This window comes from Siniperca chuatsi, linkage group LG5 (genome assembly GCF_020085105.1).
Source record: "Siniperca chuatsi isolate FFG_IHB_CAS linkage group LG5, ASM2008510v1, whole genome shotgun sequence".
Taxonomy (NCBI): Eukaryota; Metazoa; Chordata; class Actinopteri; order Centrarchiformes; family Sinipercidae; genus Siniperca; species Siniperca chuatsi.
Window position 1 is genome coordinate 1,995,800 of NC_058046.1, and position 143,383 is coordinate 2,139,182.

Genomic DNA, 143,383 nt, shown 5'->3' on the forward strand with positions numbered 1-143,383 from the left:
CAGCCGTCCTGTGTGGAGCTGCTGAACAAGACAAAGACCGGCTATTAAATACAGTTAGTTACAAAGCCAGGACGTGAGGCCACACACACTGAAAACACACAGACAGAAATGCAAATCTAAAATCAATCTGCCTTCCTAATCTAAAAGAAGCTTTTAATTGTTTTTTTATGACAGGACAAATCACTAATTGTTTGTTCTCTGGTATTTATCTAGTGATGGTGATACCTGCCAACGCCCTGATTCAGTCGTTCATATTGCCCATAGCTCAGCTGACAGCAGCCCAACACAAACAGCGTAAACCTAAGCTTAAATATCTTCTAATAGAAAACATTTGCTCAGTGCTTTGACAGTAAAGCAGACTTCCTTCACTTCTGCAGAAGCGTGAGACAGAACAGCACACAAGCTGTGACATCCGTGAGGGCTGACTGGACTTCCATGATGGTGATGGTGTTTGCTGATGATAGTGTAGCAAAGATGGATCTTATATACAATCAATAATTAATAACGGCTCTAGTTCTTGAGAACTCCAGGGACACCAGTATCACACAGAATTACACACTTGAATGCAAATGTATTGTGGCTTCACTGATCAATCACTGCGTGTGATGTGACATAGGTCATAGTGAGAGCGCTTAGCAACTTTTAGTGCACCGTTTTGGTTTTTTCTAACCTTGTTTCCAAATGTTTCCAGAGAAAAAGCTGCTGAACACGAGCTGCTCAGCAGCAAACAGCAGACAGACGCAGTCAGGGAGCAGCTGGTGAACACAGTGGAGCATTTAGCAGCTGAAGAGCCAGATACAGCAGGTAAAATAAGTATTATACACATCACCATTTTTCTCAGTAAATATATTTCTAAAGGTGCTATTGACATGAAATTTTCACCAGATGTTGGTAACAACTCATGAAATCCACACATGCAGAGAAATCTAACCATAGATGTCCATATATTAAGTTATAATACGGTGTAGTCCCTCATTCGTCCAGGAGTGTTCTATCGTAGAAAAGGTTTCAGTCGTAGTCATCTGGACACTGTTTTCAGAATCAATTGATTCTGAAAACAGTGTCCAGATGAACTCTGTCTATGTGTCTATGAACTCTGACCTCAGGTGATTGGCTGGGCCATTCCAGCAGCTTTATTTTCCTTCTCTGAAACCAACAGAGCATTTCCTTGGCTGTGTGTTTGGGATCGGGCCAACTGGCCAAAATCACACTGTGACACATGACACTGAGTCATTAACATTACAACTTAATTTATGGACATCTATGGTTTGATTTCTTTGCATGTGTGGATTTCATGAGTTGTTACCAACATCTGGTGAAAATTTCATGTCAATAGCACCTTTAGAAATATATTTACTGAGAAAAATTAGGAGAGAAAAAGAGAAAAATTACGTGTTCAATACTTATTTTACCTGCTGTATTTCCTTCAGGAGCTGCTGGAGACCAAACACAGAGTTAAAAGGAAAGTGAATTGGACTTAAATTCACATGCATGTTGCTCTGTGTCTGCAGGATGTTTAAGTTGGCAGTTGTTTTACTGACACGTTGCAGCGTAAGATCAACAGGCGTCAGCAGTTAAGCGGGCAATGTACCAAACCGTCATGGTGAACAAGAATTACATTTCTGACATTGTGTATATTTGGTTTTGCACCTCACTGATAATCTTTATTCTTATAGTTTGTTTATTTTGCAGTCTTTCCTTCTGCTGCTGTTGCACAACAGTTTCCCTCAGAATAAATATCGTGCTATCATGTCTGATCCCTTTGTATCCCTTGTCTTAACCTCTGATCCGTGCTTCATCCAATGCATGAGTCAACTTCTTTATCACCCTCTGAATCACACGGTATTACATGGTACTGATACAAGGCTTGCACCAATGGACTGGGGGCAGCGAGAGTGGAGTTGCCAAGAAAAATAAATAATGGGAGGATACCAGCTGGTCCGGCTTTCAGGTTTAGCTTCTCCTCACGCTCAATCTGACGTGTTGGAATTAATTCTGCCTGTATTGTTAATTGTGATATTTGAAAAAACATACAAATATGTTTGCACGGGCCCCGGGAGAAGAAGGCTGTGAAAATGTGAAATGATTGCAGCAAAATGTATCACCTCATGTCACGACCTGAGGACAGCCAGTGGAACCTGACAAACACAGCTATACGACTTCTTTTTTCATAGTTTTTTATTTATTTATATATCAGTCAACCTGGTTGGTCGGCCTATGATTTATCTGGTTCATTCAAACCTGAACAATATACATGATTTGATTTGTAAGTAATGTAATGATTATGCCAAATACACAACCACCCAGGACACACTCACTTACAACATCAACACACACTTCCACAGTCTTTTTCACACACACACACACACACACACACACACACACACACACACACACACACACAGAGCAAGTGTTCATAGTTTTAGATGAATTGTGCTTTCTTTCCTTTTCTTTTAATCTTATTATTACTCGATGCTTTGGCGATATTGTCTTTGTTACACTCGTGCCAATAAAGCGTACTGAAGTGAACTGAACTGACTGCAAGCGCTCTGCCCATTCTACAGGATTCTGACTTTTGTGTGAAGTTGGGGTTAAAAAGTATCCCAGCATGCATTTCATGACAACTGCAGCACTGGTGGAGGAAACGAGCCTATAATGTTGCATCCCCCCACATGTGAAGGTGTGACTGATAAATGTGCTGTGCTGCTCTTCAGGCTCTGTGGGCCTCGGCCTCAGTTCCTCCTCCTCTCTCATGCTATTGGCTGGTGAATTTGGGGACCTGCAGCCAATCACAATCCCTACAGAAAGGCTGAGGAGAGAGTGTTTGTGTACTGCGAGCTGTTTTGTCAGGACCTAGTGAAGAGCTCTTTTGCATGTTGTTGTCAGGTTGGAAGTGATTGTGCTGTTCAATTTCAGTTCATCAATTATTAAGTTATTAAGTTAGTTACCTGTTTTTTGTATCTTAACAACTTCCTTTAACTCCTTGCCAGGAAGCCCCGTAGAGGAGAGCTGCCATTTTAGTTACATTCCCTTTTCTCCTGTTTTTTGTGTTGACAGGGAGTCAGCTTTAGGATTGTAACTTTGCTTTGTGGGTAGTTTTGAAGTTTTAGATCTAAAACTGAAAAAGCTACTCAACCGGGAGGACCCCCACCCGTTGCTCCAGCAGTCTGAGGAAGCAAAAGCAAGAGGGCATGTTCCAAAGTTTAGTACAAAGTTCCACCTTTGTGTTAGGATCCCTCCACTGAAGCTCAGCAAGGAAACACTGTTTGCTGAAGCACAAAGAGGGAGCTTCGTACTAAAGACACCCACGTGTTTTGTCTATCTCAGACCGCTTCGGCTGAACTTGAGAATGTAGTTTTATGGTGAACATGATGAAAGTAGACGTAGACAGGAAGTTTCTCTGGGCAGCAGAAACTTCCTGTGATGGGCCTGTCCTGAGAAATGCTCAGGACAATAATTACCAGTTTGTCCAGATGTTAGAACAGTGATTTGTGTTTCTAATAGATGTGTGACAAGATACTCTCAACTCAAAAGTAAACTTCTTCAGAAGATTGCAACCACATCCCAGGGCCTTCCTTACTGGTATCAGCTGTAAAGCTCAAACCAATGTCCGACTCACTGTGGGCCTCGTGCACGCAGGTAGCTCTTTAAGATGTGTCTTTTTTTGGAACAGTACATATTATTATATAGTACAAAGTCCAGGAAATTGTGCAACACCATACTCACAGTGCAAAATCTGCTGTTTGAGGTGCTCTTCTCACAGGACAGCAACGCTACACACACACGATGACCTTATAGACCATGATGCATTGCTGCAGATGAAACTACCCAACAGTATATAAAGCAGTTAAAATGAGCTCAACCTGAAACATCTGCAGCAGTAAAATGCAACACACACATGAATGCAGCAGGAATATGAATCCAGAAACATCAGATATAATAAAACACTGACAGGAGCGTTTTACTGCACAGTGAGCTGATAACACTTCTATACTTTTACTTCAGGGAGGTTTGACTGCAGGACTTTCACTTGTCGGGGAGTGTTTTCACAGTGTTAGTACTTTGACTGCAGTAAAGGCTCTGAGTCCTTCCGCCACTGTCTCTGTCCCTCTTTGTATTTCCTTCTCCTTCACATCCTGCAGCTGGTGCTACAACTCTGCCCTCTGCTGCTGCAAATAAACCAAACTTTCAGGAAGAGCGCCTTCTTTTCCCAGAGAAACTGTATTTTATTCAAAAGAAGCGTGAGAAAAGAAAAAGCTCACCAATGTTAATATCTTATATTAATGACAAAATATATGACATCATTTTACGTTGCCCCCTGAACTCATTAGGCTACTCACGCCTTTTGTTCCAGGTGACCGGAAGAAGACCCCCCCCCCCACACACACACACACACACACACACCTTTGACCGAGGCGCGCCTGCAGGAGACTTTCAGACACAGACAGCAGGTATGCAGACAGCTTAATAACTGCTGTGTATCATGTGCTTGGCTTCGACTTTATAACATATCAAATCTTGTTTTTTTACTAACATTAAGGGTCTCCTCTGTGCACCTAATGGAATTTGTTATCAGGCTTTTCAAATGAATAGTTGTCTAATATCAAAAAGTGTTCCTTGATAGAGAACTGATATAGTACTTTATGACAGATAAATATTGTATTTGCTTCTTTACTACAAACTGCTCTGTCCTTTACTGCCTTATCTTTGATTGGTGTTCAATAGTGTTTTTTTAGGAGAATACTGACTATAAATAATAACATACATTAAATAGTTTTCTAGAACAAACTGCAGTGCACAGGAGTGTACAGTGTGTTTACAGCCCTGAGTAGTTCCTGCAGGTGTTCCTCTCTGGCTGCAGGAATAATCTCCTCCAGAGCCTCTATATAGCCTGAGAGGCAAAACCCGGGGCAAAAGAAAAAACTTATATCACCTGCTGCTGCCTACTTACTGTGAAGGAACAGTGATTCTTGAAAACTACTTAGATGAACATTTTTATCAACATCTCTCTTCTCTCCTCTGGATCATGGCGTCGGATTCTGTTTAGAGAGATTTTAGTGAGCAAATCAAACTAAAACCTTAAAAGTGAGGGGGACACATCATGTCTGAAATATAGTGTGGTGTAAAAAGCTTAGTGGTGAAAGGTTTTCCACAACGAGGATCACTGATTCAGTTCCCCTACTGTGACCTGTGTGTGTGTGCATGTTCTGTTGACAGATTTCTGCTGGTTTTCAGATTTAAGGATAATAAATCTTGTTTGATAATGTTATTAATAGGAAATGTTGGAACTGAAAGTAAACCAAAAACAATTAAGGTTACAGTATGACATCCGAACAGGGCCATGTCTTGTCTTCAGACCAGAGTCTGTGTAACTTTCCTGTCACTAATTTTATCCTGGTCAGAGTTACAGATTTCAGTCGGCGTTCGGTTCATTGTGACAGTGAAGGTGCTCATGGACACACTTTGTAAATTTGTTATGTTGTTAATGTGTGTTCTGTCGGCTACATCGGCAACCAAATCTAGGTTTATTACAGAAACTGTGCTTGTGCAGTTGCTAGCTCTTCAACTCCACCTTTCCTACCACCCACAGTGTGTCCGACTCTGAACTTTACAACAAAGCAGCGCCCCGCACTGATTATACTTACATACTTTTACTCAAGTAACATTTTCAATGCAGGACTTTTACTTGTAGTGGAGTATTTTCACAGTGTGGTATTAGTACTTTTACTGCAGTAAAGGATCTGAATGCTTCCTCCACCACAGCCATGTGGGTAATAGTGAAACAAGCCCCAAAGCTCCAGTAGACACACACATCCATGTTCCAGGTGAATATTGTTTATAAGCTAATGATGTGATCACTTAGCTAGACAGTTAATATGAACATGCCGTTCTGTGTTTTATCATTTCTTCATAGTACCCAGTACTCCCTGTACTCCTGGCACCACTGGTACTCCTGATACCACTGGTACTCGTGGTACCCCCGGTACCCCTGGTACTCCCGGTAGTCTGTATTTTATTATGGGCTCAACTATTGGCTTTGCTGCTTTGGTGTCTATTCCTGCTGTTGTCTTTGTTGTGTAGAAATGGAGAAAAAAGAAATTCAGTAAGTCACACATTTTTTGACTGATTTTTGAGTTTAATTTCATCTGGTGCTATTAAAGTTTGGTTTTGGTGGAAATGTACTCTCATATCATCAATGAAACTGTCAGAAGATAATATTATTTTGTGTTATTTTGAAATGAACTGATATTCTGTAATACTTAAAATTTCACCAGCTGATGTTTTCAGTAGTGTCCTTTTTCAAATCATTTTCAGTCTTGTAATTTTTTAAGTTTCTTCAGTTTCATGCCATTACAAAACACTAACAGAACATTTCATTACAAACTTCACCGGTTTCTCCTGCTTCTCTATTCACACAGAAAACAAGAGGAGGAGCCACGAGGATGGACCTGAACAGACCGATGAAGAAAAGGCAGTCACATCTAAGAGTGATAACACAGGATTCCAGGTCGTGATGGAAGGAGAAGGAGAAGGTGTACCGCTTATGGCAGGAAGACAGGAAGAGACTACTGTGGACAATGGAGGAGAAGATCGAATCTCAAAGTGAACGAAAAGATCCCCAGTTTGTGGCTAAAAGAGAAACACACCAAGAACAAAAACCAGAGAGCACTGGGCGTTCACTGGGGCGAAATCACTGTTATTTATTTCTAGAAATAAGTTGTGTATTCCCATTCACTTTAAAACATTTGGGGTATTTTTTTAAAGTAAACTCACTAGAGCACAAAATGTGGATTAATCCACTGCTGAAAATCGTCCCCAACAAGTGACTAATGTTTGATTTAAACTACAGTGCTGTTTTAGGAAATTACTGAGCCTATATAAAAATGAAATAACACCAAACTAATGAGTTGGTGGCCTCTTGTGCTAATGACTGCTTGTATGTTTAATGTTGTGTTGTCCTAGCAGGTGACAGTCAACCCAATGATTGTGACCAATCAATTCAGCTTCTCCTCACAGATGAAAGATTTTATATTGTTTTATTAAATAACATTTTTTAACATACTTATTATTCAGATTTGTGAATATGAGGATGACAATTAAAATTCATGCAATTCAGTCATAATCTGGTTGCACTCTTCTGTAACATCACTCGGTTCTGGCTGGTTGATATCACAGTTAAGAAATCTTTTTTTGTCTTCACTACACATTTAATGAAATAGGTTAAAAGTTGTCAGAATTTAAAGATAGGATCAAATTCATGGACAAGTCTTCACCTGAATTTTTGATTTTCAACCCTTTCACCTTAAACCTTCAGAGTAAAATGCCACCCATCTTTAAGGTTCAATGTAACTCGTTACCACCCACCTCTGCATATGAAATGCAGTGGTGGAAGAAGTATTGAGATAATTATTAAAATTATTATTATTATTAGAGAAAATTATTATTCTGTGATCCTTAGAAAGTGGTTTGTCAGCTCTGTGAGATAAGAGATTAAGATCAGAAAATAATAAGTTTTCTCCAGATGTGTTCTGAAAACATTATAACAGACAATGACAAAAAAGAATCAAAAGGAGAAAAAAACTAATATAAAGGCTGAAAGCTTTATAACTGAAGGTGAAGATCAGGGAGGCCAAGGAGAAGTACAGGAGGAAGCTGGAGCGGAAACTCCAGCAGAACAACATGAGAGAGGTCTGGAGTGGCGTGAAGAGCATCACTGGCTTGGCAACGGCCCTCTTCACACTACTATTGCCCAATTATCCCCCCCCCACTCTCCAGTACTTTCAACACCATCCGGCCAGCCCTGCTGGGTGAGAAGCTGGCAGCGATGCATGTGGATGCCCCCCTCGTGTCCTGGATTGTGGACTACCTGACTGGCAGACCACAGCACGTGCGCCTGCAGCACTGTGTGTCGGACAGCATGGTCAGCAACACGCTGACCATTCTCAAAAATCAGGGGTGACATTTTTCAAATGTTCCCTTTTTGTGTGTATTTTTGTTGTCTTGTATCAAATTCAGCATATTTCCCATTTGAGCAGCAGAACATTTACTACCGGTGAAACAGTGCCTGACATATTTCCTCTTGAATAAGTAGTTTTGTTGAAACAAGACCTGAAAAGTGTGTAACACCATAATTGAAGTTCTGTCATATTTTGCAGGATAAAAATTGTCACCACATACAGTACTGCAGAGTTATGGTGAAAATTTGGTAGAAATTCAGGAAGATTATACCCATATAAACAGAAGATTTAACACAGACTCACAGACCATCGGCCTTTTTCAGTGCTTAAGCTTTTTAATTTGCACAAGACAAGAAAGAACAGTTCACGCTGCAGAGTAAAGCCATGCTAAAATCCTTCTTTTCATAACTCATTCAGTCTGCTCTTATTAAAGGCACAAAGCCTCAGAGACCATCCAGCCAGTTTATGTCACTTGTCGCTTCGATCCTCCTTCGTAGCGTTATAGCAATAGAAAAGAAAGAGAGATGTCAAATGAGATTCCGAGGCTTCAGGTTATATATGAGAGTGATGGCAGAAATACACATCGGCCAGTGTTTGTGCTTTTTCCAGACGGATCATGCCTCTGTTTCAGCCCAGGAATCACATGAGAATAACGCTGCAGACTGATGGGAGATGAGAATCGCACTGCATTTCATTCAAGCACCCCGACACGTTTTCTGTAAGTGCCAAAAACACAGGAGTCAGTGAGCTCAACACAAACGAAGACCTTAACCTATCTGATGATGCATCACTATGTACAAAGACTATGGAAATATTCCAGGGGAAATGACATTGTTCTGCACAACGGCATCGCCACACACAGTTTCAGGCAGAAACCACTGTGGTGTGTAATTCTCATATGACTTAAATTTACAGCTGCATCAGTAAGTTACTCATCAATGTCAAAACCATATTAGATAATGCAATACTGTGTATGGATAACCATGAACTGATTTGATACTCGGATTGATTTACCTCCAGAGGGTTGAAAACAGAAGTGCTCACGCTCATCAGATGTCCAGTCATAAAAACTCCAGGACCAAGAAAGATCCTGTGAGGCAAAATATAATATAATACATTGCTATATTACTATCTAAGATATTACTTGGATTAAAATGAATGAATTGAATATTGTTTAAAAAGCTGTCAAACCTCGTGTAATAGTATATACCTCTGTATCACAGCCTCCAACCCATATGTTTCCAGAATTATCGCCGGCACTCTGAATCAGCTCATGAACGTCATCAAAGGACTCAGCGTCGCCTACAAATACAAGGTTTCCATCCATGGACCGGCAGTTTTCCTACAGTGGAGACAAACAGACAGAGTGATGTCGCCAAGAAAAGCAACCTTAGTAATAGGACATCGACAGAAGATGCCAATTAACCAAGTAAATACAGAGTTAACTTAGTGTAGAAACGTTCTGCTTTGAATAAAGAATCATCCGGATTACCTGAGCTTCATCCCAAGTCATGCTTTCTGCAACGTAGCGGAGACAACGAATACTGAATGTAGTCCAACCATCAGGACAAGATGGAAGCCAGGGTTCATCTGAAGACAAATACAGACAAGAGGTTAATATCGAGTCACCAGGGGAGTTACAAGAATATGTAGAGGCAGTTTTTCTCTCTCAGGAAAACATTTTGACAAAGTGTGTTGCATTTTTGTAAGTACCTAAAAGTATATATACACCAACCTATTACTGGAGTTGGAACTGGAGTCCAGATGTCTCCATCTGTATAAACTGGACAATTTGACATAGCAGTTATTATAGATATCTGCTCTTTTATTTATTTTATTGTTATTTCATTGTATTTATATTCACATCATTACAAATCTGAGGAAATATACACTCACGATCAACCATAATGTCCTGTGTCACAGGCTCGTCCTCTGTTTCTGGAAGAGCTGGAAGGACAGTTTGACACACCAGTGAGCAGTGGTAGAGGAAGCACACACATCCTTTACTTAAAGGAATAGTTTGACATTTTGGGAAACTTAAAAAGGCAGTTCATGCTTGAAAACCCTCCAATGTGGCTGAATTACAACAATTCTGCAAAGACGAGTGGGCAAAAATTCCTCCACAGCGCTGTAAAAGACTCATTGGAAGTTATCGCAAACCCTTGATTGCAGTTGTTGCTGCTAAGGGTGGCCCAACCAGTTATTAGGTTTAGGGGGCAATCACTTTTTCACACAGGGCCATGTAGGTTTGGATTTTGTTTTCCCTTAATAATAACAGCCTTCATTTAAAAACTGCATTTTGTGTTTACATGTGTTATCTTTGACTAATATTTAAATTTGTTTGATGATCTGAAACATTCAAGTGTGATAAACATGCAAAAAAAATAAGAAATCAGGAAGGGGGCAAACACTTTTGCACACCACTGTATGTTCACGTCATTACAAATCTGAGGAAATATACACTCACGATCAACCATAATTTCCTGTGTCACAGGCTCGTCTTCTGTTTCTGGAAGAGCTGGAAGGACAGTTTGACACACCAGTGAGCAGTGGTAGAGGAAGCACACACATCCTTTACTTAAAGGAATAGTTTGACATTTTGGGAAACTTAAAAAGGCAGTTCATGCTTGAAAACCCTCCAATGTGGCTGAATTACAACAATTCTGCAAAGACGAGTGGGCAAAAATTCCTCCACAGCGCTGTAAAAGACTCATTGGAAGTTATCGCAAACCCTTGATTGCAGTTGTTGCTGCTAAGGGTGGCCCAACCAGTTATTAGGTTTAGGGGGCAATCACTTTTTCACACAGGGCCATGTAGGTTTGGATTTTGTTTTCCCTTAATAATAACAGCCTTCATTTAAAAACTGCATTTTGTGTTTACATGTGTTATCTTTGACTAATATTTAAATTTGTTTGATGATCTGAAACATTCAAGTGTGATAAACATGCAAAAAAAATAAGAAATCAGGAAGGGGGCAAACACTTTTGCACACCACTGTATGTTCACGTCATTACAAATCTGAGGAAATATACACTCACGATCAACCATAATTTCCTGTGTCACAGGCTCGTCTTCTGTTTCTGGAAGAGCTGGAAGGACAGTTTGACACACCAGTGAGCAGTGGTGGAGGAAGCACGCACATCCTTTACTTAAAGGAATAGTTTGACATTTTGGGAAACACTCTTATTCACTTTCTGGCAGAGACTTAGATGAAAAGGTGGAAACCACTCTCATGTCTCTTAAATATGAAGCTCATGTTAGCTTAGATTAACTGGAAACAGCTAGCCCCAGCTATCCGGCACATAACCCTGTAAAACATTATTTGTATACTTTTTTTAGGGATTAAACAAACAAGACCTAACGCGTAAATGAATGTGCTTTTGAGGTACTGGTATTTTGTAAACATTGGATAAAGCCAGGCTAGCTGTCTCAATGCTAAGCTAATCGGGTAATCGCTGTAGCTTCATATTTAGCGTACAAACATGAGAGTGACATCAAGCTTCTCGTCGAACTCTCAGCAAGAAAGTGAATAAGAGTATTTCTAAAAATGTCTAACTGTTCCTTTTAGTAAAAGTAATGATAATACAATATGAAAATAATCTGTTACAAGTGTAAGTCCTGCATTAAAAGTTTTATTTAAGTAAAAACACAAGTATTATCAGCAAGATGGACATGAAGTATCAAAAGTAATGTAATAATCCAGAATTACCCTTGATACAGTATTATTATAGATAGATAGCAGCTATATTATAGGCTAATAGAATATATTATTGGATTATAATTATGATGCATTCATGTTTAAGCAACATTTTAATCTTGTAGCTGGGTGAGGTGGAGTTAATTCTATCTACTTTATGTACTGCTGTGTAGTTTAATCAATAACAATGCATCTATGCTGTCCCATGTATGTAACTACAAATTTTGTCATTTTGAATTTTTGTGTTCCTTTATGGGTTTAAAAAATGATCCTACTTCTTCAGCTAAATGAACCATTTAAAAACCTTGTCTGAAAAATATAGAATCATAAAGTTGAAAACAGCTCATGAAAAGCTGACACAAAATCTTCATTTGTAAAGTAAGTAATAACTATAGCTGACAGATACAGTAAATGCAGTGGAGTCAAAAGTACAACATTTCACTCTGAATGTAGTGAAGTAGAAAGAAGCCGAAAATGTAAATACTCAAGTAAAATACACGTACTTCAGAAATGCCAGTAAATACTCACGAGTAGCTCGAGTCAGAGCCATCATGGCACATACAAACACGGACACAGTCAGCATCTTCATGGTAGAGATGTGGCAGATGTGAGAGATGATGATGTCCTTTCATTAAGAGAGACAGGCATGTTACTCATACTTCAGCAGGGAGCAGATGACTTACACTGATACTGCCAGGACTTTCAAAAAAGAAAGAAGATGAGTTTATAGAAGACCTGCTGCAGAATGATCTTCTCTTCGTCCTTCTCAGTTACAGCGCGTAGCTTCAGCCGTCCTGTGTGGAGCTGCTGAACAAGACAAAGACCGGCTCTTAAATACAGTTAGTTACAAAGCCAGGACGTGAGGCCACACACACTGAAAACATACAGACAGAAATGCAAATCTAAAATCAATCTGCCTTCTGCCTTCAGTTCCAGGGAAACTTTTAATTGTTTTTTTATGACAGGACAAATGACTAATTGTTTGTTCTCTGGTATTTATCTAGTGATGGTGATACCTGCCAACGCCCTGATTCAGTCGCTCATATTGCCCATAGCTCAGCTGACAGCAGCCCAACACAAACAGCGTAAACCTAAGCTTAAATAACTTCCAATAGAAAACATTTGCTCAGTGCTTTGACAGTAAAGCAGACTTCCTTCACTTCTGCAAAGGCGTGAGACAGAACAGCACACAAGCCGTGACATCCGTGAGGGCTGACTGGACTTCCATGATGGTGATGGTGTTTGCTGATGATAGTGTAGCAAAGATGGATCTTATATACAATCATTAATTAATAACGGCTCTAGTTCTTGAGAACTCCAGGGACACCAGTATCACACAGAATTACACACTTGAATGCAAATGTATTGTGGCTACACTGATCAATCACTGCGTGTGATGTGACATAGGTCATAGTGAGAGCGCTTAGACTTTTAGTGCATCGTTTTGGTTTTTTCTAACCTTGTTTCCAAATGTTTCCAGAGAAAAAGCTGCTGAACACGAGCTGCTCAGCAGCAAACAGCAGACAGACGCAGTCAGGGAGCAGCTGGTGAACACAGTGGAGCATTTAGCAGCTGAAGAGCCAGATACAGCAGGTAAAATAAGTATTGAACATGTCACCATTTTTCTCAGTAAATATATTTCTAAAGGTGCTATTGACATGAAATTTTCACCAGATGTTGGTATCAACTCATGAAATCCACACATGCAGAGAAATCAAACCATAGATGTCCATAAATTAAGTTATAATGTTAATGACACAGGGATAAAGTATTGAACACGCTTACTGAAATTCATATAATACTACTACAAAATCCTTTAAATGCAACCACAAGGGGGCACAAGCCAGTGTCTTCTTGTGCCAGTCCCAAGTCTGGATAAATGCAGAGGGTTGTGTCAGGAATGGCATCTGACGTAAAGCACATGCCAAATTAAAAATGCAAATTGTGAAAATGACTTCCATACCGGATCGGTCGGGGCCCGGGTTAACAAAGGCCGCCACCGGTGCTGTTGACCCACAGGGTACCGGTGGAAATTGAACTACTGTTGGTCAAAGACGAAGAAGGAGAGGAGGAAGGTGTGTTCGTAGGCAGAGAGAGAAGAGGAAAGCTAAGAATGTAGGACTGACAGTAGGGACTTTGAATGTTGGGACTATGACAGGGAAGGCTAGAGAGTTGATTGACATGATGCAGAGAAGGAAGGTGGAAATACTGTGTGTCCAGGAGACCAGGTGGAAAGGTAGCAAGGCTAGGAGCTTAGGAGCAGGGTTCAAGTTGTTCTACCATGGGTCAGATAGGAAGAGAAACGGAGTAGGAGTTATCCTGAAAGACGAGTTTGTGAGGAATGTTCTAGAGGTGAAAAGAGTATCAGACAGGTTGATGAGTCTGAAGCTGGAAATTGAAGGGGTGATGTTCAATGTTGTGAGTGGTTATGCCCCACAGGTAGGATGTGAGTTAGAAGAGAAGGAGAAATTCTGGAGTGAGTTAGATGAAGTGATGCAGAGCATCCCCAGAGGTGAGAGAGTGGTGATTGGTGCAGATTTCAATGGGCATGTAGGTGAAGGGAACAGAGGTGATGAGAATGTGATGGGCAGGTTTGGTCTTCAGGACAGGAACGCAGAAGGACAGATTGTGGTAGACTTTGCAAAGAGGATGGAAATGGCTGTAGTGAACACTTTCTTCCAGAAGAAGCAGGAACATAGGGTGACATATAAGAGCGGAGGTAGAAGTACTCAGGTGGACTACATCTTGTGTAGACGTTGTAATCTGAAAGAGAACAGTGACTGTAAAGTAGTGGTAGGGGAGAGTGTAGCCAGACAACACAGGATGGTAGTGTGTAAAATGTCTCTGGTGGTGAGGAAGATGAAGAGGACAAAGGCAGAGCAGAGAACGAAGTGGTGGAAGTTGAAAAAGGAAGAATGTCGTGTAGTTTTCAGGGAGGAGCTGAGAAAGACTCTGGGTGGTCAGGAAGTGCTCCCAGATGACTGGACCACTACAGCTACTGTGATCAGGGAGAAAGGTAGGAGGGTACTTGGTGTGTCATCTGGCAAGAGGAAAGTGGACAAGGAGACTTGGTGGTGGAACGAGGAAGTTCAGGAGTGTATACAGAGAAAGAGGTTAGCTAAAAAGAAGTGGGACACTGAGAGGACTGAAGAGAGTACACAGGAGTACAGGGAGATGCAGTGTAAGGTGAAGGTAGCAAGACCAAAAGTGAAGTGAGGAGGATGTTGAAGAGGACGTTGAAGAGTGGAAAGGCAGTTGGTCCTGATGACATACCTGTGGAGGTATGGAAGTGTCTTGGAGAGGTGGCAGTAGAGTTTCTGAGTTTCTCTAGTTTGTTTAATAAGATCTTGGAGAGTGAGAGGATGCCCGAGGAATGGAGGAGAAGTGTACTGGTGGCAATTTTTAAGAACAAGGGTTGTGGGAAAGAGTAGTGGAAGCTAGGCTAAGGGCAGAGGTGAGCATTTGTGAGCAGCAATATGGTTTCATGCCTAGAAAGAGTACAACAGATGCACTATTTGCTTTGAGGATGCTGATGGAGAATACATGTGTGTCAATGGGAGGGACCCAGGTGGAATGGTGAGGTTACAGGGAGCAGAGGTGAAGAAGGTGCAGGACTTTAAGTACTTAGGGTCAACGGTTCAGAGCAATGGAGACAGTGGAAAAGAGGTGAAGAGGCGAGTGCAAGCAGGTTGGAACGGGTGGAGAAAAATGTCAGGTGTGTTGTGTGATAAAAGAGTATCAGCAAGAATGAAAGGAAAGGTGTTCAAGACGGTGGTGAGACCAGCGATGTTGTACAGCTTAGAGACAGTGGCACTGAAGAAAAGACAAGAGGCAGAGCCGGAGGTAGCAGAGCTTAAGATGTTGAGGTTCTCTTTTGGAGTGACGAGGATGGACAGGATCAGGAATGAGTACATCAGAGGGACAGCTCATGTTAGATGTTTCAGAGATAAAGTCAGAGAGGCCAGATTGAGGTGGTTTTGACATGTTCAGAGGAGAGACTGTGAATATATTGGTAGAAGGATGCTGAGGTTGGAGCTGCCAGGCAGGAGATCTAGAGGAAGACCAAAGAGGAGATTTATGGATGTAGTGAGAGAGGACATGAAGCTAATTGGTGTGAGTGAAGAGGATGCAGAGGACAGGGTTAGATGGAGGAACATGATTCACTGTGGCGACCCCTGAAAGGGAACAGCCGAAAGGAAAAGAAGAAGACTACTACAAAAGCCTTTGTTGGTAATGACTGCTTCAAGATGCCTCCTGTATGGAGCAACGAGTTGCATGCATTGCTGAAGTGTGATTTTGGCCCGTTCTTCCACACAAACAGTCTTCAAATCTCTTCTATGAACTCTGACCTCAGGTGATTGGCAGGACCATTCAGCAGCTATATTTTCCTTCTCTGAAACCAACAGAGTTTCCTTGGCTGTGTGTTTCGGATCATTGTCTTGCTGAAATGTCCACCCTCGTTTCATCTTCATCATCCTGGTAGATGGCAGCAGATCTTTATCAAGAATGTCTCTGTACATTTTCCCATTCATCCTTCCTTCAATTACATGAAGTTTGCCAGTACCGTATGCTGACAAACACACCATGATGTTTCCACCTCCAAACTTCACTGTTGGTGTGGTGTTTTGGGGGTGATGTGCAGTGCCATTTCTCCTCCAAACACGGTGTGTATCATGACATCCAAAGAGTTCAATTTTGGTCTCATCTGACCAGACTATATTCTCCCAGTATGTCACAGGCTTGTCCAAATGTTGTGCAGCAAGCTTTAAACAGGCTTCAACATGCTTTTTCTTCAGTAATGGAGTCTTGCGTGGTGAGCGTGCATACAGGCCACGGCGGCTGAGTGCATTACTTGTCGTTTTCTTCAAAACAATTGTACTTGCTAATTCCAGGTCCTTCTGAAGCTGTCCACAAGCTGTCTTGAACAACTCTTCTGATAATTCTTTTCACTCAGGAGCATCTGGTCGTGGCCAGATGGTGGTGAAATGATGTTCTTTCCACTTCCGGATTATGGCCCCAACAGTGCTCACTGGAACATTCAGAAGTTTTGAAATCCTTCTGTAACCAATGCCATCAGTATGTTTTGCAACAATAAGGTTGCAAGCTCTTTGCTTTTACCCATCATGAGATGTCTCTTTTGTGACACCTTGGTGATGAGACACCTTTTTAGAGGCCATCAGGTGGGACTGAACCAGCCGATACTAATTTGCACTGACAAGGGGCAGGATTGCTTTCTAATTACTGATTATCTTGGCTTCCCATGCCCTTTTGCACCTCCCTTTCTTCATGTGTTCAATACTTTTTCCCTGTGTCATTAACATTTTAACACATAACTTAATATATGGACATCTATGGTCAGATTTCTTTGCATGTGTGGATTTCATGAGTTGTTACCAACATCTGGTGAAAATTTCATGTCAATAGCACCTTTAGAAATATATTTAAAAAGAAAAATTAGGAGAGAAAAAGAGAAAAATTACATGTTCAATACTTATTTTACCTGCTGTATTTCCCTCAGGAGCTGCTGGAGACCAAACACAGAGCTAAAAGGAAAGTGAATTGGACTTAAATTCACATGCATGTTGCTCTGTGTCTGCAGGATGTTTAAGTTGGCAGTTGTTTTACTGACACGTTGCAGCGTAAGATCAACAGGCGTCAGCAGTTAAGCGGGCAATGTACCAAACCGTCATGGTGAACAAGAATTACATTTCTGACATTGTGTATATTTGGTTTTGCACCTCACTGATAATCTTTATTCTTATAGTTTGTTTATTTTGCAGTCTTTCCTTCTGCTGCTGTTGCACAACAGTTTCCCTCAGAATAAATATCGTGCTATCTTGTCTGATCCCTTTGTATCCCTTGTCTTAACCTCTGATCCATGCTTCATCCAATGCATGAGTCAACTTCTTTATCACCCTCTGAATCACACGGTATTACACGGTACTGATACAAGGTTTGCACCAATGGACTGGGGGCAGCGAGAGTGGAGTTGCCAAGAAAAATAAATAATGGGAGGATACCAGCTGGTCCGGCTTTCAGGTTTAGCTTCTCCTCACGCTCAATCTGACGTGTTGGAATTAATTCTGCCTGTATTGTTAATTGTGATATTTGAAAAAACACACAAGATCATTTTAAATGGGTAAATCAAACTATTAAATTACATATTTGATATGCTTGTAATGTATTATCCCCTGTACAGTCAAAGGAAGCTTTATTGTCTCTAACCCACATAGCAGACGGATCTGTCCCATAAATGGTTCAAGTCGGCACTGACATAAGGCATATGAGCCAAGTCTGAATTGATGGCCCCCTTTTTAAGATGGCAAGAAAGATATGGGCTGTCTGTTGCACAAACCACCACAAACAAATCAAATAGCCACTTTTAGGAAAAGAATTTTAATAAACTGTTTTCAAACAATGAAAGATTTTAAATTTGAGTGATGAAAACAATGTATGCACATAAGTTTATTTGATTACCACTTTTCTGCAAGTTTGAAACAAGTGTTGACTGGAGCCAGTTTTCTGAGGAAATGTTGCTGCGGGGGGCAGCACTTCACTCCAGAGACGTTCAAAGGCCTTTCTCTGAGGTCCTGTCTGTACTTCTGTCCTCGTGGATTTGCAAAACGTCATCAGTCACGACCCAAATATTGTCCCAATCAAAGTCTGTTTAGTCTAGAACGCTCCAAGTGACTGAATAGAAAAGTGAATTGTACAGTAATATTACAATGATCAATACAATATATACACTAAATGGAAAACTCTGGAGGCAGTGAGAGAAAACCACCAGAACCCTCTAGATAGAAAGCATCCAATCCCTGAAAACAAAAAAGGCTTGTGGAACTGATCCTCAACGAACTGATCAAATTCTCAGACCATAAAATCAAAATGGCTGTACTCAAACTATTCAGTACAAGTCTATCAGTTGGCACCTTTCCAGACATCTGCAACAAAGGTTTAATAAGCCCAATTCATAAATAGAGATAAATATGACCCAATTAACTACCTGGTATCTGTGACACTAGTAGTCTGGGAAAAATATTCTGCAGCATCATTAACAAACGAATTGTCCACAAGGACAACGTTTTACACAAATGTCAAATTCCTGCACAGCAGACCCGATATTTACCCTGCACTTTAACTGGTCGAGAATGAAACAGAACGAAAAGAAAGGTCTGCGCCTGTTTTGTTGATTTCAGAAAAGCTTTCGATTCCATCGGACACGAGGGCCTTTTCTATTGGCTCATTGAAAATGGCATATGATTTGATGAAGGACATGTAGACAAAAAGCAAATGTGCTACCAGACAGCCTCAGGACCACAATCAGACCAAAGCAAAATATCAGCCAACAAAAAGAAAACTATATCGCATGTTGGAAGGAAACAACACAGATTAAAAATGCACCCTAAATTTGAAAACATAACAGACATATTTACATGGGGACATGTGAGATGATTGCAGCAAAATGTATCACCTCATGTCACGACCTGAGGACAGCCAGTGGAACCTGACAAACACAGCTATACGACTTCTTTTTTCATGTAGTCCTTCATTCGTCCAGGAATGTTCCATCGTAGAAAGGGTTTCAGTCGTAGTCATCTGGACACTGTTTTCAGAATCAAGACGTTTCGGCTCCCATCCGGAAGTCATTCTCAATTGCGGAAAAGGTCTGAGAACTCAGAAATTTAAGCTACTCTGTGTTGCTTACGCCCTGCCCTCAGGGAGGAGTCTTCCTGACCTTCTTTTGTTTCCAACCAATCCTCCATTACCGGGCCATCATGGAAACAAAAGAAGGTCAGTTTCAGGTGAAACTAGGCAGGGTAAACAGCAGACACTCAGGTAGACTCCTCCCTGAGGGCAGGTCTTAAGCAACACAGAGTAGCTTAACTTTCTGAGTTCTCAGACCATTTTCACAATTGAGAATGACTTGAGCCAAAACGTCTTGATTCTGAAAACAGTGTCCAGATGACTACGACTGAAACCCTTTCTACGATTCTTTTTTCATTGATTTTTATTTATTTATATATCAGTCAACCTGGTTGGTCGGCCCGTGATTTATCTGGTTTATTCAAACCTGACCAATATACATGATTTGATTTGTAATTAATGTAATGATTATCATCTTTATCATCTTAATAAGCTACACTTAACTTGACAGTACATGCGCTATTACTTATTAGTTATATTATTACATTGTATTATAATACAGTACATACTTATCATCAACTGGCAACAGTACTTTACACTTATTTTAATTTTATACTTATAGCCACCTGGTACTTAATTTATCTTGACTGTATTATAGTGTATTACATTTTGATTGCTTAGTACTTCTATTCCTGTGTGCAAGTTTCCCCTCGGGGATCAATAAAGTATTTCTGATTTCTGATTTATGCCAAATACACAACCACCCAGGACACATCCACTTACAACATCAACACACACTTCCACAGTCTTTCACACACACACACATACACACACACAGAGCAAGTGTTCATAGTTTTAGATGAATTGTGCTTTCTTTCTTTTTCTTTTAATCTTATTATTACTCGACGCTTTGGCGATATTGTCTTTGTTACACTCGTGCCAATAAAGCGTACTGAAGTGAACTGAACTGACTGCAAGCGCTCTGCCCATTCTACAGGATTCTGACTTTTGTGTGAAGTTGGGGTTAAAAAGTATCCCAGCATGCATTTCATGACAACTGCAGCACTGGTGGAGGAAACGAGCCTATAATGTTGCATCCCCCCACATGTGAAGGTGTGACTGATAAATGTGCTGTGTTGCTCTTCAGGCTCTGTGGGCCTCGGCCTCAGTTCCTCCTCCTCTCTCATGCTATTGCCTGGTGAATTTGGGGACCTGCAGCCAATCACAATCCCTACAGAAAGGCTGAGGAGAGAGTGTTTGTGTACTGCGAGCTGTTTTGTCAGGACCTAGTGAAGAGCTCTTTTGCATGTTGTTGTCAGGTTGGAAGTGATTGTGCTGTTCGATTTCAGTTCATCAATTATTTTAAGTTAGTTACCTGTTTTTTGTATCTTAACAACTTCCTTTAACTCCTTGCCAGGAAGCCCCGTAGAGGAGAGCTGCCATTTTAGTTACATTCCCTTTTCTCCTGTTTTTTGTGTTGACAGGGAGTCAGCTTTAGGATTGTAACTTTGCTTTGTGGGTAGTTTTGAAGTTTTAGATCTAAAACTGAAAAAGCTACTCAACCGGGAGGACCCCCACCCGTTGCTCCAGCAGTCTGAGGAAGCAAACGCAAGAGGTCATGTTCCAAAGTTTAGTACAAAGTTCCACCTTTGTGTTAGGATCCCTCCACTGAAGCTCAGCAAGGAAACACTGTTTGCTGAAGCACAAAGAGGGAGCTTCGTACTAAAGACACCCACGTGTTTTGTCTATCTCAGACCGCTTCGGCTGAACTTGAGAATGTAGTGTTATGGTGAACATGATGAAAGTAGACGTAGACAGGAAGTTTCTCTGGGCAGCAGAAACTTCCTGTGACGGGCCTGTCCTGAGAAATGCTCAGGACAATAATTACCAGTTTGTCCAGATGTTAGAACAGTGATTTGTGTTTCTAATAGATGTGTGACAAGATACTCTCAACTCAAAAGTAAACTTCTTCAGAAGATTGCAACCACATCCCAGGGCCTTCCTTACTGGTATCAGCTGTAAAGCTCAAACCAATGTCCGACTCACTGTGGGCCTCGTGCACGCAGGTAGCTCTTTAAGATGTGTCTTTTTTTGGAACAGTACATATTATTATATAGTACAAAGTCCAGGAAATTGTGCAACACCATACTCACAGTGCAAAATCTGCTGTTTGAGGTGCTCTTCTCACAGGACAGCAACGCTACACACACACGATGACCTTATAGACCATGATGCATTGCTGCAGATGAAACTACCCAACAGTATATAAAGCAGTTAAAATGAGCTCAACCTGAAACATCTGCAGCAGTAAAATGCAACACACACATGAATGCAGCAGGAATATGAATCCAGAAACATCAGATATAATAAAACACTGACAAGAGCGTTTTACTGCACAGTGAGCTGATAACACTTCTATACTTTTACTTCAGGGAGGTTTGACTGCAGGACTTTCACTTGTCGGGGAGTGTTTTCACAGTGTTAGTACTTTGACTGCAGTAAAGGCTCTGAGTCCTTCCGCCACTGTCTCTGTCCCTCTTTGTATTTCCTTCTCCTTCACATCCTGCAGCTGGTGCTACAACTCTGCCCTCTGCTGCTGCAAATAAACCAAACTTTCAGGAAGAGCGCCTTCTTTTCCCAGAGAAACTGTATTTTATTCAAAAGAAGCGTGAGAAAAGAAAAAGCTCACCGATGTTAATATCTTATATTAATGACAAAATATATGACATCATTTTACGTTGCCCCCTGAACTCATTAGGCTACTCACGCCTTTTGTTCCAGGTGACCGGAAGAAGACCCCCCCCCCCACACACACACACACACACACACACACACACTTTTGACCGAGGCGCGCCTGCGGGAGACTTTCAGACACAGACAGCAGGTATGCAGACGGCTTTTATAACATATCAAATCTTGTTTTTATACTAACATTAAAGGTCTCCTCTGTGCCCCAGATGTTTGTAAAATGTATTCTGTAGTCCAGATTCCAGCCGGTACCGGTTTACCTGCAGCTTATGTTGGTTAGTTTTATAATAACGGGGCGTCGGAACCAGCACAGTCCTTTCTGCAGATCCCAAACTGTGAGAGTCCAGACGTCAGGTATGGAAAACATGGACTAGGTCTACGTGTTTGAGTTCACATTATCGCGCTTTTTGTTACAAGTGAAAGTGAAACTAAACTCTCCAGCAGTGACGCACACACAGTGCGCACCTTTAGTGTGTGACTGCTGTAAAATAAGGTGCCGCGCCACGATCCGTGATTACGGTTTAAATCGTCTGCATACATGAGCGAAATGTAGCTCAACGACCAGCAGGGGGCGCAATGGAGCCGCTCTGCTGTCCCACAGGTGGAGGTGAAGCCCTCTGGCCTGCAGCTCTACCTTCATCTGTGTGTTTGTGTTGTGTCCTTTATGTCCTCTGCTGTATGTGTGAAAACAGGACAAATGGTTTCAGTCATATGTGCACTCAGTGACCGGTTTATTAGGTACACCTGGACAAAAGTAATGCAGTCTAATACAGCAGTCCTGCAGTCCGTCCTCCTTCATGAAGGTTATAATGTTCAGTTTTGGTTTCTTGTTGAAACTGGCAATAATCTCATTCTAATATTTTGTCCACCCCATTTAAATCAACAAGGATGGACAGAATATTAGACAAACTCCATGACGTTGAATCAACCTCTCTAAAACAGTTTGAACACGAAGTTAACATGATAACCTTCAAGAAGGAGGATTCAGAGTGACTGCATTAGGTTGAGCCTGATGTATAAAACTGAGTGTTTCTCCACAGCTGTAACCTACAGCTGCCGAACTGCTTCAGGTTACAATCTGTCTGTACTTAGAGCAACGTAACTGCTACTGCAATGAACTAATATCTAAATATAACTGCTTTTTACAATTATCTCTCACTCTTTGTTTTTTTGTCCAGTACTCAGTACTCTGTCACGTGGCCTCTGAAGAGCATCCCAGAGTTGTCCAGGAGGAGTGATGGCCAGGAGATCGAGGAGAGACCAGGTAACTACAAAGGATTATAGTTATTATTATACTAAGGATAGCTTAGTTAGAATTTTTACTCTGTTTCTTCTGATTGTTCTGTTTGTGAAGTTGCTCCATGAAGATTATAATGTATAATGTTGATTTAACTTTATGATCATTTTGGAGAATGTAGTTTGTGCTGCTGTTGAGTCATATTTTTTTCATTTCTATCAATAAGGGGAAGACTAAATAACAAACACTGTACAACAACAACACAAACTACAGCCTCCAAAATGATCGTACAGTTGAATCAACACCTCGAAAACAGAAACGGTCTTTGGGTGTTTTGACTGTTGGTTGGACAAAAGTGGACATTTAGAAACATCACTGGGGCTCTGGGAAATTGTGACGGGCATTTTTTACTGTTTCATGACATTTTACAGACATTGACAATGAATCGATTAATCAAGAAAATAATTGGCACATTAATAGATAAAAACTAAATAACAATCGTTAGTTGCAGCCCTACTTATTACTTATATTTGGGGTCAAATAGACGGCAGAGAAGTGGAACTCTGTCAGACCGTGTGAACAAACTATTATAAAAGTGTGATGAGACGAATATAAATGTACGTATTATGATTTGGGAGAGGTAGTGCTGTGTAAGAAGTACGGTTAATACAAATCACAGATTTGAAGCTTAATGAAATAAATGTATTTAACCTAAACTTTTCGTGCTGCTTCGTTTCTGTTTTCAGAACTCCAGGATGCTTCCTGTGAAGGACAGACAGTTTGGTGCCTTCACTGTCCTGGTTTTCCACACTGTTGTCTTCCTCGCCCTGATACACTCATGTAGAGGTAAATTACACACCAACAGTCTAGTTTATGTTAACATGTAAAGTTTAGTCTATAGATGTTGTACTGGAAATCCAGTTTGTTCTCCGAATGACACCATATGGCTGTTTGAAACGAGTGCATTCTGCCTTTGCTGCAGAAATTACAATCCAAACACTTTCTCTTCAGGTCAGTCTGAGATTATTGGTCCATCTCAGCCAGTAGTGGCAACAGTTGGTGAGGACATCATTTTGCCGGGTTACCTGGACCCTGTCATGAATGCTTTTGACATGACTGTGGAGTGGGCGAGACCTGACCTGGACCCCAGATTTGTCCTCGTGTGGCGTGACGGCGTGGAACTAGAGAGCAAAAAACATCCGTCCTACGAGGGACGAACATCACTGTTCACTGATGAACTGAAGCACGGAAACATTTCACTGAAACTCTCCAAAGTGAAAATATCTGATGAGGGAAGATACAGATGCTTCATTCCAACACTGTCTGGAGCCTCTACTGTTCAGCTTGTTGTAGGTACGTGGGCACATTTAGTGATCTTTAATCTTAAGATTTAAGGATAATAAATCTTGTTTGATAATGTTATTAATAGGAAATGTTGGAACTGAAAGTAAACCAAAAACAATTAAGGTTACAGTATGACATCCGAACAGGGCAGTGCCTTATCAGAGTCTGTGTAACTTTCCTGTCACTAATTTTATCCTGGTCAGAGTTACAGATTTCAGTCGGAGTTCGGTTCATTGTGACAGTGAAGGTGCTCATGGACACACTTTATAAATTTGTTATGTTGTTAATGTGTGTTCTGTCGGCTACATCGGCAACCAAATCTAGGTTTATTACAGAAACTGTGCTTGTGCAGTTGCTAGCTCTTCAACTCCACCTTTCCTACCACCCACAGTGTGTCCGACTCTGAACTTTACAACAAAGCAGTGCCCCGCACTGATTATACTTACATACTTTTACTCAAGTAATATTTTCAATGCAGGACTTTTACTTGTAGTGGAGTATTTTCACAGTGTGGTATTAGTATTTTTACTGCAGTGAAGGTTCTGAATGCTTCCTCCACCACAGCCATGTGGGTAATAGTGAAACAAGCCCCAAAGCTCCAGTAGACACACACATCCATATTCCAGGTGAATATTGTTTATAAGCTAATGATGTGATCACTTAGCTACAGAGTTAATATGAACATGCTGTTCTGTGTTTTATCATTTCTTCATAGTACCCAGTACTCCCGGTACTCCCGGTACTCCTGATACCACTGGTACTCCTGGTACTCCTGGTACCCCTGGTACCCCTGGTACTCCTGGTAGTCTGTATTTTATTATGGGCTCAACTATTGGCTTTGCTGCTTTGGTGTCTATTCCTGCTGTTGTCTTTGTTGTGTGGAAATGGAGAAACAAGAAATTCAGTAAGTCACACATTTTTTGACTGATTTTTGAGTTTAATTTCATCTGGTGCTATTAAAGTTTAGTTTTGGTGGAAATGTACTCTCATATCATCAATGAAACTGTCAGAAGATCATTTTATTTTGTGTTATTTTGAAATTGAGTTGATATTCTGTAATACTTAAAATTTCACCAGCTGATGTTTTCAGTAGTGTCCTTTTTCAAATCATTTTCAGTCTTGTAATTTTTTAAGTTTCTTCAGTTTCATGCCATTACAAAACACTAACAGAACATTTCATTACAAACTTCACCAGTTTCTCCTGCTTCTCTATTCACACAGAAAACAAGAGGAGGAGCCACGAGGATGGACCTGAACAGACCGAGGAAGAAAAGACGGTCACATCTAAGAGTGATAACACAGGATTCCACGCCGTGATGGAAGGAGAAGGAGAAGGTGTACCGCTTATGGCAGGAAGACAGGAAGAGACTACTGTGGACAATGGAGGAGAAGAGAAGATCGAATCTCAAAGTGAACGTAAAGTTCCCCAGTTTGTGGCTGAAAGAGAAACACACCAACATCAGCTCGGGACAAAACCAGAGCCAATAAGGGACATGGACAGGGCAGTAGGAGAGCGGGGAATGAAATCTGTAACTGATGAAAAAGTATCTCTTATTCCAGCAGAAGGAGAAACACACCTAAAGCAGGACATGATAGGAAGACAAGTACAAAATGATGGGGACAAAGGTGAAGGAGAGCAGACGATGAAACCAGTAAAGGGAGATTCAGGACTTCCAATGGTACTGGTTGGAGAAGGACAAAAAGAGCAGCTACACAATCTCCACACTGATCAGGAAGTACACAAACAGCAAGAGCCAATGAATGATGTGGACAAGAAAGAGGCAAACATTAAGAAAAAGAACAAGCAGGAGCGAGCGAAAAAAGGAGGTTCTGGATCGACGGGACAGAAGAAGCAACGGGAGAACCAGAGAGAACAAATGCAACTGGAGGCAGAACATGAGGATAAGAAAGGAAAAGATCGAGATGGAAAAAAGAGTAACATGACGAGAACAACAGAAAGGAAAGCAGAGAACCAAAAGCAGCAAAGTAAAGAGAAATTGGAAGAGACAAAAGACGAGAAAGTGGAACATGAGAGGGAGCTTCAAACAGAGACGCAAGAAAAAATAAAGAGGGATAAAGAGAGGACAGAGCTCAAAACACAGAAAGGAAATGGCAACCAGCATGTTTTAGATGCCAGCAAACAAGAAACAGAACTGGAGGATAAGAAAGGAAAAGATCGGGAGGGAAACCAGAGTAACATTACCAGAATGACGGAAAGGAAAGCAGAGAACCAAAAGCAGCAGATCAATGAGAAATTGGAGGAGGCAGAGGAAAAGAGGGATGGGAGAGAGAATAAGTTTTCATCAGACCTCAAAACACATCCAGAAAGAGCAGAGAGAAAAAACCAAGAGCCCCAAGAAGAGAACGAGCTCCAGGCAGAGAAGCAACAGGAAAAATCTCTGCGAAATCAGGAAGAAACCAAAGAGCAGCCAGAGCGATCCACCAACAGGGTAAAGGAAGAGTGTAAAGGAAGACAGGAAGAGACTACTGTGGACAATGGAGGAGAAGAGAAGATCGAATCTCAAAGTGAAGTAAAGTTCCCCAGTTTGTGGCTGAAAGAGAAACACACCAACATCAGCTCGGGACAAAACCAGAGCCAATAAGGGACATGGACAGGGCAGAAGGAGAGAAATCTGTAACTGATGAAAAAGTATCTCTTATTACAGCAGAAGGAGAAACACACCTAAAGCAGGACATGATAGGAAGACAAGTACAAAATGATGGGGACAAAGGTGAAGGAGAGCAGACGATGAAACCAGTAAAGGGAGATTCAGGACTTCCAATGGTACTGGTTGGAGAAGGACAAAAAGAGCAGCTACACAATCTCCACACTGATCAGGAAGTACAGAAAGAAGAAGAGACACAAAAGCAAGGACAGCTGCAGGCAGTGCAACAACCGAACAGAAGACCGCAAACTCAAACAAATGTCAAGAGAGGAGAAAAAGGACAACTACAAGAGAAAGAGCTCCATGTGGATCAACAACAGGCAGTCAGGAAGAGGAGGCGTCAGGAAGAAGGCAAAGAGGAGACACAGAAGACTAAAAAGCCAAAAGAACAAAATAAAGGAGAAACTAACATAGAGCAAGATGTAAAGATGGAGGTTGAAGGAGAAGCTAACACAGAGCAAGAAAAAAAGATGGATGTTGAAGGAGAAGCTAACAGAGAGCAAGAAGAAAAGATGGAGGTTGAAGCTAACAGAGAGCAAGAAGTAAAAGATGAACCTCAAAAATGTGATATGAATTCACAACTGGGTCAAGCACACGTGTGTCAGGAAAACCAACAGGTGGAGCCGATGGACTCTTAGGAAACATTAGGAAACTCGAACAAGAAGGAGGAAGCTGTCTAACTCTATGCAGATGTTCTAGTTGAACTGGTCACTTCAGCCATAAAAAATATAGCTGAATGCAATATTATTTAATCTCAGGACCAGAGTATAAAAACCAACAAACTAGCGACTCCTCCTCACTCTCTGAGCTCTATCTTTATCAAGATTTATCATGTATTAAAATATATTTTGTCCATGCAAACAACCTTTTGTCAAAAAGTGCAGACAATGTCTAAATCAAGTTTTAGAAAAACTCTATAAAGCTTAGGAACTTTCACAGTAAAAGTCTACCACTTCATTTCATGTCACCACTGCATTTATTGTGAATGATATGCAGGAAGTGGCAAAGTGTCAGCGATAGCTTTATGTAAATCAATGGAGTGGAAAAGAAAGCTGTGTTTTAAGTGGACTGGTGACGGATCTGCTTAATAAGGTCAGCATCGGCGCTGATACTGATCCAATTGATCAGAACTGTGCTTGTGTGTTGTATGGGTGCATCAAAAGCCTCAGTGATATGTGTAAATTGGTATAAAATGGTAATTTGGAGTTTTAAGTTGCTATTTTTGTTTCTACTGTTGTGTGTTTTGAATATATTTTTCTATTGTTACATGTTTGTCTTATTCCTGCAAGAGAATTAATACAGGGCTCTCATGCCTTCCATCTTGTATGTGCAGTGTGAGATCAGGTCATGAGTTAGTGTTGCAGGTTTTATACATGTGTTGTATGGAAAACATTTTAATTATTTGTATCTGTCACTTTCTGTGCCATTTGCAAATATAGATTTGTTCACAAAAACAAAAGTTAGTACATGTATGACAAAGTAAAGCCAGTGCTGAAATCATTGTATTTATACTGTATTTATTTATTTATTATAAATTTGTCATGTTGATTTAGATTTTTCTGCAGTCTGACTCCAGAGAGATTTTTCCCTGATGTTGTCAAACAGCCTGTCGAGTGTAGATCTGTTTTCCTGGCTATGAAAACTCCCTGGTGCTGGCTCATACTGTATATGCACCTGTATTTACGTGCTCTCTGCTGCAGTCGATTTGCTGGAGTGAATCTGGTTCTGAAGCAGCTTTGTTTTGTTGTCTTTGTTGTCTTTCACTGACAGTTTCTTTATTTGTGATGCGTTTGCAAAGAAACATGACAAAAGCAGCCTGTTAAACTTGGCCACTCACCACAACGCCTGCAGGACACGAAAGCTAGCGTAGCTCCGTTTTCAGCCTAGCCTATTAGATGAGCCTGACCTCTGCCTGCACTGCAACCTTTCCTCAGAATGGATGTTTCCAGTGTGGCTTCATTTGCTTGGCACAAGTAAGTAAATGAAATCATTAAAAATACAAACTACTTGTGTTCATTCACCTGTAAGTTATTGCTTAATGCTAATTACGACCTACTACAGCCATGGTATCGCCTAATTCTACTTAGCTAGATGTTTGGCTGCCTGCCGCGTAATATTCTCTTTATGAAACTATTCATAAAGTCAGTCTGACATTTGATCGTGTGGTCACTTATAGTTGACTAAAGTATGTAAACTTGCCACCATACAGCGGTTACATAATGTTCACACGTGTACGCATGCGCCCATCATCTGGAAGTTAAAGAAATAGCACTTCACACCTCTGCAGACATCCATGGTGCCCAGAGGCTGAAGCCTACCTTCAGGCTGGTCAGTTGTGAAAGGGAACACAAATGATGGAAACATCTCCAACACAACATGGAGGTTCAACAGACTTGTTCAGATTCTCTGCCAGACTGTCACTTTTTGCAGTTAATGGTGGTGGCCACTAGAAATGGCCGAAGAACTACCTTTCAGAAGTTGCACAAGAGGTTATTGTATAGGCAGGAGACATTTGGCCCTGAATTTAGAAAGTCTTAATTCCCAGGTTGTGTACAATAAGCAAAAATCAAGATCCATAAATCCAGTGATTATTATTAACCTTTTGACAGACGAAATGCTGTTTTATATTGCACTTTTATGTGGACTGGGGTTTCTTTAAAACAAAAATATACACATATAGACAAACTTATACTATTCTAGACTGTTTGCAATACTCTATATGCACACACCGATTCATTTTCAGTTTCCAGTCCAGAGGATATAATGAATAAATTAAGTACAAAAAAGAGGAAGAAAAAAAAACACATACACATTTAAAAACGGGAAAACAATGAAAAAACTACACAAAACAAACAATACACTAACATTAGACTGTTTGCAATACTCTTCATCCACACTGTATCAACCAGCACTAACTGTGATAGCAAATACAAAATCTCTTAAGTAGGATTAGCTCTGAATCTGTAAATGATTAGAACAACAACAGCAACAACAACAACGATGAAGATCCAACAACAGTTGAGAGACCACCAGTCAGGACCAAGTTGCAATTAGCTGAAATAAGAGAACACAAAACAGCATTGTATTTAAATAGCAATATACCTCAGCTGTATACAGTTAACAAAGTGAGCATGAAATGAATTGGTAAGCCATGTTTACCTGGAATGCGGATCTGTGTCTCTCTGGTCTGCTTGATTTTCTGCTGTTGGATTCTACAAGTGAAGATGTTGCTGTTGCTCTTCTTCACAGTGAGCCTGCTGCTGACAGCATAGAGGCCATCAGGACCACAGGGTGTCTCTGAAGATCCAGCAGGGAGGAGGTTTTCCTCACCGTCCAGCCAAAACACCTCAGGCTTTGGATACCAGCCTTTAGACTCACACTGTAAAACCACTCCAGAGTTGGTTCTTTCAACAGCCACTGTGACACGTGAGGGGACAGCACCTGGTGATAAGAGAGATTAGAAACTCCAGTGACTGTCTTGAACTGAAAATTCAACATTTAGGCTCAGTAAATATTACCTGCCTGTATTAACATTATATTCTGATTACTGTACCATCAATATTAGTGGGTTAGTGGAATATAATCAGAATCAGAATCAGAATGATGCCTCTGTATGAGTTGTTCATGGGACTTTTACATCAAATATACATTTGATATTGTTCTATTTTGGTTTTTATCTATAAATACTTTCTTGAGACTTGAGGGTCCAAATGAAATACCAGGACTGAATCAGATCCGTAATCTCAGCTGTGAAAGTCACAGTTAATGGTGGTGGCGTGGGGTCAGTCAACTGCACAGATCAATGCCAAATGTAACTCTTCACTTTATGTTCTTTCCTCTTCTAACGACCACCGTTCTTCTGCCCATTAAGAATACATTCATCCCTTTAGTTGAGCTGTTGCGGGGCTCTTAGTTCTGAGCACAGTGCATTTCAAAATGGTTGCATGTAAATAACCAAACAAACAAATGCATGCACTAGAAACATATACATCCACTTACCAACAACAAGCTCAACAACAGAGATTAGACCCTTTGTTGAAAGTGAGCAGCTGTATGTTCCCTCATCACAAGTTGTCACGTTGGAGAGTTTCATTGAAAAGTCTCCATACTTCAGCCGGTCACCGAACAGTGATGTTCTATTGTAGAATGGATGTTTTTGATAATGATATCCCACATTAAAAGGCCACTCAAGGAGTTTAGTGCCTGCTGCCCACCACTCCAATTTTGTGCCACGAGCAGGTAGGCTGTGACAAGGCAAGATGACGTCATCGCGAACTGTTGCCACTATTGTCTCAGATGAAGGAATAGATGGAGACTGAACTGTGAAGAAACAAATGTGTTTTTTAATTCCTGCTGTGTGAAAAGTCTTTTCAGCACTACAAGACTGTGTCCACCATCTTTGTTTTATGGTTCAAGATCTCCAAAATCCTATAACATATTCTAATATATTGTAAAAAAAAAAACTCATGTGCTCGTGGCTGTGGGACAACAAACAAACAGACAGAGCCATTAAAAGCACAATATAGACTAAAGTGACAGGGTCTTAAGGTTAACACCTGCATTATTACATAATCTGGACTCCCAGTCTTGTAGAGGGCCGCCAAGTTAAAATCTAGTTTTAAAGCCTTCTTAATTTCACAACATCTTGTGTTTACGTGGCATATAGTCCTAAATATATTTGAGCTTAATCAAGTTACCACAAATGAATTAATAATAACTAAAAAATGTTTACACAATGCCCAGAGAGTGACAGAAACGAGGGTGCCAGCAGGGACCCACAGCTTAATTCTGGCCCAGGGCCCCTATAGGGTTAATCTGGTTAATATGGTTATGTTTATTCACTCACAGCACTTGGTAAAGATTAGGGAAAGATTATGGTCCTGGTTAAATACTGAAATAGTCAACAGTGACTTGAAGCACAAGACAGGACATGTTTCATTTTTTCAAGTGTTGTTGCAGCCTAAACTGAACAGGAAGCAAACCAGGGTCTCTGGTGTCGTAGTCCTGTGTGGCAGAAGGACGACGCCAGTAAACATATTTGCAGAGGAGAAATACATTTCCTTTAAATTGTATTTGGCAAAACAAATTAGTACTATAGAAATGTAAATCCTAAGAGGCCAGCCATATGGCTGGGTGGTGAGAATTTCTCCTATAGTTATTAATGTGGTGTCACTTGATATGACTTATTGTCTCAAAAGGCTCAACCGGTGGACTTTGTTTCCTTGCAACAAACAGAGCAGAGCTGCCTTATCAGGAAATGAAGCAAAGCAACAGACATACAGAGCTCTAACCTGCGCCTGTTTATTTCCTCGCACCGGTTTATGCATTTACACTGACAGACCACCAAAGGTTGATATTTAAAGATGATATTTTACTGTATAACCACACACATAGACACAAACAAGGTATTTCTGTCACAAGCGTCTCCTGATTGAACTGGAAAACCGCTGTGTTATGTAGAAATTTTGGTAGAAGTCAAAATGGATTATTCAAGGATTTTTTAAACAAGTCAAACTTTTCAGTTATTTGTATGAATATATCTGGTACTGAAATGATAAAAGAATATACTGATTGTCAGAATTGACTCTGGGTTCTTATTAAACCGGTCAGGGTCAAAGTGCAGCGAGGATCAGAACTGGGCCCAGCACCAACACTGTGGTTGTGTGTGTTGAAGCGTGGCTGTAAAGGTTTAGTAGCAGTAACAGTAGCAAACACAACAAAATAAGAGCACAAGAATAAATAAGAAGCAGCTGTGAAGACATATGAACCATTCAACGTAGTTTTTACTCAGTGAGGCGCAGTGTTGCAGTAGCGTGGGTGTAGTGAAACAGATTACACTGACTTCAAATGTTATCACAACTCTCTGCTGTGGATGGTTTACAGATTAATTACTTTTTTTAAATGATGAAAAATCCAATTGTGTCCAATTTTGCCTTTAAATACACACAGTGAAATGTATATTACCTGCAGACAGCTGGAGGAAGATGAAAGGGAGGAAGATGAAGCTGCAATGAATCACTCGATCACTCAGGTGAACCATCCTGGAGTTCTGAAACTGATGAAAGAAAATAAACGTCTTTGAATAAGAAATGAAGTGATCAGTCAGCAGGTGAAACGAGATGCTGGATCGAGGCTGTAAATTTCATGTTGCAAGGGGAAGTTTGTCTGCAGCTCTCTCATAACTTTTCTAACCCCATCCGGGGTCTAACCAGAAAAAACTGCAGAAAGAAAGAGAAACTAAATGAATCTCCCCCTCTCTCCTGAGAGCAGTTTTCTTTTCTAAAGGCTACTAGTTGCCTCTTCTTCTTTTCCCCTCTTGCTTGAACGCAGTTTTCTTTATTTATATCACCAAGATTTAAAAAGTAACTCTGGCCTAGCTCGTTGTTTCCGTGGAAGCAACAACTAAGGAGAGTTTTACAATGAATTTACTTTCCCTCTTGTTTTTTCTGCAGACACGCTCACTGCAATAATGCAGCTTCAGTTATTCTGAGGCTGTGTTCGCAGCATGTGAGCTGTGCACAGTGGCTTGTCCAGTGATTGAGTGACTGATTTGTAGTGCTCATAACTTTACATGTTTCATATCTAAACGTTACAATAAATCTGTAGCTGTTAGGCCCCTTTTTAGTTAATGATATAATGATAAAACACCTTTACTTTTTTTTTTTTTACAAAGTAGCAGTTCTTTCACTTGAGTACAGTTTTTGGCTACTCTACCCACCTCTGCTCTGCTCATATGATATTTCTGATTAGATCATTTTTCCTTTAATAATATCAATTTATCCCCCAGAATATAGTATTGTAAAATGTTTCTAAAGCTGAAACTGTAGTTAGCGAAGCATCAGAAACACTGCCTATTCTTTTGTGGCAGCTGGTAAATGAAATGCATGTGTAGTATAGTATGTCTTGCTGCCAAACCCTGTTCATGCCCTCAGGAAGGCCTCGGGCTTCATCAGCAATGATGTGTTAATGAAATATAAAGCTGCACTGACAGGATTGGCGGTTTTCTTAAATTTAAATGAACAACTGCCCCAAATGAGACTAAAGCAGGATAATGAGATAGGCTAATTAATATATTTCATAACCGTATGAGTCTGATAAAGTTTTACTGATAATCACAAGTTGGTGTTCTCCTTTGAACATCCTGTTTAAGCCAGTGACGCCACTAGGTGGCCCTGTTGAGATTAGAATGAGCTGATGAACGTTAAACCACAGGGGACCAAAGCAGAGCTACACAGGCTGTTATTATGGAAACACAGAGTACATTTATAGACTCGACTGTGGTGCTTTTCTCCTGACAGACTAAAAGTTACATAACTGACTGTATGATGTCAAACGTCTGCTTTTGGAGGATGAATTGAGCCCCCTGACATGGGGAACTGTATTGCTACTACTGACAATAGTACAGCTACTAACTGCTTTCACCATATTACTGTTATTAGTGATAATGCTGATAAAGCAGCTAGCTCTTTAATCCGAACCCAGACTCTAAAGTGCTCTGCAAGGAGTTTAAAAAAAGCAAGTAAGTTTGATTTTAATGTATTAAAACATTTTAAGAGATTAAAAAAGACAGTTTTTAATGAATGGTTTATTTTTACATCATTTTCATTGTCCTGGCCAGATGTTAACACCCTCAAAGACAACAGTAGTTCAAAAACAAAGACATGAACGGTAATTTAAAATAAAATAAAACGTTATTTTTCCATCTGTGCAGAATGCATGCGTGTTAGAATGAGAAATAAATCCTCCTGCGAGCAGAAGTTGTGCTGTAGTTTTTATTCTAAGGACAACAGACCGGTGTAAGGGCTCCACTTCCTCTGGCTGAGGCTGCCCTCTTTAAAGATCGTCTGTTTGGGAAGATGAATCATCAGAAGCAAAAAAAAAAAGGAAACCTTTCAGTCTGGGACAGGGGGGCGTGACACAGTCCGACTGCAGCTTTACCTTCCACAGAGGTGGAATAAATGCTATCAAACTGGATGCTGCAGCCCACATTATCGACGCAGGCTCATTCAAATACCAAACTGTAAATACTCATAAAATGAAGAACAAAGTTTATGCAGTTTGAAAAGTGAAAGTGTGTTTAATTTTGCACGAAAACGGGCCATCCCTCATGCATTTTCAATCCCAGGCTGTAAAAATGATCTGCTGCCGATCCCAACGCATCAGGCTTTCATGTCCACAGCCTACAAAGCACCCTGCTGTCATAAAACCACAGTGCATCTGATCAGGTTGCCAGGTATTTCACACAGTTGCCATTGGCAACAATAAGTTATATCTTTACAAAATCAATCCTCTTCAATAATGTCACATCCACCGGAAGAAATGACAACGAACAAACAAACAAAAGCCTGTAAATATATTAGTTGGGTAGAAGTTCATTTCAAGTGAAGGAGGTTTCACACGGTACCATCTTTATAAACCGTCTATGCACCGTACACTGGAAAATACAGAATTATTATTTATATATCTTATTAACTCATACTGATTAACCGAAACCTTACAAATGACAAAAAAATAACACTAACGTTAAGTCAAAATTTTGCTCATTTAATTAAATAATTTTGACTTTATCATATAATTTGTATTTAATTATTTTTGACTTACCATGTCACCGTATTTATATTTAGAGCGTTCATAACTTTTACTTTAAAGAATCAAAGGTTTGACATTTTATCTCATAGTTATGAATAATATCATAGTTTTGACTTACCACAAGTATTTGTATTATTCCTAACTCTGCACTTTTCTACCTGCTGTCCAGTGGTGGAAGAAGTAGGCTACTAAGATCTTTTACTTAAGTAACAACACCACAGTGCAGAAATACTCTGTTGTAAAAGTCCTGCATTAAAAATGTTACTTGAGTTAAAGTGCACAAGTATAATCATCAAAACATACCAAAAGTAAAAGTACTCGTCCTGCAGAACGGCCCATTTCAGAACAATATATATTATATTATTAATATTAACATATTATTAATGTTGCAGATGGTAAAGGTGGAGCTCATTTTAATGACTTTATATACTTCTGGGTAGCTTCATCTATAACAGCACATCGTCATGTATTAGTTGATTTGTATTTTGCATTAATATTTAATTAATTAATATTAATATTGCAGAGAAACTAATGTTATCAAATAAATGTAGTGGAGTAAAAAGTGCAATACTGGCTGCCAAAGTTTAGTGGAGTAGAAGCAGAAAGTAGCATAAAATGGAAATACTCAAGTAAAGTACAAGTACCTCAAAGTTGTAGGACAGTACTTGAGTAAATGTGCTTTGTTACATTACAGCACTACCTACCATACTTTACATTTTGCACTTTAAACTCAGCTGCAGGCTGTAAACCAGGACCCAGAGCTGCGACCACATCACACCTGGTTCAGCCTCTTTACATCGGCTCCCTGTTGGTTTCAGGATCGACTTTAAGATCTTGTTGATGACTTTTAAGGCTCTTCATGGCTCCAGACTGTATCTTAGACCTTGTAGTCCCTTATGAACCTTCACCTTCTGTCTGTTCCTGAGTCCAGGATGGAAACTAAGGGGGACAGAGCTTTGGCCATCAGGGCCCCGAGGCTCTGGAACAACCTGCCCGAAGACATCAGGCTGTCTGAGTCAGAGTCTTCGTTTAAGTCTCGTCTCAAAACACATTTTTATCTGAAAGCAGATCCTGATTTTACCTGAACTGGCTGCTTATTTTATTGCTTTTATGTATTTTATTTCTTTATATTTCATCATTCACTGTGGTGTTTTATTTCTCTTGTTGTGAAGCACTTTGTACTTTTGATAAGTGCTCTATAAATAAAGTTTTCTCATTATTATTATTATTATTATTAAATTACTATATAAATAAACTGTAAAACAGAATGTGTTAAAAACTCACCAAAAACAGTTACAGAACAAACAATTACATATTTTTTTAAAGACAAATTAAATGAACTTCATGACAGAAAGGAAAGGCTCCCAAAATTATTATCACAAATGTCAGTGAGGTCTTGAATGTAGATTTCTTACATCTGGAACAGAACCTGCAAGGTCAGGACCCGAGGGTGAGTATCCAAATTTCATTTTATTTCCATAAATAAAGTTTTATTGTTATAATTATTATTATTACATTCATTACATAGTGCTTTGGCATTCACACACACACACACAGTTAAGTTAAAAGTGTAGTTCTTCCCTTTGTATGGGGAACATGGTGCTGAGAAACGTGCTCAGAGTGAGTGCTCCTCTCGCTGCCTCCTCTCTGCGCTCCCATATGTCAAAGTCTTTGTGCTTTTCAAGACAGAGAGGCGACAGAAGGAAAAAAACAGCTGGATCCAAGGGTCCTTCCAGCTAGCGGCTCGGCTAGCTGTAGCAGCTCCTCAAGCCAGCGCTTTCCCCTCGGCCCCCTGACTTCCATAAGGTACCGTATCACGCCAGTGTCCGTTAACCCTGAAGAAACAGCTCTTTTTTTTTCCTCGTTTTGTACCTGAGCTTTTCTGTTTTGACCTGATTTTTTCCCCCCAACTGCCTGGCTAGTCAGTTAGCTTCCACATTAGCTTCCCTGGATGCTGATTAGCGAGCTAGCTTAACGTTAGCTAATTAGCGTCACTGCTGCTTCACCAGCAGGTTATCAGCGGATTAAACTATCGAGAATAAAGAGAGGACAAACCCACCTAAACTCACTCCACATTCATTGTTTTTATTTGTAAAACTGAAATTACGTTGCTTCCTTAGCTACTGGAAGTCTGTTTGCTACTAATTCTCATCTAGTAACTAAGATAGTGTCAAGAATTGTTTTTTAATTATAGAAAAATGAAGCAATAATCACAAACATGTTGGTCTCAAATGTTGTTTTATTTTTCTTTCATCCGCCTGCGGGTGTTTTCCTTTCAGTGCTTCCTCACAGAAATGTAATGTTCCCCACATTTTTTGTCTTTAAAACAGAAATGATCAAAGTAGATTTTAAGCAGAATAACTTGGAGAGTATATAATTATATACACTTTAAGTTAAAAGGGACTTGCTGGTAGCTGCTGCCATGTGCACATTCATTACTTTCAGTGCTCAGCTTGTCATTTTTCAAGCGTTTGTTTAAATACAAATTAAGGGCGAGGTGATACAGTTGAAATAAATATCACAATATTAATATGATTATTGTTTTATTATTGATTTATATCGTGATGTGGCAAATGTATACCCTGTCAAATACAAAGTAATCAAACTTAATGTTCAGTGCAGTGACTGCACTATTACGATTTACATCAGACAACTGAATTTTGTTAGTTTTTAAATACATTTTGCCTTGAAATGTTAATTTGGACGTCACAATTTAGTAAAATGATAAAATCACCATGACCACAGCATCGTGTGTGTAATAAAACCTCTGCTCTTTTTGTCTCTAAAGGTTAATTTTTAATTTCATAGAAGTGTAATCTGTATGAAGTTGAGTCTGAGGTGATGCTGACCTGCAGGAAACCGTCATATTATAATTATAATATAATAATATATTATATTATATTATAATAATACAAAGTCACTCAGCCCTCTAAACTTGGGTGAGAAGTTCTTACAAATAAAATCACATGTACCACATTATTTTGTAACCATCTGACCAAACATAAGGTCTCAGTCCTGTGACATGTTGAGTCTGATGTCAGCCCTTATTGCCACTTTTACTTGGAAATGCGGATTAAAATCGTGACAGCTGACGTTGAAATAAGCGAGCGAAGCCGCAGCACAGTCTGGCCGACACTAATGAGATTTAAACTGGCCACCGTCCAGTCTGCAGGTCCTAATGTCTGTAATCAGGTGCCGGTCTGAATGACACTATAGATGCTGGAGAAAGCTCAGGACTTACAGACAGTAAACATTTAGTTTGTTGATTCTGTCTGATACCAGCAGTTATCACTGTCCAGTGGTTATTTTTTAACTGTGTGCGTGCTGTATATCTAAAAACACTATTACCTGACTCGGGTCTTTACTGAACATCGCGCTGTTTCCGCAGTCTGAAGTAGGAGAGCACAATTTACTTCAACTCGAAGTCAGAGAAAACATCACGTTGAATGTTTTTGAATGTCATGTTTTATTGAGCAGTACGAACTAAATGCTCCATTTGAAACTGGGTGGAGACGGAAATCGCAAAAACCTGGACAAATAAAACCCAGAAGTATGTTGACGGAGAGACACCACTAGGGGCATTTGGATGAACCGACCCTTTAAAGGAACAGACATTTTGGTAAATAGTCGTGTTTTACACCAGAATCAGATACGAAGACCAACCTCAGTTTCATTTCTGTGCGTCCAGGACGCGTCTGGTTCACATATTTTATCTCGTTAGCTACCAGGCTAGTCAGCGGTCCATCCTGACAGCTGGGTGTAGTTGACAGTAGAGTTAGGACAGACCTGGCAACCCCACTCTGAGTTCAGGACGCTGCACCCATTTCTGTTTCTACTGTTCAATAAACAAGCTACAACATGTAAATCAGACAGACCAAGAGTTGTTGGTAGGTGGGTTTTTTTCTTTTTTGAGTTTCACCTGACCTCTGAGGGAAGTGTGCAGATCTAATTTCAAAGAGTTATCGAATCGCTCTGAAAACTCCCGTCCTTGTTTCTTGACTTTGCTGCAAAACAACATCTCTGATTGTTTTCGTGTCCCGTTGCCTGGAAGGATTTGGACTCGTCAGCTGTTCACATAAACACAGAAAGCAGACGTCCTCCTCTTTTTTTTTTTTAATTCAGTCTTATTTTTGTCTGGTTTCAGGCCTAAACTGTTGTTATCAAGGATGTTAGGCTCGACTGTTTCTCAAAGCTGCAATCAGAGGTTTTATTTTGACCAGTTTAGTCCTGCGGTCACTCCCACACAGTCTGAAAACAGCTCGACTCTTACATGAAAGCTCCACAGTTTGCTGCTTTCTGAACATCCTGTGAACATGAATGGAAGTTCGCTTATTTCGAAACATAAAGAAACCTAATCAGAATGTATGTCATGTTACGATACAGCCTGAAAAATCGCCATCAACACCTCTGACCAAAACCAAACAATTGCAGCAGTGTGGCTGTTATTTTTGATCTCGACACTGTTTAAACACTGTGAGCCTTCATTGATTTACTGTAGGGAAATTACTTACTGCCTAAGTGTCTTTTAGCAAGGCACTGGGCCTTTAACAGCACAGCGGTGTTGCTCTGTAGCTGACCTCTGACCTCTGTGCAACAGAAAAGGCAATTTTACTGTAGCTGCAGTTTAAAGGCAAGGCTATTTTATTTATATAGCACATTTCGTGACTCAGTGTGCACAGATGCACACACACAGTAACTAGCTTTTGACTGTGGACACACAGTTGTGACAGACCTGTAGGTACCACCTGATGACGCGAGCGTCTGACTGGACTGTATTATTCAGTAGTGGTTGCAATTAAAGCAGGTTCTTGTGATTCTCTCAGGGCTCGATTAATCTGTGGATTATTTTTCAGAAAATAGTAAAAAAACAATCCAGCACAGTTTCCCAGAGCCCAACATGACGTTCGACCAGCAGACCAAAACCCAAAAGATATTCAGTTTACAGTTATGTCAAACAGACATTGGGATTATCAAAAGTGTTGCAGATTAAATTTCTGTCAATTAATCGACTAATGTGTGATAGTTATAGTGATAGCAGCCTGACGGATAATGGATTATATTACTGCTAACGAAAATTGAGATTTTAAAAAAAAAATACGATATTTGTTTTCTAACATGAACAACCATAGTTGATGAGGATCCCTAAATGTGACTATTTTGTTGTGACACTGAGTTATCAGTGCTAAGTGTCCGTCAGCGGGATCGGGTCTTGCTCTGGTGTTGGTTCAGGTTGCGTCTTTACATCTTTGTGCGCGCTGTGAGTCACGCTGCCCTCTGATTAGTTGTGATTATCCTGCTGTTTGTTGCCTTTGATCACAACAGCTCAACAGCGTTTTAAGCCTCCAGTATTACTGAGCAGATTTGATTTTCTTCAAACGACACGTTTTACATTGGGCCTTTGTTAGCTGGTAAGAGTGAAAATCCTCCTTAAAATAGAAATCCAGTTTGTTATTTCCACAGTTTCCCCTTTATTCCCTGAGCAGCAGTTTGTCCTCTCAGTTAGAAAAAGATTAACAAAAACACAGAAAACACTTTCACGCAAGTTTTCAACAGGGCTGTTCTCAGTTTCCTGCTGCTACTTCCTGTGTTTTATTCCTGCTGATCATATCACTGCAACATTAAAGTGTTTTTCTGTATCATATTTGTGGATATGATGCTGCTACACAGAAGGTACGAGCAAAGGGTGTTATGGCTTTAGTCATTCAATGGTTACCACATTATCCGTGTTGACTGATTTTCTTCAAGGTCAGAACCTTCAAGTAACTTATAAAACAGAAGAAAGAAAGTATTCTCCCCGACTAACACAAGAGTTAATTGTATGTCATAGATTTTTGTCATGTAAATTGATCCCACGACTTTGAAAAGTGGCTTCATGATGTTTATGACAGTGTTAACGACGTGTTACTGTCTGCAGCTGGTGGTGAGGCTGATGATGTGGTGTGAAGATGGAGGCTCCTGAATACCTGGACCTGGATGAGATCGACTTCTCAGATGATTCAGTGGTCAGTATGATATAAACAAGCTAACAGCTGCCTACTGCTACACAACCGCTAACTACACCTACTTAACTGATAGAGTCCACTAAAAATGTCTCCATCTGCCCCAAGCTTGATCCGATGGATCAGGGTGGGAGTATCCTTACTTTAGAGTCTCTAGGAGGCCTAACTACGCACTTGCAACAGCCTCTCCTCTACCTATAGCCACCACCTCTGTAGGAGCATACAGCTGCCAACAGTAGTGTGTAACAAACAACAGCTTAGGAGCTGCATATCTAACAAACAGCAACAACAACCTAAACCTGGCCGAACAATCCAAGTAGGGTGCATCCTGCCTGCCACATACAATGCAGATGCTATTCAGTGTCCAGTTTATTAGGTACACCTAGATAAAACTAATGCAGTCTAATACAACAGTCCTGCAATAAACCCCTACCTGCATGAAGGTTATAATGTTCAGTTTTGGTCAGAAGTGGCAATCCTAAAAGTTTGTCCACCCCATTTAAATCAACAAGGATAGACTGAATATTAGAAAAACTTCTCCTTTATAACACAATATGATTCAACAGCAGCACAAACTACAGCCTCCAAAAAAAAAAACATGACGTCGGATCAACCTCTCTAAAACAGTTTGAACACGAAGTTAACATGATAACCTTCAAGAAGGAGGATTCAGAGTGACTGCATTAGGTTCAGCCTGATGTATAAAACTGAGTGTTTCTCCACAGCTGTAACCTACAGCTGCCGAACTGCTTCAGGTTACAATCTGTCTGTACTTAGAGCAACGTAACTGCTACTGCAATGAACTAATATCTAAATATAACTGCTTTGCACAGCTGCTGAGCTGCTGTGCACAATTATCTCTCACTCTTTGTTTTTGTCCCGCAGTACTCTGTCACGTCTCTGAAGAGCATCCCAGAGTTGTCCAGGAGGAGTGATGGCCAGGCCGAGGAGAGACCAGGTAACTACGAATTATAAAAGGATAGCTTAGTTAGAATTTTTACTCTGCTTTTGAACTAAAACTGTGTAGCAGTTTCTTCTGATTGTTCTGTTTGTGTAATTGTTTTAAAATTAATACCAGACCTCAACAATACAGAACATGTTGTCCTTTATACATCTGAACTTCAACAAGGCCTAGTTAAATCTCTGTGAAACTAAACTACGTTATTTAAACTCAGCTGTTCTCTTATCACCACCTCCTGCAGCTCCAGCCATCAACTGGAGTCGTGGCGTTTCCTCCCACAGCGGCGGGGGAATCAAACCCACGGGGCTCGCTGAGGTCCACAGCAAGTTCCGGCCGGTGAAGAGGGTCTCCCCTCTCAAACACCAACCAGAGACCACCGACTCTGACTCTGATGGTAAAGTCCAGGGGCTGGGGCTGGGGCTGGGGGAGCCGGCGGAGGCCAGTAAGGACGACTCCAGCTCTGACAAACCGACCCATGCCTCCACCTCCTCTGACGGTACAGAAGGGAAGGCGAAGGCCCTGGGCGGCGGCGTTGGTGTTGGTGGAGGGAACAACCCCCAGGCTCTGTTCGGGGAGCTGGAGCACTACGATCTGGACATGGACGAGATCCTGGACGTGCCTTATATCAAGTCCAGTCAGCAGATGTCCACGCTGCCTCGCGTCCCCCACGACAAGCGTTCGGTGACAGGGAGCAACCTGGGCGGAGGCACCCTGGAGAGGAGCCGGGGAGGAGGGCTGAAGAGCTCCGCTTTACCCCACAGCGAGCCTCTGAGCTTGGGCAGTGGCAGCTCACAGACTCAGGTACACACTGATCAACTTCAAAACAAGTTCTTTAAATATTTTAGAATATTATAAAGGGTACGGTCTAGGCTCTATAGGAAAAGTGCAATGAGATAACTTCTGTTATATATTGGTGCTATATAAATACATAATATTGAATTGAATATTTTTCATTTGTGAATCCATCGTTTTTATTTTCTATTTAACTCTTTTTAAGTGTATTTAAATGTCTTTTTAGATTGTCCTATGTTACTTTTAAGTTTTATGTAAAGCACTTTGAATTGCCTTGTTGTTGAAATGTGCTATACAACTAAACTTGCCTTGCCTTCAGTCCACAGAGGGTGACCTCGTAGGAAAACATTATGTGGAAGTCATTGCGCATGGATTACTAAACTAAGCACACAGTTTAGTAAACTGTAAAGGGAATTTTTTAGCAACACTTGTGGAATATACACCTGGCCTTCAGAGGAAAAAAGCATGAAGTATTTAACATTTAATTGTCATACCAGCTAAATGACGCACAGGCAAATTGGGGATAAGATGCATAATAGAAGTTTCACGACTACTTATTCTTACTAGTCGTGAGGTTTTGCAAAATAGTCGTTCATTAGTCAACTATTGTTGACTATATTAAAATGTATTTTACACCACACCTGAATCAACGTAACAGAAACTATGTAAATATAAACAAGCATTGATGTTTTACACATTAACTGCTGTAAATGTGGTGATGCTGGGTAAAATCATCCACAAGTAGTCGACTACTGTCCACAGCACTGACTCTAGTGGTTTTAGTAGTCGAATAGATGTGCACATACTGTGATATTCTGTATGCTGCACTTAAAGGACTGACAGTATTTGAGCATACTGCCGAGGTAATATCCAGCTAAAAGTGAGCTAAATTGGTAAAATTGTCTATAGAAGAAATATAAATTTAAATATTAGTCTAAACCATTGCAATTAAAACATTTTTACAATTACCTTTGTCTAAAATATATTGGAAATTGTAAAGTATATTTACAGTATGTTCATATATTCGTGCAGCCATTTAGTTTCCTTTCACTGTAAATTTTGCCAGTTAGGTTTTCCAGTTTAGTTAAAGGTTCCCTGTTGAGTTTTAGACCTCCAGCAGCGCTATGGAGCTGTATTTCTGTGAGTGGGTCCCCGTTTAGCATGCGTTCGAGGACGCACGCAGCTGACACAATGCACAATCCTACCAGTGGTTTCCACTGATCTACAGGTGCCAAGAAACGCAGCAATGCACCAGCAAAGGCAGGGAAGAAGAAGACTGTAAGCTAGTCAACATGGATGTAAACAATGCTGGTTTACAGTTGTAATTCATATGTTTTCTGCAGTATTGTGTTCTGTCTCCGGTGAAGTGGTCAGACCTGAGGAAGTCCAAGTCGATGGATCCAGACCTCCACCACCTCCACCGCTCCCCAGCTGGTGGAGGGTACCAGTCAGAGTTGCTCTCCTCCGGACTCCTCAGCTGCTCCTCCTCCCTCTCTTCTTTCTCTGATGCAGGTACGACCTAAAAACGCTGTCAACTTTTCTGTTTTACTCTTATGGTGGACAAAAACACTGTCGTAACATTGTGTAAAGGTAAGATGTGATGTGATGTGATAGGACTTGTTTGAATAACGACTTCCAGACAAGCTGCTGTCTGCGCGGGTCTACCCAGACTCCCAGAGCCAGAGGCCAGGCGTGGAGCCTGCCGGGGGCCCGGCGCTGATGTTCCCCCTGCCAGGAAGCAGCGTGGGCAGGCAGGACGCTTCCAAGCCCTGGCCTCCTGGACCAGGAGGAGGAGGTGGAGGCAGCGGTGGGCCGAGGGGGTTTGGAGGAGGTGGAGGAGCAGGAGGGGAGGTGGACGAAGAGACAAAGAAGAACCAGAACATCATCAACATCGTCAGAGAGGGACAGATCTCTTTGCTGGTGAGTGGGAGGTCCCGACCAATAGAAGAGTAGGAGGTGGGCGATCTAACATTTGCAAACCACATCTGATGTTGTATCCACCTCTTCTTTCTCCTTCTTTTCCTCCTCCTCACCTCCCTCCTCTGTTTGCTCCTGCTCCTCTTCGTGTTTTTTCCCTCTCCTTCTTCTTCCTCCTCTCCCTCCTCCACTTCTCCTCCTCATGCAGCCTCACCTGGCGGCAGATAACCTGGAGCTGATCAGAGACGAGGACGCAAACAACCTGCTGCACATCTCGGCCTCTCAGGGTCATGCCGACTGCCTGCAGCATCTCACCTCTCTGATGGGAGAGGACGGCCTCAACGAACGCAACAACCAGCAGCTCACCCCTGCTGGTCTGGGAGTCAAGGTGTGTGTGTGTGTGTGTGTGTGTGTGTGTGTGAGAACTATAGACTCAAAGTGTGTGTTTACTCCCAAAATAACGTGTTTACTTTAAGATGTGGTGTTGCGCAGATATTAGCTTTTTATTTAGTTATTCCTTCAATGTTGTTTTGACAGATATATGAAGCAGTTTGAATGTTTAAATTAAGTCACTGGTTATTTGTTTACTGTAGAACTGCTCACTAACACTGTCTGTAAGAAACTGTTAAAGAAAAAAAGATTTTGATTAGGGTAATTTAATATTTTACAGATTCTTCTGATGATTAGTGGAGTAATCAGATAAGAATACTTGGTATTTTTGGAAATAGCAAGAGTAAATCTGAGAAAAATCAAGCCGACCAGGTCTCCTTTTAAAATGAACAAATACAGGATTCCTTGTGTAAAAAATATATATATTGAAAGGTGTTTCTAATATTTTTTCCACTGGGGCAAAAGATTAGAAGCACCTTTCAATATAATGTACCTAATAAAGTGGCCAGTGTGTGTACAAGGTGTAGTGATTGGGAAGCTTAAAATCGCTCAAAGAATCCATAACCCATGAGAGATATTTTTCATTTAATATCTTTAAAAAATATATATGAATGGATGTTTATTGTGCACTTTCATCCTTCACCTTTTCTTAGCTGCGTATTCACCCTGCCTGATGTAAATATATTTGCACCTGCAGGTGGAAATATTAGTCCTTAAAGAAAACAAAAACATCTGTAAGCTAATAAGGACATGCAGACATTTGATTGGCTGTTGGCAGCTGGTCAGTGAGGTCATAAAGTATCAAGATGGAGGTTTCTGATAAAATGATTTAAACTTTTACATCAGCTCTGTTGGCAGCAGCAGGATGTTCAAAATGAGTCTCTGGAATGAAACCGAGGAAAGTGAATACCGTAAATACTGAGTAGGTCCTGTTTAGTCTGCCCTGCTGTGGAAACCAGGCTCTTGATTGGCTGCCAGACAGGAAATGTGTTATCTAGAGACAAGCTGGGCAGCTGTGTCCTGATTGGCTCTTATCAACAAGCCTCTTGTTTATTCACTCAGTTTAATGGGATGACAGATTTCCAACCACCTGGTCCTTACTCTGTGTGTGCGCGCGTGCATGCGTGTGTTTCATGTTCTTATATCCCGGTGGGGATTTTAACCTGAATGTACACTAACCCATGGGGACTTGTGTCACCGTGGGGACAAAAAATGACGTCCCCATGGTGGTAGAGACTGCTTTTAGAGGGTTAAGACTTGGTTTTAGGGTTCAGGTTACAATTAGGTTAGGGTTAGGCATTTAGTTGTGATGGTTAGGGGCTGGGGAAAGCATTATGTCAATGACACAATGTCAGTGAAACAAACGTGTGTGTGTGTGTGTGTGTGTGTGTGTGTGTGTGTGTGTGTGTGTGTTGCAGAACGGTCATCTGGAGTGTGTGAGGTGGATGGTGAGTGAGACAGAGGCCATTGCAGAACTGAGCTGCACCAGAGAACATCCCAGTCTGATCCATTACGCTGCCCGCTATGGACAGGTAACACACACACACACTATATATTTTATACTTATACCTGCACTGCCTACTGTAACTGCTGCACATGCTCATACTGTACATATCTTAGCCTATTCAAATCTACCCCTCACTGTTATTTATATTACTCTGCACTTTACAGCTTTTTGCACTTCTGGTTAGATGCTAAACTGCATTTCGTTGTCTCGGTACTTGTACTCTGTGCAATGACAATAAAGTTGAATCTAATCTAAAAATATAAAAACACACCAGCAAGCTTGAATATCCACAGGTCCTTGAAAAGTCTTAAGCATGTGTCACATCAGAGCATCAAGCAGTAAATCATCTCATTTCCCACCACTTGCGTTCATCAAACATTACACATCGACACTTCTGTCAACCAGACGATGATGGAAGTACCTTTCCCAGTTTTGATTGACGTCTGTTAACCTCGAGAGTTCTCATTAACAGTCCAGCTTAGACTGACCGAGGCTGAGACAGCTCTGACCGAGCTGACCCCGGCGAGCTGAGTCTGTGGGTGCGTTCACACCTAACCTGTTTAAAAGGAACTGTTGCATTTTGCAGTTTTAGTGCAGTTCGTTTGGGCTGGTGTGAAAGCTTTTAGCATAAATTAAAAATCTATGCTGCTATTAAATCCATCTGCTGGTCGTGAACTGTAAAGGAAGCCATCTCCAGATCTGTACAGACAATAAAGCCTGATCTTATCTTATTTTGTAACCATGGCAACACACATGCGCATCACGACGAGTGCGGAGATTTTCCCAGATGCATCAGAAAGTGAGAAGAGTTAAAACGGGTCCCCACACAGTAACTATCCTCCCGTTATATCATCATTAGATTTTCACTGTTTATGATATTCAGTTGGTCCATGCTTATAATCTATCAGTGATTTCTGATGACACCAGAGAAGGATGACATCAGACTGACCTGCTGTCAGTCACCAGAACTGTCCAATGTAGGATGACATCATTTGAACTGTCCAATCAAGTCAGTTACCGGTCAGTCCTATGACTTTATGTTTACTCGTCTGGGTTTGTTGTAAAAAAAAAAGTCAGTGTGAACACGAACTGGACCAGAACTGAAAGGCAACAATGGATCATTTTTCCCCTTGGGTCGGACCAAATGAACTGGACTACAGGTGTGAAAGCACCCTATAAAATAATTATTGTAAATATAAAAATAAAATGAAAGCACCTTGAGATGTCTTACAAGGCCACTGTACAGAGGACAAACCCTTTTTATTTAAGCAAAAACAAGGCACCACCCTCAGGACAACCTTTACACGTGTGTGTGTGTGTGTGAGTGCTGGGTAAGATTGGAGTGTGGTTGGTTGACTTGTTTTAATAAAAATAAAAATCTCCCTCTGTCTGTCTCTCCAGGAGAAGGTCTTGTTGTGGTTGCTTCAGTTCATGCAGGAACAGGCAATCTCTCTGGACGAAGTCGACCAGAACGGAAACACTGCAGTCCACGTAGCAGCTCAGTACGGACACCTCACCTGTATACAGGTGTGTACTGCTGGAAAGTAACAATTACTACCAAGACGGTGTAGTCCCTCATTCGTCCAGGAGTGTTCCATCGTAGAAAAGGTTTCAGTCGCAGTCATCTGGACACTGTTTTCAGAATCAAGACGTTTCGGCCGAAACGATGGAACATTCCTGGACGAATGAGGGACTACACCGTCTAATTACTACCAACTTAACTATCACTATTTCCAGTTTTCCTGACATCCCCTCCATCTCTTCCCCTCAACACGTGCTGATACCTTGGTAGCACCACAGGTCATGCAGATTAGGAGCGGGGCCTGAGGGGAGCAGAGACCCTTCAGCAGTCTTATAATAATTTAGAGTTTTGGGTAGATGTTCCCCTGAAGGGTCGATGTCACATAAATCCACTTCAGACTATTGGAGCACTAATAGAGCCCTGCTAAAGATTGTGTTCTAGTAATTCTTAACCTACAGCTCAGTAATACAGAACATGATTTAGAGCCACACTTAATATTATCATTTCAATATTTCAACGATGTAAACTTGAAGTAGTGTTCTAAACCTTTATTTTTCCTGCTGGCGTGACGACCCCGACGTTCTGTTGTTCAGGAACATCCTGCTTCAGTTACTCTGCCCCTACTTATCATGGCAAAACACACATTTATTATAAAATGTGTTTTACAACCTGAAGCTGCTTTTCCTACATTGGAAGCTGAGTGTTTTTTTATTCCTGGTAGGTGGCACACCCTGCTGAAGGAGAGGCGGATATTATCAGTCTTGTCTGCTTCCTGTTGGCCAGCCAGGCCGACAATCAAAATACTGATAGTAACCCTAACCCTAATAATCTGTTTTAGATAAAACAGCTGCTTTTTCTCAGCAGAGCCAAGTAGATCTGTACTGTGGGGAAAACAATTTTCTTACACAGAGGCAGAAGTACTAATAACTGAGCTACTGCTGGAAATAATAATGTTGCTGTTTTGAATCCTAACTTGGAAACAAGCATCATCATGTCAACGTGTCAATCTTGCCAAGAGCCAGATCTCACAGCAGTAATGGTTTAAATCTCTGTATCCAGACTCTGGTGGAGTACGGCTCTAACGTGACGGTCCAGAACCTGCAGGGGGAACGGCCTTCCCAGAGTGCCGAGCGGCAGGGACACACCACCTGCGCTCGATACCTGGTCGTCGTGGAAACCTGCATGTCATTGGCCTCGCAGGTTGTTAAACTCACCAAACAGCTCAATGAGTAAGTTACAGTATTTTATTTTTACTGATGAAGTTACAGGGTTTTTTTTCAGGTACAGTTACTTTAATGGATTGTGTAGTTTCTTTGTAGTTTCTCAGTTATTGTTATTCTTATAGTTCCTATTTCTGTCGCCAGTATTTAAAAGGTTTTAGTTGTTTAAACTGGAGATTTATCAACATATCTGTCCTGCTGCCTTTTAATGGCCTTACTTTAATTAGAAGGAGAAAGTTTTCATACTGTATGAAGCAACTGTACCGAGTGAAGTGGAGGACATTTTTTTAACCAATGTTCCTGCTTTAATTTCATCAAACTTTTTCTGATTCTAATTTAATTTAGGTGTTTTTATTTATACATTTTTATTTACATTTTTCAGCATGACGCCATCATTTCTACACATTACCTCTACACAGTATTTAGTTTGCAACATGTTGGCAGAATCACCAAATTACTTCGCGCCATAAACAGACATAGGTCTGAAATGTCTATTCCCAGCGCAACGTCCCATTTCAACCAAAATAACAGAAACTTACTTTTCACTGCCTAATTTGACTAAAACTCCTACCTGCTTGCGCCTCTCCTTCCACCTGCACGCTGTGCTGGACATGAAGTAACCAAACGTGTGTGTTGTTTGTCATGCAGACAGGCAACAGAGAGGATGGCTCTACAGAAACAACTGCAGAGACTGATGGACCCCAACAAGGCAGAGGGGACACCTTCCAGATCACCCAAGTAAGACAAGCACATATAGGGCCCTCGCTTTACACACTCAGAAACTATGTCTCTATAGTGGTATTTTACAACCACAACTATGGCTCCCATGAGTCTTGAGTTGTATTATTTTTATAATGTTGGAAATGGGACTGCAGTGTAAGACAAGCTATCATGTGACACAGAGAAGTCAAGGTGTAGTAGCCAAGATGCGCTAATCAAGGGAGTGAGTCTGAAAAAATGCTGCTTTTCTGGAGTGTCAGTGCTGGAAAACAGCGCAGTCGCCGTAGCGATAGTTATCCCTCGCCGCAAGAATACACCAGTCTCAGTACAGCAGAGTTTGGCGAGTGATGATGGTAACCTACACTGAGAAGAACTTATACTCAGAGCCTCAGATACGAGCGGCGGCGGCAGCAGTAGTGAAAGCAAGTGATCGCAGCATTTACAGCAGTTTTCAGGTGAGCAGCACAAAAGACGTGGCTTAAAATACACCACCTGCACCAGCTCTCAGGGTTTCTACTGTGGGGTTGGAGGCAGGTGGAAAGCAAGCAGGCCAAGAAGTACAGTGGGACTTGTGGTCTACTCTGTATCATTCATTACAATTATTGCAGTTTTTAGTTTTTTTTTTCTTATTTAATACAATCATTTTAGCTGTAGATAGGCTGAAATGAGTTTAACTTTGTTTAACCAATATTACCAATATAGTATAGTACTAGCTGTTGCAGTAGTAGCAGTAGGAAGAGTTGCAGTAGTTGCATAAAAAGCAGTAGTGGTACAAGTACAAAAAGCAAGTCCTACTATTGGTAATAGTAGTATTAGTATGTAGTAATGGGAGTAGAAGTAGCAGCAGGGCGGGAGTTGGTCTTAGTAGTTAATAGTTGTGGTAGTGATTAAAGTCATTAACAGCATACACACTAAAAAACAAAAGTAAAGGATAATGTCTGTCTTCCTCTCTGGACTCCAGCTCCCATCAGCCCTCAGTGGAGGCGTGGCCAGAGATGTTGTTGACAGCGGAGGGGACTCCGGGTGATGGTCAATGGTTGGTTCGTCAGGGAGGGGTGGGTCCAGACTCGGTGCTGCGGCAGCTGCTGGGGAAGGACATGTCAGACTCGCTGTGTTCCAGGGAGAGGCTGCCTCCAGGGGGTAGCCTGAGCAGAGAGGGCCCCGGGGCCCCTGGGGCCCGCAGGACGGGACTGGTGGAGAGGAGAGAGCTCAAACTAGCGAGACTCAAACAGATCATGCAGCGCTCTCTGAGTGAATCAGATTCGGACGGTTATCCACCAGAGGAAGGTAAAAATCAAGGAGCCCCGGCCTCAAACACACTGCGACCTGATAGGCCGTCCCACCTGCCAATCACAGAGGAGGAGCCAGTGTCAAACCACCTTAACCTGATGATGAGGCAGCACCTCCCCTCCTCCTCTTCTTCCACAGCTGAGAGGAAGCTGGCGTTTTCTCTCAGCGGGTCAAAGTCAGCGGACAGCGCCGGTTACAACCCCTCCCCCACCTCCAGCGACCCTGAGGCCGCAGACGGTAAAACGCCAGACGTTTCCGGCGACTTCCACGACGCCGCAAACGGCCAGAAAGTTGCCACCAGTCCCAAGAGCGCCCTGAAGTCACCCTCGTCTCGCAGAAAGACGTCTCAGAACCTCAAACTGAGGGTCACCTTCGACGAGCAGGTCCACAAGAGCTCCAATCAGGAGGCAGAGCAGACCAAAGGGCATCATGGGAAGGAGAGGACTCCAACAGGAAGTTCTGAAAGCAAGCGACCGTTCGGGGCGTTCCGCTCCATCATGGAGACACTGAGCGGAAACACAAACCACAACAACAACAGCGGTGGTCAGTCAGGCTCTGCTGTTAAACTGTCCACCTGTCAGAACTCACCTGGCAGGAAGTCGGAGAGTAAAGGCAGCCCGGGAGGAGGAGCCAAGGGCAAGAGCAAAACCAGTAACGTTTAACCAACTAGTGCCTACTGAAGGGCAGAGAGCACATAACAAACAGACCACAACAAAGAGCAAACCGCAAGAGGCAGCGAACATGAGAAATTTATAGCGATTAACCTGATTGACACATTTTGTGTCAACAATTGTACCCGTTCTTCTCCGTTTCATAAATTTATCAAAACTGAACACATCATGTGACATTTACTTTTCCAGTGGTAGAAGTGATATCTCCGATGTTTAGAAATCAATAAAAAAAAACCAACCTTAAATATAGGCAAAAAAACAGTGTCCAGGTGTATCCCATAGCCAAGTTACTGACTCCATGGTAACATTATACTTCCTGTTTACATCACCCAAAGTATCATGGGAACTGTAGTGCCAAAACTCAAAACATATAAATCCCAAATTGGGGATATATATATAATTTCATGCAAAGATGCATCCCAAAGTGCTTAACAAAGCAAGATCTGATGAAAATAAACAATAATAGCAAAGATACTCTCCTCTATCATTCATATACAGATATTTAGTGTGTTGAAAATCTGTGAACATAAAAACTCAATTTTAAATGATGTAAAGATTTTTTTCATAAATACTGTCCTAGAACATATACAGTGTGATAAATACATGTTCTAGGATAACATGAATGATGACATTTGTAAGTGGGTTAACCTCACAACAATCTATGACATGTAAGTATGCCATAAACCTTACAGGCTTCAGGCTTCACAAGGCCAGTAAACTACAGCAGCATACAAAAAACACCAGACACGTCATAGTTTAACAACTCGATTAGATGATTAATATAAAATTGGACTTCAAGTGACCAAATCAAGAGTGTGACCGACCACCTTTTGGTCATTTGAAGATAAGACTCTCCAGCTAGTTTTGTTTATTTGGTCCGAACCACAGTGGTGGAAAAGCTGACTTTGCTTAATTTTTGTATTTGGTTTGGAAACAGTCGCATCAGCTGATCACAGGCGGACCAGGTCCTGTAAACGGTTTGTTTAATGTTTCTGACTTGTCATCCTTCCAGTTTGACCGCTGGAGACTTCATTTATTTGTTCAAAGTAAAATAGTGAACGTGACTTTCAGACTGCACACAGAGACAATCTGACTCTGCGTGAGAGAAGTCAACATCTGTTCTCTTTTACCCATAATCCCTAGTTAATCACTACCACAAACAAACTTGGTCATATACTAAATTAGTCAGTAAAATAAACGTCCCAGTCAAAGCCTGTTATTTTTTGACAAAATAATCTTTACTCAACATCCACTTACTAGCTTTTTGTGGTGCTTTTAACAGTATCTTAACGTTTTCATCAGTGGATGGAGTTTGCTTAGTTAACTGTTTGCTAAAGTAAACTGACGGTGAGTTAAGATTATTTAGTCAAACTACCATTCTCAAGGTCATGAACTTCATCCAGCGAGCAGTTTAATTTCAGTGATGAGCAACGGTGTTTCCTCACACTTTTCTTTCTGTTCTTTTGTTACTTATACTGCAGTTTTTATACTTGCTAACCGCAAAGTTTCTCATGTTCTTTGCCTCTAATGTTTGAGTTGTAATGGTTTTTACACAGGCCTGAAAGACAAAAACAGAAGCTCTCAGCTCTGTTACCGTCTGTTAAAATGTATTTGATGCCGTTATTCAGACAGCAGTCACTACAAAGTGAATGAGAAGAACCTGTGTGTTTTTAATGAGACTGAAGCAATCGTTTTTATTGACAGACTGAAGGAAATGAGTGTATTAATCAGTGTCCTGCAGAAACCTCACATCTCCATAATGCAACTTTTGATACAGTTTTAGTTTTGTCACATTTAGTTTGATTGTGTATCAGATTACAGAGCCATCCCAGAGTTCAGTGGTCTGCTAAAACAATTTTTTTAAAAAATGTCAAAACTGAATCTTTCTAAATGGAGATAAAAGGTTTCTGGTTCTCTGCCACTCTTGTTACTGTACTCTGAAATACACTAAAGATGATCTTATGAAATATTAGTATTTATGTTTATGCACACAGTTATGTGATTTGAAAGTTTTTAAATGTGGTTATAATCACGCACGTGGTTAACGTGCACCAGCACAACAAATACTTTTAAAACCACTGTATATGTAGTAGTATTTAATTTTTTTTTCTCTCATCATATTCCACACATTTTTTTATTTTATTTCCATGGTTATTATCTATGCAGTATTTTTGGCATGAAGTAGACGTTAGTTGTGTGATGTGTTTGAGACGGGGAGGTTTAAGGATGCTCCTTCTACGGCGGCTGAAAAACAGGCTGAAAGAAGGAGAAGTTGAAACAGAGATTTTATACAGCTTTCAGGAGATTGTGAACATTGACAAACTGTCTCAAAGCTGGAAACTAGACGACTAAGGCTGTAATCTGATGCTCTCATCCAGTGATCGAATTCCAGCGTACCAAATATTAAAAACAGATTTTTTTTAAAAATGTATTCACCACTTTGAGACGTTCAGCACAGAGTGACGGGAGTTTTGACTTTTTTAATCATATTTCTTATATCATTCATTTTAGGTTTAGAAATGCTACTATATAAATGTTGATCAGTTTAAACAGTTGATTGATCCTTGCTCCCCAATAATTCAAAAACTGCTGCTATCTGTAATTTTCTGGACCTTTTGATGGTGAATACAGACACTGCAGCCTCACTAGCAGCCCCAAGAGGCTGCGGTGTTCATTACACCTCGTGATTTACCGGGGTTGGACAGGTCAAACGTTGTTTACAGTATTGGGGATCAAAATGTAATATTTTTTCCTGAGTGTGGTGCTAGAGGAAAGGTCAAAGGGTTCCTCAAACTCATTAGGAATCATCCAGCAGCATATCTCTTTGGTCGTTGGATGGACCGACTGCCGTCCTAAAAGAAAACTCTTAACGTTTTAGGACATTTGCTGTCTTTATAGAGTTTGATTAGAAGATTAATTTATATCATCTGCTTCATGTCTGTGCAGGACTAACCTCGGAGGCATGTTTAACCTAGCTTAGCACGAAGACGTGTAGCAAGTTAGACAAAATGCCAGAATATTCATTTTAGCCTCACCGCTGAAGAGGCAAAAATCTCCCAGTTGCCGTTTTAGTTTTATTGCGTCGGCAGTGTGAAAACACTCCTAACAGAGTCACAGATTACAGCCTCGGCTCTCTAATTTGTAGCTTTGGGAGAAACTGGATCACATCTGTCATTATTTTGATGCATGTTTACGTTAATAGAAATACTGTTTCTGGTTCTGATGCAGCAGAATATTTCTAATCCAGACTGATCGTTGTTGGACATCAGTCTGCAGAGATTTTCTTTCACATTCCTGTATGTTTAAACATCTGTAGTTTGGATCGGTGAGATTCTGCTGTGCAGTTTCCTCATCTGGTTTCCAAACACCTTGCTGCAGTTTATCATTTTTATTCTGGTTTACACACACTTCAGCTGTTGTTCTTGAGTGTGCAGGTGTTGATGGTGGATATCTTTTAAGGCAGTGCAGTCTGGGAGGATTTACCTGCATCCAGTCAGCTGATTTGATCTGACTTGTTAAAGGAACAGTCCACCATATTAGTGTCTTCCCCAGAGTCAGATGAGACAGTGATTAGCAGCTTCATCGCTTTAGGTCCAGTACAGATACACTACTTGGTCGGCCACTGATGTTGGGTGACAAGGTCTGGCTCACAGTCGGTGTTCCAGTTCATCCCAAAGGGATGTACGTTTGGCCATGCAGAAAAGGCTGATTTAAAAAGACAAAAAGTAGGTGTCCACATACTTATGGCCATAGTGATGCACATCAATCCTCTCGTCTCAAAATAATTTAATGCAAACACGTGTATTTCCCAGAAAGTTGGACTGTTCCTTTAAACACTGGTACTGTTGTATAATTCAGAGAGCTGAGCAGTAGGAAAACATGGGCATCAAGTTAAAACTTTCTGTTATGTGCAAAAATGTCGAATTTGTCGTCAGGCAAGCAAATAATTCAACATTTTAAAGAATCCATTTTCTAATAATAAAAGAATATGAATAGATATTTACTTAGTTTTTAAATAAACTCGACAACAAATTCTAAACTCCATATAACTCAAATAACAGAGCACTGACTATATTTTCCAGTTAGTTTTTGATTTGATTTATTTGACATATCAAAAATATATAACTGCGACAAATATATATTCATTGAGAGTGTCGAGGATAACACACTATAGTTAAAGATAAACTTATTTCCATTGTGGTCCTCTTTCCAGGAAGACAAATTAATTAGTTAATCAGTTCTTTCCAAGAGACATGCATGCAAGTTAGTAGGAAATGACTAACTTACAAGACTCGTAAAATAAAGTGTAACCAACAGTTTTAAGAGTTTTCCAAGGTGGCTGGAGTTGCCAGGTAAAGTTCCCGCCTTCATTGCCTCAAAATATGCTGCCAAAACAGTGTTCTGTCTGTGGGCTGAGTGTGTTGATGAGATTGTTTCTGAATGGCAGTTTGTTTTATTTGCAGTGTCTTTATCGTAAGCGCTCCTTCAGGACAAAGGAAAGGAGTAGACAAAGTGAACTCTACCTGTTCGTTGTGTTTTTAATGAACTCTTCAGATGGACAGTGTTGCTGCATCGACTCGGATGTTTACTCTCAATGCAATGCAAAAAAAAAAAAAGAAATAAAATGAGACGCAATATCAGTGAATGTTGGAGGAGACCGTCTGATCCGGATTTAGTTTTTTTTTACTGACCAGCGTGTACAGAGACAGACGGCTGCTCTTCCGTCCTTCTGTTATTGAAGCTGTTGTGAAGAAAAACTGAAATAAACTGTTACTTTGAGCGAATAAATCTTATCCTGTTTTTTATAAACTGAAGATGCTGAAGAAGAGCTTCATGATCACGGCAATATTTCCTAAATTGCAATCAAGATTTTTAAACATTGACTTTACTGGACCTCTCCATAGATCCTTTTTGTACATAGTGACTTACCTTTGTTATTGGACATTAAAGCACCATACAAGTGTCTTTGCATGTTTTAACTCCTTCACTGACCTCATTGCTGTTTCCTGATGAAGGTCTACGTAAAAAACCTTTTCAGTTTAGCACTGATGGTGTGCTACAGTCACTGCTTTGTAACCCGCTTAACTAAAATCACTTTACATTACTGATCATTTTCTAAAACGTGTCTTTGAATGCATTTTTCCTTCCTGCAGGACTTGAAACTTCCTTCTGTCCGCTGCCTTGTCACACAACAGTTTTGCAGTATTGGACCTTTCATATGGAACTGAGTGTTCAGAAAAGACGCATCTGTACTTTTACTTAAGTACTTTTTATGTTTTTGGAAAATATTTGAGTCAAAAAACAGTTCACAGTAGTCTACCTGATACAGGTGGAAATTCTGAATCATTTTGCTGATTCAGATTGTTTCCTTCAGTTCAAAGATTCATAGTCACTGCTCTGTTTTTTCAACCTAACTCTTATGTTAGTGACATTATGGCGCTGCCTCTGACTGTCTTCAGTGTGATTAAGTCACAGTCACCAGTTAGATGAGCTCCAAAGCTAAAAGCTACTTAGCACTGGAGCTCACCTGAGAACACCTGACGCAGTGACACTAAACATTCAGTAGCCTAAACTCAGTTCAGCTTGAGGATTTGGTGTTAAAGACTTATAACATATATTACATATAACATATTCAACACGTTTACTAGTTCAGTAACGTTAAAGTCAGAAAGTGTCTGTTGATGTGAAGGAAAACATACCTCGTTAAAATGAGTCAGGTGCCACATTAACTGAGCAGCATCAGACAAGACGAACAGATGACAAAGCAAACCCTAAATGCGATGTCAGAGTTGGTTCAGAGATACGAGTTCATTCCTAAACTAGACCTGAACGATCAACCAGAAAATCAGATGTGAGATATTTGATTGATTACAAAGTTCAAAGCCGAGTGAAGCTGTCTTTACTGTCGCTGAGACCTCTTCCAACACTGTCAGAGGCCCTCTGCAGGTCCCCGGCCCCCACTTTTGACCACCGCTGATCGAGATGGATGCCGTGTGTGAATTGTGCTCTCTGGTAATTTAATGGACAATACATAACGGAGCATATATTTATTTCCGTGCGCCTCAGCGGCATCAAAAACAGTCACTTAACGGGGCAGGATTTATGGTGTTTGGGTAGCAAATTGGCCTTTGATGGTTCCCACGCAGGGTCGGCTGCTTCCCCATGGAGTCTAATGGGGTTTGCTCTAATAGCGTCCTTCAATCATCGCTGCGAATATGAAACATGAGCTCACTGGCTCACAATTAGCAAAACAACACAGAGCTACGAGGACATGAAACGTGAAGAATCCAGGATTTATCAGGATTTTCCAAACTCTCTTTGCCAGTTCATGTAACAAAAAACAAGAGCTATTTGTTTTCTTTTTTCCACCCTTTCTCTTCCTCTTTCCTCCTTTTCTTTCAGGGGGGTGGGTGGGGGGGTGAAGTTAAACTGATAAATTAGACCTCATTTATTGGACAACAGTTTGAGTCGATACCCAGGGGCCTCTGCTCCGCAGCGTGGACGAGGCTCCAGAGCCGCTAATTGGTTCGCTCTGTGTGGATGGAGGGGGTGTTCGGTGGGGGCGGCTGGCGAGGCGGGCGGGGCAGACGGGACGAGCGGTGCGTTTGGCCGGCGCTGATGCTCACACACACATCTTGTCTTGCTGCGGATGTCCGCGGCACACGCCACGAAAACCGACGAGACAAGCGCTTGATTTGACAGCCGGGGCGGAGGGGTAGAGAGGTGGAGGAGGGGAGGGGGTGGAGGAGTCATGTATAGATTTTTGTGTCTGTTGTTTTGGCTTATTTGTGTGCTTCTTTTACTCAGTCAATCAAATTTAATTGACACCGCTGGGCTGGGGCCGGGGGGCCCGCGGCATGCTGGGATGACAGGCCTTTAATGCCAAAGAGAGGAGAGGAGGTTCTTCTGCCTGTGAAGGATGGAGGGGGGGTGAGGAGGTGAGGGCGGGGAGGAGGGGCTGAGGGTGACAATTCCTCAGCCCGTCAACAGCATTAATTGATGTAACAACAGCGATGATGGATACTAATAAATACAACCTTTAAGAAAAAAAGTAATTAGATGGCGTCCTGGTCAAACCGCCGCCGCTGACTCCAGACTGATAAACACCATTCGTCTTCCGCGGAGGCCTTCAGACGGACACGAGGCGTCATTTACATGCAGAGCAAACTCAGCATTTGCATGTCGGCCTCAACGCGGAGACAGCAGAGCGCTCACAAGTCCTTCAGTTCGTTTTCCTACAAAGAGCCAAACTGGGCCTTCGATGTTCTTCATCATGAGCTGAAGCTTCTTCTCCGTGTCCGTCGTTCATTACCTGTCTCCTCTCGTCCACAGGTGTGCACCTGTTGGCATCACGCAGTGTGGATCTTACTGACCTTTCAAAGCGCATCCAGTCAGGCTACAGATTAAAGGTGGACAAGACGTTTAGAAGATGAATCTTGCCCGCCCCTCATTAGACCCTGAGCTAGAGTTCTGCATGGGCCTAAAACTAAGATCGGAACCCAGTAGGAACCCACGTCTTTACGAACCGACCCGACTGAACCCAAATGGTACTGCCAGAACTTTAGACCCAAAGCCTACCCGAGACCAGAAGTAATATTTCTGCTTTATGTCATCCATAACTGGCCGTTTCTTCGCCAGGCTGAGGCTTAAATTATCCTCAAGACCCACATAAGCGTCTTTGCAGGTCCACGCAGAGAAGGGTGTTATGGGTAATATTAGGTTGCAGAGGCTCACAGAGGAGCCGACATGCACAAGTTTTAAATCTTGACAATGTGTCGTTTGGACCTGAGCGTCAAACAGGCTGACTGGCTGATCCAAGTCCTGTCGGGACATGGGTTCAAAAGCAAAAACATGTAGATGTTGTTCTTAAAATCCGTGCAAGTATTAAAGAAACAGACACGCAGAAGTCTCTTCCCACTGGGCATCGTGCATTTACTTGCATGTACACGTGACACACACTGATGCAGACGAGAAAGAGAGACACTTCTTAAAAAATGGCACAATCACAGAGAGGAGAGAGAGCCTGAAGCTTTACGCAAGAAAACCATTCAACCCAGACCTGAACCCGACGAGTCCTGACAATGAAAGACAGCATTGCTCTCAGTTAAAGGAGAATCTGGGAACAGCTGGGGTGACGTCTCCGTGTTCCCAGATCTCTGATATTAACTTGGTGACAATGATATTAATATGGAAATTAAAATAAGATTCAAGTTGTAATAAACCTGAATTATCCCAACTCAACTCAAATGACTATTCACAACATTAAAACCAAAGCTAAGCTGCAGCTAAGCCACAGAAATCGAAGCTGTGTGTTACTTACACTTTGAAATAAAATGTCACACACACACACACACACACACACACACACACACACACACACACACCGGTGGGGCACAGGTGTTTCCAGGTTCCCCATCAGAAAGAGAAACGCTTAACGAGTTGACGCAGGTCTTTAATGTTGATCAGAAATGAGGATTGAAATCTGAAGGCGTTAAACCGCTTTAGTTTTTGTCGTAACATCAGAAACTGTCTTTATGAAACGCTGCTGATCAGTAATTACAGGAATATCCACAAATAATTGAACTGTTGAAATTCTATACAAAAGTACATTTTGTGTGTTTGTGAGCTGATCATAATATCAACCTGTTACAGATATTACAAACATTTAACGCGCTTATTAGACTTATGCACTTTACTGTATTAGAAGACCTGGTTTGCGACCTTTTTGTTTGCATTTGGATCTCAGGTTGTGTCTTTAAGGGAGTGACATCATCGGTTTTTGGCTTTTATTGTGTGTCTGTGTTTTCTATTTGATTTGAACTCATATCAGTGAGAAGAAAGTGAGCACACAATCATGAATTACATTGAGAGGTTTTATTGTATTTTTGACCAGTTATAATCTGACCTCGGCTCAGCCTGTTAGTGAAGTTCAGCGTTTATATCGTGAACACAGTATTTATAATGCAGCTGTAATATTGGCAGGTGAACAGATAGCATCAGTACTCAGAGGCATTGGAGGGCTCAAAGCTGAAAACTACCATCTGTTGTAGTCGGATTACACTGACACTTCAGACTGATGAAGCTCTGTGAGCTCGGAGAAAGAAAAGACAAAACTGTTTATCATCAACATGGCTGGCTTTTTCTGCTCAGTACTTCATCCTCTGCATGCTGCATGTCTGCTGTATACATTTCTAATGGAAACATAATAGATTTAGCTGTTCTTCAATTTTTATATTAACATCAGCATCAGTCTGTATTTTGACCTGCAGATTTCTGTAAGTGAATCAAACAAGAACCACATCCATCCAGAAATCAGAACTTTGATATTTGATCAACATGATTAATAAGTGTTTCACCTCATCAAATGATTAATAAGAATTTATGACTAATTCTATCTTTAATAAATGACCAAATGTGATTAATAACCACTGAGAATCAAACATTAAAACACAAGTAAAGATGAGCACTGACCCAGTTTATGTTTTCACCGTATTCACGTTTTTTAGTTACATGCTGAATGTACATGGACTTTTTTTAATCATTTTTGCCTACATTTTATACTTTATATATATTTCATTTTATTTATTTTAATATAGTGTACATTTTCACAAATTAGTTTTTCTTTCTCGCTGTATTAGCCAGCTGCTCCAATTCATATATTTTTACTCAATAAGTTCTTCACATGCTGTAATTTTCAGTTGTGTTGCATCATCTTTGCTTTATTTGTACTTTTATTCTAATTTCCTTTACTTCATCCATATTTGTCTTTGCTAATGAATCACTTCCCTGGAATATTCAACTCCATAACAATAATATACTTTTCAATAATATCAAATCAAATGGAGAACTTACAGGTAACAAAATATGTAAACTGGACTGGAACAAAGTAGGTAAAACCAATTCCAGTAATATAAGATCAAAGAAATCAAGAGACAATTCAAGTAAAATTAAGTTTTAAAAAATATGTTTTAATGAAAGGTTTAAAAGATGATACTGACTCAGCTTCATCTTCCCTTTGCCGTAACACATCAGGATGTATTCGTTATTATATTAGATGAGTTTCGGTTAAAGGTCTTATGATGCAAAGAGTAAACTGAGGCGTTTGTTGTGTTTGTCTCTGCTGCTGTCTGCTGGTCTGTAGTTCCCCTGCAGGGTCAGCGGAGGGCAGCATTGCAGTTTCTAACCTGCTGCTGCAGAAACAAACAGATCTCCAGCAGCAGCAGCAGCAGTTTTGCTCTTTAGCAGCCGTTTGGCATTTAGCTCTTCTGTCACGCAGTCGATTTTGTTGATTCTGAGCATGAAAACAGCAGCGGCACCTTGTTAAAGTGTTTGTTTGGCCTTCAGACTGTTTGTCCCCGGAGGACAAACACACTGAGAGCACATATCATGAATAACCTGCAGCAAAGTGGTGTCTTATTTTAATTTGCCTCTGTAATTGACAGTAGGCTCCGCTTCCTTCTGAGAGCAGAAACAGTTCGTGACCCCGGAGACGAGGCCCAGTGTTGACGATGTTCTGTAAAATGTCAGAAATACACGAGTGTTAAACTCAAAGAGATGATTGATTTTTCCCCCCCGATTTCTTAAAAGTTGTTGTCTGTGTGGAGGCAGGAGGTTTTCAGCAGAGATGTTCTTTAATAAACTGCTGCTTTTCTCTCCTCATACAGACAACAGCTCGTTTACATTTCTGTGTTTTTACCCCCGGGGAGACTGACGGGACTGAGACACGGATTCTGTGGTGACTTTTAGGACAGAAAAACCGGGCCACGCCGAAAGCTGAAGTTTATTGGTGATGTGTGTGGTTGCTAAAACGTTTTCTGTTTTGTGAAAGAAATTGCTCCAGTCTCACAACGTTTCCAGAAACATCTCCGTCTTATCGAGTCATTTCTATGTCACTTAACAACGTGTTAAGTGTTTTACGGAGGACTTTTCCTTTAAACGGACCGTACGGATCACAACATGGATCCTCATGAAAGTTTGGGAGCAGGGAGGACTTTGTCTGTCAGTTATTGTTTCGTAGAGACTCAAACCTCTGATCGCTCATTCTCACTCCTCCTGAATGAAATAATAGTCAAATAAAACTCTCTCATTTCGCTGAGGGGTCCTCCGGGAGCCTCTTAGGGGCCCCCGAGGGTCCCCAGACCCCACTTTGGGAGCGGTCGGTCGGGCCCACGTTTACAGGCTGCGGTAATGATGCTTGTTTGTCCGGCGGTCTGTAAATCACACCGACATTAGAGCTGTCACAGGATCCACTGGAGACACAGCAGACCATCACTAATACCCCGAACCCTGGAGACGCTCCCCGCCGGATCTATAACACCAGCCAGAAAAGAAACCCGCTGCAGTGAGCCTGCAGAGATAAAAGTAGTTTTAAACCAATACAGACCATCTTTAACAGGAACCTCTGGAGGTCCAACTGCAAACTGCAGTTACACAGCAGATCATGTAGGATAAACAGTTTCAACTGTACAGAGAGGAAGGAGGAATGTATTTGTGGTTAAGTTGTCTTTATTTCACTTTTCTACTAATGTCACCACTTCAGTCTGTCAGATTGTTTTCATGCTCTCTGGGCCTCTGGATTTACAGACTGACATAGGTAACGGTGTGACAACGAGAGAGTTTTGGGGTAAAGTTCAACCACGTGTGAAATAGCTGGAACTAGAAGCTTCACTGGGACGTAGTGACTCCTCACGGCGCTCATTAACTACTGTAGCTGCTGAGCAGAAGATGCTAACGCTAATTAGTCACAATAGCTTTCCTGCCGAGAAGCTTCACTAGAAGTCCTACTGACATCACATTTGCTCATCCCTTTCTGTAGGTTGTAAATGTACTGTTGATTGATTTTTATCAGTAAAAGGAAGCCGGCTAGAGGGGCGTGTCCCTGTCTGTGTTTGATTGACAGCAGGTGGCCAGAGTGCCCGTGTTACACCGTAGGGAACCGAACACTGACGGTGCACAGGTGCAGGACGAGACGTGTTCATGTTTGTAAGTTAGACAGGAAGGAGCCTTTAGCAGGAAGCTAACCTGGGTTGTTGTTCAGAGTCTGAGGCTCTTGTGTTGTGTAGCAGGCTGCTGATTGGCTTAGTGTGACCGTCCGCTCTGCCTATGATACAATGCTGACGTCACTGCTTTATGCAAGACTGTGTGTGTATCGAAATATAGTATTCTGTCGAATTAATGCAAAACTAAGGGGCTCATTCATGAAACCAAAACACTTCTGCGTTTTGGTTTCTGATTTTTTCTCAGAGGAGAACACAGGACTAGTGATTTACAGAGCAGATATGTAGCTGTAACAGACTTCTGAGGGTGGAGTAAATCCATGCGAATTGATTTTGCCACAAAATTTCGGTGTTGTACGGTGTATAAGTTGGCCTTAAAATCACAACCTGTTGTTTTTACATTTCTGTTTTTTCGAACAGATGAAACCAACAAGATTCGTTAATCAGCTTTAGAGGTGTTGCGAGGTGCCAGGCAGTTATTTCCCCCTCCTTCCAGTCTTTACCTTACCCCACCTGTGTGCTTAAAGGAATAGTTCAACTTATTTCCGAGCGCGAGACGATCGATACCAATCTCGTGTGTGTTTGGGAGCCAAGAAATTCATATTAAATACAACTGCCACTTGCTATCTAGCGAGAAGTAATACTAATGTCACATTTATGTCGCTTGTTAATCAAGAATTGTTATTTGCCAGCAGTCAGGATCTAACTGTCGGTAGAAACACGTGCATTTTCTCATTCTGGCTCATGCTGATTTCAGATGAAGGGACTTCAATGCAGATAAACACTTTAGCTAAACACTCTGAATTGATGCCTTGAAGCCGGTGCTAGTCACTTTTAGATACAACCTGACCGAACCCAAGTTGTATTGCCAAATGTGAGACCCTCAGAGAGAAAACCCCTCCTGCCTCTCAGGACTGAATCCTCCTGCAGAGCCTCACAGTCTCTCTGATTTCTTCCAGCAACCTCTCCACCTTCCGCAGCATTTTGTCTTTATTTTCCGCAGCGTCCTTCATTCATTACAGCAGCTTTACTGGGAGACGAGCAGCTTTTATTGGCACTGCTGCCTGTAAAATTGGTCAGAGCCGGCCGAGAGACTAACCTTTAAACTGAGAGAGAGAGAGGGAGTGTTTGTTAGAGGAAAGATGGATGTTCAGACAGTAAACAGGAAGCAGTCCACAAATACACACACACACTGTCATTATTTCACACACACAGACTGCAGATAGACACATTTTCAGCACTCTGCACTGTGTGTGTGTTCTGATATTATTGGGAAGCGACGGCTCCTTTAACCTCGCCCATCGACCGCCCAACGCTCCCATTAAGGCTGACTGGGATGTCCACAGGGAGAGAGAATGGGAGTGTGTGTGTGTGTTTGGCCTGGAGGGGAATCTTTAAAAGCCAATAGGTTGTTTCTTGGAGTGTTTATGGGCTGATATAACCATCTGAGTGTTTGTGTGTGTGTATTTATAGTGAAGTATACTGTAAGTGCAGTAGTGGGCAGCCAAGGCCTTAATTTAGCTCATCACAAGAGAAATCCAGGTCTTTATTTCAGACAGTCTATTATGAGAGATATGCCTTTACTTGTTATTTTTGGTTTTATATGTATAACCGATCATATTTCAAATGTTTTCTGATGTTTACTGTTAATACAATCTCAAATCTTCACATTAAAGAAATAGTTCACATTTAGGAAAATTAGCTTATTTCCTTTCTTTCCAAGACTGAATGAGAAATTTGACATAAATCTCACGTCTGTGTATTAAGTAGTCAGGATGGAGTTAGCATAGCTTAGCATAAAGAGTGGAAGCAGGGGGGAAACAGCTAGCATGGCTGTCTAAAGTGGAATAAATGCACCTACCAACACCTCTAAAGCTCATTAACACGTGTCTCATTCATAAGCTGCTGTTGGATCTCGTCTCACTATCAAAAAGAAGCTGACTGTAACATGTTCATGCTAGCATTAGCACATTGCACTAGCTAAATGTTCTAGTAGTGTGTCAATATTTACACTTCTCTCAAACTGTCAAGTAGTGAAAGTTAGCATTACATGTTTGGTTATTTATTTATTCTTTGATATATTTCCTGATCAAAATCACAACTTTCCCGATATAAGACAATTCAAACTCAAACTAAAGTATTGGGAAAAAAAGTATCACTCAGGTTTTTGTTTTCCAATGATACCCAGCCCTAATTAGCATGTTACCGTGTTAAAATTAACATGTTGCTAGCATGCTCTTGTTTTATTACAATTCACTCCTTTACTTTTCTTTAATGATCTTTATTGTAGGTTGTATTTTACAAAAAACATCGGTGGTAAACAGAACCTGAACATATAAAAGTCATTTTTGGAATGTCGCTGATTAGAGTCATGGTTGAAGTTTCACCACCTGGTGTTCTCCGTCACTTCCCCGGGCAGAAGGGACAGGAGTTGTTCTTGCTGGACTGCAGCCACACTCTGATGCAGTCTTTGTGGATGGTGTGGGAGCAGCTCAGTGGGTGGCGGCTCTCTGGATCCACGTGGTTCTGGCACATCAGGCAGAGTTTACGGGCCCCGACAGCCTGACCTCCACCTGCTGCTGCTCTCTGCGAGGGAGGTGCGGGCCTCTGGATGGGGCCCGGGGGTGTGGGCCGGCTGATGGGCCCCGGGGCCACCCTCTCGTTCTGTACCAGCTTGAAGCCGACCTGCTCGATGACCTCCTCCATGGACATGCCAGCCAGCGTACCGCGGGAGCTCTTCACCTGCTGGAGCAGCGACGTCAGCTGAGCCCTGTTGCACTGTGGGAACCGAGCCCCGAGCTTCTCCAGGACCTTGTCTAGTTTGCCGGTGGGGGCGGCGGTGGCAGCGACAGCAGTGGCAGGGGGAGGCGGGGAAGGACCTACAGGGTGGACGGGCTGAACAGGAGGGGACGGAGAGAGACTGAGAGGGGGAGTCATCACCCTCATTGGAGCTTGGATGTGGGGCTGTAACTGGTGTGGAGGTTGGTGTTGGGGTGGGAGGGGGGGTTGGAACTGGTGTTGGAGTGGTGGGTGGTGGTAGCGGTGACGGTACTGGGGATTGTGAGGAGGCGGGTACTGTTGCTGGTAATAGTGCGGGTGTCTCTGGGGAGGGAGGGGTCGGTTCACTGGGTTTGGAGGAGGAGGGGGCATGAACTGAGGGCCGACCAGCGGCTGCATCACCTGACTGAATCTCAGGTCAGCCTGTGGGAGAAAAGAAGTGTCGCTAAAGTTAAATAAGAGAAACCCCTTGAACCCTGATATACCGTTAAAAAAGCTTCAACATTATACAAGAAATATTTTGATAATCAATTAATTGTTCAAGTCATTTTTAAAGCAAACATTCTCTGGTTCCAGCGTCTAAAATGTGAAGATTTGCTGCTTCTCTCTTTTTTAAATCTGTTGTAAATGTGTTAAATCTGATGTGTATCTTTAGACTGTTTTCCAGAAAAGCCACAAAAGAAAACGTGATTTAATGCACATTTCCATCCACTGCTGTATGCAAATATTAGTAGTTTAGCGCATCGAGATAAACCGCGGGTGGAGTTAATTCTCCAGTCGGCGCCATTAAACCACTGCAGAAGAAGACATAACGAGATGATGTCATTAAAAGAGCTCCAGTCAAAGCTCAAACATTGGGAAACCATGTGGGAAACATGGCATTTTTGTTAGTTTCATGTATTAATGTGAAGAAGGTTACGGCCTCCTCATCGCTCCACACACATCTGAGGTTTTCAGCTCTTCACTTGAAGCGTCGGTGGAGTTTCAGTCACGTTTCAGTCACGTCAGTAAGTCTGTTTCCATTTGGTTTTATTCACACATCAACTTTTACACCTCAGACAAGGCGAAAATCATTTTTGCGATATTTAGACATGTTTTTAAAATTTCCGGTGAATGCAAACACACTTGGTGCCGCGTTGGGCTCTGGGAGCGTTTTTCAGTATTATCTCACACTGCCTTAAATATTATATTGTGATATTGATATGTATTGTGATACAGTCTTTATATTTTATGTTTATGATAACCAGACAGTCTGTTTTGGCTAAGTGTAGTGAATTAAGTACCTGAAAAATAAAGGCACTGCATACACAGATGCAAAAATCCAGTAATTTATTTAATGTTGCTATAAAACAGTCCTGCTCACTGATTTGCACACAATGGTCTAATATGCCCTCGTAGTTCCTTGTTGTTCTTATGGAGGTTTAATGAACATATTACGAGTCACTTTGAACAAACGCGTCTGCCACATTAATGTAACAATCAGAGATATTGAAGAGAAAGCTACCTCAGTATAAACAATACGGCAAAATCAACATATACGCCAACCCTGTGTACAACACTGTTACATAATATAGTATATCTGTATCTGCTCACTCCAGTGATTCAGTAAAGTGGTCTTACCGTGGGGACGTGCGGCAGAGACGGCACGTTGATCCTGGGGAGGGACTCTAACTCTCGACCCTGCTGGAGCTGCTGCAGGACCTCCTGGAAACGGCTCTGGAGCTCGGCCTGGTTCCTCCGGACCGCGCCTTCCTTTTTCTCCCACTTCTGCCTCTCAAAAGGGTACTGCTGCGGAAACTCCACCCTGAGAGCGTTCAGGTACTGTCCCACCTGGGACAGGTAACCACAAGATCAACGTCAGAGCGGCTGCAGGGCTTCATGCTCCATGTCTGGCTTTTCTGGACAGTTATTCGTGTCTATCATTGGCTTTATATCACATGATTTTGGCATAAAAACAAAATTTACAGTCAGTGAATATCAGATCAGAGCTTTTACTGTTGATCACAACGTTCTGATGTCTACTTCTCTCAGCCAGGCCTCGATGCGAGCCATGGCGACGTCTCTCTGCTTTTCCACGGCAGCGATCTCATCCTGTAAGGTCAGCAGCTCGGCCTCCTGCGCCTCCTTCCTCACTCGCTCCATCTCCTGCCTCAGCTCGTCCAGCTCCTCCTGCCACCTCCTCTGCTCCTCGCTCTGCTCCTCTGTGAGAGCCGTCAGCTTCCTCTCGTTCTCCTCCAGCTCCTTGGCCAGCCTGGAGAGAGGAGGGAAGACGAAGGAGAGTGGGAGTTCTCATGTTTCTCAGTTCTAACCATCTAAGTGTTTGAACATGTATTGTTGTTTTTAGATTTTACAGAATTATCTTTCTGTAATTGTCCTCTCTTTTAGTGTAAAGTGCATTGAGACACTGCGATTTTACACTCCTAATTAACTTATTTACTCACTAATAGAGTTGCATCGATTAGGCAATTAATCAATCATTTGCCCAACAGCTATTTTGATAACTGACTAATCGTTTTGAGTCATTTGTTTAAAGAATAAATGCCCAAATTCTCTGGTTCCAGCTTCTCAAATGTGAATATGTTCTGGTTTCCTTCGTCTTCTATGATAGTCAACTGAATATCTTTGACTGTCCTCGGTTTCCATCACCCGTCTTTATTTCTCACTACAGTTTGGTATTTTTGGCTTGTAAAAGTTTAAAGCCTGTCACGCCGTTCTCCTGCTTTGCTCTGTGTATAATAACACAGCGAAAAGACAAAAAAATAGCAGAGATTCGACTCGAAGACACAGCGGTCTGCGCTGACCCTCACGGACATGGGCAGATGATGAAATTTACATCGCGTGGACTCTTGTATCTCTAATGTATTCAAGGGGCTCAATAATTATTGGCACTTCTGGGAGGCTTTTATTGTGAAGCAGCTGCAGGTACATGAAGTACACGGTGGTGTTGGGTAAAAGTCCCCTGTGGCTGACTTGTTGCTCGATGTAGAAAAGAGTTCCAAAAGTTACACATGAATAGGCCTCGTCAAAAGATATCACTCAAAACAAATGCCACCGTCCCTCGTCATTTCATTTATTTTCACTTTGTTCTTGGTTTTTACCTGTTCCTCTCCTCCTCCGCTCTGTTCTTCTCTGAGGTAATTTCCTGTTTCTTGGCTAAGAAGTTCTTCCTGGTGGCCTTGGAGTTGTTCAGTTGCAGTTTAACTCGCAGAGACTCCAGTTTGTCCAGAAGAGCCTGAAAACACAGTCACAGTCTGATGGCACTTGTGTTATTGTGTCCTGTTTGTGACCACAGCACCAGACAGTACCTTTAGACAGTGTGTGTGTGTGTGTGTGTGTGTGTGTGTCTCACCTGGTGCTGGCGGGTGGCCTCCTCCTTCTTCTTCTGCAGTTGTTGTTTGTGTTTCTCGTGTGACGCCTCCTCCTCGTCCTGCTTCCTTATCAGACTGTCGTACTGCTCCGTCAGGCTGGAGCTGTACTCCAACATGGCCGCCACCTGACTCTCCCAGTCCGGCTCCGTGTTGACGCCCAACTCTTTTGTCGTGCTGTCCGTCTGCACAGCCTGCACCTTCTGCAGCAGGTCTAGCAAAGGAAACAAGCAGGGGACAAAACCAGTAAACAAGAGTGGAAAATGGGGGAAAATGGCTCAAAAGAGTGTGAAAACTGTCAGTAAACAAAGAGGTTATGATCGGTAAACAAGGGGGAACAACAACTGACTAAATAAGATAACATTACAATGATTTCAAGTCTGCATGGATTCTTCTTCAGAGGAACAGCCACCGAGGCTCATGGGTATTTAGAGACAAGAACAGCATGCATCACATAGTTTAAGTGGCGAGATCAGCTTGCCCTCTCCATCCTCTGTATGGAGAGTGTGAGCTTTCATCTCTATCAAACTGTTAAATGCTCAGGACGAGTCAGCTGATCCCTCTCTTATAAAATTGGTGCGGCAGATGTTTTAACCACTGACGTTTGGGTGGGATAACGTCACTCAGTGTACTTTATTTTTAATTTTTATGTGAGCTTGCCTTGCATGGTGAGTTTTGGCATATTTTTATTACATGTTTTATGTATTTCTTCTGTTTAAGTCCTTGTGTGTTCTGGCCACCAGTTTCCCCTTCAGACAAAAAGGTTAAAGCTGAAAGGCTATATGATATTATTATATTATTATTAATGCATTAACATTTAAGCAGCAATGTCTTATTGCAGCTGGTTAAAGTGGAGCTAACTTTATAATACTATATACACACACTACTATTTTCCCCTCTGAAATGTAAAGAGGGATTTATAAAGCAGCATAAATGGAAATACTCGAAGTACAAGTACCTAAAAGTTTAACTTAAGTACAGTAACTAACTTCAGCAAATGTGTAAAAGCAGCATCATAACCTGTAAAGTATATAAAACACCAAAATCAAGAAAGCATATTTGGTGACTGATTTAACTGCTGTCAGTATCTTGTGCCCTGTTTTCACGCCACAGCAGGAGCATCGTGACCGCGAGCTGGTAAAAATCTGCCGGACTTCCTGTTTAATTCCGGGAAATCTGGAAACGGTCTGGGTCTAACTTAACGTTGCTTCTCAGGTTGTGTCTCTGCTATTTACCTTTAATGACAAGAAAGTAGTTCAACTAAATAATGAAAGTTAGATAAAGAGTGACATGACGTTACCTTCCACTGTCATGTTTGCTAACGCTAGCTCCAGGTCCTCCTCTTCCTCCTGGGTTAGCTGCTGGACTTCGTACTCTTCCTCTGAGACCATGCTAACGTTAGCTGTCTCCCCGCTAGCGTCCATGCTAACAGAACTACAGAACTGAAACTTAAAAGATAAACCCTGCTTGGTTAGATTTTCTGGCTCCGACCAGAGCCGATATAAACACAGCGACAGCGGTAACTCTCTCAGCACCAAAAACGCTCTTTAAAATAACATTTTAGCTATGTTAGCTGCTGTTAAACTCCAGTTTACAGTTAGCGCCACTGCACGCAAATTCCAAAAATTCGGTGATCCGGGTATTTCTTCTTCTTCTTCTTGATGTTTTATGGCGGTTGGCAAACAACGTTACGGTGCATTACCGCCACCAACTGGACTGGAGTGGATCGGGACTCTTAACTATACATTCACTAATTCTAATAAACAAAAAGAAAATGAGAAAAAATAAAATTAAGAAAATAAAGTTATATTCTCTCTATCAAGTTCGTTCTCCTAAGGTGTTAAAACAAAAATAATTAACACTTCCCCCTAAAACTTATTTGTAAAAGATCACGTAAATCAAAGCTCAGCTTCACTCCTTTCAGGTTCAGTGTCAGTCCTCTTCTCTCAGCATCATATTTTGGACAGCAAAGCATACCGAGTTTCTTCTTGATCACAAAATTCACTCCTTCCTGTATTATTTTAAATAGTGTTTAATCCTGTATGACCGAAGCGGAGCCTGGATATTATAGTTATATTATTATCATACCTACTTTTCTTTAAAGTTCCTTCCTGTTCTCTCTTCTTCTCCACTGCTTTCGCCATCTTTCTTTCAACTTATGCTTAGTTGTGGTCTTCATTTCCGTTTTTCCTAAAGGTTACTGTGATTAGTTTTTCATTTCCTTTGATTCCTATATGTGCTGGTAATGATCCGGCTATGCAAAATGTATCAAGAACCTTATTGAATGTTGCAGAACGTTAGCAGCTGTAGAATTAAACATAAAGTTCACAGTGGAACAGAAAAAGTATAAAGAATAGTAATAAAAAATAAACAGAGATTGTTTAGCAGTGGTGGACGAAGTATTCCAATCATTTAGCTACTTAAGTAAAAGTAGTGATACCACATAGAAATACTCAGTTACAAATAAAAGTCCTGCATTCAAAGTAAAAGTATCAAAAGTAAAAGTATTCGTTCGTCAGATTGGGCTCCGTCAGTGTCATATCATTATATTACTGGACCGTTATTATGGATGCATCAATATGTAAACTGTACGTTAATGTTAGTTAATCTATAACACAGCATCATGTCTTATATTGTGATCATCATCTGAAAACTAACCAGTAACTAAAGCTGTCAAATAAAAAAGGGGAGTAAAAGTCTGAGCAGATAAAAACAAAACCAAAGTATTTAGAAAAATAAATGAAGCAACTAAAAATGAACTGTCCAGATGGTTTTTTGGGGAATAAAAAGTACGATATTAAGATTTACAAAATGACCATATTCAGAATTTACTTATGATTTATTTTTTTAACTTACGAATTTTATCCAATTACACGGACAAAAGTTATTCAGCTTGGATATATGTTAATGGCATTGGCTTTATTTATTATTTAAAGTTTTACTTCCAATCATCTTTTCTTCTTCTTTTGTGTGCAACATGTTCGCTGGGGTGATGAACTATTTAAAAGGGGAAAAGATTCAAAGTTCATTAGTCCAAAAACCCCCCCAACGAAACTGCAGCCCACTGAAAACTCTAAGTGATGGTCTACAAGAGTCCTCCGCACAGTGCCATGGATATAATGCTATATAATTAGGAAAAATACTAAATTGTTTGAACCTTTTAATCATTTTATTTAATGTTTAGCCGATTTTTAAAATTTAATTGTTTTTACATAGTCTATCTTTTAATCATTTTATTCAGTGTATAAAATGTAATCGGTTTAGTCTATCTTTTAATTGTTTTATTTTATTTAGGTTTTATTATAAACATTTAAAGTAACTTCATTATTATTGTGTAAATTCTTTAAAAAAAACAACCTAAAAACTAAAAACGGCCAAATTTGGAGATAGTGAGTAGTTTTTGAAAACAAAACAAAACAAAAAAAACCGTGTAATTTGTGTGAATTTGTAAAAAAGTAAACGCCTCCTAAGATCAGGGTTAAACCCGAAACAGGACACGTGTTCATGTTTTTCTTTATTAGACCTGGAAACGTTTCGGTACCAGGAAAGAGCGGCGGAGTGAGACCTCTTCTCTTTGCCTCCTCTCTGGCTCCCGTCAGGACTCCAGTCAGTCACATGACAGCGCTGGGAAAACCTCCTGACTCCCCGCTCCTCCTCCTCCTCCTCCTCACTCTGTCAGTGTGTGTGTATATGTGTGTGTGTGTCTGTTAGTTAGCTAGCTGTTAGCTCTCATCAACCGCAGGAACGACGCGAACATGGCGGACACAGCCAGGGACCCTCCGCCGGAGCACACCAACTTCCATGAGCTGGAGGACGGGGAGGACCTGTTCCTGGAGCCGGCTGCCGCACAGGAGGTGAGGAGGAGGAGGAGGTGGAGGTGATGAAGGGAGGCCGAGGGGAGCTGAGGCAGGCAGGGCGTGATGCTTCCAGCTGACAACAGATGAAAACTTAAGAGGAGGGGGAGCGGGCAGGGAGGAGACCTTTCAGACCGTTAACGTTCATTTTTTTGAATGAGGTTTGGTGTAGAAGCTTCTTTCTGTTTTATTCAGCCCAGCATTCAGCAAAACCGCCGTTTAAACGCATACATGCAGTATGTAACAACACTAACGGTGGCCTTCAAAGCGACAGTCACGGGAGCCGAGGAGGGTCATGTTTGCGCAGAGAAAAACGCAGAATAGGTGTGTGTTGCTCGCCGTCAGGTGACAGTCACACAGGTGCTGGCGATGCATTCAGGGCAGACTGGAAAAATGGGAAAACCAGAACAGTTAAGCAGATTAAAGTCTCTCCTGTGTTTGTGTGTGTGTGTGTGTGTGTGTGTGTGTGTGTGTGTGTGTGTGTGTGTGTTTGTGTGTGTGTGTGTGTGTGTATGCCTTTTTGTATATTTGAACTAATTAAAGACAGGTTGAAGTTTGGAAGTTGCAATAATAGTTTTTATAAGTCATGGTGGAAGCCACAGAAAAAGCAGATAATCCAGCGGGTAGTTGTGTCCTCACAGTGTTTTAACACAGTGTTATGATGACTCTCTCTCTCTCTCTCAAAGTTAAAAGTTAAAAAAATACTCAAAACGACAAAAAGTGGCCAAATATCAAGAGCACATTTCAGTAAAATGCAACACAACAAACTGCAGCCGTACACATTCCCTTGGACTTGAATCCCTAACCTTTATTACACAGTCTGAATAAAACTAAACAGCAAAGGCTTCACAAAGGTAGTTTCTTCTGCGGGGTTGTTGTGCTGGATTGGGCTTAGATTGGTGTCCGCGCCCTCGGTACAGCCCTTGGCTTTGTAAAACTATGTTTTGCATTGTTGGGGAGAGAATCGGTGCCACAAAAACTGCCCGTGTGATGAAAACTGTTCATTTTATTGACTTTCTTTTGACAGAAAATCTCAGGAGCACGTTTCAGCTTTTCGGAAACCCTGTGTGAGGAAGATGCATTGACTCAAAATCAACTTTATTGGCCAAAAGAGCAGTGTACTGACCAGTTAGTTAAGCAGAACCAAGTCTCACTACTAATATATGCAGATGACAACCAGTTAGTTGTTCTTGTAGATCAGCACCCAAAGGATCAAAATGGGGTTTTCTGATCTGCTTCACAGTTAAAAGGAATTTAACAGTGGCCGTTATACGGAGGTGGGACGTGAACCACGGCTTCCTCTGTCTAAGTCACATGCTTGTGCTCGGGCATCGCTGCTGCTAGCATGAAGTTAATAGCACTGGTGTAACTTTTATTTTTTTATTTTTTGTGTCCTCAGTGCCTCCATCAAGCTCCCTAAAGCAGATGTTTAGGTGTGGATATTAGATAAGTGGTGGTTTACAAATGGTCGGTCGGAGGAGAGATACTGTCTGTACAGGGCATCTTTTGAAATTGCAAAAGTTCAGATATTTGATTGATTTAATACAGAGAAGCCGCGCTAACTGGTAAAAGGTTGACTTTTCTTTTGTGGTTGAAAAACATTTTCCCTAGAAGAGCGTCGTGTTTTTTTATCTGATGCAATGTGTTCTCCATAAATACAACACATGCACACGTTTAACTGCAGTCACGTTGACTTTGCGCTCCTGCTGGCTTGCGTTAGCTAACCGGGCTTGTTGGAGGACTGACGGAGGACCTAGAGCACTGCTGCAGTTTCTTCTGGAAATCTCAGCTTCTGCTTTTGAGTTTTAGTGGTTTAGAATTTTTAAAACTTGCGTTTATTTCTTCCGCCAACATTAACGCCTGAACCCACCACGACGCCCAGATGTTTACGTCTGGCCCGTGAGAGTAACCCTCCAAACAGGAGTAAGCGGATACAGAAACATGAATGAATGAACAGTTTGGTTCAGAACAAGATATCTCAACCACAGTGTTTTGTTTGCAGTGTCAGCGCACTAAATTACAAGAGGAAACCTATACGTGTGGCTAGATATGTTAGTGAAAATGCTTTTTTTTTTTTTGCTTGTGATTTGGGTGAATTAACCCTTTAGGAGGAGGAGTGAGACCTCTGTCTCTGAAAATATCTCAGATTTAAAACAGTTTAAAACAGTTTTCTTATTTGGAAAAAAAAAAAAGTTCTTCAACTGTGTTGTAACTTCAGCTCAGAAACAAACCGGCGCCAGGCTGCAACACTTTCACTCACACACACACACACACACACACACACACACACACACACACACAGGCCTGTTTTTCTCTTTTCGTCATGTCAGCACTCTGGATTTCATTCCTGGTGATATTGTTTTCCTTGAGTGTCACAACAGCTCTCTTCAATGACCTGTGTGTGTGTGTGTGTGTGTGTGTGTGTGTGTGTGTGTGTGTGTGTGTGTGTGTGTGCGCGCCAGTCATCCACTTCCCCTGTAAGGAACAGAATGAGGCTGGTGTGTTTTCATGACCGACACGCTGCTTCACAAGGACCAATAAACAGATGAAGGATGTTGAACACACACACACACACACTCTCTTACAGTCTGAGCACTTTAAGGTGGACTGGGGTTAAGTGGAGTGTTTAATAACCTCTGACTCGTTAGCATTTAAGGTTTTAACAGTTACACTGCCGTTTGTCTGACCCGGACTCTGGCCTGAGTGGTCGGCTGGACTCTTGGTTAGACGTCACTGGTTTCTGTAGCTGTTCCCAGTTTACTTTATATGTGATTCAGACACTTTATTAATAGAGAATTGAGTGAAGTTGGGTCAGTAAGAGATTCGTAATGCTCAAAGTTTGATATTTAAAAGTGTCAACGGTTTATTAGTTTTCTCTTTGTTGAATCCAGATCAGATTTTAGAGGTTCGACCTGCGTTCTGTCTGTTTTACTGAAACCAGGTGGACTGGATCTGACTTTTCCTATCAAATTCGTTTGTAGCTTCACAGTTTTCTTTAACTGTCTTAATTTTGGTTTTTGGAGTGTCAAACTGTGTGTGTGTGTGTGTGTGTGTGTGTGTGTGTGTGTGTACAGTGTTTCCTCTGACCTCTTTGTGTGTTTGCTGAGTAAGGAGAGAGGAAGCTCCTCGTTATCATCACTCATTTCCTCTTCCTCCACACTCTCCTCCATCCTCTCCTCTTTCTATCCACTCAGCGAAAATCTTCCTCCGCTCCAGCTGTGAACGGGGCTGTGAGTTTGTCCGTTCAGATGTTTTTATGAAGCAGCACACACACACACACACACACACACACACACACACACACACACACACACACACACACACACACACACACACACTGAAGCTGACCAGAGAAACCTCCAAAGTTTCATTTCACAGGCTTCATCTAAAGTCCGATATTTAGCCCAAAAACGGAGCCGGTTTGTACGTTTTACCTCATGCAGCGGTCTGTTTTGTCATGTCACGTTTTATCTTACTTGTGGATGTTAAATAATTTTCTTTATAAATGATTACAAACTGGACAAAAAAGTATTTTCGTCGTTCACTTTTAACGGAAACTCGACTGACACTCAACAACTGGCCGTCGGTTACAAAACAGCTTTTTAACAGCGGCTTTTTGCTGCAAAAACATGCAGGACTTATACACTAGTTTTAAAAATGTATCATGGGGTGAATATTGTGTCGAAAACACGAGACAGATGCTGAACCTTTATCTTCAGGCTGTAAAGGTGTCAAATTTTGTAGTTATTAACAGGTGCTGGTGTTTCCTCATATTGATTGTAGATTGTCCTTCACAGTTTGGTGCAGAAATGACTTCTGTGCTTAAAGAAAGACGTGACTAAAGTACAAGATACAGTGAATAAGATTATTTGGGGAAATTTCAAATGTTTTTTTGTTTTGTTTTTTTTTTTCTTCCAGGTTAAATTCCCAGGTGTGCAGCCAATGGCAACGCACGAAACACAGATGAGTTCGATGTAACGAGCTTCAGTCAGAGTGTTAGAGTGTTAGAATTAGTTCTTTGAGGTTGTAACTCGTAATCAATGTTCAGAAAGCTCTCCAGTCCATGTGTGTGTGTGTGTGTGTGTGTGTGTGTGTGTGTGTTATAAAGTTGCGACACACTCTGCACATGTGATTCAGTAACTGTCGACTGCTTTGTGCAGATGTGCAACAGAGAAGGAATGTCTGAAGTTGGTTTCCAGTTGTTGGTTCCCTTCTGGAGTTTGAGTTTGGAGCTGGTTGTTCACCGGCTCGGGGGTTTAGTGCCCTGCTGACGTTGTTGCAGGAGATTGAAAATAAAGAAGTGGTTCTCCGCTGTTCTCGCATTAGGCTTCACATTTCACCTTTCCAGTTGTTCAGTCCAAAAATAGCACTGCATTAAAAAACCGTGAGGGGCTGCGTGGGTGGGGGCACGTTGCTGTATGTACTGATGAGACATTGAGAGTAATTGACCCATGAATCTGAAGGCTTATCAGAGGGCAAAACAAACACTGCACAGAGGTTTCTAACACTGTGAGGCCGGATTTTACTGCTCTGGATTAGTTTATCCTACGTCTATGTGGTTGTCATGTAAACAGCAGAAACACAGCGCTCATGTTGCAAAGAGATCGACCCGGAATGTGAGCTCGCACATTTTTGATCGGCTAAGTGCGTCGCCCAATAAAGTTGAGCCGGGTTCACACTGAAGTACCTGCGATCGGTCGCAGAGGAGAACAGTACGGACACTGTTTGTGCAGAAATGAACATTATGTAAGTCGTCTTCATGTATCCGCAGCGTTTTCATTCAGCAGCTGGGTTTTGCATGTTTTTTTTTTTTTTTTCTGTTGTTTTACTTTTTATCCTTGATTGGCCCCTAATCCCCCCCGTTGGTGTGAAGGGGCACCGGATGCTCGCTGTTTGTGCTCGCTGTTTGTGTGTGCTTTAGTGGTTAGCGTTAGAGTAATTTGCAGTCATTGTTTTTCTATCATATATTGTTATTTTCTCTTTTGGAGACTACAGCCATACTCGCGCTCAGAGTCATCCTGCCACTGGCACGTATATGTCTTTGACTGGAATCATATCCATATCTGCCGACCTAGCCTTTAGTTATAACTAGAGATTTTGGTTTCTTTAAAACAAATCTGTAATCAGTACTTTACTTTAATGATCTCTGAGAATTACTTTGATGAAAACCTGCTTGAACCTGTTCATCCTCGGATGCAGTAGCAGCTACAAACACATTTCCACAGGCTGCTCAATGCGCTAAAGCATGAATGTGATCAGTAAATGTCGTTGAAATCTGGCCAGAAGTTTTCAAGATGTCTTGTCAAAGTGGGCGTGCACCTTTAAACCACACAGACACGATCCTTCTGTGTCATTTTATTTGGAAGAAAACCCACAGGCTCTGCTGCTGTCACTTTGCTGCTGTAACTGTTATTATCTGGAATATTTGTGCTGCTTGCGCAGTATGACTGATTACACCGAACTCCCTCTGATGTCATAGCGTTAGTGAGTCATTCCTGATCTGCTTCCCTGGAAGGAGCTGTGCGATGTCACATGATCAGGGCCTCGCCGCTGATGATCGATCAGTTTTACCTTCAGTGTTTGTGGAGCAGCTGGCAGGCAGGAAGTTCTGTGGTCCAGCAGGATGGATGACACAAGCTGCTGGGAGCTTTTTTCCTTCTTCTTCTGTAGAATCTGTTGAGTCTGCACAGCTCCTGTACAGATGTGACCGCTGCTCTGCTTCCTCCGCTGCTGTAAAGGGGTCAAAGTTGAGATACTTTGCTGTGACGGTGAAATAATGCAGCTCGGGTACTGTGGGCCTCAGAGGACGGGAAATAATCTAGAATAATGAAGTTTAAATGTCAGCGTGCATGTTCAGCTACCGATGAATATTTAAAGGGGAGTCCTGTGGCCCTCGCTTCATAGATGCAGAATGGAGGACTTCTACTATGGCTGCATTCAGTAAACTTTTAATTGATAAAGTGCCTTAATAATGAAGTGATAGCCTATCCGTGATTGTAGAAGGTCAGCTCTTACTACACCAGACCTGTAGAAATGTATTATCTAATTATAGAAACTGACCAAACTTCACCAAAACAGACAAATGTTAGTAACAGTCAAGGATAAAACACCAAATACAATGTCAGCATCACATAAACAATCTATCAGAGATGAAGTAAAGGATTTAAAATATCTGTGCGCAATAAACTCTTCCTACTAATGATCTGCACGAGGAGTGACATATATTTGTGTGTGTGTGTGTGTGTGTGTGTACAGTCAGAACCAGAACCAGAACCAGCCAGTCTACCTGCTGAAGACATCAGCACCAACTCAAACGGACCCAAACTGGATTCACTGTTCGATGACGATCCAGAGGACCTGTTTGCAGGTACAAACACACACACACACACACACACACACACACTGGCTCACACACACATACACACTAGGGCTGGGCAAATGTGTATATACTGTATAGATATCGATATTTTTATATATATATATACAGTAATTCTTTTAAACTTAAACAATTACTGTGATAAACGAGGTAAAAAGACATTGGTGGTTTATGTTGATGCTTCAGTGACGTGACGTTTGGCACAAAACAGATGAGCAAACTATATCAGAACATTAAAAGAGACTAAAAGTCTTCTCCTCAACAAGGTCAAATGTGTAGATACTCACGTGACGTCACGTGTCTACAGCAGCACACGGAAAGGCGAAGCAGGAAAAGCTGTACGGGACTGTACAGCACGTGTGTCATTTTCTACTTGCTTCTCATTCTTGTCACCTTTTGTAAATACGTTGGGTTTTCACTTTCTGAATCTTCCACTGGGGAACGTTAAGCTTAAGTAATTCTTTAAGCTCGGCAGAAGTACTGCCTTAGTTTACGTCATGACATGTGGAATCCCACAGCCTTTGTGTTTGTCCTGTCACAGAGGCCACAGAGGAGGTTTCGTTGGACAGTCCAGGGAGAGACGTCCTGCTGTCTGACGGCCCGTCACCCGCCATCACCCCCATCACCCCTCCCACCTCCGTCATCACCCCTCGCATTGGCTTCGCCCACGACGACATGTTCACACACTCCTCCTTCGACGAGGTGACTGCACTCACACACTCACGCCGGCATGTTTGCAAAGAAACACTTAGATTTGTTTTATTGTGAATCAAAGTTCGCCCAGATTTGGAGACATTTTGCTGAAACCAGAATTACTTGTATCATTACAATGTATTATTATACTGTACATACTTATCATCAACTGGTTAATCCACTTTGTACTTTACACTTAATTTTATACTCATTTTATAATAAAGTATACCCACTTGGTACTTAATTTATCTGACCTGTACCCCATTATGCTGCTTGTTAAGCTGCTCTGAAGCGTGACAGTTAGCTGTTTTAACTTCCAAGAGTTTGTTTTAGATTTTGCTAATCAATAATTTAATGATCTGACTCTGATACTTTCACAATTACATTCTTCATATACATATAAAGCGAGAAAGAGAAAAAGTGTATTTTTCTTCATTTAAGATTTCTTGTTGTGTAGCTGCTGTCATTATATACTGACTGAACTTTGCTGTAGGAAAACATGCAGCGACCCTGTTTTGTTCGTGTTTTCCGCAGATTGAAGAGGAGGAGGGCGGCGATTCATTCGACATGCACATATCAGTGTCTGACCCTGAGAAAGTTGGTGAGTACACAATGATTTCACATCCCTGTAGTCCTTGGAATATCCTGGATCATCCTGGATTATCCTGGAGCAATGAGAGGTGTGTTTCAGACAAGGAAAGATCAGAGAAATCCCACTAACATCAGTGAATTTTACAGTTTTTACTGCAAAATGAGAAAAAGGGTTTCCCAATTAGTTTCTTGAAGTTGATGATTTCCCTCATTTACCGGGGACATTCTCAGTCAGTGCTTGTGTTTCTACAAACTAAGACTACATTTCCCATCACCCCCCATTTTCTTCTTGTCCTGCCTCTCCCCTCCCTGAAGATAATAAACATGTTGGAGGTGATATTTTACATCAGCTTTTCTCTCTTCATCTGCAGTCAGCAGAAACTCTGAAAGGGAGGAGGTAAAATGCAGAGTAGACAGTGACGGAGGCCAGCGGTCTGCTCACTCGGTCATCACACTTTATTATTGTGCTAATGGTTTATTGATGTAACACTGAAGCGCTGCAGCCCCGCGAGTTCCCCCTGCAGGCTCTAATGTGTCATTACAGGCCGTAAGCCAAAAGTGTTGGACAGCACAAACGCCACACTGATGATTTAGCGGTTTGGAGCTAAAAACATGAAATCAGTCCTGGGGGTTATAAACCATCAGTATGTGAGCTGACTGTACAGGACTTTCACTTGATGTTCAGCAGGCCGTGCAGCTGTTAATTACTCAGCTTGCTTGACGGTCCCTTTATGTAAATAACCAACGAGGTCACAAAGAGACAGTAAATAAAGCTGTTGAAACACTCAAGAAAACACATGTAACCAGTTTAACCAGTTTGATGTCTGAGCTGAGTGTATTCCTGTTTCAAGCATCAGTTCTTCTATTTATCTTTTTAGAGTATTAATACTGTTTAAATAGTGAGGAAACCAAACAGTGACGTGTTTGTGTTTGTCTGTGTATTTTACCGCTTAGTGTCAATACCATAGGTCACTACTGATGAGATAATGGAGCAAACTGCAAATCATTCTTCTTGTGTGATTCAACTTTGCGCGTGTGTGTGTGTGTGTGTGTTCCAGGTGATGGGATGAATGCGTACATGGCCTACAAAGTGACAACCAAGGTGAGAAAACAAAACTGTTGGACACCTGTGCTGTTCTTAGATCTTTACCACTACTCGGGTAAAAAATGCAAAAACATGCAACAACAGCCTTCATCTGGAAGTGAACAGGAGACACTGTGAGGCGTTTTCGGACTGGAGGGACTTTTTCATAATCCAAAGTCCCCCTTCTTTTTTAATTGTGTCTGCACTACAACAACTGGGAGCGATTGTAGTTCTTAGTGCGCTGTTTTGAGGGACATTTTTAGCTCCTACTTCAGAGTTCTTACTCACGGCACAAAAGCAACCTTGAGTGACGTAAGTGTACGGTGATTGGTCGAACACCACCATTTTTGTAAAGCGCATGGATGTATTATAAGGTCTTATAATATATTAGCCATGCAGTCACGCAGAAGTGACTTTGCTATACCAACAGGCCGGCTTTAGCGTTCCTATTGGCGGTGTGAATGCAAACTGAAGAAGGTATGTAGTTCTCGGGGGAGCTCCCCAGCCAACTCCCCAGTGGGCAGTTCCTCTCAGGGAGTCCCCAGGACTGCGTGGTCCACAAGGCCACCAGGACGGCCTGAGGATGGTCAGTGCAGCAAGGTCAAGAATTAACTTTCAAGCTCAACATGCGTACAGTTTACATGTTATTATGCTAATGTTAGCATCGATGTCAAAATACAACTGAGGCTGTCATGGGCTCGGGTGTTGGATGATGGGGAACTTTGACCTGCTGGTGGCGCTAGAGGAAAAGTCGGGGGATCCTCCAAGATGGTAGGATACTCTGAGGAACCTGAACGTCTCTACAGAAACTACTTACAGTCAGTCCAGCATTTGTTGAGATACTTCTCTCTGAACCAAAGTAAAGGACGCTGCCGCTCTTCAAGCTGATGCGGCAAAAAAACAGTCGACACGTGCAGAGAGCTGTGACACGGATGTTTTGGTTGCCATGTTTTAATGTGAACATTCAGACTGCGATTCTGTCTTGTAACCAGCCAGCAGTCCTCTACTGTTGGACACATTTGAGAACTACCACGCCTCTGCATGATCTCAGGTTTACTCTCTCTCTCTGTCTCTCGCCCAGACCTCCATGTCTCTGTTTAAGAGCGACGAGTTCTCAGTAAAAAGGCGTTTCAGTGATTTTCTGGGTCTGCATAGTAAACTGGCCTCCAAGTACCTGCACATAGGCTACATCGTCCCCCCCGCACCGGAGAAAAGCATTGTGGGTAAGTAAAGCCACCGCCACACACTCCCTCTGCTGACTGCTCTCACACTCAGGTGCAGAGTCTGTAAGCGTCATCCAGGGGTCACAATCGCCAGTTAAATCGATGATATTTGACTCTCTACACTGTTATATGAGACACACAACAGTAAATATTAATAAATATAACAACATAAATGGGAACATTATACATAGAGTAAATACAGTCTGTGTAAAATGTGCTCTGTAAGATGTCAGTGATGGCAGATCCTTTGCGTGTGTGTTACGTTAATTACATTAATTAATGAGCGTCTCCTCGTCTGCAGGGATGACCAAGGTGAAGGTGGGGAAGGAGGACCAGTCGTCCAACGAGTTTGTGGAGAAGAGGAGGTCGGCACTGGAGAGGTACGATGAGAAGAAAATAATAAATGAGTTAGTTTTCTGCTGCTCCTTCTGGAGGATTTAAAGAGCTTTAGGCCTGAAGATGGTCAGCACAGATGCATCATATGCAAAATACGTATTTTAACAAATCGGCCATCCGTTTTTAGTTTGATCTCCTTCCTCATTGGTTCTCGTTTATTTCTGTGTAAATCAGTTTACTGCAGACAGATAATCCAGCCCAGTCAACGCTGAGTCACCTTTATTTCTGTTGTCACGGTTACATCATTACCATGTGGTGATGCAGGTGTGAGCAGGAACAGTTTTCAGATCCATCCTCTGTGGTGCATTCAAGGACACTCTGACATCTGAGAATTGATATCAGTTGCTGAAAAGCAGTTTTTTATTATTATTATTATTATTTATTGTTAGAAAATCAAACCCACAAGACAAACAGTAAATACAATAAGTAGATTTGGGCAAAATACTGATTTTGTTATGAGACCGAATATTGTCTGGGAATTAGATTCTTTTAATATAGTGATTAAAATTGAGAGCGTTTTTCCCTTTTAAAATGACGCAAACATCTCATTTAAATCTTTATTGTCACAAGTTGCATTTGAAATTCTTAGCTTGCTGTCCTTTCTGTTTTCCACTCATAAAAAACTAATACTTAAACGTTAAATAAAGGAAAGTTAGAACAGGGCATTACACAGAAGGAGATAAAGAAAATTACTTGGATATAAAAAATAGTAATAAAGTATAAAAATGATAAAACTGTATAATAAACAGTCTGTGTTGCTGCAGTAGTGCAAATCAGACATTTGACTAAATGGAATTCAGCCATTATTAATTTTATTATTTACAGCTGCTTTTCCTGCTTCTATTATCGTGTGTGTGTGTGTGTGTGTGTGTGTGTGTGTGTGTGTGTGTGTGTGTGTGTGCGCGTGCGCACAGTCATGGTAAAGACCAACTTGGTCAGAACTTTACAGGCCGAAAGGTTGAACCACAAATATTAGATACATCATTACCACAACACACATGTTCATTTAACTGTGTGTGTGTGTGTGTGTGTTGAATACTGAGGAGCGGGGAGGGGGGCGGGGCTGACATTCTGCTGCCCTTTACTGATGGTGTTTGATTGACAGGAAGGTCAGCCAGTGACAGCTGATGGAGCTCAGAGATGCAGAACTCCACGCTGATGGACACACATACATATTTTTATTTTTTCTTTCTTAACTTTAATTCTTTATGAATGTTTTAGTTTCTGGTAATAAAGACCCTACGGAGCCCCTTAAAGGTCACAGAGAGATTTTTTTTTTTGAGGACTACTTTTGCATTCCCTCGCAATATGTTTTGCGCTCTCTCGCAACACTTTTCTTCTTCCGTTCCTTCTGAGCTGTATGTCTATTTCCGCTCAGCTGCTCCCGACGCAACGCAACAGTATGTCAGCTCATTGAATTTTGCTTTGAACCGGGCATTAAGTCTGCTGATATAGTGCTACTGCCCAATAGGCCTGCTTGGTTATGTAATTAGTGAAAGTAAACTTAAACAAATTCTTAGATCAGGAGTTCTCTGCAGAGGAAAGCAGGACGGTAATCTGCAGGATGCTGTCGGTTTCATCCGTGAACAGTTACTGTCCTGTGGACTGTGCTGGACTCCAGAGGGGGCTCACTGAGGAAGAGGAGGCGTCTCCAGAGGAGGAGTTACAGATGTGCAGCTGAATCTCCCTCATAAAGCTAATGTGCTGTATTTGTACGAGTCAAAAAAAAAGCAACAAACAAGACGGCGACTGAAATGCTGCACACAGTCTGTGGTTCTGCCACAGAACGAGCAGACCGCGCTGAACCGCCTGCAGAGACACTTCAGGAATGCTGGAGAGCTTTTTGTGTTTCTGCACAGGGTCCTCTGATCTCTGCACAAAACAAATTAAAGTAACCTTCAACGCTGAAACAGGTTTCGGTAGAAGGCCTGTTGCTGTAAGTGTGGAGCAATAATTGATGTTCCTTATATACAGCTCGGACACAGAAGTTTGATAATGCTCTATCTGAAACTTCTTTGCAATAGACATCATATAAGGTGAGGAGTCCATAAACAATGCTAAATGCGTTAACTTGAGAATCTCCACACTGCCTTCCATTACAAATAGACATATTGTTCAGAAGGAGTGGAAGGTCGTAGAAAAGGTTTCAGTCGTAGTCATCTGGACGCTGTTTTCAGAATCAAGACGTTTCGGCTCCCATCCGGAAGTCATTCTCAATTGTGAAAAAATGGAACGGGAACTCAGAAATTTAAGCTACTCTGTGTTACATAAGCCCCGCCCTCAGGGAGGAGTCTACCTGAGTATCTGTTGATTAGCTAGTTTCACCTGAAACTGACCTAATAGTTTCCAAGATGGCCCAGTAATCAGTAATCAGGCCTATTGTTCTCTGGCTGCACCTCCCTCATCACTGTTAAGTACCTGATTAGCATGTGATTGGCTTGACCAAGGTGCTAATACACTCTGATAGACTTTGGGCAGATTAAATCTCAGACCACGATTTCTGTTCAAAGAGGGGTTCTCTTTTTTCACAAAAATGGCTTCCTTGACTCCTCTTTCAAACCAACTCTTCTCTCTACTTAGAATCTTCACCTCGCTGTCTTCAAATGTGCGGTTTGTAGCTTTTAGATGCAAATGCACGGCGCTCTGCAATCCTGAGTTAGCGTGTCGAGAGGAGAAAAGTATTGCGAGGGAACGCAAAAGTAGTCCTCAAAACAATTCTCGCCGTGACCTTTAGGGGGCTCCGTGAAACCCTCAGTTACAATACAGTTTAGAAAGAGTTTATTTATTCACATAGATCATTTTTTCATTTTTGTCAAAAAAAAGGTGATCACTTGAAAAATCAATTCTGTTTTTCATCTTTGTGTTTGGACACTGGGTTGAGATATTCCTGTCTTTTAAAACACACATGCCTTTTTATTTTCAGACTGTTTTAGAGCTGCAACAGGAAGCAGCACTCTTTAATTAGAGCAGCTTCTTACAGAGCCAAGAACCTCTAAATACTGACGATGGTTACTTTTTTGACACCAACCAATCATGTCAAAGAAGAAACTACCAACAGGGAGACTAACGAATCACTGGATTACAAACCGGTCGTTATACTGTAATAAGTGAAGTTCCTTTGATGAGTATTTTTGTTCTGTTTCAGGTATCTGATGAGAACAGTGAAGCATCCTATCCTGCTGAAGGATCCCGACGTCCTGCAGTTTCTGGAGAGCTCAGAGGTAAACCAAAAATTATGCATTTTACTAGAAGAACATGAACATATGTGTGTTAAACACGTCAGCGTCAGTCAGTCTGAACGAGCAGGACACAACAAACCGGTCAGATCTCTGCGCTTCCTTCAGAGTCAGAATCAGAAATACTTTATTGATCCCCGAAGGGAAACTCTTTGTTACAGCAGCTCGTCTTTACGTCAGCGCACACAGGAGAAAGTACTAGCAAACAATATAATACAATACACTATAAAAACAGGTCAGAAAATAAATTAAGTACCAGGTGGGTATAAGTATAAGATAAACTAAGTGTCGAGTACCAAGTGGGTTTACCGGTTGATGATGAAGTACAGTATAAAGTACAATGTAACTAAATATGTAATAAGTAATAGTAATAAGCGGAGGTGCATGTACTGTCGAGAGTAATAGAGGTATATAGTATCAGTAACAATAAATAAGAAACTAATATTGCACGGGAGTAGTACACAGAATATTGCACAATTATTATTAATTATGGCGGAGATGTAATGCTCAATGTCCAGTTTAGTGACCTAAGAGATTTCAGTCTGGTGCCGTTTTAATGTCACTGGCAAACTTCAGAAAGTCCAGTCAGCCCTTAATACACAGTCTGCATTGTCAGTTACAAACTTCTTCTTCATCAGTGTTACTGCAGAAAATCAACAAAACCTGCAAACTGCAACAACTTAGACCACAGGCTGGACTGACCTGTATGGGCGCTGTAATGGATGGTTATTAACCAGGATTTATCTACCGTCACGCTAGTGCTGGGAGATATTTCAAATTCATTTGATTACTTCAAATTTTAGTTTTTGTAAGATGTGTAAAATGTCTGTCGTGAAAGCCGAGCTATATCTCTGTATAATGCATCAGAACTATGGTGAACTCATTTTGAGTGGTGTGTTTGTGTCTCCTGATGGACGTCAGTCCGGTCTTCTCTCCGTCGGCTCTGTGTTCGGTCTCCAGCAGCTGCTGAGGGAAACATCTGGCTCTTTAGCTGCTAGATGCTCCGCTATGTTCAGCAGCTGGTAAAGTTGCAGCCAAACGGATAAACAATGAGTAAATGTGATAATTCTCTGTAGCTTCAGCACTACCAGAGACACCTTTCACATCGTCATTTATACATTATTACAAAAAGTTTGATTATAGCCACTATAATAGATAGATTTTCGACACAGCCTTTATTATTCTTACAGGCTTACAAGAAGTGGAGCTACAGAGTGACACTTGTGGAAAGGTCAGGGGGTCATGAATGATCCATCCTCTGGGGACCTTTAATAAACACAATAATGTCCTGGTAATCTGACCGGTAGTGTTGAGATGTCTTAGGCCCTGCCTGAAATGGAGCAAAAACAAATAACCGACCTCCAAAAAGGCAAAAAACTCTGTCTGAGTTTTCTCTTCACTTCGTTTCCCCAACAAGCAGCAAAACGTCCCGACAAGGTCAGACCACCGAGTCTGCGGCAGCGAGCCGAGCCTCTAAAAACTGCCTCAGGGTTTAAGGGCCTGCGGCGTTTCATGTTTGCTCGCTTTATTGTCCACTCAGACTAAATCCTCTGTAACATTTCGTCTTGTTGGCTCCCCCTCCTCCTCCCCATCACCTCCATCTGCCACCCACCTAACAGTTGGTGGGATTGCGTTGGGAAGGAGCCGGCAGTCGTTGGGTCCAGAGTAAATGGCCTCGTGTCACCGATTTAACAGATGACTCCCTCGGATGCTTGACCGAGCGTGTCGGTCCGTCCGGCTCGCTTAATGAAACACAACCAGAGGTGGGGGGAGGGAGGGAGGTGGGGGGGAATGGGACCAGGCTGCAATTGAAAGCTATTTCTACCCCCCGCCTCCGCTCATTTACCCTCGTCCCCCCCCCCACGTCAGCGAGAGCCCTGGGGGACGGAGCCGTCCCCTGGCTGCTGCCGCCACCGTAAAATGAGATTTTGGGGGTCCTGCTCCAGTGTCAGAGGAAACCCTGTATGTCCGGGAAAAAAGTAAACTTTTCCAAAATGAAGAAAAATGAGCCTGTTTTCAGATGGACGTCCGGGCGTTTTCAGAGTGACGTGATGGGTTCTGAGGCGGTTTTTGCGGCTGTTAAAGTTGCTCGGCACATAAAGCTGCAGCTTTAAATCTGATTGGAGCTAAAACGTGGCAGACATTACAATCAGAGGGGAGGAGAGAAAAGACCACAGCTGCGATAGTTAGAGAGAGGAGAGATGGAAGGAAAGGCAGAGCAGAAAAGACAAAGAAACAAGAGAAGATTAACTGCCAGCAAAAGAAAGTAAAAATCAAAGGAAGGAAGAAGAAGCATGAAGGTGAAAGACAAAAACTGGGTAACAGAGCAGATAAAGAAAATAAATGCAGTGATTTGAAATGAGACAGAGAGCAAGAATTGGGGTAAAAAGGGAAGAAAAGAAACAAAGATAAAGGATTAACAAGAAATAAAGAGAAACACAGATAAAACAAATGTGAAAGATGGAACGATTTTGAGAAACTATGAATCAAAAACCATGATGAGGATGTGACAAGCTAAAGATTAAAAATAGAGAATGAAAGATCGAATTAAAGAGAAAACTGTAGAAGACTGGAAGAGCAGGAAAAATCAGGGGAAGAAATGTAAATTAAATCAAAAGATGAACAAAACAGAAGTAGATGAAAAGATGATCAGAAGCGATCAGAAAATGCAACAAGAGAAAAGCAAAAGAAAACAAAGGCAACAAGTCAAAGAATCAGAAACAGAATGAGAAAAAGATTAAAGCGAAAAGCAAACAATAGAATGAAAGAGAGAAGAAAACTGTGCCAGAGACGAGAAGAACAAAATTGACGACATAACTGAACACAAGCAGAATAAATCCTCAAAATAAGAGCTCGAAAGAACAAAAGAATAATGACACTGGGTCGCTGATAAAGTCCAGGTGAAAATAATTAGGGGGCGTGGAATTACCTGCGCTATAATGGCTCACATGGTAAACTCAGTGTGATGTACATTTCCACAGTAAGTCAATGAAACTCAACACTTCCTCCCACCAGAAACAGGAGGGAGTATTCCCTTTAAGCTGCTGGAATACTTTTAACGTGAAACATCAGTGCAGGAAGTGTTTAGTTTTATTGATGGTACCGTAACAGTGATTTAAAAAAAAAAACAAAAAAACCAGCCAAATGGAAGCAACTGGAAATAATTACTGAATGAAAACAGTGTCAGTGTTCAACAGACAACATGTTTTCAGCAGAGTAGTGAGTACGACTTGGCTCTGTTGTTGTACAGATGGAATTAGTGCTGTGGAAATATGCATTATACTGAATTTATCAAGACAACAGGTAAACAGATCAGAGCGGAGTTTCTTTTACTGAAATATCATCAAATATACCTAAATAAAATAAAAATAAAAAAAGCAAAATGAGTGGTAAATGAAAGCGTGTCTGTTCCCCAGTTTCGCTGCTCATCCTGTTTGCTTGTTTGTTGTCCAGTTGCCGCGGGCGGTCAGCACTCAGGCTCTGAGCAGTGCCGGACTTCTGCGAATGGTCAACAAGGCCGCAGACGCTGTCAACAAGATGACCATCAAGATGAACGAGTCGGACGCTGTGAGTGACGGAGGGCAGGAAGCAGAGAAGGTGGAGGGTTGAGGGGAATGATAGGAGGTACAGGAGGAGAAGAGTGGATAGAAGAGAGCAAAGGATTGTGGGATGAAGCAAAGGAAAGAAAAAGAGCGCAGAGAAGGAGGTCTCTGGAGGAAAGAAAGAGGGAATAAAGGGAGCAGGGAAGGAAGGAAGGAAGAAAAGATGAAATAATGACGTAGGGAAGTGTTGCTATAGCAAACAGTAAGCCTTGAAGAAAGGAGAAAGGGAAATAAGGGGGAAGGAAAGAAGAAAGGAAACATGGAAATCAGGAAATAGGGGGGAAGAAAGAAAGGAGAGAAATAAGGGAGGAGGGAAGGAAGGAAGGAAGACAAGAGAGTCAGATGGAACAGAGAGGATTACTGGACAATTAGAGATTATTTTAGTTAAACAGTTTAAAAGTTCAGCACCAACCTACTCTGACGTGTGTGTGTGTGTGTGTGTGTGTGTGTGTGTCTCAGTGGTTTGAGGAGAAGCAGCAGCATTTTGAGAATCTGGATGTTCAGCTGAGGAAACTTCATGCCAGTGTGGAGTCTCTGGTCTGTCACAGGAAAGGTATGCTGCCCTCTGTGTGTGTGTGTGTGTGTGTGTGTGTGATACTAATTATTTCCAGATCTTAATCTCTGAGGATCTCATAGTCGCTCCCGATGACCAGGTTCAGTTTTTTGTAATTTTTTTTAAACTGTATTTTCTGAAGTGACACAAGCAGAAAGTAACGCTGTGACTATGTGGTAAGTTTGACGTGATGATGAGGATGTTCCTGGTGGTCCTTCATCAGTGCGTTGTTCCCCCGCCCTGGGGGGAGGAGCTTTGACCCACCTGTTGCTGCAGGACTGCTATCAGCCACACGACGTAACGTCTCCCTATGAGTCTGGTGGTGATAGCCTCCTCTGGCCGCCTGGTTTTACTTTATGGGCGAAGACTTATCACAGCAGAAGAGATGTTCATTACAATACGAAAACTTTCCGTTGGTTTAACAGTCTTGTTTGTTTGGATTATCATTCAAAATGTTTAACACGGATATTGATAAATATTCAACATGTCTCCACAGCAATGATAACTTCCACTGCTTTATTTATCAGTCAGTTAAAAAGTTTCAACTCGACCCAGCACGAGTGTACACCTCATCTGCATTTAAACCCAAAAAGAAGAAAGTGTTTGTTTTTTGATTTGAGGGCAGAGCAAGTATAGGAAAGTCTTCACTTTTTTGCAGCAGATATTAGTATGATTTTAAAAAGTAAAGCTTTTGGGACATTCTGCTGGCACGTCCTGCATCGCGTTTTGGCGCCAGACTCTTGAATTTCCCGTAATCTCCTCTCCAGAGCTGTCTGTGAACACGGCGCAGTTCGCCAAGTCGGCGGCCATGTTGGGGAACAGCGAGGACCACACGGCTCTGTCCCGAGCTCTGTCCCAGCTGGCCGAGGTGGAGGAGAAGATCGACCAGCTGCACCAGGACCAGGCCAACGCAGACTTCTACCTCTTCTCTGAGTTACTGGGCGACTACGTCCGCCTCATCACCGCCGTCAAGGTACGAGCGGGTCTGCTGGTAGATTCTGCTTCACACAGATCCTTAACGCAGGACCTGAGGCCTCCGCCCCTCTGTAGAGTACATTAGATTTGATTTAGGGCAGCGAAGTTAAAACCAGTAATAACTATCACTCTGTTCTGCTGAATTACTGATCCAACCTGCTGTCTGAGCTGCTGGACACGAAACACCTGAGTCCAGGTAGGAACGAGCCAGGATGTGAAAGAGTAGATTAGAGAGCAGAGAACTAGAGTCGAGTAGAATAAAGTTGTGGTGGTTTTGATTTTATTGAGAACTGTTCCTGTGTGTTGAACCCAGCCAACCCATTTACAAAATGTAGATAAAACTGACCTGCTGTTTATAATATCTATCTAGCATTTGTATGCTTTATATAAACATTATATAAATAGAAATCTACTTAGATCCATTAAAATATATGCTGCTTACAATAAAGTTTGTTAATTATGTTTTTAATCTTTTTTCACGTAAACTAAATAAAACTAAAACTCAGCGCTAATGCAACAGAGGAAACATTTTCAGTAGATTCAGCATTTAGCCTTTAAAGTTACAGGATGCAGTTAATATTAAAACTGTCCGTGAACACACTTTTAGGTAGATGAGATGCGGTAAATGTGTAACTGATGTCATTGTTCAAAGGCTCTTTGGAGTAAACAGTGGACTCATTTATTTATAGTGTGAGGGACATTTGGTGTGTATTAAACTCTGTGTTTCATGTTCTTATATCCCGGTGGGGACCTGAATGCACACTAACCCATGGGGACTTGTGTCCCCACGGTTAGAGACTGCTTTTTGAGGGTTAAGACTTGGTTTTAGGGTACAGGTTACAGCGAGGGTACGGTTTGGGTTTGGGGCTAGGGAAAATATTATGTCAATGACTCTCCCCCCACGGGGACAGTGAAACAAACGTGTGTGTGTGTGTGTGTGTGTGTGTGTGTGTGCGTGCGTGCGCAGGGTGTGTTTGACCACCGTATGAAGACGTGGCAGAAATGGCAGGACAGTCAGATGCTCCTGCAGAAGAAACGAGAAGCTGAAGCCAAACTGCAGTTCACCAACAAACCAGACAAACTGCAGCAGGCCAAAGACGAGATCAAAGAGGTAAGACGGACAGAGGACGGACAGACGGACGGACAGACAGACGGAGGACAGACGGACGGACAGACAGACGGAGGACAGACAGACGGACGGATAGAAACATAGATGGATGAATATTGACGGAAACAGTAATCAAAGTAACAAGTGAAAAAAACGATCCAGTCTTATTTTGTGAAACATCAGCAGTAATAAAGGTTTGAATCTCATGTTCAGTGAACACACTAGATGAAATGAGGCAAAAGCAGTCAAATAAACGGCCATAATAATAACAGACTACAGAGTCGCCCTAAAGAAGTTCATTAAATATAAGCTTGCAAAGCAATAATAAACAAGGAAACGCAAAACAATATTATGCTACATTGTTAGATACTAATTAAAACATGCAAAACACAAACATTCAATACACAGAGCAAGCAGCAGGTACTTAATAAAAAAGGAAATCACGTTTTGTAAAAAAAAAAAAAAAAAAACGAAAGACGAGTACAGTGGTTCAGAGAGTGCATAGAGACAGACTGGCAGTAACTGTTCATGTCAACAGCACACAGTCTCACAGTGCTATCGTCCAGAAGCAACAGGCGAAACTGAATGTTGCAGCGTAGAACAAGGGTCGGGAAAGTATCCTCAGTGCAGAATTCACTCTCAAACGTTCACTTGCAGGCTGAATACAGCTTCAGTTTGTCCATTTAAAGCGGCTATGATGGATGTTTTTATATTAACAATGTATTAAATGCCGATGTGAAAACACTGTAAAAGGAGTCTCTGGTAGCGATGAACCTCCAGAGAATAAAATCAGCTGAACCTGCAGCTCCGCTCGGCTTTACGGCGCTTCATAATGAGTTTCAGCTCGTTGTTCATCTGTTACAAATTCACTGCTCTGGTTCCCTCTCGGCTCTCAGAGCGTCGTTTCCAGAGAAGAAGCTGTAAAAAGCCTCTGAACACGAGCTGCTCAGCAGCAAACAGCAGACAGACACAGTCAGAGAGCAGCTGCTGAACATAGCGGAGCATCTAGCAGCTACAGAGCCAGATGTTTCCCTCAGCAGCTGCTGGAGACCAAACACAGAGCCGACAGAGAGAAGACCGGACCGACGTCCATCAGGAGACACAAACACGCCTCCCGATGAAGCGTCATCTTTGCCTTTTATCAGATTAGTTACAATGGAGATGCTGCCAGAAAACAGAGAGGTATCATACGTTAAAAATCAAACTGGGGCACTGAAGTTCATGTTGTGTGCGTCTCAAACCACTTGGGCAGCAGGACTCCCCCAGAGAAATACAAACACAAGTTTTGGAGGGTGAAATCCTGAAATGCAGCACCAAACCACGCTGACACTGGCCTCTTAAGAAGTCATGAGGTTATTCCTAGTCTTCATGTTTTTGTCCCGGGACTTCTTAAAGCCTTCGTTAATTAAAAATAATTAGTACACTGAAACATATTATGAGTATGATAATACATGTTTATACACAGTATGGTTCAAAATCAGGTGAAACATTGCTCTCAGGAATCACTCTCCTCTCTCTGAGCTGTGTCCAGCCAGATAAAACAATAAAACAAGCGCACCTCCACAGTTCAGTCATGTGGAAACTTTATTTTTTGGTTACAAATCTTGTTTTCTTTCGGTCTGCAGACTCCACATGAACTCAGTACGACAAACAAGAGCAAGAGAGAGTAGAAAAGTACTTTATTAGAGTCTGTTGAAGCTGTCACCACACAAATTCATCCTGTCAGGATACAACACACACACACACACACACTCTCACAGTTGGCGTGGTCGGCGGTCTGGTGTTAGAGCAGAGGAGCTGTCAGATGTGGGGTGTTGGGGGGAGGACGGGGGAGTTTTGGGGGAGGTGGAGGAAGCTGTCAGAAGCTGCAGACGAGGACAGATCGCAGTAGAGTTACAACCAACATTTATTTGGAGCAGACAAGAGTTTTGCCGCCTGTCAGGAGTCAGGTTTTGGTTCACGCCTTGACAACAGCCAACAGAAAACACACAGCGGCTTTTTCTAAAGACAAAAAACCTGAAAAGAGTTTTACTTCACGCTGCTGCTGTTGGAAACCTGGTGAACAGCTGCTTCAGACCACAGATTAATGCCAGATAAACCCTCTTCACACTGTAAACACGTTCATAGTCCGTAATCTGACGGGAAGGAGTGATTTTGTGCGCATGAACCTTTAAGAGTCCAGAAGAAGTATTTGTGAAAAAGATTAACAGTAAACTCTGTGAACGTCCTCCTCCTGTGGAAGCAGCAGAAACTCTTCAGCCTTGTTCTTTCCTGCTGCCTCGCTGCTGTTGCTGTCACGTAGTTTTCTTTTTCTGCGGACAAACATCTGTTATCCTCCTCGCTGCGAGAAACAACACAGTAACAGAAAAATAGCAAAGCCGTTCCTGATCTTCGTCACAGTACCAACAGGAACATAGCCTAATCTCTTCTTCTTCGTCCTCTTTCAGTCTGCCAACAGCTGAGTCGATAACTTCTGTTATGAATTGGCGCTATATAAATAAAATTGACACTGGTTGTATCGTGGTCCCCATTTAACAGACTCACAGTTTGATAGAAAATACAAGAAAAGGTTTTGTGCACATTAGTTGTGTGTTGTTGTGCTGAAGTCTGTTTAATGTCAGTGTGACTCAGTAAATTAAAGATCAGACCTTTCCAACTCCTCTCAGTGAGGAGTGATGGAGAACACAGCGGTGTGTTCAGAGTCTCTGCTGGCAGATTATTAACCCACACTGCCCCCTGTGGGCAGCAAACAGGAACAACAGCCAGAGTCTGAAACACACTGCTGCTGTCTGCACAAGGACACTGTTTTGCTATTAGAAAGTAGTTTTCCTCCAGATCTTGTCAATAAAATTGTTATTTATTCTGGATGGTATTTTTGCGGCAGTTTTAATTCTTAAATCAGAACTACAGAGTTTCTGGGAATTTAGGGACCTGAAGTGCAGTTTACATTTTGTAATTTAAAGGTACATATAATGTGTTTTTTTTGTGTGTGTGTGAGTGTGTGTGTGTGTGTGTGTGTTTTTTTTAAAGGAAGATACCAATAGCTTTTAGACTCAGAAGGCCTAAATTTGACAATTTGTAGAACAGGAAAAATTAAGAATTGCAGGAATAAATAGAACAATTTAACAATTAGCAGAATTCATCCCTGTTTCTAAATAGATAAAGAATTTAAAAAAAACAATTAAACACAGAAAAATATTCAAATTAATAGAAATTTTAACAAAATTGTCATGCCATAAAATTGATTTATGACAGTGTTGATAGCTGATTCGTGATTAATGTCAGTTATTCAGTAAAAAATGCCCAAATGATGTGGTTCCATGCAGCTTTTCAGATGCCAGAATGTCTGTAAAATGAGCATCTTTGTGTTTTGTGGCTGCTGGTCAGACAGAGTTGAGCAGTTTTAACACATCAGTTTGGAACAAATGTTCGCAGCCTTGATACCCAGTTAGAAAACGTGTGTGTGTTGCTGCCTGCTTCTGTTTGTCTTCTCCCGCTTTAACTTCAGCACCGGAGGGTCTGACTGTCAGCTCATATCAGGCGGATAGATGTACTGTTGTCCAGCATGTAACTGCCCCTAAAACCACAAAGTGTTGTTTTTACATTTCTGTTTGTGTACAGATTAAACAAACGAGACACACAGTGGTAATCCGCAAGCTTTGGAGGTGTTGGTAGGTGTATGTTTGAACTTTGGACAGAGCCAGGCTAGCTGTTTCCCCCTGCTTCCAGTCTTTATGCTAAGCTAGGCTAACCACGTCTTGACTCGAGCTCCATACTTTGCACAAAGACATGAGATTAATATCCATCTTCTGATCCCACTCTTGGCAAGAAAGAGAATAAGTGTATTGTCCAAAAATGTTGAGCTATTTCTTTAAATACCACCCTTTGCTCGATATAAACACATTTTTCTAGAAACAGCCTTTTTTCCATTTGACAAAATAAGCCAAATTTCTCAAAAGCATCAGTGTTTAATGTCTCAATTCAAACTGTCATACAAGAACTTGGCCAAAATAAAATAATACAGTATAACTTGAACAAAATGTTGACTTTTAAATCAGGAAATATCTGAACACAGAACATGTAAACGCAACTAAAAATCTGACCAAACACATGATTCAGTTTGCTCTCAGAAGATACAAAACAAGGTTTTGTTCTCAGCTCTTGTGGCTTTACAAATCAAAATGCTGTATATCCCATCCAGGCAAAGCCTGCTGTAGGTTTAAACCTTGAACAGCAGCTGTGTTTCAGGGAGGACTCTTCCTTTTGGTTGGTGATTTTGTTTGCTCATGTCTCTGGATCTTCCTCTATGATTTTGGAAGCTCTGAACATTTTTTCCTGCCTCTTAAATTTTGTTGCATTTTCCCTGCCATGCCTTCCTGCAACCAGGAGATTGAGGAGGTAGGACCTGCCCCGTCTGTCTGACTGTGTACCTGTCTGTCTGCAGCTCTGTGTCCACCTGCCTAACTGCCTGCTTCACACCTTTCATTTGGCTCATTGTACAATCTGGCTCTCATATTTATCACTGTTGAGTTGAATATTTTCATGACACCGTTCAGTTTTTGTTTGTTTTTGGTGTTGTGTTGCGTTCCTGCTGACAAACAGTCCAGAGTCACATGAAGTAGTTTGTCAGTGTTAGTCAGATTTTCTCAAATTGGCCTTTTTCTGAACATCAGGGTTAAAAATGTTCATTTTGGGTCAAAATTTTAACTTGAAACCTAGAATCAAATAACAGACAAACCCTTTCATGTGACAACTTAGATCACGTAGTCAAACATTATTTGCATCCACGTGGCTTATAGAGCATAGACTTTTAGTCTGTATCCATGAATATTTCATATAACCAGCAAATCAATATAATTAAATTCCATCAGTATTTCAGCCTTTAAAAGACTCATTTAACCAGGCAGTTGTTGTTAGTTCACTAAATATCAATAACTTCAATTAATAAACTCTAATCTAAACTACAAGTATCATGGAAATACATGCAGGTTTAGTTATTGGATTAGTTTCCAGTTAGTGCTGGTCAGAGTTACCAGAGTAAAACTACATAATCTCAATCATGTCAATTTCACAATTAATTATTTTAGGAATCTTAAAGTAAACTTTCTGCAGAAGATGTTTATTGGTTACAAAATAATTTCAAAAAATAAAGTCGTCTTTAAAAGAAAAGAAGAGCGCCAAACCAACATCTGAATGGGAAGAATTGTGAAAACGTTACAGCTGTTTGCTGGTAAATCTGTGAAACTTTAAAGCTTGGTTTCTACAATAAGTGACGACGTTTTGAAAGCTGCAATTTACTCGATGTTAAAATAATGTCCTCTGACCGTCACGGTGCACACAGCACGTCTCTGAGTGCTTCCTGTCCCTCCTCACTGGATCTCACTCAGCTCACACTTACAGCAGTTCATTCAAATTACAGTCTTCTTTAACTTTATTTGCTGCTGTTGTAAAAGATGTGGAATTAAGATATTGTTTTGTTGAATGCATTAATTCAGAATTTAAATTTGTAAGGCATGATTTAGAAAGTTAACGGCAGTTTGAAAGGTGATCTTTGCCGGATTTAAATCCACACCTTTTTAAAGCTTGATTTTACTTCAGATTCAGTCTCCTTAAGTTGATTGCGCTCTTTGAGGAACACATTTTGGACAGATTCTTATTTAAGTCAGTATATCGTCCAGGCCGATATAAGCTTATTGCAGATATTTCGGTTTAGGTGTAAATGTCGGCCAATAAGTGACGAGAAATGGCAGGACAGAAATGCCAAACTAGCTTTGAGGAAATTTAGACACGTCTGTTTCAAAGTTCGTCCACCAGAAACCTTTAACAAGTAGACTTTTCATTCTCTGTAAAATGTCCTGCTCAGTATTTGTCTCAGTCGTCACAATTAGGAAGAGAAAAAATGAATCTAAAGAGATCCGTATTGAAACTGTTAGTGTTTTTACTATCAGCTGATATATTATCAGACTTATTAAAATCCTAAATATCTATCAGTATCAGCCTGGAGAATCCAGTGTCGGTCGGGCAATAATCTGTAGAGTCATGTGGGCAGTTTATTGTGTTTTTGTTGTTTTGTTGTTGTTCCTAATTTTGATAAACTGACAGTTTAAAGTCCAAATCTGTAACAGTCTGTAATGTCGATATACTTAGAGACTTTCATCAAAATACATTGGACCAATAAGGTTCCTCGTCTGAATCGGGGATGCTTTTAAACGGAAATTATAAATGCTGTGTGTGTGTGTGTGTGTGTGTGTGTGTGTGTGTGTGTGTTTCAGCTGGAGGGGAAGGTCCAACAGGGAGAAAGAGACTTTGAACAAATCTCCAAAACCATACGCAAAGAAGTCAGCAGGTTTGAGGTGAGAAGACTTGGCGGATGAACGGAGGAGGGAATGAATGAGTGAATGAGCTTTCAAATAGATGGTTTGGTGAAGGATGGATAAATGAATGTTCATCTGTTGATGTAAGGAACATCCTCAGAAATATGAGAATGAAAATGTGTTTGTGACTTTCAATCTTTTTTCCTACAGAAAGAGAGAGTGAAGGACTTTAAAACGATCATTATCAAATACCTGGAGTCTCTGGTTCAGACACAACAGCAGGTAAAGACAATTATTATTATTATTATTAAAATTACATTATTGTTATAGTCAAAATAATGTTATCTATAATTTAGCAAGCTAGCTAAATGTTAACTTGTATGTAAAATCTAATAAATTCACACACATCCACATTTTATGGAAGACTACATCTGCTAAAATTAAAATCTTTTAATCGTATTGAAATTTCATTTTGCGTTCATGTGCGCATGATGCATGACGGAATAAAAGTAAAAACTTTTAAAATGCAATGAAAATGAAAACTTTCATAATTGCTGGATTCTTGCGGCCTCTTTTGCGAGATCTGTCAAAGTCAGCCATTATAAAAATAAGCTTCATGAAAAAGGCCATTTTTATTTCATTTTCAGATGGAATTAGCCAAAATTAGAACATAATTCATACATAGGACATAATGTGTACTGTGTTTTTGTTTTTTTTTATCAGCTACATCAAAGACAAATTTCCATTGCCTTGTGATGGACAATGGACAATAAAGTTATTCTAATTCTGAATTTAAATTTAGATGCAAAAGTCCATTTCGCATTCAATTAAATTTTTATTATGGCAGTGCTATTATGCTTAGGAGTACACTGGAAATGATGGAAATTTAAATTGGATTTTAAAATTAAAAATTACATTTTGTCATACATCATGGCCACAGACTTCCAAACACTGAGCGTGGAATACAATGTATTTGATTTTTTACACTATACAAATACAATTTCATTATAATTGTTTTAATACAATTACATTAACAGTAAAATCACCATCTCCCTTTCCCCCACTCCCTCGCTCCCCCTTAATATTTTGTGTTTAAAATAAAATAAAAAACAATACAAATAAAACCAGAATACGTTTGTGGCAAATAAATGAAAAGTGAATAGCCTAATTTTCTTTTTCTTTTTCTCCTACAGCTGATAAAATACTGGGAGGCCTTCTTACCCGAGGCGAAGGCCATCTCATAGAGTCCACACATACACAACAGACAGTCCTGACAGGCTCCGGTCAAACTACACTACCCACCATGCACCTGTCCTCCCGGGTCACCCTGATCCTCATGTTTATGCTCAGAGCGAAGAAGAGAAGTGAGGCAGCGAATCAGCTTGAAGTGACTTTTCTGCAGTTAAAAAAAAAATCAACAACAAAACTCTTGATTTTACAGTTCACCATCTCTTACTCCTCTTTTTTTTTATTTTTCTGATGAACTCTGTGCTGCGTTCAAGTCCTGTGAGAGTAATTGTCGTTCTCCTGATTGACGCTTTCACAATAATATTAACAACTGTTTTGCACTCCTCGTGTTCTTCCTAGTGTTATCAGAATTTAGGAAGTCTGAGGAAAAAAGTCAAAATCGACTAACTCTTCCCGCGTGGGATCTTTTTAATAATCTGAAACCTGTGATGAGTGTTATTTTCAAAGATCAAGCTCCCGTATGACCTGAATGCAGCATGAGTTATGATCCTCTCCACACAAACAGATTCTCATATGGTGTCAGTATTTACGCTTTGTTGATTTATTTTTTCACCAGACACGAGGGGAATGGGTGAGTGAAGAAGTAGGTGGAGGAATCCCACTCTGTAAAATTGTGTTTGAGTTTATTTTTAAGGATAACCTCAGTGCTCCTCAACAAAGACAGATATCCACATTCTAAGGTAAAGAAATTATGTTTTTCAGTTCTCCTTCAGGTCTTTGGAGGTATGGAAGCACGTTCCCGCCATAAAAAGGAAAAAGAAAAGTTAGGAATGATGAAAATAAATTGTCAAAACAGGGAAAGTCAAAACAATGTGATACTTATTTCAGAAGTTTGACTTAGTAAGTTATAAGAGACAAACAGAAGTCACTAAAGCCCTGTATCAGCAAAAAGGAAACGGGTGTTTATTTAATGCCTGTGCATTTTTCACAGCACATCCAGTTTTCTGTGCCGGTGCCTGTTTGCTTTTACAAATGTTTCTGTCGTAGTCTGTCGCTTCAGGGTTCGTTATGCTTTTTTCCCCACAAATTTCCACTACAAAAATAAAATTTTTAGGCTAAAGTTATGACTTTATTGATTGATGACGTTTAAATCCACTTTCCAAATTCGCAGTTGTCAGTAATTTTTAATTAAGCGTAATATCTGTGATGAAGTGCTCTAAACTGAAGCTTCACTTACTAGCTGTTTCCGGGGCTTTTGACTGTATCCCACTGCCTTTTTCAGAAAATAAAACGGATTCAGATGTCATCGTGGACCTGGAAGTGCGGTACCTCTGTCACGTGATAACAGGTGGTCGAAGGAAGAAGGAGATTATACTCCCCTTCTTTTACCGAAACCGGCCATGTAATGACAACTGAACAAGTTCACTGAAGAAAGCTGTGGGATATGGTCAAAAACTCCAGAAAGTGCTAGCAAGTGAACCTAGCAACAAGTCTATTTATAAGCAGTATATAAACAACTAAAAAATGGTTAATAACACACTATAATGGAGTTGTAAACAGATAAGTGTTTGTTAATTATTTGTCAACAACTATAACTCCTCCTGTGGACACCCACAAGTGGAGAGGCTGGTGTATAAGCAGATAATGAATGACAATACAGTAAAACACAGCTGTACTAATATAAAATATGTCTTCATAGGAGAAGTTATAACTGTTGACAAATACTTTATATTAATAAATACTTAAAAATGTCTTTAACTGCTTAGAATTGTATTATTATAGTGTGTTTTAAACAATTTGTTAAATGTTGTATACTGCCTATAAATGCTAACTGGGGGGGACTTTAAAGGAAAGTGTTCAGATACGTGTTCGCAAGCTCAGGAATGATGCTCGACACTTAAGTCCATCATAACGGTCTCGACTTACCATGAGAATATTTATGTTTAACATTCCCGACTTTTCATTTCTTCTAGTTCTCCTGGCAAGAAAGGGCTTCCATACGTTCTCCCTAAATACTACAGTACCCATGAGCCTCGGCGGCGGTTGCTCAGAGTTTCTTAGAGTCAAAGCTGTGAAGTCACAGTTGTAGCATGTTCAGAAAAATTCAAACGTTAATCGATTGAAAATCTTCAGAAGCTTTCTGATTGGATGTGTCTCGCTGCAGTGTTCTCGCAGAACTTTTTTTCAATGAAGCAGAAACAGGACTGAACCCTGAACCACATAAATAACATTTCCACATTAGTGGATTTATCCTTTATCCAGCAGTATGAGTTGTTATGCTGACCATGCTAACAGCTTCTTTTTGTAGAACAGAACAGCAGGTAAATATGGGAACCTTTGTCCACTAAAACCCCCCAAAACAAACCTTTAAATCAGAATATGTGGTTTTATTTTGGAGTTTGGATTGTGAGCTGTGAAACTGATCTGGAGTCAGTGATGAAGGACGACTGGCTGCATTTTTTGCTATTGTGTGTCTTGTACTTCCTGTCACCTGTTCAATCCCCTCACTTCCCTCATGCCTTTCAAAGTAAGAGCCCTTAATTTGGTTGCTGTATGATCGTAAAGTGAAGGCAACGTTTTTCTGAGCAGAGAAGGAAGAATCTCACGTTTCACAAAGAAGAAAACCAAATCAAACGCAGGTGTAAATTCTGATTTAAGCACCCAAACCGGCGCTGGAAAATGAAAATCATATTCATATGTCATATTGGCGTTCACAAATCAAACCAGACAGCTCTGAGAGTAAAATGATGTTTAGGAGAACCAGGAAGACAAGATGTCAAAGGAAAGTTGTTGTTTTTACAACCTGGGTCTTGTTTTTAAAGATTTTTAATCCTGTAAGTCGTGATAACATTTTCTTCACCAAGTTACTCTTATGTTATCATAACCAACCGAATTAGACTGACAGGCTGAACTGTTAAAATAAGATCCAGTATCCAGTTTCTAACTGTAAATCTCTTTAAAACAGACCTGTGGTGCCTGAGATGCATCGCTCAGTAGAATCACTTTTGACCTCAGTTTATTTCATCAGAACAATGACACTTTTTTTCCCCTGTAGCATCATTGAACGGGGCCTTAAGGGGCCAAAACGGTCTTGCCGTGGATCCAGATCTGGTTTGGGAAGCAGCTCTGTGTTTGATGGCTTGGCGCTTCAGTCCAAACTGGAAGATTCAGACCAAAACTAGAGGGGTAACAAAGTAAACTGATCCCTGTTAAGTCACGTTAGATAACGTGTTCTGTCGTAAAATACAAATAAACAGTCGAATCCAGAAAAACTAACGAACAGCAGGTCAGAACTGTGAACAGAACCTCAGTGTTGTTCTTCCTCCTGTTCCTTTTCTCAGTAAGGGCACTTTTGATGTTTTGGTTTATTAAATTTAACAGGAAGTGAAGAAATTAAACAGCTCGTTAGCATCTTTAGCATTTTCAGTTTGGATGCTAACAAGCTGATTTCACTGCAGATGAAGGATTTCCTGTTGAAGGAGGCTGAAGTGTGTCGGTAGTTTCAGGCGTGGAGGAAGTGAGCGGCTGTCAGGTGACAGAGTGTGTGTCCGTCCAGAGAGCGGCCTCAGACTGTGAGGACTATTTTTACCGGCTGTTTCTCTTCCTTTTGATCAGTGTGAGGGCTGCAGTTATAAATATTTCACTGCAAATTCCACAGAATCCTTTCTTGATTTTATTTTGTTGAATTTAAAGCACACCTCATTATCAGAATAAAATTAAAACTGGAAACACATTAATTTTTTTTCCCAGCCCTCATCGCCATTACTCCTCAATCTTAAATCATACAACACTGTGTTGATTGCTACCTTTTGTATTTTATGCAATGTTTTATTCCACATTTTTTGCCGCCTAATGATGTGCAATGGTTGAGAATTTTTTGTTGTTTTTTTTTGTTTTTATTTTCACAGATGATGAAATGCTTCATCTGAGCAGATCTTTTTTTTTTTATCTTTGTTTTGACGTGACATTCCTGCGGCGCGGCAGAGCAGACTTTAATTACAATAAAGGAATGTATCTCATCCCTGGTTGGACTGGGTTTTAATTATTCAACAATATTTTATCATTATTTTTAATGCAGATCACTTTAACTCATCTTCTGTTGAAAACTAAGGCCGTGGATCACTTAAGGCTTTTAAACACCTTGTAAAACTCATCTCTTTAAGCTTACTTTTATTAAACTGTTATTAATGTTGTTATTATCACCCCACTGACATTTAATTACGTGTTCTGCTCAATTCTATTATTATTATTATTATTATTAATATTATTTTAACTTCTCTCCATATCTTTATGGATATATTTTAAAATGTGAAATGCCGTTTTAATTACACTTTAAGGTGCATTTCTCTCATGAGATAATTTATTAGAAATGCTGATTATCATACAGATATCAGATGTCAGTGGGATATTCATTCAAGCACGTGGCAGTAAAGAATTCAGTTAGATTTTATTTTACATTTACAATTATTAGTTTTAATGTAAGTTTTGAGTAGATACTTTTTTAAATGTTTTAGACTTTACTTCCTTAAGGCTTGAAATGAAAACTCATGCCGTCAGATGTTTTTTACTTTTATCGTTGAAATACAAAACAAGATAAGTTATAAACAAGATGCTACGGAGCAAGTGAATTTCCAAAAACAGAGTTTTTTAAAGGGAAAAAAACTGATTTTAAAAACAAATCTTGAAAACAGAATTAAGTTATTATCCTCAAAACAAGATGTTAAAATATCATTTGTGCAATTTTTATGCTCTGCACGAAATATAATTTTTTCTTTCTTTCTTTCGGGATGTCGGGGGTTCCTTTACTCATTTTTATCTGTATTTTCGGGGCTAATTTGTGTCTGTGCCCGTATTTAATGCTCACTGTTGATGTAGTTCAGAGGTGTTCGAGGACCAGTTCGGCACCCATAATATGCGTACTGAAGATTAAGAACAGTCCTTCCTTCTTGGATCTTGGAACACATCCTTAGTTACAAGTTATCACCTACAGGCAGCCGATCCTTGGCTGCGTACTGGCCCCGTCACCGGTCCTCCGTCACTGCGATCGCCTGTGTGTTGTGTGAGAAGCGTGGCTCTTATCCAGCTCTATTTTCTGTGTCCAAAGAGTCGGTCTGTCAGAACCTCAAAGATTCACACAGACTGTCAGGAGGCTTCACATCAGCTCTGCATATACTGTGCGCACGCACACACACACACACACAAACTGAGCATATAGGCAGAGTGCTGTCAGAAAGTGGGCTGTGGGTTACTTTGCATTATGGCTGTCACAGGATCGACGAGCTGTCATATTCAGGCTGCAGGTTTCTGTGGAAGACGAACAAATTCGCATCTGACTTTATTAAGAGACTCCAGAGCAATTTTGTGTGTGTGTGTGTGTGTGTGAGTAAATTTATACCTTACAATATTATGCAGTCCAGTACAACACCACCACAAACCTCATGACCAGTCGCATCAGCACCTTTCTAATAGTGTCAGACATTATGAGCTTCAACATCAGTATTAATTGCAGAGATCTGTCAAATCACATTTAAAAGTGATTAATATAATTTCCAATGTTTCCAAGTTGTTGAGCTTTTGTCTCTCACATTGCAGCATCACCAGCTGAGCTGTTGAGGTAAGTGTGTTCTTCAGAATAAATCATCTTCAGCTAGTGCCTTGGTGTAATTACATGTGTTTTTAAATATCTCTGACAACGGTTGTTTTTTAAATGTGTGAAAACCAATCAAATATGAAATGAGTCAAATCAAACCTTTACAAAGTACACAATATTTTAAAGCATGACATCTAATTTTTTATCGAGTCACTGTTGGACTGATGGTTGCTTGATGTTCTGTAAACACAGCCGGGACAGCAACAGTCGATGTTCAAGAATTAAAATGTTGCTAAGTAGGCTAACTGCTCTAGCAACCACCACAATCGCTGTAGCCAAGACTCACATGTTTAGCAAACACAAATTTTCTTGGGGGGGAAAAAACTTAAAGGGATGTATTTTTATGAAAGATCAACAAATGATAACAAACACGTAATTAGTTTGAATGAATTTTAACGCAACCATAACTTGTAGAATTGGCGTTCGTCACTTCCTTTGCCTTCCCTCCGCTGCCTAGCTCACTGACAAGCTAAGAGGTGACGCCTGTAAGGCAGTTGTGTTATTAAAAATCATTAATTACCTTTTATCAGGATTTTTCCATCCATGGTGTCGAATCCAAAATGTTTCCTCACATTACTTCTTGGTTGATGGTTTGGGGTTATGATTATCCGTTCTACGCGGCTCACTAGTTTCCTCCATTTCGCTTTAACGAAGAGAAAATCAATGATTTCATTTTCTATAAGCAAGTAATAGATTGTGACGGTGCAATTTACAGCTGCCCCCTGCTGGAGTCCAAGGCACGGCCTGTTAGTCTTTCTTCAGTTGTGAATTTGGACATCACTCAGTATCAAGATTGAATATTAATTTTTCCCCCCATGGTTTCTGAATAAAACGTGGCAGCCCTGGTAGCCTTTGCTCTTGTGTATGGTTCATCCTGCTTTAGGTACTCTCTATGAATCCTCCATCTTAATCTGAGGACCGTTTATATTCAACAGCTCCCACTGACTGTGGTCTTCCTGTCTCTTTCAGGTTGAGAATAATGTAGGTAAACCTGCATCCTTAACCCCCCAATATCACTTAAACTGAAGAGTAATGGTGCATCCACTTTTCCAGCTTCACCTCCACCTCTGAAATTTTCACTTTGACTCTAGAATAATGCATCTGCATCTGTTTTCCTTGCTCACTCTAACCTCACTCTCGCATGACTCCAGAATAATGTAGATGTATTTATTTTTACAGTCTCCGCCTCGACCCCGTCGCTATCAGTCTGCCTTTAGAATAATGTAAGCACATCTGTTCTGCTCACCCTCCTAACCCCTCAATTTCCCCACCACTTCAGGATAATGTAGGTGCATCTATTATCTCCGCTCACACCAGCGCTGCTGTCTCTGACCCGTTTTTAGAATAATGTAGCTGCATTTACAACCACAGCCAGCCCCCCAACCTCTCTCGCTATCACTGCAGGGTCGGGATATAAATAAAACACGGCAGAAGTGAGCTGAAAGTGCAACTTCTCTGTTTCAAGCTTCAAAATCGTGCAGAGGTATTTATTATTTCAGCTCATCATTTACACCAAATCACCAGACTCTCAGGTTTCCATATTCTCTCCTTCCCTACTCTAACTTTCTCCTCTTTTCTCCAGAGACACAAACACCGATGAGGTGCAGGGAGGGCAGAGAATGAAACAAAAAGCACTCAGTAGCAGATAACAGTGTTGTTGCGTTGTAACCCCCGGCTTTTATTTATCATATCTCCAAATGGCGGTGTAGCTGTTGTGCTGTGGTCAGGATACAGTGACCTTAGTTGATCAACTACCCCCCTCAGCAGCCTGATAAGAGGGCTAATATAACAGCGAGCGAGGGGGGAAGGCTGTACTGTAATTATTTCTGCGCTGTCAGAGGGGGAACAGACCGCGGCCCCCCTGCCGATTCAAATCTGAGGGGAAACTAAAAAGAGGAGGAGGAGGAGGAAGGAAGGGCCGTAACAACAACAACAACAACGCCAGTGAGACAAATATCAGCTGGCTGCCGCGACACGCCTGAAATTGGACCAGTTTGTCATGCACAGGGCTGCCACACACACACACACACACACACACACACACACACACACACACACACACACACACACACACGTATAGAGGACTCGACAGGACTTAATTCAAACTTTACTGGTTACACACAAACACAAAATACTCGCAAGTGGATATGTGAAAAATTGGTCGGAACATGTACCATATCATGTACACTGAATTACATACCAACGTACCATGAATGAATACTTAAATTTAAATGCTTGGGTGCCGAACCCACATGGGCTTACAAGAAACTATATATATATATTACATACAGAGGCGAGAGAAAAAAGCAAGCAAACGTTGAATTTGAAAAACACCAAGATAAATTCAAATGGCGACAGTGACTATATACTGTATTGTCAATAAAAATGCATTCACTATACTCAATATATAGCCTACTGTAAGAGTTTCTTTAAAAGAAATCTTTAAAAAACGTTCACAAATATATAATTTCAATTTAAAAAAAGACTCAGTCGTTTCCTCAAACAGCTGCTCACTGTAGTTTTTATCACACTAACAGGAGGAAATAGTGCATTTGTTGGGACTATTTTCAGCGGCGGATTAATCCACATTTGCTGCTCTAGTGAGTGTTTGGGGCAGCGGTTGGAAGGCGAGTCCTCCCCCCCCCCCCACAGCGTTCAGGCAGCCTCTCGCTGCAGATTCGGACCGAGCCAAAGCAATAACTGATGCTATCGGAGTGTTTACCTCTGCTCAGTCGCAGAGAATAGAGAATTTAAGCATATGGTCAAAGTGCTCGAGCCGCTACGATGTGCCTTCAGGTGTGCATGTTAGTCAGTCCGTTGTGCTGCTCTGTGTAAACGAGCACAAGCTGCAGTTGTTTAGGAATTATTAACTGCGCCGGCTGTTGTGCTCACCACCGATGGATGGACCTCCAGGGCTGCAGAGAGCCACTTAACAGTGACTGCCCACTACATCACTCCCTAGTGGAAAATGAAAAGTCCAGTCCTTTATGAACAGCATACAAGCACAGAGAAACTAAAGGAGGCACTATCAGAGAGGAAATTGGAGAGGCCAAGTATAGTAGACAGTGCAAAAAGTATTGTCAATGCTGTCGGTGAAGCTGGACCGGGTCCACGAGTAGGTTGCTTTGCGCACACCATTAATTTAGCATGACAGAAAGCAACAGCTGTCAGCCGGGTCCTTTTCCCACTGCAGCACAGTGGTGGCACACATTTCGGAGAACAAGCAGGTGATGCTGAATGTACCAAAACACACACCTCAGTCACGACGTTCCCACCCGCTGGAAAGTTATGACACGATGGAGCGTCACTTAGAACAGCAAGCGAGAGACATTGTAAATTTGTCCACCAGGATGTGAGAGTGGCACAGGATGTGACTGAGGTCCTTAAACTTTCTTTTCAAGTCTGATGAGAGACACAAGCCTGCTTTGATCCAGCTTGTGAATAAAGTTTCAGCCATCACTCCTGTCATAATGTTTCCATGTAGATTCATGTATTTCTGTCTCTGTGTGTATAAAGCGTTGCTCAAGCGCCGTTGCTTCAGCGTCATTGCCAGGACTCAGTCTGAGAACGTCTGCTCTAGTTCCCACACCGTCCTTTTGTACCTTTCTTTTCATTTGATGCATCAGAAACGATCACAGTCAAACGTTCCCCAAAACACGTCATTACAGACAGCTGCCTGGTGATTTATGAGCGACTTCTGTAGTTTTTAACGCCGTCTGGAACTCCTGAACTCAACCCAAGTTTGTTTGACCTTGAAAACAACAAACAAGAAACCCAAAGCTGCTTTGTAGCTGCTGCAGCATATAATTGTTAAGAGAAAAAACAAAAGTGTCAATTGTTGCTTTTATTGTGAAGCCGGGAGGATGTATGGGCCGGCGTCGCCCGGTGATAGATGACACGATACCCAGCTTTCCTGATTTCGCAAATTTCTATGAAATGTGTCCCGAGTTCATGAAGGCGAGGAGATAAGAGGCTGGAAGAGGCTCGCCGGCCAATAGGATTCATCCATTTCTGCTTCTTATCTGCTGATAGAGGAGGACCCTCTCTCTCTTCTCCTTTCTCCTCCTTCCCTCCTCCTCCTCCTCCTCCTCCTTTCAACTCCTTTCCTTTGCTTTTTCATCACCATTCTTTACCTCTCGTCTCCTTCTCACTTCTTTCCTTCGCCGCTCTTCTTTCATCTTCCTCTTTTTGTCTCCTCTCTTCATCTCCTCTACCCTGTGACAGATCTGTTGTTTTTCTCCTCCTCCTCTCTTTCTTTTCCTTGCTCTTCCTCATCTCACCTCTCTTGTTTTTCTTTCTCCTTCTCCACCTCTTATTACTTATTACCTTCTACTTCTTCTCCTTTTCCTCTTTTTCTCTTTCCTCTTGTCTCCTTGTCTTCTCATCTCCTTTCCTTTTCACTTCTTTGCTTCTCATCTTCTTTTTTAAAACAGACTTTGTTTAGTAAGGGCATAACAGTTAAAGATTGTAGTGTTTAGATATAAAACAACAGTTAATGAATGGCATGAATTTGACGAATAAACAGGCATGAAAATGCGAAGTACTCGCTTGCAAATGTAATAAGAAAATACACGATTCTATTACATTTCACATCAAAACTAATCATACCGGCAGCTCACTTGGGGTTGAAGCTGTTCCGGTAGCTTTACCTCCGCCCACACAGACACTCAGGACAGGTCGGTCAGCAGCACCACCTCCATCACACACTTCTGCCCGAGCTGACACAACACCATGGACATCCAGGTGGAGCTTTCACTGCGCTGCTCATGCAAAACTCCTCTCACGATCATTAATGTCTATCTGCGCTTCTTTGGACCAAAACAAAGCAACAGGTCCGCCATTGTCAGTAGGAGCCGTGACGCTCCGCACAACGTGATTGGTTGATGCCTTTATTTACCGTGTGAAAGCTCGTTCCGAATAAAAAGTTACGTCGCTTTTTCGCTGTCTAATATTCACGTTCTGTGTGAAAGTACTCATGACAAAAACAACAGTTTGAAAAAATATTTTGTGAATCGACCGCATGAACAAAAACACCCGGTGTGTAAAGGCCTTTAACACAGTGTTCAGCTAGGACACAACAGTGAGGAAATATTAGGTCGCAGCTGTTACTGTGTGTTCAGACAGAAGGGGAAGCAAATTTTAGAGGTTGCTGGGATTGAAGTCAATGCAAAAACGCGATTATACACGGATTCGCTCGGGGCTGCGCGAACTGACACAAAGACGCATCTGCGTGAGTTGAAAGTGCTTCAACTTGAGTGAAACACTTTTGCGTCTCGGGGCTGAATCTAATTCATAAATGTACTGAGACAAGAGGTGAAAGGTGAATTAGTTGTTACCCAGATGCTCACAGTTCGGTTGAATATGTTTAATTTACATTGGGCATCGTATAAGAAATATATAGACTGTTTAGAAGAGAGCAAATTTCACGATGTAGACTGCAATAGATTAGAATCTGTAATAGAATCGTGTATTTTCTTATTACATTTGTTATTTGAGCAGCATGATAATTGATTTTTGAAAAACTGGAATATGAAATAGATATTGGGATGGAGAACAGCAACGATAGACAACTGGAGCTCTGCAGTGTTTCCTGCGTGTTGGCAGACGTACTGATTCACGCTGTGTGTTTTACTGAACAGCAGGTTCGAACTGTTGGGCTCTCCGCAGCTTCCGGTGAAACTGCCAGCGCTGCCGTTCGTCTGGCCGAGACACTAGATCTTCTTTAAGACACTTCAACCCTTTTTTTTGTTGGTCTTTTTGTTTTTTTAAGATCCCTTAAAACAACATTGATTGTTTCCCAGAATGACTTTCTGTCGCCGTGGTAATGATTATGCAGATGTGGCACAACCTTTCCGTTTGACGGGCGGTTCCCACGGGGAGGCGGTGACACGGCGGCTGTTGCCACGCCGACAGGCGACCGACATGCCCCCTCCTCTCCGCCCCACCCGACCCTTCTCCTTGTGCTTAGTCTGGCCTTTTCCTGGATGGTGGAGGAGGTGATGGAGGAGTGGAGCTGTTATCGTAAAATGAAGGATTCTACGATAACACATTACTGTAGCATCATGATTACATCATCAAAATGACAAAACTACATTCAGAATATCATCAATTATAGTTTTATATATAAAAGTGTTGTCTGTCAAGATGTGATTTTAAATCTTTTTATTTTCATAACTTCAGAATAGAAGATTAGAAAGGTTGCCAGTTTAAATCCCCAGTTAAGAACTAAAACGTGAATTTAGATTTTATTATAATACCGATTTTTTTTTTTCACTTACTTCAAAACATTCTTTACATATAAATTAGTTTTTCTTTCATTGCACTGGCATTTGGTTGAGTTGGGAGAATAACCAGAAAGTATTATTTTTGAATACAAATAATGAGGTTGTTTCAAATTATTTCTGACCAAACTTAATAGACTACATTTTTAATTTATAAAAATACAAAATATCATACAACAATATTACATACTAATCTTGAAAATACTGTGTGTTAAAAATTGTGAATAAATTAAACTTGCCTCTAAAAATAATAACACATTTCGGAAATTCTGTAAATTTCTGAAATATGTCATTTTGCACGTTTAGAGACTGTAAGCTATTTGTGTGCTATGAAACGTACATTTTGGTAAAAATTGTGTAAAATTGAGAAAACGTCAAATATAAAACAGATATTATTAACCCATTTATGGTTCTTGCCTGCTTTTGGAGTATGCGTATGTGACACCTGATCCCACTCCTGGAATAAGAGAAAGAGAAAAGGTTTTGACACGTATGAAGTAAACGTGTTTGGACTGTCACGCAGTAAAACCTCCTCTCATGTCTCCTGGCTTCTCGCTGCTCTTCCCTCCTCCAATGACAGCCCTGCACTGATTTATTCTCTCAGATGATTGGCCGTCTGCCGACTCATTGACAGCTAACCTTCTTCATCATATCTCCACTTTTCCTCTCCTCCTCCTCCAAATCATTTTTCCTTTCATATTAAGTTTTTCCCCCCCTCCCTCTGCTCTGCTACTGGATTTTATTTGACAGGAAATATTCCAGGCGATGTGGTGTGGTTGTAGATCTCGGGCCGTGGCAGACAGTATTGATCGGGCTGATTTGCATACATAAATCTATTGGCTATCTGACACTTGCCAATATTCTGGGCAGCAGGGAGTGGCGGTGCTGAGTCGGCCAGGTCACATTATCATTGGTGATGGAGCTTTGATGAAGTGTGACAGCGCTGCACAGCTGCTGACTGACTGGCTGAAAGACTGCACTGGAAAAAATGATGGCTCAAGTTTAACGGCAGTATGTGGCTTTTTAAGGATATATTTGTCAGGATATATTTATATAAATTATATAAAATTTTATAAACAGCTTAATGACAAAAAACTAACTACTAATGGACTAGCAGAGTATGTTAACGAAATCACATTTTTTATGTTATTTTATGTATATGACCATATATTTTATCATAAATTGTTAATGACAAAATATGTGAGAACTTTTTAACCAAAATATAACCACCAGGTTTTTTAGCCACGCTAACAGCGTTGCTCTGTGGGTGGCAATATCAGTCGGCCGGTCCACCACTTTGGTCCCGACTGAAAGATCTCAAAAACTGGAGAACACAACATAGTGACAATACATTTTATCACAGAATGTGCTGATACTGTATTAACATACTGTGTTGTTGAAGCATCCATGTAAGTGAGTCCATTCTGAATGTTAAAATAGTGTAAAAATACTGCTGCACTGACAGTAGCAGTGCACAATCGTACATTTTGAAGTGTTGTATTGTGCAGTGCAGAGACAGAGCATGCAGAAACCACTAGATGGCAACACAAGCAAGGTTACTAGCCTGGGTGTAGTTACTCTTTAAAGACTGGGAGGGACAGACCAGACTGACTGATGGCTGATTAATTTACTGGGTAACTTTGACAACACAACCCAGGAGCCTTAGCGTTTTGATGCAAGGCTAAACTGTTGCCTGGAGGGTATAAAGGATGTATAATGAATGAATGAACAGATAGATAGCTGACGGTCCTGACTGGACTCAGTTAGAGCAGAATTTTATTTTTTTTTAATTCTGACTTTTAAGTGGCCTCTTTTGAATCAGAGATCAATAAAAGTGGGAATACTAGGCCGAATCCGATGTGTTGCTGTACCTGACAGTGAGTCTAGAGGGTAACAAACTCCAACGTGACAAATTGGGCCGTTTTTACAAGCAAAATCACAAATACTTGAGTTCTGCTGCACAGCTGCAAAGAAAAAAAACCAGGTTGTGGTGAGTTTGTGACTTTGTTTTTAATCCACAGGGGAGCTTTTCTTTTTGGTCTGTTAGCGAGAGTTAAAAACCGATTTGGCTGAGATCTGGTGGTCAGATCACCTTTAGCACAAGGACCAGCTGATTAGATTTTAACGGTTATTCTGATTTGGGACTGCCACCATTTAAAGATAAAATTCAGCTGTTATGACTTGTTTATGTGCAAGAAGTTAGCTACTAAACAGCATTTCCTTTCCTTTCTATTTAGTGTGAAAATCAAATCAAAGAGAAATGACAAACACATTTAAAGTGTTTTAAGCTTCGTGGTCTGTACTGTCCTGACTCCTGACGGGAGACTGGGACCGCTACAACCTGCAAGGCGATGGTCATGTGACAGACGGAGGCATCTGTTTGGTACTGTAAACCTTAAACCACAGGTACGGATCCCTTCAAGAGCCTACATTAGTTACTTTATGATTTCTCGCTTTAGAAATGTCTGAAACAGCTCCAACACATTATTTTAGTTAAGACAATAATCACCATTTCCCAGTGAAATTTACAACAACATTGTGAAATACACAGCCAGTGGTGATATATGAAACATTAGGTAACGCTTTAGATTACAGCCGTAACGAACAGCGTAATTCTTCCCAAATTTTACAGTGTCATTTTACGGTGTTACAGTACGTACTGATACATACATGTAGGTACAGGCTTGGGCGTAACATCCACTAGGGACCGGGAGGACTGTCCCCCCAAACTTTTCGAAATCCTGTTTTTTTCCCACCCACTTTCTTTAATCCACAGAGCCGTGGCAGCTCTCTAGCGTCCGATATCATAACGTTGGGTCCACTTGATTAGTCTAGGCTACTCACCCGGTATCTGATGGCGAACTCCGCCCAGCTTTTGCGACGCCAGCGTACGCCGGGATGGTGGACCCGCTCTCGCGCTGCGAGTCGCAGACAGTTTGTGACAGAGTGGTAAAGTTACTGGTAGAGTTTTAAATTAAGAAATGACACGTAGCCAACAGCCGCAAGTTCAATGAGTTGATCTCTGTTATTGATTAATTGATGTCTTTTACCATCTTAACATGTAAAAGTTAATTACGGACACATGAAGGTAAGAAGGATTATGTTCATATATAAGCCATTACATTTAAGACAATGAGATGATGTTTTTGTATTTAAAGTTAAATTTTAGTTTAATAAAGGGAGTAAAAAGTCATGTATTTTGAGTTACAGTGAGAAGGTATAATCATAATGTACTCCTCATAATAAAGAGTAATAGACACTGGACTTGAACATAATACCACATTACACAATAACACATTCATTTACAGTGATCGTGATAAAACTATTGACAGTGTGTGACTTCTTCAAATATATATATATTTCATATTTTTATACATTTCTTATATGTTGTGATAGAAGTTGCAAATGGATAATTATCTGTTGATAGTGCCATAAATAATGTGCCATAGATCTTCCACTCCTATTCCTCAAAGTTTAGCTTATATCCCTAAGTGAATACCACAGCATGTGATGTTCAGTCGGGTTCTGGGTTAAACATGCACAGAGTAAGAAGCTTTTTCTGATGTATATTTACCACTTTTCTGGCAGAATGATCAAACTAAGCACGACAGCCATCTTAATAACAATGTGTTGCTTTTAAGTAGCAGGTAATATGATAAAAGCATGAAGTAATGCAGAAAATTGTATTCACACTTTTCAAACCAATGTTCCATCCTTGGGTACAAGGGAACAAGATGTGAAGTTAGGAAATAAGGGGGTAACAATGTGGGAACTGAAAAATAATTTATACCATAAGTCTTTTTTAACTAACTGGTACCTATTCTAATATTACAGGGTACAGTCTGACCTACTGAGCAGCAAAGCTAGAAGTTTGAAGGAAGATGGGGTGAAGAGTCCTACATGGCATTTTATAAATCTGCTGGGATTTATTTCAAAATGACCCCATACCCCCCAAGTGAGGATACTGCACTGGTACACAGTCAGTACACAAGGTTACACTGTAAATTGGGAAGAATTACGCTGTACTTTGAGGGCCGTAATTTAAAGCGCTAGCTATCATTGTAATAAGTTTCTACAGTCAGTGGTGGTAGTGCAAGTCCAGTCTTTTTCATTCTTTATCACATACTTTAATTTGATATATTTAGTGGACCTTAAAATGTAAAATCTAAAGGGTTCATCCTCTGGAGAGCAGGAATATGGTCAGAAGATTTTATGACAAAGTTTCGGCTAATCGTGGAGATGTCTTACTCTGGACCTAAACCAACAGACCAACTGTGTGTCCCACTGTCATGCTTGCATATGTCTGTAGGAGTTGTTGCTTGTTGTATTTGAATAATGTTCAGAGACGTATGAAAAAAGAAATACCACTTGCAGGTTGGTAACAAGTAACCCAAACAAACAGATCATTACTACACGTGATAAATTTATGTTTTGTGAATGCGTATTACAGTATGCGTGTGCACATCTTTTCTTTCTTTTTTCTTTTTTTTAGTGAGTGTGTTTCTGCATCTTAATGTGTGTGTGTGTGTGTGTGTGTGTGAGAAACAGTGCAGCCTCCAGTTTCTTTGTTTCTGTCAGAGGAAAAGGTCAAAGCAGCAGAGAGAATTAATTGAAGAGTGAGAGAGCACAGCTGGCTCTGTCAGACCAACCAGGCCGCTGTGTGTGTGTGTGTGTGTGTGTGTGTGTGTGTGTGTGTGTGTGTTCAGGGTTTTATTCTGCAACTTACTCAGTCAGATAACCATGTAAAACTTCATAACCCTATCTATTGTATATGAGCTATTTCTGTGTATGGCGACTACAACTGATGATAATATTCTATAATTTACTTAATATTTTCTAACTATTAGACTAACTATTAATTATTAAAAGACGGACAGCCACAGGTGATGCCAGATGTCCTTCACACATCCCCGATAATGTTTGGTATTTAACCTTCATAAATGATTTTAATGGTTTCTTGTTACATGAATATGGACGTGTAATATACTGTATGTATCAATAGATAAGACTCTTAGAAATAATCCAGGTTTAAAGCACAGCAGGGTAAACAAGTGGAACATAAAAAATTGTGCCTTCCTGCCTTCAAAGCAGTCTGGCATAACAACAGTGTAATAAATCCTTGAACACTTTATGTCTAAATTAATTGCACGGGTCTAAAAATGTACATTTGTTTTAATTTAGACGGACGATGGACAAAAAGGGTCTGGGTGGGTGTTTCTGTGTGTAAATATGTGAGCTTTTTTTCATGAATATTTATCTGTTTGATGTGTCTTTGTTTACCTCTGCATGTGTATAAGTCAGTAACAACCTGCATTTACTCAAGTACTGTACTTAAGTACAATTTTGAGTTACTTGTACTTGAGTATTTTCATTTTATGCTTCTTTCTACTTCTGCTCCACTACATTTCAGAGGGGAATATTGTATGTTTTACTCCGCTACATTTAGCCTGTTTAATAGCTATAGTTTCTTGTGACTTTGAAGATCAAGATTTTACGCACAAAACATCTGATCAACCTCTGAAATATGATGCATTTATAGACTGAACTTCACAACAGTATATAAACTAGTTCACATCAACCAGCTAGAACAGTAAAATTAATAATAATCCAAAAATATTACTAATATAATACTTTTACTTCAGTAAAATTTTGAATGCAGGATGTGAACCTGTTATGGAGTATTTTTATAGTATATTGCTACTTCCACTGAGGTAAAAGATCTCAATACTTCTTACACACAGTGGTGTGTGTGTGTGCACTCCTTTGCTTTTTACAGTATTTTCTGTGTACTTGTGTGTTTATGTGTATGTGCTCTGACTGTATGTATACATCTGTGTGTGTGCGTTCCCTCATTACCTGGCAGTGTTCCCAGTGTTGTGTCGTCGTGGGAACGCACCGTGACAACCTGCTGCTTTCGTATGCAGGAGAACAGCACTGATGGCGGAGCTGAGTTAATAGCTATTCTGTGGCGAAGCTCTGATCCTTCAACACCCCCCACCCCACACCCACACCCACACACACACATCACCACCACCCCCACACTGTGATACAAACACCGAGTGGCACAATTTAATGAAGTTCTGTTCTTTAAAGCAAGTGGCGGTTTGCGGGGATGGAGGGATGGAGGAGAGGTATGAGAACCTCTCTGCTCCTTCAGCTCATCTGTTTCTTTGAATAGTTTCCACGACCCGATCGATGCACGGTTTTCTCCTGGCCTTTCAGCGCTGTCACTCGTCATTGAGGGATGCAAATTCACGTCAGAAACTGGTCTGACACTTTTCCTGTCGGGTCCCGGCGCTCAAAAACGCCGCAGCTCAGCAATAAACGGGGTGAAGGCCTCATTTCTCAGAAGGCCGACAGAGAGAAAGAGAGACCTTTTCCATCAAAGTTTTCTCTCTCCGTCCTGACAAGATGAGGATGTGAAAGGACACTTGGTAAAGTTCATCTCTTTCTACATGGAGAAGCAGAAAGTCAGAAAAAAACGAATGGGTTCTCTGATAGTTGACTGTTGAGGTGAGTTGAGGCAAGAAATAATTGTGATGCTACCAAACTAGAACCAGAACAATATACAATATATATATAAATTCTATTATATATATATATATATATATATATATATATATATATATATAAAAAACTTCGTCCTTCACCCTCTGCGGGTGGTCTCATCCTTCGAGCTCGGGTCCTCTACCAGAGGCCTGGGAGCTTGAGGGTTCTGCGCAGTATCTTTGCTGTTCCCAGTACTGCACTCTTCTGGACCGAGATGTCTGGTGGTCTTGCAGGGATCTGCTGTAGCCACTCCTCCAGTTTGGGGGTCACTGCCCCGAGTGCTCCGATGACCACGGGCACCACTGTCGCCTCCACCTTCCAGGCCTTCTCCAGCTCTTCTCTGAGCCCCTGGTACTTCTCTAGTTTCTCATGTTCCTTTTTCCTGATGTTGCCATCACTTGGTATCGCCACGTCAACCACAACGGCTTTCCTCTGCTGTTTGTCCACCACCACGATGTCTGGTTGGTTCGCCATTACCATTCTGTCAGTCTGAATCTTGGCTCGGTCATTCTCTACCACCTTTGGAGGTGTTTCCCACTTTGACCTCGGGGTTTCCAGTCCATACTCCATGCAGATGTTCCTGTACACTATGCCAGCCACTTGGTTATGGCGCTCCATGTATGCTTTCCCTGCCAGCATCTTACACCCTGCAGTTATGTGCTGGACTGTCTGAGGGGCCTCTTTGCACAGCCTACACCTTGGGTCTTGTCTGGTGTGGTAGATCTGGGCCTCTATTGCTCTGGTGCTCAGGGCCTGCTCCTGTGCAGCCATGATGAGTGCCTCTGTGCTGTCCTTCAATCCAGCCCGCTCTAGCCATTGGTAGGACTTCTTGATATCAGCCACTTCAGTTATGTTCCGGTGGTACATCCCGTGTAGGGGTTTGTCCTCCCATGATGGTCCTTCCTCCAGCACCTCTTCCTCTGTTCCCCATTGCCTGAGACATTCCCTGAGCACGTCATCTGTTGGGGCCTTATCTTTGATGTACTTGTGGATCTTGGATGTTTCATCCTGGATAGTGGCTCTCACACTCACTAGTCCACGGCCACCTTCCTTACGGCTAGCGTACAGTCTCAGGGTGCTGGATTTGGGATGGAACCCTCCATGCATGGTGAGGAGCTTTCGCGTCTTAACGTCTGTGGTGTGTATATATATATATAATGTGTGTGTGTATATATATATATATATATATATATATATATATATATATATATATATATAATGTGTATATATATGTGTGTGTGTGTGTGTGTGTGTGTGTGTTAACTGATGACAAAACTGAACAAAGAAAATCAGTAAATCCCTCAGTTCAAAATGTGCTCCAGATGTTTTCCTCCAGATGTTTGGAGGTTCAGAGCACTTGTTTGGGTCCTGAAAACATCAATGACGCTCATTTCTGTCCCTTAATGCTCTCTAAAGTTGACTTACTGTCTAATTTATTTTAAATTAATTTTTTGTTCTCGCTCAGTGGTTTTGTCATTAATGAACTTCCATAGAACCTGTTATTCTGTTGTATATGAGATACAGAAACGCTATAATTGTCTTGTCCATCAATCATTCATTTAGCTTAACTGAGGCCTTTATTTGGCAGTCCTTTTTTTTTTTTTTTTTTTAAGAGATATTGATCTCTAATTTCCCCTGTCTTCTGATCTGCTCATGTCATGTTAATTTGTTGTTGCTGGTGTTTGCTTGTAATGCAAACTTAACAATACTTCCATACGTTCAAACCAATGTTACATCCTTGGGTACAAGGGAACAAGATGTGAAGTTAGGAAATAAGGGGGTAACAATGTGGGAACTTAAAAATAATTTATACTATAAGTCTTTTTTAACTAACGGGTACCTATTCTAAAATTACAGTCAAAAACTTTTTTTTCTTCTTGTTCCTCTGATGTTGTTGACTTCACTGTGCAAAATGATGATGTCTGTACAGAGTTTATTTTTACATTCATCTACTAGAGGGGTAAAGTTTCTCTGTGTTCACCTTGAATCTCCTGGATGTACCTGCAGGATTTATGACATCGCAACCAGTTTGGAGCCAATCGGGGTCCAATATGCCACTTACACAAGTGTGATGTGGAAACTTGAAGCCTCCAGTGCACATACAGTGAGAATGGACTTTTCAGTGAAGTAGGAGGCATCTTGTGTCTAGTAATTAAATTTTAGAAATGAACAATATTTGCATATTCATAGATCCTGGATTTAGAAGAAGGAGGAGATTGAAAACCTTATCAGACAAAAAATAATAGGCAAAAAATATTTTTATACGTCTGAAGGGGATCCTAAGACATCTGCAGGAAGTGTTGTGGTTTGTTAACCTCATTAAAGAATGACCACGTAGAATTGATCACAATAAATGCATCAGACGGAGAACAGTGTTTCTGTTTGAAGACTCTTCGTGTCGAAGGTGAAAATATCCATCTCTGGGGTAGCTAGTGGAATCAAAAACGATACGGTGGCAGATCAGCCCGGTATCCCAAGGAATTATGTTCTTAATGGACCATCCAGTGCCAACATTCAGTATCAATGCAAGAAGTTTATGTAGCAAGGCGGAAAGTAAGGATGTGGTTTGGGGGTGGTGGATGGGCATGTACCTTGTCTGACTTTCATGCAGGAGACTGGGGTTATTTGCCATAACCATGATCTTTCCCTAACCGTAACCAAACCGTAGTTGCCATGTGCAGATATTGTAGAAAGTGAGAATTGTAAAAATGTTGGCATTGGATGTAAAAAAGCATCACTGAACAAAACCAAGGGTTTTGCAGAATAGTCCAAAATCGTTTTTGTCTGGCGATTGGCTTCAGCAGATTGCAACGCACAGCGCTGTAATCGAGAATTTTCCGGCAGCTCGGCTTTCATTTGGTGCTGCTGCTACTGACACTGACCGTACTCTGTCAGATATTTCTGCAGAGAAGAGAGAGAGAGTCAGAGACAAAAGACAAAATGAAAGAGAAAGACCTTTTCTAGAAAGTTTGGTCAGTCCATCCTGACAGAATGAGAATGTGAAACAGCTCTCTGTAAAGTTCACCTCCGTCTGCTGCAGGATAAAACAGAAACAACAAATTAGGAAAAAAGTACAAGAGGAAAAAGAGTAAATAAGACCTCATAGTCCAGGTAGGAAACATAGTAACTCACCTCTGATGGATATTTGATTTCATGACATTTAAGTGCTTCAAGACTAAACTCAAGCTTTATATTTCACTGATACCACTGTACTTTTTAAATTGCTCTCTCCCTCACTGTGAAGGTACTTCTTCACAGGACCAGTATTTCCTGCCGACTGATGTAACAACTGTAAAAGTTGTCCATGTTCCTAATCCCACTGTAATCTGTAAGTAAAAGTTCCACCACAAATTACCAACCATGTTTCACCAAATCCAGTTTAAAGTGTTTGGTGTAAATTCGGAAGGTTCAAATCAGCATGGAGAAGCAATCATAGAAGGAGAGAGCACAAATCCACCAAAAAGCAAAATCTGGAAAGGAAATGAGATAGAGGACACACGTTGCTGCATTTGGTGAGTAACATTTTATATTTTAACAGACTCGATAAAAACGTCTTGGGGATGCAACAGCCATTTTTGTTCAAATTCAGTAAACTCTAGAGAAAAACCTAGGAGGAAATCGAAGTAGTTCAGACGTCCCTCTTAATGAATGCGGTTTTTTACTCGAGGTCAAATCAGTTCAAACATCTGTACTTTGACAACAACTTTAAAATTCAACCAGAAACATTTACAAAAAGTTATGAATGTATACCTTTATCAAAGATGGGTCAATTGGGCCCCAGTCATCCAGAAACTCCTCCATCTGACCCCCTTTACCTGCACTCAGAATGATATCACAGTTACACTGCCTCTTACCTTCCTCTTATCCCTCCAGGAATGAAAACTCTTTGGGAGGAAAACCTGGCAGAGGAAAGAGGATAATGGGACTTTGTGCTCAGTGTACTTTCCTCCTCATGACCCACTTTAAAGTTATTCAGTGAAGTGAAGCTTTCTGAAATCTTAGACTGTTGATCCAGTAAGAGAAAGATGCCATTTAGCTCATGTTACTCTCAAGTTGAGCTGAATTATTTAGAATAACATCTGAGTTTCTTAGTTAGCCAGTTGAGCCCTTAATGCTCCAAAAGTGTAATTTTAAATCTGATATGCACCTTTCATGCTGTTGGGATAAAATGTGTCTTTTGGTTTGCAAAGTGTAAATTTTAATTTGCTGGTGTTACAGGAAAAGTCAAAAAGTCACCACAGTTATTAGGCTTTACCCCCTGGAATCTTAATAACTTTAATAACAAATTTCACGTGAATCCATCCGGTAGTTGTTGAGATATTTCATTCTGGGCAGGAAATCAAGAATGTCTGTGGGCTCCACCAGAGTTGTCCCCTGTCACCCATTCTGTTTGTGCTTTTTCATGGAAAGAATCTAAAAATGCAGCCAGAGACTGGACTGTCCGGTATAGTGGCCTCAGGATTGCATCTCAACTTTTTGCAGATGATGTGGTTCTGTTCGCTTTATCAGAGTCTGACCCCTGGCACGCATATGAGGTGGTTTGAAGCTAAGTTAGAAGCAGCTAGGATGAGAATCAGCACCTCCCAAGTTGGACGCCATTGTACTATAAAATGGAGGATCTCCCCATTTATGTTGGGACTAAGTTACAGCCACAATTGAAGGTGTTTAAGTATTTTGGGGTGTTGTTCACAAATGGGTCAGGTGGGTCAGTGCAGAGTTGGCACAAATGCGAGCATTGTACTGGACTTTTGTGATAAAGACAAAGCCCTACATTTACCAGTTGATCTATGTTCCAACACTGTTATCATCTCTGGGTAGTGACTGAGAAAATGAAATAGCTGACACATGAGGCCAAAATGAGTGTCCTTTGCAGGGGCCTCAGTCTCACGGATGGGGTGAAGAGCTCGACCATCCTCATCAAGAGGAGCTTGTAGATGAACCGATGATGGTTTACTTTAAAAGAAGGCCACTTGAGGTAGGTATCTGATTCTGATACCTCCGAGATGCCTCCCTGTAGACATATATCCTAGACACATTCAACTGGGAGGAGACCCTGGGAACAGACCCAGAACACACTGGAGGGATTATACATCCCACCTGGACTGGGAATAACTCAGAAATCCCAGAGCTGGAGGACGTGGATGGAGAGAAGGATATCCGGACTCCTTTGCGTGTAGTAGCTACTTATCTGGGTTGACCCAGATAAGCAGCAGAAAATGGATGGATTGATGTATAAATATTTCACTCTGGACCAAAGTGTTGTACCAAGAGGTCAACACTGACATCCCAATGACAAAATGCATGGCAGAATACAACACGTGACAACACCTACACCTATTGTTTTCTGCTTAAGCCCATAAACTGGCAGGGAGTATTGTGTAGACATGCGTTGACCCTCAAGAAAAGCAGTAATTTTTATCACATTCACTGCCTGGATTTGCTCATTCTGGTTACTGTACTGTACCTTCTCTGGTCTGTCCTTCGGTCTGTCTGGTGTGTAGTACGGGCATCAAAAGACATGAAGTCATAAGAAGCAATAGGCCTACTATGTGCCACGTGTGTTTGGTCCTTTAGAGTAACATTGCTAGTGTGTCTAAAGAGAGTTACTCATCATAAATGAATGACTTCTAAATGTAGCTACAGTGTATTTGGTGAAGACAAGGTTTAGGGTTAAGCTTAATATAAAGCATGGAAAAACGACAACGCTAGCCTTTTCTGATATTCTTCTTCTGGCCCAGTTGTTACACTCTTTAAAGTATATTTAGACTTTATCAGAGTACAGGAAATTCTCAACTGGACCTCCATGACAGCCGAGGCTACTGGGAAATTTGACCCTGATGTGTGTCCTTACTGGTTCATGCTTTTCAGGACTTTACAGACAAGTTTCCTCTCGACTCCTTTCGCATCTTGTCTGCCTCTTTTCTGCCTCTTTTCTGTTCATTCCCTTCCCTCCTTTCCTCTGCTCTTTTTCTACTCTAATCACTTTTCTTTTTCATCATCTCCTCTCATTTTCCCTTATCTCTCTTTACGTCCTTTTCTCTTCATCCCTCATCTTGTCTTCCCCTCACCTTCTCTCCCTTTAGCCTCTTCTTTTTCCCTTTCTCCTCTTCCTTTTCTTGTTTTCCTCCTTTATAATTTCAAAATCTCCTTTTCACCTCTCACTTCTCATCTCCCCCTATTTCCCCTTACTCTCTCTACTCCCTTTTCTCATTTCCCCTCCTCCTTCCCTTCTCTTCTTTTTATCTCATCTTCCCCTTTTCCCTCCTCTTTCCCTCTCCTCTTTTTCCTTTTCCCATTTTCTCATCATCTCTTCCTCACCTCCTCTTCTCTCTTTTCTCTTCTATAACCTTCTCATCTCATCCTTGCTTCACTTTCCTTCTCTCCTCTCACCTCTCATTTTTCCTCTTTTCTTTCTCTCCTTTCTCTTCTCTCTCCTTTTTTCTCATCTTTTGTTTCCTTTTCTACTGTAGTCTCAGCTCCTTTTGTTGATTCTCTTTCCCCTCCTCCCATCCCTCGTCACCTCGTCTCCTTTCATCCTCTTCTCTTTTTCATTTACTTCACTGTTAACTCACCAACTCCTCCTCGCCTCCATCTTCCTTCTCTCTATTCACCTCCTCCTCTCCTCTGTTATCACCTTTCCTCCTCTCTCCTTCATCCCTAAATCATGCTATTGTTTTTCTCATCTCCTTGCCCCCTCTTCTCTCCTTTCTCCTTCTCATCTCATCTTCTCTCCACTTTCCTTTCTCACACCTCACCTCCTCTTAGTACTTCTTTTTCCCTTCATCCTCTCCCCTCCTCCCCTCTCTGCCTTTGGCTTATTAAGATTTCAAAGATACAAATGGCGGCGGGCTGATTGCTTTCAGGGAATCTGCCTTTAATAATTACAGGTGGAGAAGCTCGGGGTAACGTTGGCGGGGCAGAGACTAATGGAAAACTAGATTTTTTCACTGAATTAGAGTGAGGAGGGGGGTGATCCATATATTGACAAGCCATCAGCGGACCGTAGATCAGGAGAAGTGCTTCGGACTTGTCGGAGAGGGCGGCGGCAAACTGGCTCTGATGCTCTGTGGCATCTCGATATGCTTCCTGCAGCCACCGCCGGGCCGCGAGGTGGATCAAACCCACCTTCATCTCCAGGACCAGACCTCGGAGGGAGGACAGGATGGAGGAGGAGGAGGAGGTGAGTTTGAAGGCCACAGAGTTAACCTTTTTTTTCTTTTCTTTTTCCCCCCCTCCTCCTCCTCCTCCTCTTCTCATGGACCTGAATCAAAATGTAAATGCTGGAGCCTCTGAGGGAAGTGGGGCTCTGGGATCTGCTCATATTGATTATATGAAGTGAGTCGGAGTCGCTCTGTTCAACAACCAAATGTGTTTCCCCCGATGCTCTGTGACAGGAATTACCCAGAGTTCAGCTGGCTTTGGGCTCTGTTGCTAATGATATTTCTGATTTCAGAGCACACACACTCACTTTGGCATAAAATACAAGGACTCTTAATGATTTTTCAAAATCCTATTTAGCTAAAAATGTGGCATTTTTATAACATGACAAGACACTGATCAAGAAAAAGACAGAATAAATATTTCAGCACCCAAGATATTATGGATTTGTTTTTTAAATACTAATAAAATAGTAGAAATATGACATGAATATAATATTACATGTTAAATTAAATTAATAAAGCATCCATTGAAACAAAAAACTATACAAAAAAATAAATGCTAGAGATGCTGTACAACTGATCTTATTTAAAAAACTTGGAATCTGTAGAACAGATAATAAATGTATTGAAAAGCAAAGAAGGTCAATTACAGCCAGAAACTTGTTTGTTTAAAGATTTTATTAATTATTGGAGGCACCTGCTGTGTGAGCTGTACATGAAATTACGTGCAGATGCAACACATGTATTCCTGTTGCTGATGGCTACAGGTAACTGAAAAATAACTGAAATCATTCTGCCAACAGTTGTGAGTGACATTGTTTTTTTTAGAAAACAGCAAGCTGAAGCGATGGCCATGACCTCAGACCTCTGTGAGGAGGAGGGAGGGGAACAGGAGGATTTCCCTGTGAGATCAATAGAGGATCATATCAATACGACAAGGCTTTAGTCAGATTCAAGCTCTTTATCTGATTTCTCTGATACACAAAGGAAAATGTGTCATGTCCGATACATCTTGTATCGCTTGTATTTTTCTTGACAAAGTACTATTACTTGATTACCTGGCAGTTATTGCATTATTGAATTGAGCTTATTTAAACTGAATTGTAAGTCTTTATTACAGTCCATTTTGATTAGTTGTTGGACAATGATCATTTTTCAGTTATTGTTAAGCTATTGCTACTTACAAGCTTTGTCCAGAGCTTTTAACCACATCGCATCAGCAGATGTAGCAGTTTGCTCAGTTGTCATGACAAAAGCTAGTAAGTGGACCTTAAGTTAAGATTATTTTGTCGAACCCAAGGTCTAGGATGAACTTTCATGCTCAGATTGCTGATATAATTTCTAACTGATAAATGCTGAATTGAAACTAGCTGTAAAATGACTGTACCTACATCTAAAATGAATGTTTTTCTAAGAACTGAAACCCTCTCCGTGTCTCCCAGACTAACTGTGGCTGCAGTAAAAACCCCTCAGCCTCCATTAAACCTCAGTTTGCAGAGCAGCGGGCGGTCTGACCCCCTCAGGAGTTCATATATTTTACTGTAAACACCAATGTTAAAGCTCAACTTTAATGCTTTCTGGGGGGTTTTTGGTTTCTGTCCACCAAACGGAAATTAAATTTTTACGCTTGCTGCTTTTCAGTAAACACACCACATACAGGACTTAGAGTTTGTCTATTTTAAAAAGTCCATGTGTCTTAGTGTGTGTGTGGGGGGGTGTTTCCTGCCAAAACTCTTGATTTTTTTCTCATTTTTTGGGTGGTATGATGTGTTGTGTTGTGAGCGCTGTGGGCTGTAGCGAGGCGATGCAGCTGACTGATCCATCCATCATCGGCTCGTAGTCTCTCTGCTGCTCACTCCTCAAACTCGGTTTTTGTTTGGAAACCATCCATCATATTCCTGAGCATGACACAACGGCCAAAAGACATCCCAACCACGGCTCTGTGTGTGTTTTCCCTGGTATGCAGTCATGTATTTGTGCTATGCATTAAAACAACTTGGTAGCCAAAAAACAAATACAGACATAAAATTGTTGTCAGGATATTTTCACACGGCTGAAAGTTAAAGACTATTGGAAAGAATTTTCTATGTTTTGTCTCAATGATGTCTCAGCAATTTGAGTTGCGCAACTTCTTCTGCAGACAACAATAGAAATTTACTTGTGATGCAAATAAAATAAAATTTTAAAATTGAAGATGTAAACAAATTCATGGCCCAGAGTGATACTGACCTTTTATTAATTAAGGTTTTCTTGTAGTTAGTTAATAATTCATGCAATAAAAACCTAATCATTGTAAGTGGACAACATGATCTGGACCAGACCTGATTCTTATTAACTCAAATATGTGCTTTCTATAATATAAATTAATGTTTCTGGCAGATGAGTTTAAAGTTTTATAGTTTCACATTAAAACAGAAGCTGAGAAAGAAACTCGATTTTAAACTCCGAGACTCGAATTTACTCAGACAAATGGAGAAATTCAGACATTGCAATTAGTTTTTTACCTCGAGACAGGCCAGACCTTTTTATCTAGGTCTCTCGCTCTCTCTCTCTAATGCTGGCCTGCTTCGGTACATCTGCGGACTCAAAGCTACAAATGACGTGATTATGATATATCATGTAACAGAGAAAGTCTCTTTGTTTCTGCCGTAAAAGAAAGAAATCAATACCGGGGCGGTGTGGAGCCTTGAGGGGCTGCGGCGTCTCCTCTGGACTGACCAGGTAAGGGTTAGGCCCAGCCGGGGGTTTGGCGGGCTCAGAAATGCTGATTCTACATTTAGCCTGACATTGATGCATGCTTCGGCCTCGGCGTCCGGTTAGCCCGATACCTGAGGGTCCGGCCGAGGAAGATCAGCTGCAGACCAGGACGAGGTTAAGGATGGAGGAGGAGCAGAGGGGGAGGCCAGTAACCCAGAATTATTTTTAGAGCCAGCAAAGTCTGGGAGGGAGGAAAGATGGAGGAGACAGAGGGAGTATTTTTTATGAGGGTAGGAGACGAGGGAGTTGGAGAGAGAGAGAGAGGAGAAGCTGAGATAATTCTGTGAGAGAAAGAGGAAAGGTTTTAGGAGTCCTGAAGAGTCCAGATTTCAAATGAAAGTCTGCGTTTTGAGTTTTGGTTTTCTTTATTTTGGCAACACCTTTGGTGAGCAGCAGTAAATAAGAATTTGCAGTTATCCAAACATTTGAACACAATCAAGATATCCATTTTTTCTGTTTCACAAATCAAGGGCATAATAAATAAAGTAAAAAGTAACAAAAATTAAGATGGTGAACATTATACTTGTTAAACATAAACATGCTAGCGTTATCATTGTGAGCATGTTAGCATGCTGATGTGAGCATCAAGCACAGCACAGAGCAGCTAGCATGGCTGTAGACTGTTGTTAGAATAAGTTGGGCTGTCAAGAAATACCATATCTTTGCATGCGAGTGGTACTATACATGTTCCAAATTTTTGAAATTTTTGAAATCGTTTTGTTTAGTTGTCACTCCTGTTGTTTGGGATTAACACGTTTTGAGTTTCTTGCCCCCAGGGTTCCCATCATGCAGTGTTTACATCAGACTCTCACTTTGAAGATGGACTGTGAACTTCCCCCTTCACGGTGAGTCCATCTCATAAGGCTGACGACTACCTTGATATCTGAAACGCTTGTGCTTAAATATGTGCAGTGATGTATCTTATTGTAAGAGTGTGCTGTGGCTATTTGGTGCTCAAATAAGAAAGGACCATGCATGGAAAACACTTGGCAACACATCGTATTGCCAAAGCTTGTTTACATTTTGACAAATCTATACTCCATGAAGTCATGCTGCATTAGCTACTAGCCGCTCCTGTTGGTACTATAACCATTCATTGCTTCTTCTTCATCGTTTAGTTTTTCATTTTTAGAAAGAAGCCGGAGATGGGGATGAATGTTTCTACTGACGAAGCTCCTGCAGGTGGCGCTGTGTTTGAGCAGTTTGAGAAAACAAAAAACCCTCAGTAGGGTTTTTCCACTTCATCCCTGCTTCCCCTACACACACACACACACACACACACACACACACACACTCCCCTCCCTGTGTCTGATGTTGACCTTTGGCCTCTGACCTCTCAGTGGAGCGTGTCGAGGGTCATCATTAGACTGGTCTGGAGCCTGTGGGAGACATCCAGCACACACCGCTCCGACTGTCTAGATAAGAAGATTTGATGGTTGGAAACTAAAGAGGGTCGATGTATTGAATTACCATTACGGTCTGTTCTGTAATTCACCAGCTGTTTTTTGGACCTGAGAGTTTGTTTTAAAGTCAGTGATTTTTCAGATTAGAAGATTATCTGACTTGAAGGGTGTCATTTTCATTTGAACTTTACGACGTGTAACAGGCAGCAGCTTCGGCCCTCGGCAGCCCTGTGTCGACGCAGGATGCATTCAGGCACAGTACTGAGTGTAGGTCACCCGTGTTTTGGCAGTGACCCGAGCCCGACACACAGTCACTGTATGTTTATACACATTAATCTTGAAGCGGAAAAATATGCTTCAGGTCACATTTATGTGCGCATAGCGGGAATGAAACTTAACATTGCAATAAACCCAATATCAAACGACTCGGATCGGGACTGGGGCCAAAAACCCTGTTACGAATTACATTACATTACATTACATACTGTACATAACATTACAAAATCAATTAATATGGCTGTTTCCTGTCCACCTCTGTGGTTAAGGTTTGGTCAGGTTTAGGGACAAAAGCTGCTTAGTTGAAGATCCCCTCCAGACATGTATCAAAACATATATACAAATAGTCTGCTTGGAACAATAATGTGTGTCTGATACGTTTTTTCCACAAAAATGTTTTAATTTCCACATCCTTAAAAAGGCATCTACTCTTTCTAGCTCATTAAAAAAATGCAGACACTGGACACAAGATGTCTCCTACTTCACTGTAAAGTCCATTCTCAGTGCATGTCCACTGGTGGCTTCAAGTTTCTACATCATGCTTGTAAAAGTTGCAAATTGGACCAGGATTGGCTTCCAAACTATTGGTGATGTCACAAATCATGCTCGTAGGCTCCACCCCTTAAAAATTAATAGATTTCAGTGAGCGCAGAGAAACTTTCCACTTTCAGCAGGTGAATGTGAAAACGGCCTTCTGCACAGTGAAGCTCAAACATCCAACTGTAGGAACAAGAAGACAAACTGCTGTTTGAGTGGAGGGGGACTTTAAGGTCATGGATAAAGAAAAGCAACATGTTGGTAAGAAATGGAAAACAAACAGCGGCCGTCAAAAGTCACACTCCGTGTGCGTCCACCCTGACCTCCTTCCCGTGACGGGTGTATAACGACATCACGCTACGTCTGTCTTTGATTCTGACAGACAGAAGTTGTTGTGAGTCACACAGGTGCTACAGGTCCATGTAATCATAAACACACGTCACTTTAGGCATTTAAACAAACGACTGATGGCGCCGTTCTTCTCGGAAAGAAAGGCGTGACCTTGTAATTGTGTTGCATCTAATATTTGCTTTGCGCCCAGTTTGAAAGCACAGCGCCGCTGATGATGTTAGATTTTATAGGTTTTATTGGAATTTGTAACGGGACATAAACCTCGAGCCCTTTATAATGTTCGTGTTTTAAATCATAGAAAGGTCTGCAGAAGCCTCAAGTACAGCAAAATGTACTTTGTGTCTAAACCATCCCAACAAGTTCACAATAAATTCTGAGATTAGTTTTGTCCATCATTTCTATCAGTAACAATATGATTGCACTCAACAGGTTAATAGCTGCGTTCTGGTAACACGGTGGCATCAATAAAAAGCAGCCAGACGATCAGACAGCTTGTAAACAAACCAACAGGTTAGACAAACTCCATCACAGTTTACCGACCCACTTCCTGTTTGACCTGCTGTCCTGACTGTGCTCTCGCAGTTTCCCTGTGCGGTGACGGATTATTACCGACATATCAGCTGCGCTCACTTTCAGTCTGACCTCCAAATAAAGTGGTTTAGATAAGATTTCTCTTTAGTGATGTCACCGTGTTTTCCAGATCTCAGATATTAACTTGGTGAGCACGATGTTATTATTACTGATAGAAATAATGACATCTACGTCCACATCTCCCAGAGCCTCAAACCAAACAGGAAAGAGAATTAAATCAGGTTGTGTCATAGTCCTGCCTTCTCAAATGGTGGCATCTGTTAATCACTTTATACTTTTCAGCTTTCTCATTATTACTACATAAAGATTTTACAAATAAAAGACCAGAAGTCAGATTGATTTGATATGGAAGTCACAGTTACGTGACGCATCAGAATTTTGCTGTGTGCTTCCATATGGGAATGATATCGACAAATGAACAACGTTGACAGGAATCGGTTTACAATAGATAACAACAAAAAAACTAGGATTTGTTAAGGAGGCTAAAATGCTGGCAGAGTGTGCAGCTGGCCAAAAGTTAAAAATAAGGCCGAGGTCCCGACAGAGAGCGTGTAAATCCTCAGACAGGATGGATGTAGCTGTCGTTATTGCTGTTGTTGTTGTGTCCACCATTCCTTATAGAGACAATGGTGTTAATGAGCCTCACATATCAACCACAGCACACTCCATCCTCTGTGTGTGTGTGTGTGTGTGTGTGTGTGTGTGTGTGTGTGTGTGTGTGTGTGTGTGTGTGTGTTGGTCAGGGGCTGTATATCTCAGTGTGAAGGGTTGGTTTTGCTTGTATTTGTCTTTAGATGTCTTCTGAAGCAGCTCAGGCTCAGACTGTGAAAAACTAATCCACACTCAGACGGGATGAATGACCGACAGCTGATAGCTTAGCATTGGACCAGCTAGCTTAACCTCTTAGCACTGAAAGAGCCATGACACCAAGCAAGGGGCGCAGATGTAGATTTATATCATCTAGCAAATAAGACATTCTGATTAAATTGGCTATCATGCTTTCCATAGTTAATAATAATTCCATAATCCCACAAAAGCCACATACATTGCTGCAGTGTAATGCACTAACCCAATGATCACCTATAACTGTCTTGATAGAAACATGTTACTTTTTTTTTACTTGTTATATAAATAATGTTCAAACTATGTCCAATGTCAACAATGAGCCTTTAAACTCAATGAATAATGTTTTATTTCTGTCTTTACTACAAACAGCTTTGTCTTTTACTATGATTGATGATCAGTTTAGTGTCTTTTTAAGAGAATGTTTCATAAATTAAAAAGGCTAAATGTGTTTTTTTTGTTTTTTTTTACCTGAAAATTCAGAGGAGCTGTGGAAGTTTTTTTCAGCCCTGAGTTGTATCTGCAGGTCTTCCACGCAACCTGATACAGCTCTAACAGCCTCAACCGAAAAGGTAGAGCAGCTTGTATATTGTAAGTCGCTCTCTACTGCTCGTGACGCTTAAATAATGCGAGCGCACGGTCATAACTGACGGCGACTCAGATGAGGACACTGTTTAGTGGTCTTTAAGTGAATGAATCCAACTGAAACTGGAAAAGTGAGGGGGACACGTGCCCCCTGATCCCTTTACAAATGAAAGTTAAATCACAGTAACCACGTTTACGTGTAGCCTAATATTACGATTATAAACAGTTTAAAAGCCCAAACAGAATAAAAATGCTCTATATAAACACCTCAATCAGAATAAACAGGCCCAAACCGGCTGCAGAGGGGTAAGTTAAACCTTTTCATAAACCGATCAAAAGATAAATTGTACCATGTAAACGATTAAACTGATTACTGTCTGGCTGCGTTCTTTCTGCGCATGCCCTCCGTTGTGACGTAAATGCGTGTGGACGTACGCCTCTCTACTTCCAAAAAAAGCATGCTGTTGATTAAGAGCAGCACGATAACGGCAAAAACTGCACTGATCAGAAGATAGATATCTTAAGGGAGCTGATCAAACGCGTGCCTGGTAGCCTTTGAGGAAGACGGAGTATTCATCACTTTTGCACATGTCACACAGCTGTTCCTCTTAAATGTGTCGGTGCATGTAAACACCAGACCGTATTAGATCACATGTGCATGTGACCACAGCAGCTCTGAAGGTTTTACCTCTCAGCTTGTCTCAAATCAGCATAAATCCTAGTCCCCGTGACTTCCTGCTCACCTCTCGTCTCTGATCATCGGCCCGGCAGGTAGAGTGCGGGAGGTGGGCGGGGCGTCATGGTACGTTCACTGTCTGTCAGTGGCAGGATGTGGTAGAAATTCTCTGTTGGAGTTAGGCTCAGGTTTGCCATCTGTCAGTTCTGATGGCTGGGCTATCGATCCAACGCCGGGGTCACACCAGGACCCTGACCCCCAACATCACTGCCTGACACACACACACACACACACACACTCAGAGGCAGGTTTAGGTATCTGACAGTAATGTGACAGTCATTTTGCCATTGTGATAGCTGTCAGTGTCAGCCTGCTGAGCAGCGACACAGCCGTCACTCCTAACCTTTTTATCCTCCACACCAACTCGGATCAAACCCCAACAACCTCACAGGCTGGATCACATGCTGTGTGTGTGTGTGTGCTGTTCAATCTGACTTTAGTCTGGTAAGATTAGCTGTAGTGATTCGCTGTGAGGAAATTTGGGCGTTGCAACAGCTACAGGTCAGAATAGATTAAATGTAAAAGAAAAGCACATGGGAGTTATTTTTTTTCCAAACATGACAAAACTGACAGCTGCATCACAGGAGTGTACGTGAAGTATGTGAATGAAGAGAGATTATAGGTCTGGATGATGTTTCAGTATTATTGTCTGTCATACATTTTCAGATATATTGTGGTTCACAGTTCTTTATTTTTGTTTTTATTTAACACAACACATGGTAGTCAAATTTCATTGATGTGTGTTTCCTCATACTCCCAGATGAATCTTTCAGAGTAAGAAACACTTCAGGACTCCTCCTCCCTCCCTGTAGCCGGCTTTCAGGGTTCGATCCAGACTTTGAAAAACACTTAAGCATATCAAACGCTGGGACGTCCTGCAGAAGAAACAGCAGACAGGAGCACATTGAACAGGAATTGATACTCAATTAGGAATCGCTTTAATGAGCAGAAGAGCTGTTTTTTCCTTTTTCCTGTTTACCTTCAGCAGCAGGTGATCTGTTCAGATTACACAGCATTGACAGTGAGAGGGTAAACGGTCATTTTTCACTTCAAGTTTATAACACAAAATTTTGAATAAAGAAAACGAGAGCTGGTATCTGAGCTTCAGGTGGTGCCATCCCTGCAGTGTTTCTTCTATCCATCCCTGTCGAATGAAACAAGGCACCAGGCCGACCTCTGACCTCTGACCCCTCTGGTGAAACAACTACATGTTTAAGGTACACACTGCTTTTCACATGGCTAATGATTAAACTGCACTGAAACGAACCCTGGGACACTAAAACTCTACCTAACACATCCGCTCTTTGAAACCAGTAAAATAATTTGAGTAGAGCACTCAAAAAATCTCAAATTTTTCTACTGGACAAAAAAAAAACTTCCTCTGAAACCAATATTGAAGAAATTCTCCATCAAAACTAATACTGGACACAAACGTTCCCCATTAAAACCAGGGCTAATGAAATCCTCCCAACATGGGACACCAAAAGCTCTCAATTGAAACACATAGTCACAAACATTATCCATTGAAACCTGTGCTAGCGGTCAGTCTGTTGTAGACAAGCCAAGCTGGAAAGAATTGTGGTCCCGGGAAAAGTCTTTGCTGTGCAGTATCTGCTTGTAGAGATCGGAGGAAACCGGTCGCACCGCCTTTGTTGTCATTTCAGAGTTAACTGCTCAGCGTTAACTTGCTTCGTGCTCCTGTTAGCATGTGAAGTTAGCTGGCAGGCTTTGTGTGGTAGCTGCCTGCGCAAATTAAACTTTGTTGCAGGAATCTTATGCAGGCTCTCGCGTCGCTGCAGTAAGAAAGAGAGTTCAGATGTGCTGTGTGTCTGCTCAAAGTAGCTTACACAGCAGTGCTAGCAGAGTTCGGTTAGTGGTGAGCTAACCAGAAATCTTAAGGCAAAGGCAGGCGCATGTTTTGCTGCTTAATCATTTGTTCTTCGTCGGTGGATCTGCGTACCGCAGACCTCTCGAGGTCCGGGCGTAGAGTGAGGTGAAAAGAGCGGAGAAAAGAAACAGAACAGTGGCCGATGACCCCTTTTATTGACCTGGTGACATCCAGGTCATAGCTCAGACTGACCAATTGCCGCTGGAAGGCTGCATTCAATGCTCTCGGAATTTTGGAACGATGAGTTCAAATAATGCTCTCGAGATTTTGCAGTACAAAAGAGCATGTGGTCTCCTAATGAAAGATCAGTTAAAAAATCACAAATGAATGAGTTCATCTGTGGAGTCCCAACACAATACACAACGACTGTCCATTGAAGCTACTTCTAAGGAACCTTCGTGCCTGTAGCTGTAAAATGTCCAAATTGTGAACAAATCCACAACACAGTCACACACACAAACAGAACCTGAGATGTTTAAAATAAAACTCTGAAACACACACACACTCTCTCGCTCCAGCTGGAGGACGAGGTAGCAGGAAGCGGGCGGTCCAGTTTTTCTTCTTCATTAGTGTTTGTGCCTGCAGGTGTTAAATAATATTAATGACCTCCAGCATCACTACTTACCTCTGCGCTCTGCCTCACCTCAAGTGATTTTATCGACTCGCGGCTCCTCAGTCAGTGTGTGTGTGTCTGTGTGTGTGTGTGTGTGTGTGAGATTATTCTGCTGCGATATTATCAGGAACTTTAATAAGATGATTAGCAGCAAGGCGCTATCTGCTAACTGGATCTAGATGATGATGTTGATTGGACGGAGCGCAGCGCCATCCATCTTTCTGATTGGCTAATAACTGAAATCCATCACAGTTTCACCCGGCCACAGTGTGTGTGTGTGTGTGTGTGTCTTATTCCCGCCACTTAATCTGCACTGGTTCATTTTATTCTTCTCTTTTATTGTTCTGTTCCTCCCCCTACTTTTGCTCATTTCACCTTTCTCTCTCTCTCTCTCTTTTTACTTTCCCTCCCTTTATCTACCCCTGTTTTGTTCTCTCTCCGTTCCTACTTTTAAAAGTATTTTTCATTCTTTCCACTTTTTTCTCTCTTTCTCTAGGTTTGGACAGCAGGGCCTTGTAATATAGGACACAAACTGTACAAGAGAAATGTTAAAAGGAAGAGAGGCAGACGTAAAGAAAGAAAAAGGGAAGAATGAGGGAAGCAAGAAAACATGGAAATGAAGGGTGGAAATTGGAATTGAGGAAGTAGAGAAAGAAGAAAGGAATGATGAAGAATAAAATGAAGAGAAAGGCAGACTGAACTCTCTATAACAGAAAGAACAGATGTAAAAAAAGAGGTTGTGTGTGTGTGTATTGATCGGCAGTAGTAACCACATGTTCGTCCAGTATTGATATTCAGGGTCACTGAAGCCAACAGCTCTTTGTTCAACACACACTCATACACGGATGTGCACACACACAATTAAACACACGCTGATAAACACGACCAAATACCGCACACAGCAAAAAGACACAATGAAGTACTCAAACAATAATAAGAAAATTAATAAAATAGACAACTATATTTACATAGCAGCTTTCTAAATAAAATACACACCGTATAGTGTTGTTTCTGGAGGCTGTCAGCAGTGGTCATTTGTTCAAATAAAGTGATGTGAAATGTGAAAATTTGTTGAAATGCTTAAAATTATTTTTACATTTTCCTGGCAAGTGACCTCCTGCAGTTGAGCAAATAATGACTGTTGTCTCAGAACCAAAGGTGGAGGTAGCGTGACATTAAAGAGTCACTTAACACCACATGAAAATCTTGTCTTTGCTGACCTCCAGTGGTTGAACTTCTCACCTTGCTGCAGTGACGCACAGGTGTACTCGAGGACCCTGTGACATCACTGTTGGGTGTGGTTTCAGGTGCAACAGAGCACATTTCTAGCCACACCCAGCAGTGATGTGGCTGTGGTCAGAGATGAAACTGACTTGAAATTTTCAACCAGAGAGAGCAGCAAAACACAGATTTTCAGCCTGGTGTTAAATTACTATTTAAGCATCACAAAACCTTTTAAGGGCTCAGCATGGTCCCTGCGGCAACATGCATGGCGTTACTTCAGATTCTTAAAGGGACAGTTCACCCCAAAATCAAAAATACATATTTTTCCTCTTACCTGTAGAGCTGTTTATCCATCTAGATCGTTCTGGTGTGAGTTGCCGAGTTTTGGAGATATCGGCCGTAGAAATGTCTGCATTTTTTGAATGTAATGAGACTATGTGGCGGCTTGTGGAGCTCAAAGCGCCAAAAAACTACATTTGAAAAACTCAACAGCAACGTCTCTTTCCAGAAATCATGACCCGGTTACTGAAGATAATCCACAGACCTTGTTGTGAGCAGTTTCATGTAGGAACTATCGGTAGAAAGAAAATAGTTCCTACATGAAACTGTTCACAACAAACCTGTGGAACTGCTGATTGGCCGCCCTCATCACTTCACCGGACCGACACCCAACAATGGCTGCAGCTCAGGATCAAAATGTCACTTTTTCAGATCAAAAAGTCAAGTTTAAATGAATTAAAAACTAACACGTAATATTTTCGAATTAATTCAAACACAACCCATATAGCCTAATGCATGAGTCGGAGATACAGTGAGCTGTGACTGTCACATGTGGCCAGCAACGTCCATCAGTCAGCGGTCAGAGAGTGTCTTACCCTTCAGTATAGTCTTTATATTTTCCGGTGTGGTGTCGTACAACTGAACTATGTGTCATGAGTAGGCAGTCAAACAAGGCTGTACAGTTCAAGTTGCTCCACTCGTTTCTGCTGCCTCTGCCGCGTCACATGGCTGCTAAGCTAGCAGGTGAGTCCTCAGATTTGTTGTTGTTGTAGAGTAACTGCTTTTTACAGTCTTATCTTTGTTGGTCAGTTTTCCATTTACGGCGTAGAACCCAAAATAATAGATGTGGGCTCCTCCATTTGTTTTTTTAGCTTAGTTTAGTTTACTGAAGCTGATGGTGATTTTATACAGCGCCCTCTGGTGGACCACAAGGCAAACTACTTTAAACTATCTGTTTAGCTAATAGACTGTAAATTTTGAATTCAAACATTAATCATTACAGTTACATTTTTATTGTTTTAACTCAAGTTTGAACGAAAATTGAAATTTCTATCTCCACTAGTAGTTACAGTAGATTTTGGTATTTCTAACATGCTTTGGATGATTTCAGCAAATTGTAATTGGAAAAGGCACCGGATGTCTCACCGCCATCAGAGAAAGGACCATATTTGCAGCCTCCATGTTGGCTCCAAAGGGACTCTAGGTATCTAAATGTTGTCTCTGACGTGCCTCTTTTTGGGGCTCACAGTGCTCTCAGACATTATGCACAGAAGCACACAAACAATTTTACATGCTACCGTTTATGTGTACTGACAACACACACATATACACACACACACTCTTGTAACTCCCTCTAATTAATTCCTGCCTACTTTTCTCTGCTGTAATGTTTCCACACCACACAGTCTGACACACCTGTTGACTGGCTGTGATGTGTGTGTGTGTGTGTGTGTGTGTGTGTGTGTGTGTGTGCAGCCACGTCACTCTGAGTAATTAGTCTTTGGGCTGAGCAAAGAGCCAATACACTGTTTCTACAGAAGCCGAAACTCCTGAGACTCGCCGTCTCTCTCTCTCTCTCTCTCACACACACACACACACACAAACACACTCACTCACACACACACACACAGATGCAGCAGTAGCAGGTTAGATTAATGTGTGTTGTGTTTGTCGTCCCGGAGGAAAGCAGCTCACTTAATAAAGAAAAATAATTCCTTTCCTCTTTCTCTGGATTCCCTTCACTTTCTGGGAACTGTGTGTGTGTGTGTGTGTGTGTGTGTGTGTGTGTGTGTGTGTGTGTTTGTTTACGTGTTTGAAAAATGCTCTCTTGTTAATATTTTTGGATCAACATGTATTATATTATTTGGGTTTTACTCAGCCTGCTATGTCTTACTTTGTATTGCAGGGACCCACTGTTTTGTTTTCTATTATTTTTCTCTTGTTGTTTCTCTTTGTTATTAAAAACAAAAATGCCAGTGCTCAGGTGGCTTTAACTCCTTTACTAGAAGCTGAGGAGATAATATATGTAGATATGAAAGACATAATATAACATGCTGTATTACCTCTTTATTTCTAGTTTATTGTCTTTCATCCATATACAGTTAAACAAAATGCCATTCCTCACTGTGGCCAAGGTGCAACAGAAAAGCAGAGCACAGACAAAACAACAAAACACACACTAATCCACAATAACAGAGGAGTTGGTCCTTGAATATTTGAAACAAAAGTATTAATATATATATTATATATTATTATATAAAAAGCAAGTACAGCAGCAATACTGTACACTGTAAGGTTACATATTCCAGCCTGTTATCTACATCTGTGTATTTACCTTTGAGGTTAAAAGTTCACTCTTGACCTTGGAAACAGTAGTTGACAAAAAATCTCACCACATGGTCTATTTAGTAGCTGTTCTGGATCTTGTCATCATATCACATGATCTTCCTCAGCAGATGAGTTTGCCCTGTTTGCCCATGTATTTTAGATGTTCAAATTTCCATTTGTTTATGCACTTTAAGGACTTCTTGTGCCCCTCCCTTACAGGCAAGACAACCTCTCACCTCAGTTTCTATAGCTATAGTTACCACAGAATGTATTCTGTTATTTTAGGGCACAATTTAGCAATTCAAGAGCAAAAAGTATTAATTCAGAAGACCAAGTAATTCGGGGGGGGGGGAATATTAATTTTTTCGCAAGAAATCATCAGAAAAATCTTCCCCGTGATACCAGCTGGGCTCTGTGAGTGTCAGTCACACAAAACTGAACGCCAGCATCATTGCTGAGTGTTTTTCCTGAGTACGCCGTGCGCAAACACACACACACACACACACACAGAGTCCAGTTGAAGGAGAGTTGTATCATCATTTAGTCTTGTTTTATTTCCTCTGTTTCCTCATTACAAGCAGCAGATTAAAGCTGCCCGGCCATTGGTCTTCATTTGGACCAACACACACTGCTAATGGATCTGAGCGTGTGTGTGTGTGTGTGTCCCAACATGCATGCATGTCTTTGCGCTTGTTAAATTGTGTGAGTTTGTATGGACGATTTGTTACTACATGTTCAAGTGTGTGTGTGTGTGTGTGTGTGTGTGTGTGTGTGTGTGTGCTGTGTAATTAGCCAGGTCAAACTAATTGACCTTGTGGTGTGAGTGCGTGTTAGCCACAGATTGCTAACGTTAGTCGTGCTGTCACTGTGAGCAGTGATGGATGTGTCTGAGAGCTCGTTACACAAACCAGCAGAAAAACCAACAAAACCCTGTGAGCCGCAGTGAACCTGCAGGACTTGTTTATTTCTCAGTGATTGTCAGGGTATATCTTTGAGTATCTTTGGGTTTTGGACTGTTGGATGGAGAAAGGAGACATCTGAAGACGTGTGTGGAGCATTTTCCACTATTTACTGACTAAATTGTGAATCCATTTATTGAAAAAAATTACTTACAGATTATTCAATGAA

General features: G+C 41.2%; 8 protein-coding genes and 1 long non-coding RNA gene across 12 annotated transcripts in view; 5 read left to right on the forward strand and 4 right to left on the reverse strand.

Annotated features, from left to right (window-relative positions):
• The window catches only part of LOC122876813 (mucin-2-like), a 21,388-nt gene extending 20,669 nt beyond the window's left edge, over window positions 1-719 (reverse strand). Inside the window, exons 1-2 of the mRNA XM_044197568.1 lie at window positions 671-719; window positions 1-21 (exon numbers count right to left, since the gene is read on the reverse strand). The exon at window positions 1-21 is cut by the window's left edge and continues 51 nt beyond it. The gene's annotated coding sequence lies outside the window, so the exon portion shown is untranslated. The remainder of the gene's footprint in view (window positions 22-670) is intronic.
• Window positions 720-4,399: 3,680 nt separating this feature from the next.
• Window positions 4,400-7,658, forward strand: LOC122876817. The gene is made up of 3 exons (XR_006378138.1): window positions 4,400-4,451; window positions 5,915-6,103; window positions 6,420-7,658. It is a non-coding gene; the product is annotated as an uncharacterized LOC122876817 (long non-coding RNA).
• Window positions 7,659-8,273: 615 nt separating this feature from the next.
• On the reverse strand, window positions 8,274-12,569 carry LOC122876816 (type-2 ice-structuring protein-like). 3 transcript variants are annotated; one of them, XM_044197572.1, is made up of 10 exons: window positions 12,391-12,569; window positions 12,184-12,280; window positions 10,997-11,047; window positions 10,426-10,476; window positions 9,855-9,905; window positions 9,694-9,741; window positions 9,451-9,548; window positions 9,169-9,300; window positions 8,973-9,048; window positions 8,274-8,674 (listed from the first exon to the last, which is right to left on the reverse strand). In XM_044197572.1, the coding sequence occupies exons 2-10, from the start codon at window positions 12,242-12,244 to the stop codon at window positions 8,598-8,600; spliced, it is 645 nt and encodes a 214-aa protein (XP_044053507.1). In that variant the 5' UTR covers window positions 12,245-12,280; window positions 12,391-12,569; the 3' UTR covers window positions 8,274-8,597. The 3 variants fall into 3 exon arrangements, with proteins under 3 accessions (XP_044053507.1, XP_044053508.1, XP_044053509.1); XM_044197573.1 differs by lacking the exon at window positions 10,426-10,476 and having other exon boundaries at window positions 12,391-12,551; XM_044197574.1 differs by lacking the exons at window positions 10,426-10,476; window positions 10,997-11,047 and having other exon boundaries at window positions 12,391-12,551.
• A 10,660-nt stretch (window positions 12,570-23,229) lies between these two features.
• LOC122876812 (nipped-B-like protein B) lies at window positions 23,230-27,231 on the forward strand. The gene is made up of 5 exons (XM_044197567.1): window positions 23,230-23,311; window positions 24,031-24,130; window positions 24,296-24,637; window positions 25,344-25,532; window positions 25,850-27,231. The coding sequence occupies exons 1-5, from the start codon at window positions 23,285-23,287 to the stop codon at window positions 27,229-27,231; spliced, it is 2,040 nt and encodes a 679-aa protein (XP_044053502.1). The 5' UTR covers window positions 23,230-23,284.
• Window positions 27,232-27,236: 5 nt separating this feature from the next.
• LOC122876815 (involucrin-like) lies at window positions 27,237-28,799 on the forward strand. Its single transcript, XM_044197571.1, has one exon. The coding sequence runs from the start codon at window positions 27,237-27,239 to the stop codon at window positions 27,930-27,932; it is 696 nt and encodes a 231-aa protein (XP_044053506.1). The 3' UTR covers window positions 27,933-28,799.
• A 461-nt stretch (window positions 28,800-29,260) lies between these two features.
• Window positions 29,261-33,491, reverse strand: LOC122876814 (butyrophilin-like protein 2). The gene is made up of 4 exons (XM_044197570.1): window positions 33,259-33,491; window positions 31,294-31,614; window positions 30,454-30,735; window positions 29,261-30,348 (listed from the first exon to the last, which is right to left on the reverse strand). The coding sequence occupies exons 1-4, from the start codon at window positions 33,332-33,334 to the stop codon at window positions 30,266-30,268; spliced, it is 762 nt and encodes a 253-aa protein (XP_044053505.1). The 5' UTR covers window positions 33,335-33,491; the 3' UTR covers window positions 29,261-30,265.
• A 4,017-nt stretch (window positions 33,492-37,508) lies between these two features.
• LOC122876818 (synuclein, alpha interacting protein) lies at window positions 37,509-57,837 on the forward strand. Its single transcript, XM_044197575.1, has 12 exons — window positions 37,509-37,689; window positions 41,798-41,885; window positions 42,768-42,840; window positions 43,085-43,644; window positions 44,979-45,147; window positions 45,275-45,555; window positions 45,761-45,940; window positions 47,361-47,474; window positions 48,851-48,976; window positions 50,031-50,200; window positions 50,840-50,929; window positions 51,873-57,837. Exons 2-12 carry the CDS (start codon window positions 41,829-41,831, stop codon window positions 52,861-52,863), a joined length of 2,811 nt encoding a protein of 936 aa, XP_044053510.1. The 5' UTR covers window positions 37,509-37,689; window positions 41,798-41,828; the 3' UTR covers window positions 52,864-57,837.
• Window positions 57,838-67,133: 9,296 nt separating this feature from the next.
• Window positions 67,134-72,689, reverse strand: rnf214 (ring finger protein 214). The gene is made up of 6 exons (XM_044197576.1): window positions 72,312-72,689; window positions 70,996-71,225; window positions 70,745-70,878; window positions 69,669-69,897; window positions 69,267-69,476; window positions 67,134-68,069 (listed from the first exon to the last, which is right to left on the reverse strand). The coding sequence occupies exons 1-6, from the start codon at window positions 72,433-72,435 to the stop codon at window positions 67,272-67,274; spliced, it is 1,725 nt and encodes a 574-aa protein (XP_044053511.1). The 5' UTR covers window positions 72,436-72,689; the 3' UTR covers window positions 67,134-67,271.
• Window positions 72,690-74,394: 1,705 nt separating this feature from the next.
• snx2 (sorting nexin 2) lies at window positions 74,395-106,223 on the forward strand. 2 transcript variants are annotated; one of them, XM_044197577.1, is made up of 16 exons: window positions 74,395-74,865; window positions 81,121-81,232; window positions 81,783-81,943; window positions 82,469-82,535; window positions 83,584-83,627; window positions 84,691-84,832; window positions 85,134-85,212; window positions 88,374-88,449; window positions 91,918-92,031; window positions 92,526-92,619; window positions 93,387-93,592; window positions 94,562-94,705; window positions 99,089-99,100; window positions 100,975-101,055; window positions 101,227-101,298; window positions 102,210-106,223. In XM_044197577.1, the coding sequence occupies exons 1-16, from the start codon at window positions 74,767-74,769 to the stop codon at window positions 102,258-102,260; spliced, it is 1,554 nt and encodes a 517-aa protein (XP_044053512.1). In that variant the 5' UTR covers window positions 74,395-74,766; the 3' UTR covers window positions 102,261-106,223. The 2 variants fall into 2 exon arrangements, with proteins under 2 accessions (XP_044053512.1, XP_044053513.1); XM_044197578.1 differs by lacking the exon at window positions 99,089-99,100.
• Window positions 106,224-143,383: the final 37,160 nt, after the last annotated feature.

Coding starts and splice junctions, on each gene's coding strand:
- LOC122876816 (XM_044197572.1), bottom strand. CDS start 12,244: ATGAAGATGCTGACTGTGTCCGTGTTTGTATGTGCCATGATGGCTCTG. Junction 9,742..9,854: donor ACAGGACATTATGGTTGATC/GTGAGTGTATAT, acceptor CAAATTGTCCAG/TTTATACAGATGGAGACATC. Junction 8,675..8,972: donor CTGTTTTCAACCCTCTGGAG/GTAAATCAATCC, acceptor TGGCACTTACAG/AAAACGTGTCGGGGTGCTTG.
- rnf214 (XM_044197576.1), bottom strand. CDS start 72,435: ATGGACGCTAGCGGGGAGACAGCTAACGTTAGCATGGTCTCAGAGGAA. Junction 71,226..72,311: donor AGCAAACATGACAGTGGAAG/GTAACGTCATGT, acceptor TTCCTTTGCTAG/ACCTGCTGCAGAAGGTGCAG. Junction 68,070..69,266: donor CTCTGCCGCACGTCCCCACG/GTAAGACCACTT, acceptor TTTCTCCCACAG/GCTGACCTGAGATTCAGTCA.
- LOC122876814 (XM_044197570.1), bottom strand. CDS start 33,334: ATGGTTCACCTGAGTGATCGAGTGATTCATTGCAGCTTCATCTTCCTC. Junction 31,615..33,258: donor CTTCCTCCAGCTGTCTGCAG/GTAATATACATT, acceptor GTTTCTTCACAG/TTCAGTCTCCATCTATTCCT. Junction 30,736..31,293: donor TGTTGTTGAGCTTGTTGTTG/GTAAGTGGATGT, acceptor TCTTATCACCAG/GTGCTGTCCCCTCACGTGTC.
- snx2 (XM_044197577.1), top strand. CDS start 74,767: ATGGCGGACACAGCCAGGGACCCTCCGCCGGAGCACACCAACTTCCAT. Junction 92,620..93,386: donor TCTGGTCTGTCACAGGAAAG/GTATGCTGCCCT, acceptor TCTCCTCTCCAG/AGCTGTCTGTGAACACGGCG. Junction 101,056..101,226: donor AAGAAGTCAGCAGGTTTGAG/GTGAGAAGACTT, acceptor TTTTTCCTACAG/AAAGAGAGAGTGAAGGACTT.
- LOC122876818 (XM_044197575.1), top strand. CDS start 41,829: ATGGAGGCTCCTGAATACCTGGACCTGGATGAGATCGACTTCTCAGAT. Junction 45,148..45,274: donor CTCTTCTTTCTCTGATGCAG/GTACGACCTAAA, acceptor AACGACTTCCAG/ACAAGCTGCTGTCTGCGCGG. Junction 45,941..47,360: donor CTGCTGGTCTGGGAGTCAAG/GTGTGTGTGTGT, acceptor TGTGTGTTGCAG/AACGGTCATCTGGAGTGTGT.
- LOC122876812 (XM_044197567.1), top strand. CDS start 23,285: ATGGCCAGGAGATCGAGGAGAGACCAG. Junction 24,131..24,295: donor CCTGATACACTCATGTAGAG/GTAAATTACACA, acceptor CTTTCTCTTCAG/GTCAGTCTGAGATTATTGGT. Junction 25,533..25,849: donor ATGGAGAAACAAGAAATTCA/GTAAGTCACACA, acceptor CTATTCACACAG/AAAACAAGAGGAGGAGCCAC.
- LOC122876815 (XM_044197571.1), top strand. CDS start 27,237: ATGGACAGGGCAGAAGGAGAGAAATCTGTAACTGATGAAAAAGTATCT.